The sequence below is a fragment of the Dromiciops gliroides genome, chromosome 3, assembly GCF_019393635.1.
Source record: "Dromiciops gliroides isolate mDroGli1 chromosome 3, mDroGli1.pri, whole genome shotgun sequence".
Classification (NCBI taxonomy): domain Eukaryota; kingdom Metazoa; phylum Chordata; class Mammalia; order Microbiotheria; family Microbiotheriidae; genus Dromiciops; species Dromiciops gliroides.
Genome location: NC_057863.1, coordinates 1,192,094 through 1,303,198, shown reverse-complemented (window position 1 = coordinate 1,303,198; position 111,105 = coordinate 1,192,094). Strand labels below are relative to the sequence as shown.

General features: G+C 55.1%; 6 protein-coding genes across 11 annotated transcripts; 2 read left to right on the top strand and 4 right to left on the bottom strand.

The window, feature by feature from the left end:
- Nucleotides 1–13,453: 13,453 nt before the first annotated feature.
- On the bottom strand, nt 13,454–41,150 carry TRPV1 (transient receptor potential cation channel subfamily V member 1). The gene is made up of 16 exons (XM_043995412.1): nt 41,093–41,150; nt 37,231–37,547; nt 36,556–36,722; nt 36,323–36,475; nt 36,072–36,212; nt 29,257–29,555; nt 28,731–28,910; nt 28,111–28,269; nt 27,737–27,832; nt 27,073–27,143; nt 26,219–26,384; nt 21,628–21,694; nt 21,145–21,461; nt 18,777–18,904; nt 14,797–14,912; nt 13,454–13,713 (listed from the first exon to the last, which is right to left on the bottom strand). Exons 2-16 carry the CDS (start codon nt 37,521–37,523, stop codon nt 13,544–13,546), a joined length of 2,523 nt encoding a protein of 840 aa, XP_043851347.1. The 5' UTR covers nt 37,524–37,547; nt 41,093–41,150; the 3' UTR covers nt 13,454–13,543.
- An 18,266-nt stretch (nt 41,151–59,416) lies between these two features.
- On the bottom strand, nt 59,417–67,074 carry SHPK (sedoheptulokinase). Its single transcript, XM_043994529.1, has 7 exons — nt 66,866–67,074; nt 63,830–63,971; nt 63,099–63,282; nt 62,747–62,899; nt 62,361–62,536; nt 61,669–61,869; nt 59,417–61,019 (listed from the first exon to the last, which is right to left on the bottom strand). The coding sequence occupies exons 1-7, from the start codon at nt 67,043–67,045 to the stop codon at nt 60,610–60,612; spliced, it is 1,446 nt and encodes a 481-aa protein (XP_043850464.1). The 5' UTR covers nt 67,046–67,074; the 3' UTR covers nt 59,417–60,609.
- Nucleotides 67,075–67,202: 128 nt separating this feature from the next.
- On the top strand, nt 67,203–76,175 carry CTNS (cystinosin, lysosomal cystine transporter). Of its 2 annotated transcripts, none has more exons than XM_043993050.1 (11): nt 67,203–67,315; nt 67,745–67,815; nt 68,667–68,745; nt 69,660–69,744; nt 69,849–69,952; nt 70,439–70,570; nt 71,469–71,568; nt 71,652–71,771; nt 72,018–72,188; nt 72,702–72,819; nt 74,805–76,175. In XM_043993050.1, the coding sequence occupies exons 2-11, from the start codon at nt 67,752–67,754 to the stop codon at nt 74,936–74,938; spliced, it is 1,107 nt and encodes a 368-aa protein (XP_043848985.1). In that variant the 5' UTR covers nt 67,203–67,315; nt 67,745–67,751; the 3' UTR covers nt 74,939–76,175. The 2 variants fall into 2 exon arrangements, with proteins under 2 accessions (XP_043848985.1, XP_043848986.1); XM_043993051.1 differs by lacking the exon at nt 67,203–67,315 and adding an exon at nt 67,322–67,468.
- A 367-nt stretch (nt 76,176–76,542) lies between these two features.
- On the bottom strand, nt 76,543–82,177 carry TAX1BP3 (Tax1 binding protein 3). Its single transcript, XM_043993052.1, has 4 exons — nt 82,087–82,177; nt 79,087–79,206; nt 78,866–78,943; nt 76,543–77,521 (listed from the first exon to the last, which is right to left on the bottom strand). Exons 1-4 carry the CDS (start codon nt 82,123–82,125, stop codon nt 77,384–77,386), a joined length of 375 nt encoding a protein of 124 aa, XP_043848987.1. The 5' UTR covers nt 82,126–82,177; the 3' UTR covers nt 76,543–77,383.
- EMC6 (ER membrane protein complex subunit 6) lies at nt 81,824–83,923 on the top strand. 4 transcript variants are annotated; one of them, XR_006355593.1, is made up of 2 exons: nt 81,824–82,464; nt 83,079–83,214. XR_006355593.1 is itself a non-coding variant. In XM_043993055.1 (2 exons), exon 2 carries the CDS (start codon nt 83,445–83,447, stop codon nt 83,775–83,777), a length of 333 nt encoding a protein of 110 aa, XP_043848990.1. In that variant the 5' UTR covers nt 82,292–82,464; nt 83,197–83,444; the 3' UTR covers nt 83,778–83,923. The 4 variants fall into 4 exon arrangements, 3 of the variants coding, with proteins under 3 accessions (XP_043848990.1, XP_043848988.1, XP_043848989.1); XM_043993055.1 differs by having other exon boundaries at nt 82,292–82,464; nt 83,197–83,923; XM_043993053.1 differs by lacking the exon at nt 83,079–83,214 and adding an exon at nt 83,429–83,923 and having other exon boundaries at nt 82,308–82,464.
- A 1,832-nt stretch (nt 83,924–85,755) lies between these two features.
- On the bottom strand, nt 85,756–99,134 carry P2RX5 (purinergic receptor P2X 5). 2 transcript variants are annotated; one of them, XM_043991017.1, is made up of 12 exons: nt 98,851–99,133; nt 95,307–95,457; nt 94,089–94,160; nt 91,702–91,777; nt 91,517–91,613; nt 91,055–91,135; nt 88,524–88,662; nt 88,033–88,169; nt 87,616–87,709; nt 87,416–87,481; nt 87,034–87,116; nt 85,756–86,833 (listed from the first exon to the last, which is right to left on the bottom strand). In XM_043991017.1, exons 1-12 carry the CDS (start codon nt 98,985–98,987, stop codon nt 86,725–86,727), a joined length of 1,242 nt encoding a protein of 413 aa, XP_043846952.1. In that variant the 5' UTR covers nt 98,988–99,133; the 3' UTR covers nt 85,756–86,724. The 2 variants fall into 2 exon arrangements, with proteins under 2 accessions (XP_043846952.1, XP_043846953.1); XM_043991018.1 differs by lacking the exon at nt 94,089–94,160 and having other exon boundaries at nt 98,851–99,134.
- Nucleotides 99,135–111,105: the final 11,971 nt, after the last annotated feature.

Sequence of the window (111,105 nt, the reverse complement as noted above, 5' to 3'; positions counted from 1 at the left end):
AGCCTCCCTGGGAGGGTCAGCTGTGGGTTCCTGTGCAGGCTGACCCGGCCATGCTCAGCTGTGTTACCCTCCCCCACACACACCCCTTACAGCTGTGAGGGCTGCTATGATAGGGACACTTCCCAGGGTTCTGAGCCAGCCTGCACAGCTGGGCCTGGAGGTGGCCACCAGACTCAGCCTCAGGCTGCTGCCATTGACCTCCTTCCCCAAGGGCCACAGCCTGGGCTCCCCCAGACCCCTCTAGACCATCCCTGTTCACCTGTTCCCCAGACTCAGGCTGGGGGGAGAAATCCTTGCTTGTGGGTCAAAGAGCAGGTGGAGGGCTCCCTTGCAGGCCGGGGCCTGAATTCGAGAACCCAACCCAGGAGGAAGCCTTGTTGGAGAGCAGGGTCGAGGACCTAAACCAGCAGAGGACAGATAGGTAAGCAGGCCTCCTTCCTCACCCACCTGTGAAGCAGTCAGCCTCAGTCTGCACACCTGAGACAGCTGGGGGCTCTCTCACTGTCTGCCCTTCAGGCTCTGGCCTTGGGTCCGAGGGAGCTCTGGGCCCCACAGAGCTGTCCTCCACCTGCTCAGCCCCTGCCCACTGGGCAGGCCCTCTTGATGGCACAGAAGTGGGGAGGGGGAAATGGGCTGCTCACAGTGGCTGGTGTGTGGCCCACAGGTTCCGGGACTGCTTCTTCAACTCCATCACTCTGGGAGATCTGGAGTCAGTGGGGGAGCAGCTGAAGGAGATTCACTGCCGGGGCCTGGGGCTCACGGACCCCTTGCTCCGAGGTGAGATCTGTTGGGGGGAGGGGGGGCTGGAGAAGAAGGGCAGGGGCCTGGGCCACCCATGGCCAGAGCTGAGCCCACCTGAGGCCTGAGTTCTCCCCCTTCCCGGGGTGGGGGCCACCCCTCCGCTGCCACGGATAGCAAAGGCTACTACAGACCTCAGGCTAGGCAGAACCTCCAGCCGAGGTCCTCCCCACAGAGGGACCCACGGGGAAGACGTGCCTGATGAAGGCACTGCTGAGGTCTCAGGACAAGAGTGAGCAGCAAGTCCTGGCTATGGTCATGGTCCTGCTTCAGTGGGCAGAGGAGCGCGGGGAGCTGGCCGCCCTGCTCAACGCCTGCTACACCGACAAGGTCTACGCGGGTGAGCCCGCGGGGGCCCCTCCTTGTCCAAGGGCTTCTTTGGCCTCACCTTCCCCATCTGTAAAATGGGAGAGCCCAGTGCATCGGCCTCAGAGAGATGCAATGAAATTATGCAGTCGAGGTCTGTGAGCCCTTGGACCATATACTCAATGTCTCTGGTTCCCATCTATAAAATGGGGAAATTGTGATAGGGCTTTGTGGGGGGGGGGACAGGATAGCAGTGGAGAGAAGTCCTTTCAGAGTATGCAGAAACTGCCAGGCTAGGGCCTCCTGCTGAGCCTGGGGAGGGGAGGCCTCCTGCTGAGTCTGGGGAGGGGGGGGCCTCCTGCTGAGTCTGGGGAGGGGGGCTCCTTCTGAGTGGGGGGGGCACCTCCTGTCAAGTCTGGGGGTGGAGAACAGAGAAGATAGAGCGGGCTTGGCCCTGGGCCCTGAGAGTGGATGCTCTGTTTCCTTCCCTTGGTCCTCAGGACAAACGGCCTTGCACATTGCCATAGAGAAGGGCCTGAAGGACACTGTCCGCCTGCTGGTAGAGAAGGGGGCCAACCTTCGGGCCAGGGCCACGGGCTTCTTCTTCCAGCTGAACCGCGCCGGAGAAAAGTGTTTCTATTTCGGTAAAAAAACATCCCATGAGACCTGGGAGAAGGAGCTGGGGTGGGGGGCGCACAGGGACTGCAGCGTTTGGGACGCTGCCTCAGTTTCCCCTCACAGGCATTTGGGACGAGGACGAGGGTGGGCACAGGTGGCCAAGACTCCCCAAGACACCTCCTCTTCGGGCCGTGTTTTCCCCATCCCTCCCCGGGAGGCCCCAGGGCTCCTGGGGGCAGGCTCCTCACAGGCTGCTGGCCCCCCTCCCAGGTGAGTACCCGCTGTCTCTGGCAGCCTGCACAAACCAGCCAGACCTGGTGATGCTCCTCCTGAGGCAGTCTGACTCCGGCCTGGCGGAGGCCCAGGACTCCCTGAAGAACACGGTACTGCACGCCCTGGTGGTGGGGGCCAGTGACCACCTGGCAGCAGCCAACATGTATGAGCTGGTGCTTCGGCTCAGCGAGGAGAGGAGGCTGAAGGACCGCCCCACCTCCGGGACCCCCCTGGAGGCACTGCGCAACCAGCAAGGCTTGACTCCGCTGCAGCTGGCGGCCAAGGAAGGCCAGCTTGAGGTACCAGCGCCTGCCAGGCCAGCGGAGGGATGGCATTTCCTGCCACCCCGCACTTGCCCCGGGGGAGGGTGGAGGGAGACACACTAGCCCTGGGCAGAGGAAGCATGGATGGGACTAGGGGGCGGGGGAGGCTGGGACTGAGGAGGGGGGAAGAAGAGGGGCCCATGGGCTAGTGGAGGCAGGGAATCCTGTGTGGGGCAGGGCTTGTTTCTTGGGTCCCGTCCACCTTTCTGTGGAACACAGCTCATGCATGGGTCTGGGGGTCCTGCCTCAGGCTGTGCCGACCTTCTTGACCAGAGGAGAGAGTACAGGTAGGGCCCAGAGCAGATGAAGAGAGGCAGAACCTCAGGCCTCTGTCCCTGCACTGTGGGCTCCATGCTCCACCCCGCCCCCCTCCGCCACCAACACATACACACACACACACACACACACACTCACCCTGTTTCTGGCCTGTGCTGGTACCCTGTAACCTGTGAGATAGTAATAATAGCACCTACTGTGTGCTGAGTGCTTTACAAAGATCTCCTTTGATCCTCCCAGCTACCCTGGGAGGGAGGTGCTATTATGATCTTCATTTTACAGATGGGGAAACTGAGGCAGGCAACAATCAATAGTGACTTGCCCAGAGTCCCACAGCCAGAAAGGGTCTGAGGCTGGACTTGAACTCAGGTCTTCCTGACTTCAGGCCCAGTGCTCTATCCACAGCAACACCCCTGGATGCCCAAGCCATCAAGAGACAGTAGGGTGCCCACTCTATTGTCTGCAGATTTCAAATCTCACCTTTAAGGATGCCTTTGGGCTTAGGCACCTCTCTAGAAGGCCCCTACAGAGAAGACATGAACACCTTAGACTACATGAGTTCATGCACAGGACCCCAGGGAGGAAGAAGGTCTGGGAGCTTGTGGGGAAGAGGGACAGGGTGGAGTTCTGGGCCTTGGCAATGACCTTCCCCTGCCTCTCTGCCCCCCTCTTCCCCCCATCTTCTGTCACCCTACCCCTTTCCTTCTCCCCTTGTGTCCTCTCTGCCCCTCTGCCCCCTCCTCTCTGTCTCTTTCCCCCTTCCTTCCCCCTCCCCTTCCCCTTGTGTCCTCTTTTTCCCTGCCCCCTCCCCTCTGTCCCCTGCCCCCCTGCCCTCTGTCTCTTCCTCCCTTCCTTCCCCCTCCCCTTCCCCATGTGTCCTCTTTGCCCCCTGTGCCCTCCCCTCTGGCTCCTGCTCCCCCTCTTCCTTCCCTTCTCCTCTTTGTGTCCTATTTGCCCCCTGCCCCCCTGCCCCTCCCCTCCGGCCTAGTTGTTCCAGCGCATCCTGAGCAGAGAGTTCCCCATGGGACACCCCTTGCGCCACCTCTCCAGAAGGTTCCTGGAGTGGACCTACGGACCCATAAGTTGTTCTCTGTATGACCTGAGTGGCGTGGACACCACAGAGGCACATTCTGCTCTCAAGATGGCTGTGTTGAACCCGGACATGGAGGTGAGGGCCCTGCGTTCTGTGGATGGGCCCAAGGGCAGGACGATGTGGGGAGGCAGAGGCAGGAGCCTCCAGGGAGGACACAGAAAGGCCCACAGAGTGGAGGTGGCATTCAAGGCCCTTCCCCCCCCACCCCCCAGAAAGCCTGTGAGCTGCTGAAGGTGGAGCCCCTGCAGAGTCTGCTAAACGCCAAGTGGACCTCCTTCGCGGCACCCATGTTTGCGCTCAGCACCCTCTGGTATCTCGTCTACATTGGGCTCTTTACAGTAATCACATCCCAAGGGCCATGGAGCAAGGGGAGTCAGGTGAGCCCCCTGCCCCTCCCCCCATCAAGGGGGAGGGGGGCTTTGTCCCAGCCTCAGAGGGCTGGACAGAGAGCCCTGAGCTTGGGGTCAGAATGGGGCCTGGTACTGCCTCCACACTCACCCTCAGAGCTGACCACACAGCCGAGGGACAGACGTGGGACCAGGGCTGGAAATCCTGGGGAGGTGAGGGAAGAGGCTCTTGAGGAGCGAGGTCCAGGCTGAGGCCAGAGGAGGCTCTGGGACCCCAGCCAGGTCTGCCCCACCCCCACCCCTCCTCCCCTCCCAGCATGCCAGCTCCCTGTCTGCCACCCCCAGGAGTCTACTGGCCAGAGCATAGTACCCTGGAGGACTACTGGGCAGGTGTACGTCTTCCTGTTGGCCACCGGGATGCTGGTGAAGACAGTAAGCCTGGCTGGGGTGGGGCCCCAACACCCTGGGCCCCAGGCCCCAGGCCCGCCTGGCTCCACTGTTTGGTCTGAGGCCAAATAAAGGCCCATCCCCGCCCCCACCCACCATGGTGCCTGACTCATGGCCTTCAGTGGAATTCAACCAGCTTTTGTGAAGTGTCTGCTCTATCCTGGAAAATGTGCTGGGCACCAAGAGTGGGCCCTGCCCTCAAAGGGTTTCCATTCTCTTGCCAGCCAGTGCAGAGGACTGTGAGAGGCAGACTTCTGGATGCAGGGGGGTGGGCTGTGCCAGGGGCAGCTGGCAGTGCTTGTGTCCAAAAGCACCCCCTGTGAAGCCAGGAATGGGGGCTGGGGGAGGGGACTGGCACATACTGGGACATCTGCTCCTCTGCAGGGACTGGACATCATCTGGATGTGGCCTTTCCAGCTTCTGCCATTCCTTCTGAAAAGCTACTTCCACGTCCTCTGGTAAGTGAGACAGTGCCAGGTCCTGGCATGGGCAGAGGAGGGGGAGGCAGCCTGCAGGGCAGGATTTTAGGGGGCCTAGAAGCCAGGCGCCAAGGATACATGGGCAAAGGGGCAGGCAGTGGATGGACACTGGCCTCTAACCCTATAATGACCCCACTTCTGCAACCCCTGCCAGATAGCGCTCTCCTTGAGGGCAGCCAGGCCTCACTGCTTCCTGGCTGCCTCCAAGCTGATATTAACCCTTTCATGGGCCCCCTGCCAAATACACTGGGCTGTTCTCTCATTGATTCCTGGGCACAGTGCGGGGGATGTCAAGCACTGTCCACAACCTGGTGCTGGGCAGAGGTCCAATGGAACTCATGATTTCACTGGGTCAGCAAGGGTCACTGCCTTCTGGCAACTGATGGTAGCCTAGGCTCATTGGCCTAGTCAGCTGGAGGCAGGGACTGAAAGCCAGCCCAGGACTGAGTGCCCACTGTGCACTCGCTCGGACCTTGTGAGCTCCTGAGCACTCTGTCTCTCTCTGTCTCTGTCTCTCTCAATCTCTCTCTTTGTCTCTGTCTCTGTGTCTGTCTCTGTCTGCCTCTGTCTGTCTCTCTGTTTCTGTCTCTGTCTCTCTCTCAGTCTCTGTCTCTCTGTGTCTGTGTCTGTGTCTGTCTCTCTGTCTCTTTGTGTGTGTCTCTCTCTGTCTCTGTCTCTTTGTCTCTGTCTCTTTCTCCCATCCTTCCTTGGAGCTAAGGAAGTTGCTGCTTGCTGAGATGACCCGGCTCCCTCCTCCTAGGGTTGGCTGTCATGCCTCCTGCCTACCTCCTTGGTCCTCATCAAATTCCCTCCGGTGCCCCTCACCCCCCTCCTGCTTCTTCCTTAAAGTCTTCTTCAAAGAGAAGCATCATGGGTCCTAGAGGCCCCTCTCTCTCCTCTGGCCCACTCAAGGTCAGGTGGAGCTGTTACTGGCACAGACACAAGCATGGGCCTCCGCTTGGCTTTCTCTTGGCACCTGTTTTCTGGGCTGAAGACTTAGCCAGGGGAGCCCCTCCATGAAGCTTACCCTGTGGGGAGGACCCAGACTTCAGCTGTGCTGGTCTGCCCAGCCACCTCTCTGAGAGCTAGCCCATCCATGCCATGCCATGGCCAAGGCAAAGCAAAGGGACCTTCAGTAAAGGAGGCAAGGGACAAGGAGGGGAGGAAGAGCAAGAGAAAGGGAAGAGAGAAAAAGGAGGGGAGGGAGGGGAGGGACAGGAGGGGAGGGAGAGGAGGGAGAGGAGGGAGAGGAGGGGAGGGGAGGGAGGGGAGGGACAGGAGGGGAGGGAGAGGAGGGAGAGGAGGGAGAGGAGGGGAGGGGAGGGAGGGGAGGGACAGGAGGGGAGGGAGAGCAGCTGCAGCCACAGAAGCAGCAGTTCCTCTCCTGGGGCAGGGCTGAGGGCCAAGCAGGCAGGGACTGGCCAGGCTCAGGGCCCAGCTGGGAAGGCAGAGGCAGACGGGCCTTGCCCTCAGTCTCTTCCAGGCCGGGCTGGTGCTCTGTTCGCTGGGGCTGTCCTGGGTCCAGGCAGAGAGCGGCTTGGTAGTGCAGGGCTTGGCCCTGGTGTTGGGTTGGTTCAACGTGCTCTACTATTCGAGGGGTTTCAAGCTCACCGGCATCTTCATAGTGGTCCTGCAGAAGGTGAGTGAGCTCCAGCCGGGTCCACATCGGGCTACTCCCAGCTCTGGGGCTCTGATGCCCCATCCTCTGGCCTGCCCTCCCCAAGGACACAGGGGCTGGAGACCAGGGCAGGGGCTGGGGACTGAGCCCCCTTGGCTGGTCAAGCCTGCCCCATGGGTGGAGAATGGGCAACAGGAAAGAGAAGACGAAGACTTTGGTGCTATTCCACTTCCTTGGCTGCCACCCACCCTCCAGGCCAACTGTGTCAGTGAGTCAATCAACAAGCATTTATTAGCCACCCCTCATGTTGATGGACAGTCTCTTGGCTTCCCTAGATGATTCTCCAAGACATGATTAGGTTCCTGATGGTGTATGTGGTTTTCCTCCTGGGTTTTGCATCTGGTAAGTAAGGGCCAGCCCTTCCCAGGGAGACATGGGTCTTCTTCCTCCTCCAGACCCACACATCCAAGAGGGTCTCCATTGTGTCCAAGTGTGGGATGGTAGTGAGATGGCTGATGGGGAGAGGGCCAGCCTGAGACCCAGCTGGTGACTGGGCCCCAGTGTCTGGGGGAATATGTCTGCGTATGTCAGTCGGTCAATAAACATTAAGTGCCGACTGTGTTCCAGGGACTATGCTAAGTGCTGGCGATTCAGAGAGGCAAAAGACAGTACCTGCCCTCCAGTAGTTTACAACCCAATGGGGAAAACAACGTGGAACTAAGTGTACACAAGCGAGCTCTATCCACAGGATAAGTAGGGAATAATTCACAGAGAGAAGCTGTAACCAGCCAGAGAGAGTGCTTAGAACCAAGAGGGAGAGGGGAGGGCCTTGTTCATGGCCCAGCCAGGGGGCCGATGTTTATCAGATCAGAGTACACGGTAGGTAGCCAGGCATAACTGGCATGGGAGGGCAGGAGGTAGCAGGCTATGAAAGGCTTTGTATTCGCTCCTGGAGCCGATAGGGAGTCCCTGAAATTGAGTGTGTCTGTGTGGGAGAGTGGCACGGTCAGATCTGTGGTTTAGTGTCTGAGTGGAGGACGCCCTGAAATGGGGAGAGACGAGGCAGGCAGACCCCCCCCCCCAGCAGCTACGGCAATGGTCCAGGAGCGAGGCAACAAGGGTCTTCGCTGGGGTTGGTGGCAGTATCCAAGGAGGAAAGGGAGGGTATTGGAGAGATGCCCCAGAGGTGAAATTGACAAAGATGTAGCAAAGCTGAAATTGACAAGAGATGGAGAGGTGATATTGATGAGAGATTCTGCAGAGGTGAACTTGACAGGCCTTGGCACCATTTTGGATATAAGGGGTCAGAGAGAGTGGGTCCAGTATGACTCCTAGGCTGTGAGCCTGGGGGACTGTGAGGGTGGGGGTGCCCTGGACAGTGAGAGGGGAGGTAGGAGAGCGGAGGGTTTGGGGGAAAGATGATGAGTTCTGTTTTGGATATATTGAGTTTAACATGTCTATAGGACATCCAGTTCAAGATGTCTGAATGGGCAGTTGGAGATGTGAAACTTGAGGTCTGCAGAGAGTTTGAGGCAGGACAGGGAGATCTGGAGTCATCCACAGAGAGCACATTGAATCCTTGGGAGCTGATGAGACCCCCAAGTTCAGTGGTGCTGTGGAGGAGGGGAGCAGAGGGCCCGGGACAGAGCCTGAGGGAGACCCCGGGTTAGAGGGGGTCGTCTCCAAGAGGAGGATCTGGCAGAGACAGAAGAGAACCAAGGAAGACAGGGGATGTCCCGAAGACCCCTCTGGGTCTGGAGGAGAGGGTGAGCCCCAGCATCCAGGGCTGCAGAGAGGTCGGCCTCAGGCCTGTTTGTGGTCAGTGTGTACCCCACACCCCGCATCCCCAGACTGACCCCTGGACCCTTGGTGTTCTCCCCGGTGTTCAGCCCTCTCAGCCCTGAGCAGCCAGTGCCTGGGGCCCGACCACTGTCCCTACGACAGCATGGAGAACGCGCTGGGCTCTCTCTTCAAGCTGACCCTTGGGCTCGGAGACCTGGCCGGCCCTGAGCACTCCAAGTTTCCTATCTTCTTCCTCATCCTCCTCATCTCCTACGTGATTTTCACCTCTGTGCTCCTCCTCAACATGCTGATTGCTCTCATGAGCGAGACCGTCAATATGGTGTCCTCCAGGAACGAGAAGATCTGGCAAGTGCAGGTAGAGACTCCCAGTGGCCTGGGAGCATCCAGTGCCTGGGAAACTGCCCCAGGGGGCTGCAGTCCCTGAAGTTCAGTAGGAGGAGGGGCACATGGGCACACCGGGTCCGAGGCCCGTGAGTGAGGGTGACTGTGGGAACCTGGAGGGATTTCACTGACTCGCCCAAGCCCCTTAGTTCTGTGGGCACATTTCTTTGGCAATCTACGCCCTCTGCATGGGTATGGAATTAGTCTCCCATGTTATAGATAAGGGAGCTGAGAGGTGAGTCCCCCAGTGTCACCAGAGAGAAAGCCAAGGGCTTGGCTGTCATGGACACGTACCTGAGTGCCCACTGTGTGCCTGGTGAACTGGGCACCGTGGCCTCAAAGAGCTTCTACTCTACAGGTGTGGGGGCAAGCACCTGGATGCATCAGGACAAAGGCCAGACCAGGTTATTTCTAAAACAAGGGCAGGGAAGTGACCTGAACAGGTAGCTGGGGATTCCCAAGGCAGAGGCCTGGAGGGAGATCTGCCCAGCCATGGAAATGACAGCAAGAGGTCAAGGTTGGCTGGAGGGAGGGCAAGCGAGCCCCTGGTCAGGTTGGCTCTAATTCAAGGCAAGCAGAGACTGCCTTGTAGCCTGGGGCCAAGAGCCAGTCCCTGCAGCTTTTGTTTGGCGAGGGGGTGATCTGGCCAGCCATTCTCAGGGCGCCTGCTGATTGTTGGGTGGGCACTTGGAGACCTGACACCTGGAGCCCTAAACCAGAAGGCTCAGGTCACAGGGAGGCAGAAGGTTGGTAGTGGGGATTGGCACAGCTGGGGTCCCTCAACCTCCTTCCTTGCCTCACCCAGCCCACATAGGCACAATCCTGGGGCCAGACTATTCAGGCTGGTACCACCCACACCTGGTACATCATGGGGGATGGAGGGGGTCTTGTGCCACCCACACCTGGTACATCATGGAGGGAAGGGGCCTGGTACCACCCACACCTGGTATTCCATGGGGGATGAAGGGGGCCTGGTACCACCCACCCCATATACATCATGGGGGGGGGCCTGGTACCACCCACCCCTGGTACATCATGGGGGGAGGGGGCCTGGTACCACCCACACCCATTCAGGCCTGTGTGGGAGGTGGGGGATCAGGGGGACCCAGGCTCTCCCATGAGGAGCTGGTTTTCCCACTGGCAGGCCAGAGAAGCATCCACCTGGACAGTACTCACAAAGACCCGAGCTGTCAAGGGGAGGACACTCATCACAGCTGCCCCTGTGGGCTCCTGGGCTCTCAGTCCCTTCTGGGCCCTGACCATGGGCTGTGTCCTCTGTCCGTTGACCCTAGAGAGCCATCACTATCTTGGACCTAGAGAGGTGTCTGCCAACAGCCTGGCGGTGGTGGCTTCAGAGAGGCAAGATTCACCCGAACCTGGTGGTGGGGCTGACCCCGAGCCAAGAAAGAGACCTGAGGACGTGCATACGGTAAGGACAGGAGGCTCCCTCTTCCTGGGCCAGATGTACCCACAAGGGGCTAAGTCCAGGCCCCACTCCCACCAGAGACAGGTGGCCCTGGAGGGGTCCTTTCTGATGGGAGAGGCCTCTTACCAATCAGTCAGTCAACAATCATCGCAGTGCTCAGTGTGTGCCAAGACAGAGGGGTGTGGTAGAGGGACTCCCCTGCATGACCAGGGGCAGCATCACCCCCTTAGCAGCCTGCTGGACTCAGACTGAGGGCAGGGGATCCAGGCCAGTAAAGGTGTGGGATGTTACTCAAGTCACTCCATTTAGGGACCTCAGTGTTCTCATCTGTAAAATGGTCATGATCCCTGCTCGCTCTCCAAGCCACTAATGAGGGACCAAGGAAGAAAAGGGAACCAGAGACCATGCTGTCCTGAGAGAGGGAGGGCAGCTATTCATACCCACCCCCTCTTCACCTGCCAACACAGGCCTCGCTTCTTCTCCTTAGGGTGAATGAAGGGAGGAGACAGGCAAGGGCTGCTGGGAGGAGCCAAGCCATGGGCATCAGTGAAGACCCCACTGTCTCCCCAGGTACTGAGAGCAGGGCAGGAGGAGAGAATGCTGGAGGCTACCTCACATGGGGGTTGTTCTGGCCTCGACTCCAGACCTGGGGGGGAGGCACCCCCCAGGAAAGATGGGGGCCCAGTACTTGAATGGAAAATGTGCCCTCTTGGCCCCGCTGTGGCCTTGCCACAGGGGTTTGGGGGGCCAGGCTGAAGGGCCACTCCCATTTGGTCCGAGGGGATGGCAGAGGTAATGTTCATAAATGGTTACAGTCCATCAGGATGACCCAGAGAAGGTGTGGGGACAAGCTCTGGGCAGGTTTAAACCAGGTGAGCCCTCAGGGACTGCTCTCTGGTTCTCAATGATCTGTGCCCTGGACAGGAATGGCCCTACCCCTGGTGTGGGGTTGGGGGTGGGAAATGGGGTCCTGGTACCACCCACCCCAGCACACTACCAGGGGTTCAGCTCAGGCAGCCAAGCACAGGTCACTGAGTGATGAGACACATCATGTCTAGCTTCCCATGCATGAACCCACACTTTGTGCTATTCCATAAATGCATGTTTGAAATCTTCCATCATGGGGAAATGAGGCTGGGCATGACCTAGGGCAGGTGCCCAGCAGCCCCACCAGTAGGTGTCCATGCAGGCATCCCCACCCCAGCTCTGCCCAGGGGCACAAAGGGGCCAGGCCGTGGGGCAGCTGGGCCTGGAGGCAGGTCCAAACCTGTCTCAGGTGCCAGGACCCCTGGCAAGTCCTTCAGTGAGAGCCCCTACCTCCCCTGCCAGGGCTACTGGGAAGATGCAGTGAGATAATGGGAGATGGCTCTGGGAATGGGGTCAGAGAACTGTGGCTGGGGGAGGGGAGGGCAGAGGGGCCTCGCAGGAGCGGATTCTGGTCGGAAGCATCCTAACACACCTGACCTTTGTTGGGATGCCCTGGCAAGCCAGCCTCTTTTTCCTTTTCTTTCTTTTTCTTTTTTTTTAGATTCCAAAGAGATGGAGACACAAAGGCAGTAGGGTGGCTAGAATACTGGTCCAGGAGCCAGGAAGACCTGAGTTCAAATCTGGCCTCAGACCTAGCTGTGTGACTCTGGCAAAGTCACTTCACCTCTGCCTCAGTTTCCCCATCTGTAAAATGGTGGTTGCGAGGTTCAAAGATAATAATTGAACAGCGCTTGGCACAGGGCCTGGTGCATAGTAGGTGCTACAGAAATATTAGTTATTATTGTTGTTGTTGTCATCATTATGGGGACCCAAAGAAAGTATTGCCTTGGTCTGCTGACCCCTTGGCCTCTCCTTAGTTCAGCCCCGGGCCCCTTACTCTCCAACCCTGGGAAGCTGCCCAGCATCTACCCTGCAGGCCAGCCCTGGGGAGGGCCAGGCTAGCCCATGGACCATCACTGCTCCCCTCACCCTGCATGGCCCCCAGGCTGTCCTAGTCTCATCTCCTCATGCCCCTGCCCAGGATGGGCCTCCCAGCAGGGCCCAGGGACTGGAGGCTTGGCTTGGCACAGTCAGAGCTGAGCACAGCAGCTTCTAGGACTCTCTCAGTGGCACAGACTTAATGGCCAAGCAGCCACTTGGCTCTGGGCCTCAGGGAGACTGGCGTCCATGGACCACCTGGGGTCTGGTGGCTAGATTTCAGGGTGGCTGAGAATTTGTATTTTAAAAAAATATAGCTAAGGGGCAGCTAGGTGGTGCAGTGGATAGAGCACCGGCCCTGGAGTCAGGAGGACCTGAGTTCAAATCTGGCCTCAGACACTTGACACTAGCTGTGTGACCCTGGGCAAGTCACTTAACCCCAATTGCCTCACTTAAAAAACAAAACAAAACAAAATATATAGTTTGATAGCAACATTCCAACAGCATTGGTTTCTTTTGTAACCTGTCTATTTATTCTATACGTTTAACATGATTTTGAGAAGGGGTCTATGACAGAAAAAAGGGTGAAAATTCCCTTTTGGGGCCAAGTTTCAGGGTCACAGGAACCTTGGGGACGAGGCCAGGATGCCTGGAGGGACAAAGACTGAAGACCTTTCCTTCTAGTCTATAACACACACCACACCACACACACACACACACACACACACACACACACAAATAGACACACACATATACCTCACATTCACACAGACACATATGCACAAATACACACGTGTACACACAAATAAACACACACACACATGCACAAGGACACACATGCGCGTGCACACACACACACACACACACACAACTAATTTCAAACAAAATTAGTTATCGGTAGTGAGAGGATCCTCTAACAACCACCAGCAGTTCAGCCAGCTAACAGCTGTGTGGGTGCTGCCAACACCACCTAGTTAACCTGCGAAATTGATCTCTTCCTGTTACCCTTTGACTTCCAAGGGACCATGAGGACCAGTTCCAGGCTTGGGGGGGTTGTGCACAGGCAGGTAAGTACAATGAAGGTAGACAGGTTTCAGGTGAGGGAGGAGAGGGGGGAGGCCAGACTGGGGTGCCCAAAAAACATACTTTTAAAAGCAGAGAAGCAGCAAAGCCAGAGGACAGCTCCCCTCACCCCCAGGGTGCACATCCAAGGAGATCTCACAGAGGGAAAGGACTTCATTGTACAGAGCAAGAAAAGGACACCTCCACGTGACCATGCCGTGTGGGAAGCAGAATTGGGGAGCCAATGGGCAGGACTAAGGGGTCCCTGATGCCCTGCTCTGCTTCCCTCACTGAGCCAGGGGCCTGAAGAATCCCTGGCTGTCCTGGGCTCAGCTAAGCAGACAGACATGGGACAGCAGGGGCTGAATGAGGCCTGCCTCCGGGTAGCTCAGAGCCCAAAGGCAGGGGGCTCCTTAAACACTTCAGCGTCTTCAGGCCTAAGAGACCCTGAGAAGGGCCTCAGCCGCACTTCTTCAGGGGGGTTGGAGCGCCGGTCTCTGGTGGTCCCATCTCTCAAAAGTGGACCCAGAGGAAAATTCTTCCAATGCTTCCCTGAAACTAAGGGAGACAAGGGAGGTCATTCAGGCTCAGGGCACCTGAGTCTGGGGCAGGAACTCTGCCTTGGATAGCCAGAAAGCCACCCACTCCTCTCTGTAATCACTGACCCTGCTTACCTGGCTGCTAGTGAGAGAACCCTCAGCTCCCTCTAACCTGCCCCCACCCCGGCCTCTCCACCCTTGCCTCACCGGCACACCTGGCACTCCTAGCTTGCCAACCCTCTCCTGGGGGCCTCCATTTCCCCTACCCTTTATGAACCCACCAACCCCAGTCAGGAAGGAACAAGTGTGGAATGGGAACAGAGGATCGCTGTGACTCTTGTCCTAGGAAACTCCTGGGAGAAGAAAAACCCTCCAGGATGGAGTGTGGCTGGCCTACCCCTGACTTGAGTCTGGCAGAGGTGCCTAGACAAGGCGCTGGAGTGCTGGGGCACTGCCCAGGGCACTGCCCAGGGTTTACAGTCCCCCTTCCCCCCGGGGGTATAGTCAGAGGAGATACTCCCCCAACAACCTCACCAGCCAGAGGCCATGGACACACGGGAAGCCCCCCTCCCACCAGCATCCTCTGAGGGGCGTCTGTAGGACCAAAGGCCTGACCACAGAGGAACTGCCAGCCCATTGACCGGCCCATCGACAGACGATGGCCCAGCCAAGTCTGGGCTGTGAAGGTGCTGCTGCAATCCTACTGGACTGAACGGGGATGAATGAGAAGAGCTTTCCCGAGGCAGGAGGGGAGGAGGGAGCCAGCTGACTGCCCAGGACTTGAGGCTCCAGCCCCACAAGGAGAGAAGAAAGGTCCCAGGAAGCTGTCAGACTTGAGCCCGAAAGCCTGGGCCCTGCCATTTTCCTTTTCCTTATGCATTATTGCATACCCACATCTCCCCAGGGGAGGCCATGACCTCGGGGAGCAGATAAGCAGGGTGTAGATCTCTGCCTCTGCCCCCCCCTTTCTGTTCCCAAGCCCAAGGGAAGGAATAGAGCTCGTTGCCAAGGAGGCACTTGGCCCACAGTCCAATGCCCCACAGGTCGTGGGGCCCCGAGAGCAGTCTGCACCACCCTCAGGCCTGCCCACTGGGCTACTCACCTCGGCTGGACCGTAAATTAAAACTCAAGGTGCGCTTGATCCCCTCACAGTTTCCAGGGTCCTCATTGATGATGCCCAGGTTGGTGTTCCAAGTGGTCCAATTGATCTCATCAACTCTGCGGAAAAACCATCAAAGTGAGAGCCCCCCCCCCTTCCTTGGGGAATCCCTGCCAGTCCCGGGCAGGTGCCCAGGAAGGAGCCCTGTGCCCAAGGGCCCCTCAGCTGGCTCCTGGAAGGCCTCTCCAGGCCTAGCATTAGCATCTAGGGTCTCTGGGCCCCTGCTATTCTAACATCCCGTAAATGTTTGTCTGTGAGTCTGCTCAGCTTCCCAGACTCAGGATTTGACAAAGAGGGAGCCCTGTCCTAAAAGTCATCAGGTGATGGGGCATGCTTGGCACAGTGCCTGGCAGACAGTAAATGCTCAGTAAATGCTAGTAGCTTGTTATCCATCGAAGTAGATCCTCTGATAAGCCACAAATGCAGCACCAAGTTTGTGACCTGATAGAGGTGGGAGCTTCTGGCAATGGTGGGACAGGAAGGGCCCCAAAACAGCTCTGGCCCCCACCAGTATCTGGTAGTGTCTCAGAGTCCCTCCTGTGGTTGGCTGATAGCTATGAAGGACCATGAAGACCCCAAAGACCCAAATCTTTACTTTGTGGTGAGCCAACCTGGGATCTCTGGACCCACCACAAAGCTAAAAGGGAGTCAGACGGATGGCTCACAGGTTCTTCCTGGGGAAGCCAATAAAGGGTGCGCTTTTATCCAAAGGGTCCAGAAGGAGCAGCATCTGTTAGGAAGGTGTATTCATGGGAGGAATCCCAAAGAGCAGGAGCAGGAAGCAATGTGGAGAGCATTCGGGTGAAGGTCAAAGGAAAGAGGGACAGACTACATAGGGATGGAGAGAGGAAAGTGATAAGGAGCTTGGGAAAAGAAAACAAGCCAGGCACAGAGGTAAGATGTAGGAGTGATGAAGAACTAGCTCCAAGTGTCCTGGCATCTGTTGGATCTGTTTGCATGTGTATGCATGTACATGTGCGTGCATGTGCACATGTGTGTGTATGTGTGTGTGTGCATCCATCTTTGTCTCTACCTCTCACAAAACAGCAGTTCAGAACTTCTTGACTTGCCTTGGTGATGGTTCTGTGAGAAAATAATGGGATTTGGCAGATACTCAAAGGCCCCACCTGGAGATTAATCTAAACTAATTGAATTAAGTGAGAGTGATTGGCCTACTTAAAGTTAATTGGATTGTAACCACACCTGGCCAGCCTTTAAGAAGGTATTGTTCTCAGAAGCTTGAAGCAATTGCCTCACTAAAAAATAAATAAATAAATAAAGAGGAAGAACCAGACCAGGTTGGAACTCTAGGCTAGATAGGCCTTTTCATAACTTTCTGAACTCCACGTGTTTTCATTTTTACTAATACCTAGTATGCTTTAATAAATGCTTAATGCCCAAAGACTTGTGCTAAAGCTTCTAATTTAAGGCGACCACACATTTAGATTTTTTTTGGTTTTTTTGGTTTTTTGCTTTTTTTGCAGGGCAATGGGGGTTAGGTGACTTGCCCAGGGTCACACAGCTAGTAAGTGTCAAGTGTCTGAGGCCAGATTTGAACTCAGGTACTCCTGAATCCAGGGCCGGTGCTTTATCCACTGTGCCACATTTAGATTTTAAACATCACAGTTCCATCCCTCCCCTTACTGGGGATCCAAAAAGGGGAAATTCCATTCTGGATCTGATCCTCCCAACAGGAAGAATCTGGTCACAGGAATGGAGAAGATGGGAACCCCCCAGGAGAGTGACTCTCCCTCCCCTTGATGAGAGAGGAGAGGACTTCTGACCCCAAGAACAGAGTCATCTCTTGTTGGGGGTGGATAAGACAGTGATAACCAAAGAATCGTAGTGGCTCTGCTTAGTTCTTCTTCTATTGAATGACCTTTGCACTGGAAAGGTCACCAGGAACTGAGAGGTGCCCAAGATGGATTCAGGGGCCTTGGACAGACCAGATGAATGTGTTCCAGCAGAGACATCAGTGACAATCCCCTGTGTGGCATGACATGTGACAGAATATGGAAGGCAGGAGTGTATGGATCCCATTCTTTTCTTTTTGGTGAGGCAATTGGGGTTAAGTGACTTGCCCAGGGTCACACAGCTAGTAAGTGTCAAGAGTCTGAGGCCAGATTTGAACTCAGGTCCTCCTGACTCCAAGGCCAGTGCTCTATCCTCTGTACCACCTAGCTGCCCCTATCCCATTCTTTTTTTTTTTTTTTTAGTGAGGCAATTGGGGTTAAGTGACTTGCCCAGGGTCACACAGCTAGTAAGTGTCAAGAGTCTGAGGCCAGATTTGAACTCAGGTCCTCCTGACTCCAAGGCCAGTGCTCTATCCTCTGTACCACCTAGCTGCCCCTAACCCATTCTTTTTTTTTTTTTTTTTTTTTTTTTTTTTTTTTTTAGTGAGGCAATTGGGGTTAAGTGACTTGCCCAGGGTCACACAGCTAGTAAGTGTTAAGTGTCTGAGGCCGGATTTGAACTCAGGTACTCCTGACTCCACGGCCGGTGCTCTATCCACTGCGCCACCTAGCTGCCCCCTATCCCATTCTTTTAAAAGGGGAGGGAGCAGAGTCTGCAAAGACCAGGCCAGTGAGCTTGACCTCATGCCTGGACAATCCCCCAAGGGATCACCGTGTCACAGACAAAGCACCTGGAATGGGGAGCAGTGATGGCAAGGAGCCAGCTGTGCTTCATTAGTAGCACATCCTGCCAGGCTAACCTGATTTCCTTTTTGGATAGGGTTACTACGCTGGTAGATTAGGGAAATGCCATCGATGATTTACCCAGATTTTAGCAGAATATTTTATAAAGTCTCTCTATTCTTGTGGAGAAGATGGAGACATGTGCGACAGACAATCGTGCGATGAGGTGGACTCAGAACTCCCAACAGTAGTTGTTTGGGAACTGGGAAGGAGGTTTCCAAGGAAGTGCCCCAGGGATACACACTTGGCCCTGGATGTTCAACATGTTTATTATTCACTTGGATAAAGGCATGGATGATAGGCTCACCACCTTGACCAATGCTTGGTAGAGATGCTGGCAGCCTAGAGTACTAGACTGGATCTAAGGAGACTCAGCCCAATTTAATGGGAATCAATTTAAAGTCTCATACTTGGTGCAAAGAATTAACAGTGTGTGGAAGACAGGGTTAGGGAACAGTTTGAAAAAGATCTGGGGGTCCACAACCTCAGTATGAGCCAGCCATGGGATGTGGCAGTCAAAAAAGGTTACTTTAACCTTGGGCTATGTTGAGAGGCAAAGCATCCAGGAATATGGAAGTAAGGTTGTTCAGTAGACTCACTCATGTCCAACTCTTCGTGACGACATTTGGAGCTTTCTTGGCAAAGATTCTGGAGCAGTTTGACCCTTCCTTCTCTAGCTCATTTTATAGATAAGGAAACTGAGGCAAACAGGGTAAAGTGACTTGCCCAGGATCATACATATTTGACTTCAAGTCTTGGGCTACCCAGCTACCCTTGATTTCAGAGTGTGATGGAGTAAAACAACTCAGAGGCCTCCAGTCCACATTTCAGAGGTGGACTCTCCAAGTATCCAGATGGGCTGGTAGCACAGGCCTCTGGTGTCCAGTCCCTGTTCCATTGGCCATTACCTTTCAGACCTCCCTCCCCATGTGTGACTGCAGGTCTCTCTCTCTCTCTCTGTCTCCTTCCCTTCTTTTGTCTGTTGGTTTCTCTCCCTCCCTCCTTCTGTCTCTGTCTGTCTCCCTCCTTCCCTCCCTCTCTCCCTCTCTCTTTTTCTCTTCCCCATATTCTCTCCTTTCTCTCCCTCTCCATTTCTCCCCCCTCCCTTCCTTCCTCTCTCTCTCTCTCTGTCTCTCTCTCCCTCCCTCTCCCTTTCTCTCTCTCTCCTTCCCCTTTTCCTTCCTCCCCCCCCCCCAATCTGGGTCCTGCCCTTCCCCCCAGGCTCACCGAAAGCACCACCGGTAGTCCTCCCTCCCATCAGGTGTGTAGCCCACTTGCACTAGCTTCCCTGACCGGAAGGCCTTCCTCATGCAGTTCAGAAAGCTCTTCTCAGTGTCCAGGATGGTGATGGCTCTCTGAAAGGAGATATGCAAACAAGGGAGAGGGCCCAAGGAGTTTAGCCTGAGGCTGGGTCTGGAGCAGCCTCCCCCTCCCCTCACCTCACTCCTGGCCTGACCTAGGCAGCAGGGCACAGGACCAGGGCATTCTAGCTCTTGCCACACTCAATGAGGGGCAGTCTTGGGCAGCCAGGGGCCAGGATGCAGGGAATGAACCTGGGTGTGGACAAGGTGGCTTTGAAGCAGTAAAAGAAACCAGAAAGGAGTCTGGGATCAGCATGCAGGAGTGAGGGGAGGTGGGATGATAGCAACCAAGCTTTATGCTTGGTGAGGAAAAGGACGGGCATGACCTCCCAAAGGCCACTTTCCATCTCCCGCCAGGGGCTTGGCCCAGCTGAGTAGGAGGTCCAGGCTGTGGGCATCACTGAACGTTTCTCTCAGGCTGATCAATGCCTAGGTCTAACTCTCCCATGTTCTCCCTGCCCCAGGGCCCCACCTCCCCAAGGGCACCTGCCCTGACTCCAGCAGCCGGCCCAAGTCTGGCCCTGGCACTCTCCAGGGCTCCCCAACACTTAGTGCTGGCCTCCATGTTCTCAGTCGGCCTTTCTGAGGGCTCCCCTGTGGGCAATGTGTTGCCCTGACCCCACAACACAGCCCTGCCCAACTCTGGCTGGACACATGTGGTGGGCCTTGGTTTCCATCTGCTGTACAGAACAAGTCTGAGCAAGTACAGGAGGGGACAGAGAGAGTGGGGACACCCCTTTGCTCTGGCCCCTCCTTCCAGTCTAAATCCCTGTAGACCCTGGGGTTCATCCGCCTTGACCTGTCCCAGGGTCAGTTCTGCCAACATGTACTGAGTGTGCCCACCCAACACACACATGCTCACACACACATTCATATGCTCATTCACACACACAATCACACTCATGATGCTTATGCATGCATACACATGCATATGCATACAAACCCATACTTTTACACACACTCACATACACAAACTCACTCATACACTCACATAGTGCTCACATATGCATGTACACACATTCCCAATGCCCACACATATACACTCACACATGCATATACACACTCACATGCTCACATATATACACACAGTGCTCACACATGCATGTACACACTCACATGCTCACACACATACACACAGTGCTCACACATGCATGTATACACTCACATGTTCACACATATACAGTCATACCGTGCTCACACATGCATGTACACACTCACATGCTCACACATATACAGTCATACAGTGCTCACACATGCATGTACACACTCACATGCTCACACATATACAGTCATACAGTGCTCACACATGCATGTACATACTCACATGCTCACACATATAGTCATACAGTGCTCACACATGCATGTACACACTCACACGCTCACACATATACACACAGTACTCACACATGCATGTACACACTCACACGCTCACACATATACACACAGTGCTCACACATGCATGTAAACACTTACATGCTCACACATATACACACAGTGCTCAAACATGCATGTACACACTCACATGATCACACATATACACACAGTGCTCAAACATGCATGTACACACTCACATGATCACACGTATACACACAGTACTCACACGTGCATGTATACACTCACACGGTCACACATATCCAGTCATACAGTGCTCACACATGCATGTACACACTCACATGATCACATATACACACAGTACTCACACAAGCATGTATACACTCAATGCTCACACATATCCAGTCATACAGTGCTCACACATGCATGTACACACTCACATGCTCACACATATACACACAGTGCTCACACATGCATGTACACACCCACATGTTCCCACATATACAGTCTTACAGTGTTCACACATGCATGTACACACTCACATGCTCACACATATACACACAGTACTCACACACGCATGTACGCACTCACATGCTCATACATATACACACAGTGCTCACACATGCATGTACGCACTCACATGCTCACACATATACACACAGTACTCACACATGCATGTACATACTCACATGCTCACACATATACACACAGTGCTCACACATGCATGTACACACTCACATGTTCCCACATATACAGTCTTACAGTGCTCACACATGCATGTACGCACTCACATGCTCACACATATACACACAGTGCTCACACGTGCATGCACGCACATTCTCACATGCTCCTCATACACACACACACACACACACACACACACTCACTCACACACAGAGGACCTGGAGCTTCCAGATGTTCTTGCTCTCCTGGGCGATCTTGTTGACAGTCTCTCCCATCAGGGCAATAAGCATGTTGAGCAGCAGGATGTAGGTCAGGATGACATAAGCAAGCAGGAGGATGATGAAAACAGCCTTGAAGTCATAGTTCTCGGTGAACTCCAGGTCGCCCATGCCAATGGTGAACTTGAAGAGCTCCAGGCACGTGGAGTACAAGCTGTTGTAGGAGTTGGCACACGGCTTGCAGTTGGGGGAGCGACGCCCCCCGTAACAGGAGGCATCTGTGTTGTTCTGTCCGTCCTCAATCAGCGTCACCACCGCTGAAGGGGCCCAGAAGGAGTCAGGGGGGCCTGTGGCTGAAGGCCCATCGCCGGCCACCCCCCAGTGCAGCCCACGCTGACCTAACGATCCTGTCCTGCCTCGCCCCCCCTCCTGGAGGGACCCCCATGCCCACCCCCAAGGACCCTCTGGAGATCACTCACTCACCTGTGGAAAATCCAAACAGGAAGACCATATAGACAAACATAAAGCGGCACAGGTCTCTCAAGATCATCTGCAAGGAGAGGGGAGTCTGGTCAGGATAGACCCCTGACCTGGGAGGCCACCTGGGCAGGCTCCAGGCCTGTCTCTGTCCTCTGTCCTCTTGCTCAGCCCGCCTCATTCCCTGGCCATGGTGCTGACGGCAGAAATGGCACAAGCCTTGACTTACTGACCACTTCCATTTGGAGAGACTGGCTAGGGTCAGGGGTCAGTCTGGGGCTCCCACCCCAGAGCTGGTCCCCCAGGCAGAGTCAAGAGCCCTTCCCCGGCTCCTGGGCAGAAGAACCAGTTGTATGCAGTTACTGTCTCCTCTGTAGATACAACTGTGCTGAGCTTCAAGCTTCCAATATTGTTGCAAGGCAATAGAAGGGCCCCCAGGTGCGGGTGGGTCCCCCTCTGCTGAGTAGAAAGTCTAAGGGAAACAAGAATGAGGAGCCCCTTCCCAACTGCTCTGAGCCCCCAGGGCAGGAAGGGGCTCTTGGCCTTAATCTCCATTGATTTGCCTCTAGCTAACCCCAGCCTTTTTGTGGGTGGGACCAAATTCAGGTTACTGGAAACTGGGGCAAAGAAGCAAGCAGACTGGGGCAGCTAGGGGGCGCAGTGGATAGAGCACCGGCCCTGGATTCAGGACCACCTGAGTTCAAATCTGGCCTCGGACACTTGACACTTACTAGCTGTGTGACCCTGAGCAAGTCACTTGACCCTCATTGCCCCGCCAAAATAACTAAATAGATGTACTTGTTTAAATAAGCAAGCAGACTGGTTCCAGGGGCTCTGCAGGGGCAGGCACCAACACGGGAAGTTGGGGCAAGCACAACTCTCCAGGATTTCCCCCGGCACCCCTGAGGAGGTGGGGCCCCTGGTAGGGAGATGCCCTTTGCCTTCATCTCCTCTCCCTCTGCTCACAGACATAGGTGGACTCTACTTTCTCTTTTCACTAGTCGCCCCTCTACGGTGGATTCTTTCCTGCCCAGCTCTGGACGTGGGTACTCCAGTCCTTCAAAATCTATTCTCAACTAGCTCCCGAGTGCAGTCTAAGCCCCTCAGGTTGTGACCTCAGCCCTGACCCAATTGGAAGAGACTTCCTGGCCTGCCTGACTGGAATGTCTTTGGCTGTTCAAGATGGTGCCCAAGCCACATTCACTGCTCATTCTGATTGCCTGACATGATCCAGAAGTGTTCTTGCCTTTTACAGAAGTATCATTGGACCTCTATCCTTAGTGATGCTGAGTGGGCTTTGTGGTATCGACTCTCTCACCCTTCTCCCCTAGAACTCTGACCCCTTTTCACCATCCACTCATCATCGTTGGTGGTGGTGGTGATGATGATGGCGCACGCTTGCACAGCACTTACTATGTCTCAGGCTCTGTGCCAACTGGTTACAAGTATGATCTCAATAACTCTGGGAAGTGGGTACTGTTATTATTCCCACTTTATCCCCACTTTATCCCCAGGAGAAGAAGCAGAGGCAGGCAAAGGGGATATGACTCACCTGGGGTCACGCAGCCAGGAAGTGTCTGAGGCTGGATTTGAACTCAGATCTTCCAGACTTCAGGCCCAGTGCTCTATGGGGCCCTCTCATGGCATCTCATCCACCACCCTTGTTGAGGCCCTTATTATCATTTCTTACCCTGGAGAGGATCTCCCTGCCTCTGGTCCTTGCCTCTCCAATTCACTTCAGCTCAGATCTGCCCCTTGTCTGATCTTGCTCTGCCAAGGCTCAACCCTAAATTACTCCCACCATCTTCGGTGTCTGCTCCTTCTCACATGTTGCTGGATGTACAAGAGAGGATCATGAAACTGGCCTGACTGGATCTGCTACAAGATCGTGTTATGTGATCTCACTTGGGCCCTCGCTACAGCATGGCACACACGCATCCATGCAAACACATACACACGTATGCACATATACATAGGCACGCAAACACACATACACAAATACATATCCACACAAACACATATCCACAGACACACAGACATAAGACACAAGGCATACACACATATGTATGCATGCAAACACATATACACATAGGTACATATACTTACAAATGCATAGACATACATGCACACATACAAATTCATACATCCACACATACAAACACATATACACGTACACATACACACACACCAAGCCCATACATCAGGAGTTCCCTCTTCCACCCTGTTCCTCATCTTCCATTACTCAGATACCTTCTGCCCCACTCCCTATTCTAACCTGTCTCACACGATGACCAAGGTCAACCAAGGCCAACCCTGTGGTTGCGCACATGAGCCCCTTCCATCCCACCTCCTCCAGCAGGTTGCCCCCTCTGTCAGCCTCACTTTTTCTTATCTTCAATCTCTCCTCTGCTGGCTCCTTCCCTGCTGCCCAGACTCGACCCTTCCATCCCTCCTCACTAACTATCGTCTGAGGTCTCTTCTGCCCTTTGTGGCTAAACTCCCCCAAAGGCGTCTACACCAGGCCCCTCCACTGTCCCTCCTCTCACTCTTCTGTTTTTTGGTTTTTTGGTTTTTTTAGTGAGGCAATGGGGGTTAAATGACTTGCCCAGGGTCACACAGCTAGTAAGTATTAAGTGTCTGAGGCCGGATTTGAACTCAGGTCCTCCTGACTCCAGGGTCAGTGCTCTATCCACTGCACCATCTATCTAGCTACCCCTCTCACTCTTTTCTTAACCCCTTACAATCCACCCAAACCTCTCTCCCCAAAGTGACCAGTGACCTCTTAATGGTGAAATCCAGTGGCCTTTGTCAGTCTTCATGCTCCCTGAACTCTGGGCAGCCTTGGACTCTGGGGGTCATGGTCTCCTCCTGGACAGTCTCTTCTGCCAGGGTTTTGGGACCAGTGCCCCCCCCATTCTCCTCCTCCCTCTCGCCTGCCCCTTATCTGTCTCCTTTGTTGGATCCTCCTCCAAATCACCCCCTCCACCCATGGGTGTCTCTCAGGGGTCTGTCCTGGGCTTTCCTTTCTTCTCCCTCTAGGCTATTTCTCTGGGTGATCTCATCAGCTCCCATGGATTGTTTCTATGGCAGTGGGCTCTCAGATTTCCCATCTTCAGCTTATTTCCAGACATCTCAAATGGGACATCCAGGAGACATCTCAGACTCAACATGTCCAAGCCTGAACTGATTGTCTTTGAAAAATCTTTTCTTTAGGGGCAGCTAGGTGGTGCAGTGGATAAAGCACCGGCCCTGGATTCAGGAGGACCTGAGTTCAAATCTGATCTCAGACACTTAACACTTACTAGCTGTGTGACCCTGGGCAAGTCACTTAACCCCCATTGCCCCACAAAAAAAAAAAAAAAAGAAAGGAAGGAAATAAAAACCCAACAACAGGCTTTCTGTCAAGGGTGGTGCCCTCCTTCCAGTCAGCCAGACTCAAAACCCTGAGTCGGCGTTCTCCTTGGCTCCTCATCCACCTCAATCTGTTGCCAACGCTGCCGTTTCTACTTCCCTAACCTCTATGCCCCCTTCTCGTGACTCAGATTGTTGCCACCTTGGTACAGGCCTCATCTCCTCACAGCTGCTGGAGAGTCAGCCGCCTCAAGTCTCACTCAGAGAGGTTCAATCGTGCTACGCCCCCACTCAGTCAACTCCAGGGGCTCCCCCTCCCTTTCATGAGCAAATACAAACCCTGGTTCGGCATTCAAAGCCCGTCATCAGCTGCCCATCCCGCCTTTCCAGGCATCTCACAACCCCCTTCCCATGCATTCCACTCCAGTGACACTGGACCTCTGGCTGTTCCTCCCACAAAACACTCCAGATGGGGGACTTTTGACTGATGGTCCCCAGGCCTGGAGTGCTTCCCTCATCTCAGCCTCCTGGCTTCTCTGTCTCCTAACCCCCCTCGGAACCAGAGCCTTCCCTCTGAGATGGCTCCTAAGTGCTCCCTGGTCTGCTCATGGTTGCCCCTCAAAGGCAGGGTCTGTGGTTTGTCTTTCTTTGTATTCCCAGAGTTTAGCACCTGCCCATGCATAGTCAGTGCTTGATAAATGCTCCTTGACTGACTCAAAGTCTGAAGACATAGATGTTATCATGGAATGGTGGTGAGCATTGCTCACACCTTTGGGATTCTCTCAGGGAACTCTGAGAAATTTCCTTTACTCTCTGATCAGATTATATCAGAGAAGGTCATAGCCTGTCATAGCAAGAACACCAACATGCCCATGTACCACTAAGGCTCCAAAGATGACTGCTTTCATCCTTGTGGCCAATTCTCCCAGAGACTTTTTAAAGACCAAGTTACTTCTGCTAAGCACAGGGAAGTGGCAGCCAGAGGTCACAGGCCCCTGGCAATGTGAGTTTTACAAGGCGGATTCGAAGGACAGAAGGACTTGTGGTCCCTCCCTTGCCTCCACACATGGATCAGGTCTGATGCCGATGCCTTTTTTGTCCATCTCTCTCTCCTTCCCTCAGACCCTCTGCAGGGAGAGCAGCAATCGCCAGGCAGCCAGCCACAAGTCGGAGGCTCTGGCTCTAGACCCCTGTGCCATCTGGACTAGGCAGGCCCAGAGCCCTTGGGTTCTTAAAGTAGACCAACCTTTTCAATCATGACTGAGTAGATCCCCATCTGCTGAAAGCCTCGGGTATAGTACAGCATGTTGGTCCAGCCCATTGCCAGAGAGAAAACCATGGAGGCCACATATTCCTTGCAATGGCTAAAGTACAGTGCCACGGAGATCAGGAGAAACATGGACTGGACAAAGCTAAGAGACAAGAGACACGGGACAGCTAAGACTTCAGAGAGGGCAGAACTCGGCCCTGCACTGCCAGCTGGGGCGTAGGCAGACACAGCTGAGTGACTTCTACTTTGGAAGTCCTGGCCAGAGCACCTAATTGGCCTGAATGGGGTGTGCAGGACACCCAGGGACAGCCTTGCCCTGGTTTTAGGATATCTACACCAAGATTTGGGAACCTGCTGGTCTTTCCCTCACTCTCATGGCTCCCAGAGTGAGCCCAGGAACCTCACATGGATCATTTGCCCATTGCTGCCTACGTACGCCTTCACAGCGGCTAGAGGTGATGAAGACAGAAAAGTGACATGAAAAACAAAACCAAAACACTGTACAGGCAGAAGAACCGAGTTCAAATCCAGGCTTGGCCACCAACCAGATATATGATTTTGGGAGAATCACTTCTTTGATCTGTGCCTCAGTTTCCACATTTGAAAAAGGCTCAACCATGACTGATAATAGCACCTGGGGAGTGTGAGGTCCCCCACCCACCCCCTCTGGGAGGAGGAATGCCTCAGGACAGAGGCTGTGATCTCAGGGGTCAGACCAAGAGGCCGCAAGAGGGCGGCCAGGGTCATCCGAACAGGCCCAGGACCCGCCCCATGCCTTGGGCTCCCTGCCAGCCACCCCCACCCCTGCCCCAGCCTGGGCCAGGACTCACAAGAGCACCTCACTGTAGCTGTCCACAAAGAGCGTCTTAAGGGAAGGCCTCCGGTGTAGGAAGTACTGGATCTGCAGAGCACAGAGACTGGCCCATCACCCTCTGTGTACCCGCCACCATTCCAGCTGCCTCGCCTCCGCACAGTGCCCGGGTCACCTGGTCAGCTGGGTGCTGGCCCTTACAGCCCCCATACTTGACCCTCAGGCCTGGACCGCTCTCCCTCCTCACCCCCACCTCCTGCCTTGCCAGGCACCCTCAAAGCTCAGCTTCAATGCCACCTTCTGCAGGACACCCTCCCCTCCTCCCTCCATGGCTAGTGCCTTCCCCTGGGCTTTCCTTCCATCCCCTGCAGGCTCCCCCAGTGGACTGGGAGCTTCTAGGGGGCAGAAAGGACCTTTTGCCTTGCTCAGTATCCCTGGTCCCTGCACAGTGCCTGGCACGTAGGCGCTATGAGTTGACTGACTGACTGACTGGGGTAAGCCACTGGCTGCTTTCCCAACACCCTGACTGGTGAGCACCCGCCCCACATCCAGGCCCCTCATCTCACAGCCACAAGGCCTGAGCTGCAGAAGGAGGAAAGCCAATGTCTGATGCCACCTGGGTGTCCCATCACTAGGCAGCTGCGGGCATAAGCCCTGGGCAGTGGGCAGGAGGTAATACTGACCCCTCGGAAAAAGAAATAGATTCCCCCGAGAACTGACAGCAGTTCTCCCGTGACTCGGAAATAGGCACCAGTGGTGTAGTCAAATTTAAAAGGAGGCTGTAAGACAAGAGATGGAGGAGGCATCATTGGGACAGGTTGGGGGGAGTATGGGGGTGGGGTAAGGCAGGACAGGACACCCTTCCTGAACAACCCCCAAGAGCCAGGATCGAAGGGCAGGACCCCCTGGGGAGCTGGCCTGGTCGATGAGGCCCTGGGGCCTCCCACCCTCACCCCCAGGTGTGTGTGTGGGTCAATAGGAACCCCTTCCTAGACAACCCCCAAGAGCCAGGACCCCTGGGGAGCCGGCCCGGCGAGGGGACTGGGCCCAGACATACCAAGCCACCCACAGGCCGGTAGTAGGCAGCACAGGTAAAGATGACCATGTACACGGAATAGACAAAGAAATTGAAGTAGAAGATGCGCTTCACAAATCGGTCCCACTTGTCCTGTAGGAGCCTGTTCAGGGGCTCCACTAGCAGCATGTCATGGCGGTTCTAAGAAGAGGGGCAGCATCACCCAGGCTGCCCCTCCCCCAGCTCTGCACCACCAGGTCCTGGCCAGAGAAGTAGGGACCAAAGAGAGCTGAGAGACCACTTGGGCCCACGGAGGTGCAGAGCGTGGAGGGGAACTGGGCAAGGTCACAGGGAGCAAAGTTGGCATTGCAGTGCAGGGCCTCCACGCGGGATACTAAGGTGTCCTAGATGAATCCTAGGTAAGCCAACCCGTGATCCTGGTGCCCAGCCCTGGCCCTGCTCCCCCAGCCCTGACCCTGCTCCCCCAGCTCCCGGGCCCTGCTCCCCCAGCTCCCGGGCCCTGCTCCCCCAGCCCCGGCCCTGCTCCCCCAGCCCCGGCCCTGCTCCCCCAGCTCCTGGGCCCTGCTCCCCCAGCCCTGGCCCTGCTCCCCCAGCCCCGGCCCTGCTCCCCCAGCTCCCGGGCCCTTGGGCCTTCCACGTACTGGGGTCTCACTGCTACTGTAAGCAATCACTTCCAGCACAGAGTTCTTCTCACAGGTGTCAATGCAGGACAGATCATAGAGGGATGAATGCACTGGCCCATAGGCCCACTCAGTAAACTTCCTGGAGAGGTGCCTGCACTCAGGCTCCTGGATTTCTCTACGGAGAATATAGGCCAGGACCTAGGGCAAAGAAGCAAGTGAGTCACCACTGCCATGCTGCCACTGGCCAGCTGGTAGATGCCGCCTGGGAAGATGCCTCTGTGCCCAGGTCTTGTCAGAGCCACAGGCTGACAGACTAACGCCTGAGGCTAGACCCCACCCCTGCCCTTGAGCCCTCAGACTAGACCCCACCCCTGCCCCTGAGCCCCCAGACTAGACCCCCCTTTGCCCCTGAGCCCCCAGGCGGACAAAGCTAATCCCGTAGGCTGGTCAGGTGATCAGTTCCCTGCCTTCCTTCCCACACCTGCATGGAGCCGCAGCAGCCTAGCTCCCTGGAGAAGTTGGATAAAGGCTGAGCACCACGTACCCCAATCTTCCCGCTCTTGGCGGCTAGTGCTAGCGGAGTGAGCCCCTTCTTGTTGGTGGTCTCCTCCAGCTTTAGGGTGGGACGACTCTTGGCTCCGAGAATCAGGATGTCGTTGTACATGCTGGTCACAAACTTGGTGTTCTCAGCGGTGTTGTCAGCCACCTCCACCAGGGCATGGAGGATCGTGTTACCCACGGAGTCCTTGGCCTCCATGTCGGCCGGCTGGTGGGGATTCTGCAGCAGGTACTGCACGATGCCCAGCTGGTTGGTACAGGCTGCCAGCGAGAGGGGCAGCTCGCCTGGGGGCCAAGCACATGGTAAGTCACATGTCTGACCAAGGCCTGAGGGGGGTCCCGAGGGGGGAGCCTGAGTGTGGGGGGGGAGCCCGGGGTGAGCCTGGGGCCTCTCTCCACCCCACTGCACTCCACCCCACTCCCTTGAAGGGCAACTCTAGGGGGTTCATGGGACTCAGCTCTAAGACGGAAAAGTCCGTGTGGGGTATGATGCCCGGCTGCCTCCCCCACTGCCAGGTAGCATTCCAGAGGCCAGGCTTTGGGTTAGCCACACTCCTCTCACTGAGGGAGCTCCGGGGCAGAAGGCAAAGCCTAGGGGAGCCAACCCACCTATCTACTAAACCAATGAGGGAAGACTGCATCAGGGGAGAGGTGCCCCCTGAACTGAGGACTTTTCAGGGCTCTGGGGGTGCTCCTGGCAGGTGAGCAAGAGCTGTGCTGGGCCCTGGAGATAGAGATGAACTGAAGTACTATCCTTACCCTCAGGGAGCTTACAATTGTGAAATGAGGACCTCGATTTGCTCGACCCCCCCTCCCTCCCGAATTATCCAAGTAACCAGAAAAACTGCGTAAGGATGGCTTCATTGGCTAACACACTGACAATCCTTAGCTCCAGGACCTAGAATAAACCCAGCTGGAAGTGCTGGGGAATCCGAAACCCTGCAACCAGTCAGACTTTTCTGACCACTGAACAAGCATCAAAGACTTATCTGAATGAAGGATTTGCATGGATGTCGCCTAAGGATATGGACCTTATCTCTTAACTTTGGAACAATCCTGCATACTCTGCATAACCGGCCCCAAGAATGTCTTCTGATTATGTATCAAAGGCACCCCTGGAATTCCTCACACACTCCCTGGGAAAGAGTCTTTTCTTTTTTCTTTCCTTTCCTTTCCCCTTTCCCCTTTCCCCTTTCCCCTTTCCCCTTTCCCCTTTCCCCTTTCCTTTCTTTCCCTTCTCCCCTCTCCCCTCTCCCCTCTCCCCTCTCCCCTCTCCCCTCTCCCCTCCCCTCCCCTCCCCTCCCCTCAAACTCAGAACTTTCTTGCTCTTATTTTGTATTCAGATCTGATGTTGTATTGATGTGTTTCTCTTACCATGGGCAGCTAGGTGGAATAATAGACAGAGCAGCAGAACTGGGGCCTCTGAAGTCCACTAGCAAGTTTGACATAACTGCACATCTATAACCCATATCTGATTGCTTACCTCCTCAGGGAGTGGGGAGAGCAGGGAGGGAAGGAGGGATACAATTTGGAACTCAGAACTATAAACAAAATGTTTATTATTTAAAAAAAAGAAGTCAGCCGGGATGGTGAGGGACCTTGAATACGAGTCTCAACTAAAGGAACTCAGCAAGTTTAGCTTGGAGTAAAGAAGATTAAAGGGGGGGGTAGGGGGTATGATAACGGTCTTCAAGTGTTTGAAATGCTATCTCATGGAAGACCCAGTGGACTTGTTCCATTTGGCCCCAGGATCAACAAGCAGAAGTTGCTAAGAGGTCAATTTAAGCCTAACGTTGATAACTACAAAATTTACTGAGAACTGATTCCCCCCCCCCATCCAGTCCCCCCTACCCAAGCAGGTGAATTGCCTGGAGTTGATCAGTCTTTGTCAGTTCCAGACTCTTGATTAGCTTATGGATCTCCCCCAAGAAAACTCCCCTCCCAATGATTCCCCACCTGGACTTTGTTATTATATAGAAGGGTCCACCTACATTAAGTAATAAATCAGGAGCAGTTCTACAGTGTCTTTTGTCAAAGGTTCATTTACATTAAGTAGTTGTATTGACTCTGGAGCAGTCTTTTGGTTCCCTTTTGTTCTGTTACCCCATAAAAACCCAGTCCTCAGTTCCCATCTTTGGGTATTCCTAGCTTCTGGCTTTGCTATACCATGAGCTATAGTTCCTCTGCCCCAATTAAAGACATTATTTTCTCCTATATTGATTGTTTCCTTAATTTACAGGTTAACAATGTCAAGAAAAACTTCCTAAATTAGAGTGGGTGCTTCTTTAAAAATTGGTGGTTTTCCCTCCTTTGAAGTCTGTCATCAGAGGCTAGACAGAACTACTTGTGCATCTTAGGTCTGCCACTGACGTGTTGTTCAGTAGTGTCTGACTGTGACCCCATGGTCCACTGCACACCACTACTGTCCATGGGGTTTTCTTGGCAAAGATACTGGAATGGTGTGCCTTTTCCTTCTCCAGTGGATTAAGGCAAACCACTTAAGTGACTTGCCCAGGGTCACACAGCTAGCAAGTGTCTGAGGCTGGACTTGAACTTGGGTCTTCCTGACTCCATGCCCAGCAGTCCATCCTTGAGCTACCTAGCTGCCTTGCCACCTATATCTTTGTTCAAATAGTTAAATTGTTGTCTTTTCCAATTGAGTTTTTAGGCTTCTTTCTGGCCTGAGGAGTAGGCCTTTCTAAGCCCGCCTTTCCTCCAAATTGCTGACCTGTCTTTGTTTAAACTGTATAAAAACCCTTGCAATCTATTGCATGGTGTCCTATTTGGCAATAGGCTGAATAGCTCCCATGATCATGCTATATTTTCTTCCCTACTTAATAAAACCTTTCTTTTAATTTTTCAAGCATTGTCTTTCTCTGGTTTCCTTCCCTTTTTAGGAACAAGGGGATTTAAATCTCAAGAACTGGCTGCTGCATTCTCTGGTTTTCCCCTTTGGAGAAGGAGAGCTCTAAATTCCACTATGAAAGCATTTGCCTCGGTTTACACAATCAAATGTGGGATGGAGATACCAATAACAGAAATTCAAGGAGGAAGGGGAAGGAAACAGGGATTTAAGTACGTGCTATGTAGCAGAGGAAGATGGGGTGTGAAGAAAGGCCTGGAGATCAGAGAAAGGAAGGCCAGAAGACAGAGGGCAGGTTGGGGTGACTGGAACATACTATGTATAATGAGGAGAAATGGGAAATAAGACAAGAAAGGCAGATTGAAGTGGGACCATGGAGGGCTGTGAATACCTGAATAAGACAGATCAGACAGACAGACAGACAGATAGAACATTTACTAAATACTTAGTATGTTCCAGGCATTTTACCAAGCACAAAGGATACAAATACAAACCAGCCAGCCAGTCCCTGCCTCATCAATAAAATGATTTGTTGCTGAATAAAAAGTAATGAGGTCAATCAAGGGATCAAATTAGATGCAGAACTTGCAACCCCCAACCCCCCAACTACTGCTGTAAGGAATCACCATTTGATAAAAACTACTGGGGAAACTTGACAGTATTCTGACAGAAACAAAGTCTAGACCAACTTCTCACACTACATACCAAGATAAACTCCAATTGGATGGATGATTTAGCTATAACAGGTAACATTGTAAGCAAATTAAAAGAGCAAGGAAGAGGGGGCAGCTAGGTGGTGTAGTGGATAGAGCACCAGCCCTGGAGTCAGGAATACCTGAGTTCAAATCTGGCCTCAGACACTTAACACTTACTAGCTGTGTGACCCTGGGCAAGTCACTTAACCCCAATTGCCTCACTAAAAAAAAAAAAAGAAAAAAAAAGACCAAATGCTGAGGTAAAGAACAAAAGCTCATTGGGGCTGCTAGATGGAGCAGTGGATAAAGCACTAGCCTTGGATTCAGGAGGACCTGAGTTCAAATCCAGCCTCAGATACTTGACACTAGCTGTGTGACCCTGGGCAAGTCACTTAACCCTCATTGCCCCACAAAAAAAAAAGTAAGGAAGAAACTAACATTCAGATCTACAGAACAGGAAGAGTTCATAAGTAAGCAGAGAGGAGATAATAGGACATAAAATAGACAATTTGGATCCTACAAAAGCAAAGCATTTACAAACAAATCTAATGAAATAATAAACCACTAGTCCAGAAGATTGATAAGAGACAGTGGACTTCAAATGTAGAATGACACAGACATCTTTGGACACTGCCCATGTGGGAATTTGTTTTGCAGGACTTTGCACATTTGTTGTTTTCTTCATTTTTGTAAATTCTTCATGGGGTGGGGGTAGTAGAAAGGGCAGATCACAGACACTTGTGAAAATCAATCAGTCACTATTTTTAAAAGACAAATAGGCACAAAAAAGATGGTTATTGTCCCAAAGGGATAGGGGGAGAAGAGACCACATATAAAGGGGGCCTGGACACTAAAGAGGGCCATGGTTTGGAGGCTGGCCAGCTGAGCAAGATAAAGCAGAAGATCACCAATCAGAGCCCAGGGTGGTTCCCAGGGCAAGGGGAGTGGCAGAGAACATGCTGCTGGGGAGGATGAGGTTGATGACCATAGGGGAGGTGGCATGATGTGGAGATAGTGGTGGGGAAGAAGAGGGGTTCTCTTCTTCAGCTGGCAATGGGGAGCTATTGAAGGCTATTGGGCAGTATAAGGACATGTTCAGAGCTGTCCATTAGTGAGAGGCCATGCATGGGCTCTAGTGTGAAAAATAGACTGGACAAGAAAAAAACTAGAGACAGAAAAACCATTTTCCAGGCTTGGTTGAAAATAGTTCTTGGGAGAGGCACCATGGCCCAGGGCCAGGGGGCACATGGGGACTGGCTAAATGGGGCAGAGGGCAGAGGGGAACAGGAAGGGAAAATAAAGAGCTAGAGATGGCCCCGAGGCTCAAACCCCGGGGACTGGAAAGATGGGGTGCAGTTAATCTACTGGTAGGACAGAAGTTAAGGGGAGAGACAGATTCTAGGGGGAGATGAAGAGTTGTAGAGAGAGAGAAGCAAGCCAAAGGCTGAGCTTCAGGAAAGCACCCACATTCAAGAGGCAGAAGGGGGATGAGAAGATGCCACAGGGGCCAGTGGCAGGCAGGATGGGAACAGTGAGAGCAGATAAGTTGGTGCCTGGACAGGGAGCCCTCAGCAAGGGCAGATGCCACAGGGGCCGGGGGATAAGGACTGGGAAGTGACCCCTGGATCTGGCTTCTTGGCATTTGGCCCAGGCCTCAGCATCTCTCCCTCCTGACTCACCGAGCTCAGAGATGTGTGGGAGGAGGAAGCTGGAGACACTGGAGGGGCCCAGGGTGGGCAGAAGACAGGAAATATAGGAGCAGGCTTGCTTAGGAAATGCCCTGAAAGCCAGACCAAAGATCCTCACGCCTCCCAACTCGATGTTTACACTAGGCAACCTGAGTGATCCCAGGAGTGCTCTCTCTCCTCATCCACAGCACCCTACTTCCCCATCTCAGCTCACATCCTTCCTCCTCCTGGAAGCCTTCCTGGTCCCTCTTAGTCCTAGCACCTTCCCTCCCTCTGAGAATGCCTCCAATTTATCTTGTCTCCATCTCACTTGGACAGAGCTGTTTACACATTGTCTTCCCGTCAGACTGGAAGCTCCTAAAGTACAGGGACTGTCCTTTGCCTTGCTCTGTCTCCCCAGGGCTTCCCACAGTGTTGGTACCTAGGAGGTGCTCAGTTAATGCTAGTTGACTGGAGACCATGGGAAGCCTTGGTCCAAAGTAGCTTTAGTCAATGATGGACATAGAAAGCAGACTATAAGCAGCTGAGGCGGGAGTGGGAGGGCAGGACATGGAGGCTCCTTTCTAGTGCTCAGAGTCTGGAGAGGAATCCGGTCAAAGAGGGCTGCCTGTGCTCTCCCTTTCCTGTCCCCAGCCTCATCCTCTTCCTGGCTTTCAATGAGAGCACAGTGTTTGGGCAGGGGCCTTGGGCAGCAGTGGTAGCACTGAAGAATAATGGGGAGACACCGGGTCCAGGCAGGACACCTGTGCCCCCCCCACACACACACATTCTAAGGGACGAAGAATGGAGAGTAAGCTCCCAGGAAGTCAAGAATGCCCAGTGGCCTCTCCACCTGCCTTCAAGTACTCAACAGGGTTGACCAACACCAGTCAGAGACAAGTACAATTAAGAGGGCTTTGAAATCCCAAGATGTTCCAAAAGCCCAAGGGAAGGGTTATGGGATTCTTAGGGACCTTGATCCTCCTCAGTGGCATAGCATCAGAAAACCAAGTGTCCTCAGAGGTCAAGGAACCTCTGTGTGGGGCTGCCCCGTGCTCCGGACCAAAGGAGCCAAGATCCTTGACCAATGAGTATCAGAGCAGGGTGGGTGACAAGGAAAGGTGCCGGTCACCTCTCAGGGAACGAGAGGGCCACTGGCCTCCTCTGGGCACTGAGAAGGTAAACGCGTGGTACCTGTTCATAGCCAATGTCTCCTCCCTGCTCGTTGGTTCAAGAACAACCTGCGCTCTTTGGATGGTAGCAAAGAATTGGGATGCCGGGGGGGGGGGGGGGGGGGGGGGGGGGGGGGATGGCTGGGCTTGGTGCGTGAGTGTCACGGGACAGCACAGAGCTGTGAAAAATGACTTCCACGAGGGACGTGGGCAAGCATGACTTGAAGTAAAGGCAAGTGAGGAGAGCCACGAAGGCTGCTCTAGAGCGGGAGGAGCCCCCAGGTGGAGAATGGCCAGACATCTCTGTCATCATGGAGAGGAGCTGGGGGATGGACCTGATGTGAAAACGAAAGGAATCCACAGAAAGGTTTGAAGAGTCTGTCCCCACCATGTATTCTGCCTACCAAAATAAAAGCCAGGTCTTCCTTTGGCTTTCTTAAAGAAGTCTCCGTGGGCCGCAGCGTGGACATCGGCGCCGTTTTCCACCAGGAGGGTCACCAGGGCCATGTTCCGTCTCTCGATGGCGATATGGAGAGCCGTCTGGCCTGGGCAAGGTCAGCAAGGAGGCCAGTCAGCATCTCTCCTGGGCCTGCCGGGGCTGGGCCAGGCCCACACCCTACCGGCCCTTCCTACCCCGGGCCCGTCCTCCACTCACCCTTGTAGTAGTTGTCTGTGTAGCTGGCATTCACAAAGTCCTTCAGGTCGCCTGTCTGCCTGGCAATGTCCAGCAGCAGGGGGATGGTCTCGTTCTTGCCGTTCCGTAGGTTCAGCATGGCCTTGAGCAGGCAAGTCTTCCCTGTTTCTGGGTCTAGGACACAAAGCAAGGGTCATTGCCCACATTTCCCCAGGGACCCCTCCCTTCCTGGGGCTGGAGATGGCGGGCGCGACCTTTGAATTCACTGTCCGTGAGTTTCTTCAGGCTCCTCTGGAGATAGGCCAACAGGTCACTGAGTGCCTCGCAGCTGCCCTGGGCCACAGCCTCAAAGATCTTCCTGCGGTCGTAGAGTTGGAGGGACTTCTCGCAGCTGGTGGGAATGGAATCCTGAGACAGTTGCCTGTGAGGGCCCGTCAGGGACGGGAGACAGAGAGACTGAGAGACTCAGGTGTTCCTGGAGGTGCTGGCCTCCTTCCTGCCTCTCCTCATGCCTCCATCCCAGCTCAGGCCTGCTTAGCTGGCCCAGCCAACCCAACAACCCAACTAAGACCTCACCTTGAGAAGAGAAAAGAGGCCCATCAACTGTCATGAATATCCAGCTCAAAGGAAAGCTGTCTGGTCTCCCTGCTGGCTAATTGTCTGCCCTGTGCCTTTGAGGGTGTGAGCCTGCCAGGAAGCAGGAGGCTGGACCTGATGAAGTCCTCTCTGACCTCCTGCACCTGCTCCGCCTTAGTTTAGGTGTGTGCGGGCCTCGGAATGGGAAACCTCGGGCTGCTGCAGCCCCTGAGCGCAAGGTTAGCTGAACATGGCACATCCAGTGTGCGGCTCTCCATGGGAAGAACAGATGCCCAGCCCCGAGGAGCTGTTGTTGGGTTGTTGGGAAACCTGGGGCTGGGAGTGAAACTTACTGGACCAGCTGATCATTCCATCTTGACTTGTCCGGCATGGGGCTGAACTTGATGATGGGGCACGGAGCCGGCTCCCCTTCCTGATAGCAAGAGTCCATCGCAGAAGATTCCTCTGAATTACCCCTGCCCAAGAGGCGGCTCCGGCTCCGAGCTGTGCAGAAGACGTGGCTCTTGGCTGGCAGGGGCTTAGGGCCCGGGGCATTGTCAGGGGTGCCCAGACAGGTCTCTGATTGGGGGGCTTCTTCCAGGGGCTCATTAGGAATTTCTGCCTCATCTGTGCCCAACTTCTTCATCTTTGCCAGGGTTCACAAGCTAGACTGCAGGGAAACCAAGAAGACACTCAGTTTCTGTCCCCTCCCCCTCCCCCCATGGTCATCACCACCATCATCATGGCTAGCATTCATCTCACTGTATAAGTGAGGAAACTAAGGCTGAGAGGTGACTTGAGGTGCAGGAGGTCCGGTTCCAACCACAGCCTTGAACTCCACCCTCCCAGTTCTTTGTCATTCCCACCCTTAGGTACATTGTGAAGAGCTGGCCTACAAAATGCTCTCCCCGACTGACCGGACCTGGGCCAGCCCCAGCCAGGGATCCCAGCCAGGGATGGTCACAAGGAATCAATGGCCAGCTCCTGGTCGGATTCTGCGCGACTCCCCCCCCCCCAACTCTTATGATCCTTTGCCACCTCCATTGACTCATCTTGTAGAAGGGGAAAAAACCAGGGATAGTGACACCTCTTGTTCCCCAGCTTCCCCCAGAGCCAGAAGAGGAAAGGGGCCACCAGCCCGTGAGTCTGCGCCTTCCACTCCCTCTAGAGCCAGGCTCCTAAGTACACTCTCCCTCCCATTGTCCCACTGTCCAATCAGAGGCAGAGCATTGGACAAATGCTGATTGATTAGTAGCAACATGCTGAAATCACCGGGAAGAATCTTGACTCATTTCACTGCCTCTTGTGCATCTCCATCCATCAACAAGCACTTATTAAGGACTCCATTGTGCCTTCCACTGTGCTAGGCACTGGGGGGACAAGGACTGAATCTGTGCTGTCAAGGAACTGACACTCTATCAGAGGAAACGATGGATACACAGACAAGTCTAAACGGGAAGCCTTGATTCTGTACATCCAGTAAGTCGGCTCTGCTTATATGAAGTGACTTCAGACTAAGTGCGAATGGTCCTAGGAAGGGGAGTGACACTGAACATGAAGTATGTTTGGATTGGCTGAGGAAACACGGTCACTCGGATGGGTGGGGCACTATAAAATCAAACTCATCCAGGAGGAGGCTTGTTCCAGAGACTGGATCAAATGCCACGTTCTAATGCCCCCCTCGCACCACCACCATTGGCCAGAGGAGAGCTTGGACAACTTCGCAAGGTCTGTAGAATGTTGGGCTTCCCAAACTCCCACTAGATCCTAGCAGCATCCTCAGATCAGAACCAAAGACAGACCAGATGTGGTCACATCCTCCCGGAGGTGCCCAGCGAGGAAGCTACATCATACCTAAGGCATACCCCCCCCAAAGGGAGAAAAGGACTTCTAGCAACCAAGAGCTTTGATCTATCCCTCTGTCACATGTGCCCTTCAGCTTGAGCCCACTTTTCCCTCTGTACCTCCTATGCCCTCTGAGAAAGCATGTCAAAGATTTGAGGAAGGAGGGCATGTTTTGGACCAACCGCCCTTATCATACCACCTAAGTAAATACTTCTCTCTAAAAATAGATTATGTGTGGCTTGCTACATGAAAATCAGCTAATAATCTTTGTGAGGAAACATCGATGGGGGCTCATGAGCTGAAGCAGCACTAGAAAAGAAAAGACACCCCTCTTATGGAGACAGATGGTAGAGCTGTTTTTTAGTCAACCAGGAAAACAAATCAGTGTGTGTGTGTATACCTGTAAGTGTGTGAATATGAGTGTGAGTGTGCTGTGATTGTGAGTGTGAGTTGTGAGTGTGTGAATGTGTGAATATGTAAGTTCTCATGTGTTGAGGGGAAAAGGGGAGAGGAGACAAACAAGAGGGGCACTTTTCCCTCTAGTAGCAGAATGAATATGACTGGCTGAAAGTGACTACAAGTTGGCAAAGTGGGAGAAAGGCTTCTGCTCCCTTTGGGCTTGGAATTCTAAGATCTAGGGTTGAACCCTGGTTCTGTCATTTACTGCCTGGGTGACCTTGGGCAGGTCACCATCTCACCATGCTGCTCTGGAGCTAGTGTCCCATGAACTATAATCCCATGGAGCTTTTCTTTATATTCATTCATTCCATAAGCATTCATTAATCACCTACTGTATAAAAGTCGCTATGCTAGATGTGGGGATACAAAGAAATGGAACCATCTCTGCGCTCAAGAAATTTATGTTCTACTGAGAAGAAGCCCCTCATATAATTTGTAAAAAACAAAGTAAATGACAACTATTTGAATGGGGGTGGGGTGGCATGGAGAGGGAAGGGGTGGGGCATTAATCATTAGGGGGATCAGGAAAAGCCTCCTGGAGGAGGTAACATAAGCCTTGAGGGCAGAGAAAAGTGTTCAGGAACTCAGTTTCAAACCTGGGGGGCAGCCAATACAAAGGTATGGCGGTAGGAAATGAATGTCCTATATGGAGAACCCAGCAGAGAGGGGGAGCTCTTCTGTTCAAACTAGGCTCAAGCTGTGGCTTCGACAGAGAACTAGGGATGCCAGGCAAAGGGGCAGTGGTGCCAGGTGGCCAGAGCCCGGGGCTGGGAAGAAGGAAGCCAGCAATGCCCTTTGAAGTCTTCCTGTAACTTGCCCTTTGGCCTCAGACTGAGTGCTCTGGCTCTCAAAGAAAGCATCCCCAGTTTCAGAGTTGTAAGGGGCCGGCCTTTGTGCCGCCCCCCCACCCCCACCCCAGGGCTGCAAGATCCCAAGGAGAGCCAGCTTTGGAGGCTGGGAGCAGGTGTGGTAGAGTGGGGGGTGGGGCAGGCAGGTTCACAGCACCTTGGGGGGTGGGTTTTTCCATCCACTGTCTCCCCTGAGGCAAAAAACCTTTATCCAAACGCCCTGGCTACCCTCCACTGGATGCTCTCCAGACTGAAATGTGGCCTTGGAACTGAGCAGGCATTAATGGTGTGGTCAGAGCCAGCTGAGCCCCACCTCCCTGTGCAGACATGACCACACGCCCTGTTCATCTCTTGACAGGATGTTTACACAAGTTGCTCCAACAGCAAACACTCCTCACCTGCTGGCCAATGGCCTAGCAATGACCGTGGCTTTTCCAATGCTGGCCAGGCCAGGTCCACCCCTGGGATCCTCTGTGAGGCCAGGGCTACAGTGTCAGGGCCTTTAAGGGGCAGCCAGCACATAACAGCAGGGGCCTGAAAATAGGAGGATACAGAGACAGCCTGTGTCCCCTTCCTCGCTCCAGACAATCTGAGGACCCTGGCAGATTTGCCCTGAAGCAGAACCCAGGAAGACCTGGTGGATTTGAGGGAACCACAAAGGAGGCCCCAGGAAGGGGTGCAAAGTCCTAAGTCTCAGCTTCGAGAGAGCCTTGTCAGCCCAGCTAATCCTGACTCCTGCCCAGGAGAGGAGTTCAGGGTTTAAATGGATGAGTTGTACCTTAGAAATATTTTGATTAACAAAAATTAAAGGATTCAGACCTTTGAATTAAAGAGACATTTTTGGTATTTGGAAAAGCGAATGATGTAAAATGTATTGCTTTACAAGATAATGAGTTCCCCATCTCCGAAGGTATGCAACCAGAGACTTGCCAGAGTTTCCATAGAGAATATTGTGAACAGCCCAGTCTCTGAGGTCCCCAAGTCTGACTGACCCTTTACCGGGAGCTTTTGGTAGTAAGTAAAGAGGCAGGGAGGAGACAGGGGCAGCACACACCAAAATTACCTTTGGCTTTTGTCTCAATCCAGGGACAAACATCCCTCAGGCATAATCCCGTGAATTGTGCCATGATGCAGCGTCCTGGGGCCGTTTGGGGTCCAGAGGCTCTGAGTTCCTCTTACTCCACCCACCACCCCCCACACACACACACACATGCTGCGGTGACTTGCCAGCAGGGCCCCAGGCCAGACTCTGAGCACCACTGGTGAGTCCTCACTGGAGTTTTCCCAATCAATGAAAACCTGGGCAGACCAAACCCAGACCAAACCTAGAGCTGGGAGGGGTCTTAGAGGTCATTTGATCCAAGGCCCCCATTTTACAGAGGGAGAAACTGACCCGCCCAATGTCCCACAGGTAAGTAAGGCCGAGTCAGGTTGGGTCCCGGGTCCCAAGCTGCACACTCCTGAGCGCCGGCCAGTCGCCCTCCACCACCAGCTTCACCCCTGCCCAGCAGCCCTGACTTTCCTTCCCAAACACGTTTTTCTTCTGACACTGCTGGGCAAAGCAGGCATCAGTAAGGGGGGGCTGGCAGGGCCAGGGCACAGTCCTGCAGCCCACTCCACAGGAGACCCCGTAGGCATGGCCCATCCAGGAGATGCTGGCCAGCAGTCACCCTCCAGACAAGGTCTTGGGGCCCAGAGCTTCTCTCCCTTGGCTAATGGACCTGGGCACCCCTTGACCACCCCTGGTGCAGCCCAGCCTTCCTCCCCTCAGAAAATGGCAGATGAGAAGTAGGGGTGGGGGAGCCCAGAGTCAGAGCCGGAGCCACTGCTGGGAGGGAGCTGTCCAGCATCACTGCCTTGCGGGACCTTGGCACTGGGGGGGATTTCAGACACCGCCTGGTCCAAACACCTTCATCTTTCAAAGTGGAGGGAGGCTGCCTGGGGTCACAAAACGTGCACCCACATTCTCTAGGGCCTGTTCCCTACCTGCCGGCTGCCCCTGGCCTGCCCACAAGCATCATTGCTACATGAGGGGTCGCTACATGAAGGGGGCATCCCCCTCCCCTTCCTTCCCTCCCCCCTCCCCTTCCTCCCCTCCCTCCTCCCTTTCTTCCTCTTCCTTTCCTCCCTCCTCCCCTTCTTTCTCTTCCTCCCCTCCCTCCTCCTCTTCTCTCTTCCTTCCCTCCCTCCTCCCCTTCCTCCCCTCTCTCCTCCTCTTCTTCCTCTTCCTCCCCTCCCTCCTCCCCTTCTCTCTTCCTCCCCTCTCTCCTCCCCTTCTTCCTCTTCCTCCCTCCCTCCTCCTCTTTTCCTCTTTCCCCTTCCTTCCCCCTCCCCTTCCTCCCCCTCCTCCTCCAACAAGGAGGGGGTCATCTGGCTTGTTGGAGACAGCAGTGAGGTGCTGTGGGCCCTGCCTAAGCCAACCTTCATGGACAAGGGAAGGGCAGGAACTGGTTCCCAGATGTGTAGCCCCTGCAGCTGCCCTGGCCACCCCGGACCCTAGGTCATAGGTTTTCTTCAGGGGACCACAGCGTTTCTGGTTCAAGACATGCCCGAAGGGCCCTGGATGCCTGTGGGCAGCCCCAGGAGCCCCAGCCCCCAGCCCAGAGGCCTGTGGGAGGGGATGAAGTTGCTGTCTCAGGGTGTCCACTTGGGTGGGGCATGAGAGCATGAAGGCAGCTGAGGAGAAAGAGGGGCCAGCCCAAGACCAGGAGGGCCGAGCAGGGGCCACCGCCCTCCAAGTCCTGCCCTTGCTCCATCTCCTTTGGGCCGATTCCCTTGGTCTTTGTCTAAAGCTCAGGCACCACTAGGAGCCCTGGCTTCTCCTCCCACCCCTTCAGGATCAGCCAACACCTCTCCCTCCGATGAGAAGATCCCCGAGGGCTTCCCCGAGGGCCCAGACTCCTGGCCCTAGATCCTTGTGGGTTGCAAGACCCTCTTGCCAGACGACCCATCAGGGCCCTACTCACCTCCGTGGCCACCTGCAGGAGTGTAGGCGCTTGCTACGAACTCCTCGGCCCCTCCCTGCCCAGCTTCCCGGCCGGCAGAGCTGGGGCTGTAGCCAGTGGAGCAGGGGCTTAAGTAGCGTCCTAAGGAGGGAGGCAGCGGGGTGAGGGACGGCCCAGCAGCTGCGGCTCTGGCCTGGAGGCGGCGGCGGCTGCTGCTGCGGCTGCGGCTGCGGGCTCAGTCCCAGGAGGCCCTCAAAGCTCTTTCCCATCATTTCTCCCCTTTTCAGTAGCTTCATTTAGCTGGGGCCCCTCCCTGAAAGCTTTCAGGCCCACAAAGCATTTAGGTCCATCACACACATCTGAGGCCCTGGGCCTGAACTTGGTAGAGGAAGCAGTTGTCAAGCGACCAGCCAAACAGCACCAATTCTTAGGCGCCATCTCCTAGAAGCCGGGCCCGGGCTAAGTGCTGAGGACATGAGGAAAGGCACAAGGCAGTCCTGCCCTCAAGTGGCTGCCAGTCTACAGGGAGATGACACAGCAAAGGAGCATGGCCGTGTGAATGGCTGAGGTCGCCAGCCTGGGTCTGCCTGCCTGCCTTCAGCAAGGGAGCATGGCCCAGTCCCGGGGAGGCAGAAGCCTGACGGCTGCTGGACCCTCGTCTGATCGCTCAGAAGGCACCGGGAGTACCCTGGGGTGACGTCAGGAAGCTGGAAGAAAGGTTAGACGAGCAGTGGCCTCGCAGCCGTTGGATGAAAGCAGGATAAAGCAAGGCATCGGAGCAGTAGATGGGGCTCCGGCTGCCCAGGAAGAAGATGCTCTTCCCCCAAAGCCCTCAGCGAGTTGGAGACGAGCACTCCGGGCTCCCCCATCAGCAGCCCGAGGCTACATTTTCAGTCTGTCAGGGGCATCATCACTCCCTGTGTGGTCCCGGCGAGATAGTGGGCACGGCGAGAGAAGCCATTATCATTTATTACTCAAACAGAAGGAAGCTATTCTGACATATTAATAAAAACCGGGGCGAGAACCGTGGCCAAACTTACACCACTTATGGCAGATGCTCCCACCCTCCCCCAACCCAGCTTAGCTATAGAGGAGATCAGAGGAGAAGCAGGGAGTGCGGGGAACATCACTGACCCAGGGCCAGGAGACCTTGCTGCTTCCTACCCCTAGGCAGGTCTGGTCTCGGTACCACCAATAACTCAGGGTCTAACCCTGTGGAGGGAACAAACACCAGCCCAAACCAGCCCTGTCCCTACCCTCAAGGAGAGCTGCCTCTCTAATGAAGGAAGAGAACCCACCCAAGGTGTTTTCTTTCATCTTTTTTTCCTAACGACTGACTGATTGAATGGACTAACGAACGAGTGAGTGAATGAATGAATGAATGAATGACCAGCATCACAATCTAAAAAGTCAGAAGCAGAGCCAGGATGGGGAGGCAGGGTGGCCATCCTGGGCCCATGCCCAAAATGGAGACGCCAGGAAGGCCTTGTCACTGGGGAGAGCAAGGGAGATCCTGATGGTTTGGGGCCGCAGCACTCTCAGATGTCCAGGCCTCTCCAATTTCCTCAGGGACACTGGACAAGAGAGACCAGAGTTTACCACAGATGTTCCTAGCAGCATGTGAAACGGGCGCACACACACGTGGTGTTGGAGCGCACTCTGTGTCTCTGGACCAGGGGAGGGAGGGGGCCAGCTCACACCAGGTCAGGAGGGTGGAGGCTCCATTTTCAGTCTTAGCATTTATCAGCAGCTGCCACAAAAGAGGGTGCGATTCTTCGCTGGGAAAGGGATAGAGATCGGGCAATGCCACAGGGGCCAGTCCCTAGGCAGGGGAGGCCGGGAAGAGTCAGGGACACATCCGGGACCTCAGCTATGCTCCTTCCCGCCCTCTTTCTCCTCTTGGTATGAAGAGTGCAGCCTCTGCGACTGAGACCTCGCTCAGCTTACTGGTCTTCACAGGCGCCCAAGTTACAAACCCAACCCACAAGCCATTCCAAAAGCCCCTATTAGGTGGCAGGCAGGAAACCGAGCACAAGCACATCTGCTAACCACCCCCCCCCCCCGGCCGGCTTGGCCTTCCTTTGATTTAATGGTGCCTCCCTCCCTCCGGACCTCAGCATCTGTCCTCAAAATACCCACCTGCCTTCCCTCCCTCTCAGTCCATAACCTCACCTCCTGTTAGCCTGAGAAAGTCTGGGTCATTGGCAACATGTGTTCTCATCTCCCTACTCCACCCCCCCACCCCAAAGCTTTCTGCATCTTCCTCCCATTCACTCCTTCAAGGGGCCCTTCTCACAGCGCCTTTCATTCCCCTCCCCCAGAAGTTCTCTCTCCCTCCCTGTCTCTCTTTCCCCACTCCTTCTCTCTCTGTGTCTCTGTCTCTGTCTCTTTCGGTCTCCCTATCTCCCTCTCTGTCTCTCTGTATATCTGTCTGTCTGTCCTTCCCTCTCTCTGTCTCTCTCAGTCTCCCTCTCTGTCTCTGTGTCTTTCCCTCTGTCTCTCCCTCTATCTGTCTCTGTCTGTCTCTCTAGCTCTTCTTCTGTCTGTCTCTCTATCTCTCTGTCTCTGTGTGTGTGTCTGTCTCTCCCACTCTCGGTCTCTCTGTGTGTCTCTGTCTCTGCCTCTGGAGGAATGGGCAAAGGCCTCAGACAGAAGGAGTGGGGCCCTGCAGCTTGGTCCTAAAGGATGCTCAGAAAAGAGCAGCTCCCTGCCGGCAATAGGCACGAGACCAAGTCTGAGCTCCCTAGCCTTGGCATTCAAGGTTCCTCATCCCCTATCACTCAGATACCATCAGATCTCCTCCTTTCCTATCTCCCAGGATGAAGTGGCCTTGCTCCTGACCAAGGCCAACCCTGTGGCTGCGCACGTGAGCCCCTTCCATCCCGCCTCCTCCAGCAGGTCACCTCCTCTGTCATCCTCACTTTTTCTTGTCTTCAGTCTCTCCTCTGCTGGCTCCTTCCCTGCTGCCCACAGACCCGACCCTTCCTTCCGTCCTCACTAACTATCGTCCCAGGTCTCTTCTGCCCTTTGTGGCTAAACTCCCCCCAAAGGCGTCTACACCAGGCCCCTCCACTGTCCCTTCTCTCACTCTCTTCTTAATCCCTTACAATCTGGCCTCTGACCTTATTCCACCCAAAACACTTTCTCCAAAGTCACCAGTGACCTCCTAATGGTGAAATCCAATGGCCTTTGTCAGTCCTCATGCTCCCTGAGCTCTGGGCAGCCTTGGACACTGTTAGTCAATCTCTTCTCTCTGGGTTTTCAGGACTGCCCCACCCCAGTTCTCCTCCTCCCTCTCACCTTGGACTCTGGGGGTCACTGTCTCATCCTGGACAGTCTCTTCTTCAGGGGTTTTGGGACCAGTCCCCTCATTCTCCTTCTCCCTCTCTGCCTGCCCCTCCTCTATCTCCTCTGCTGGATCCTCCTCCAGATCACCCCCTCCACCCATGGGTGTCCCTCAGGGGTCTGTCCTGGGCCCTCTTCTCCTCTCCCTCTAGGCTACATCTCTGGGTGATCTCATTTCATCTGTTCCCATGGATTTAATTACCATCTATCTCTATGGTGATGATTCTCAAATCTACCTTTCCTATCGAAGTCTTTCTGCTGACTCCAATCCCACATCTCCAACTACCTCTTAGACATCTTGAACCAGACGTCCAGTAGACATCTTAAACAAAGTATGTTCAAAACTGAATTCATTCTCTTTCTCCCTAAACCCTTCCCTTCTCCTACCTTCCCTATTACTGGGGGTCCAGGGCACCCCACTCTCACAGTTCCCCAGATTCACAGCCCAGGAGTAACCCTGAATTCCTCACTGTCTCTTACTCTCCAGATCCAATATGGTGCCAAGGGCCCATCAGTTTCACCTCTGCAGCATCTCTCCCCTGGCCCTTTCCCCACCCTTATCACCTTACACCTGGACCGCTGCAGGAACCTGCCCCAAGCCTCTCCTCACTCCTGTCCATCATCCACTCAGCCCCTAAAGTGCTTTTCCTGAAGCTCAGGCCTGACCATGTCACTCCTCTTCTCAAAGTCCGGTGGTTCCCTGAGGCCTCCAGGATCACCTTCAAACTGCTCTGTTTGGCATTCAAGGCCCCTCTTCACCTTTGCCCTCCTCCCTTTCTGAGCTTCTTATGATTTACTTCCCTCTATGGACTCTTTGACCCAGTGTCCCTAGTAGACTCCTGGCTGTTCCACAAAGCAGACTCTCCAGCTCTCCACTCTGCTCATTTCCCTCTGGTGTCCCCCAGGCCTGAAATGCTCTCTCTCCTCTGCTCCCACTGCTGATCTCCCTGGTTTCCTTTAAGTCCCAACTAAAATCCCCCCTTCTCCAGGAAGCCCTCCCAACCCTTCTCAATTTTAGAGCCTTCTCTCTTTTCATTATTTCCTTTTTATGCTATAAAAGGCTTGTTCATATAGAGTTGTTAGCAGGCTATTCAACAGAGTAGATTGTAAATTCCTTGAGGGCAGGGACTGCCATTTGCCTCTTTTTAATCCCCAGTGCTTGCTGCAGTATCTGGCTCATAGTATGTAAATGTTTCTTTACAGAATAACTGATTCAAGGCCTTCTTGATATGATTAGCTCCTACTTCCTCCAACTACACCCCTACATGAACCATCCATGCCATTACCGGGCCATTACAAGGCCTTGGGCCTTCCTATAGCTGTGCTGTGGCTCATGCTTTTTCAAGTGATAAACATTTTTATTTATGGTTTTGGGTTCCGATTTTTATCCTTCCTTCCCTCCCTCCCCTCCCCCCTCCCTGAGGTGGTAAGCAATCAGATATTGGTTATACATGCATGACTATGTAAAACATGACCTTATTAGTTATTTTGTACAAGAAAACTTGATTAAAAGAAAAAAATGAAAGAAAGTGACAAAGAGCCTGCTTCAGTCTGTGTTCCACCAATATCAGCTCTTTCTCTGGAGGTGGATAGTATGCTTCACGAATAGTCCTTTGGGATTGTCTTGGATCATTGTATTGTTGAGAATAGTTCAGTCAGTCCCAGTTCTTCATCAAACAATATGGCTATCTCTGTGCACAACATTCTCTTGGTTCTGCTTGATTCACTCTACATCAGTTCATACAAGTCTTTCCAGGCCTTTCTGAAGTCATCCTGCTTGTCATTTCTTAGAGCACAATAATATTCCATTACCATCATATACCTACCACAGCTTGTTTAGCCATTCCACAATTGATAGACATTCCTTTGATTTCCAATTCTTAGCCACCACAAAAAGAGATGCTATAAATATTTTTGTACAAATAGGTCTTTTTCTCCTTTTGGGGGATGTCTTTGGGATATAAACCTAGCAGTGGTATTGCTGGATCAAAGGGTATACACAGTTCTATAGCCCTTTGGGCATAGTTCTAAATTGCTCTCCAGAATGGTTGGATCTTTTCACAATCCCATCAACAGTGGATTAGTGTTCCAGCTTTCTCACATTCCCTCCAACATCCGCTATTTTCCATTTTTGTTATATTTACCACTCTGATAGGTGTGAGGTGATACCTCAGAGTTGTTTTAATTTACATTTCTCTGATCAATAATCATCTAGAGCATTTTTCAAGAGGCTCTCTTTAAAGATGTGGGGAAATTGGAACACTAATACATTGTTGGTGGAGTTGTGAACTGATCTGATTCAAACATTCTGGAAAGCAACTTGGAACTATGCCCAAAGGGCTATGAAACTGCGCATACTCTTTGACCCAGTAATACCACTACTAGGTCTGTATCCCAAGGAGATCACAAAAAAGGGGAAAGGACCTATATGTATAAAAATATTTATAGCAGCTCTTTTTGTGGTGGCAAAGAATTGGAAATTGAGGGAGTTCCTACCAAATGGAAAATGGTTCCTACTCTCCCCCTGCAGTCACGATCTGTGTGTTTCAGTCTTTTGTGACCTTGGCAGGGAACACTGAGCCGCCAACCCACTTTTAGCAGTATCGAGCTTGAGAGATGTTTGTTGTCATTCAGTCGTGTCTGACTCTTAGAGGGGTGACCCTGTGGACCACACTGTCTATGGGGATTTCTTGGCAAAGATACTGGAGTGGTTTGCCATTTCCTAGTCCAGTGGATTAAGGCAAATGGAGATGCCCAGGGTCACACAGCTGGTGAGTGTGTAGGCCAGATTTGAACTCAGGTCTTCCTTTCTCCAGGTCCAGAGTTCTATCCACTGAGTCATCCAGCTGGCTGAGTAATGTTGAATATGGTCATAATAACAACCACCTCAGTCAATGTTGAGCATTGATAATCTTACTTCAAGGTTGGAAAAACACTTCAAACTTTGTTTTCCTTGTTTTTAATCCTCACAACAACCCTTCAAAGGAGGTGCAGTTATTACACCCACTTTTCAGATGATGAAACTGAGACCCAAATAGGAGAAGGGATTTGCCCAAGGTCATGTTAGTGGTAAAATAGCAGAGCTAGGACATGAGCCCAGGGTACCTGACCCCAAAGCCAGGTCCAGAAAGGGCAAATGCCTCATTTTCAAAGAAGGAAGGAAAACAGAATCCGTGGTCTTGGCTTTGCCAAGCTGTCCCTTTGCTATTGAAGGCCAGACATCCTGGCGCTGCAGAGCCAATGTACCTATGAAGTGAAATTAAGGGAGGAAGATACAGGCAGTCAAGCAGCCCAACTCTACTGGGGTCAGGGAGAGAGACAGAGAAAGGGAGGGAGGGGGGGAGAGAGAAAGAAAGAGAGGGAGAGAGGGGAAGAGACAGAGAGAAGAAGAGGGAGAGAGGGAAGGGCGGGGAGAGACAGAGACATAGAGAGAGAGAGGAGAAAGAGAGACATACAGTCAGGCAGAGAGAGGGAGGGAGGGAAAGACAGACGGAGGGGGGAGAGGCAAAGAAAGAGGGAGGGAGAGGGAGAGAGGGGAGAGACAGAGATGAGAGAAGAGACAAACAGACAGGCAGATATAGGGAAGGAGGGGAGAGAAAGAGACAGAGAGAGGGAAGGAGGGAGAGAGACAGACAGGCAGAGTGGGGAAGAGAGAGAAAGTCAGAGAGTGAGAAGAGAGAGACAAAGAGACAGAGAGAGAGGAAGGGAGGGAGGAAAACAGAGACAGAGAGACTGACAGGCAGAGAGAGAGGGAGGGAGAAAAGGAGGCAGGGGAGGATATAGAGAGTCAAAGAGAGGGGAGAGACAGAGAGAGAGGAAAGGAGAGAGGGAGGGAGGGAGGAAAACAGAGACAGACAAATGGGCGGAAATGGGGGTGAGGGAGGGGCTGGGGTGCTGAGCGTCAGAGGATGCATGAGCTTCAGCCAGCCTGCACCCTGGCATTTATAGAGGGACAGGCACTGACATGCCAGGGCTTTCAAAGTCTGTAAAGTGATCTCAGTGGATCCTCCCCATAGCCCTGGGAGCCTGCAGCTGCCCCTTTCACAGATAAGCAAACTGAGGCTTTGAGAGGCTCTGCTGCTGGTCAAGCCTCAGCCACAGGGTTTGCACTGCTATATCACAGAAGGTTCTCTGCCCCAGGTGGAGGCCAGCTAATACAATGGCCACAATGGGTTTCTGGTCTGAGCTATAAACTGCTGCAGTGCCCCAGCCAGCCAACTTAGAAGCAGCAGTCAGGATGAACACTGGCAAGGAATGTCACTATCCCCACATCTAAGAAAACAATCAGCCAAAAAGCATTTAGTAAGCACCTGCTGCATGCTGCACAGCTCTTGTTTTAGAGACACAGACCCAAAAGGAGTCAGATGGTTTGCACATAAATCATACAGAATACAGGTTCGAGACAGGGTGTGGGATGTGACACAAAGAGAGTGGGAAGGGGAGTAAAGGACAATAAAGCTGGGAAGCAGCTTGGGGCTGGGTCCCTCAAAGCCAAACAGAGGAGCCTATATATATATATATATATTTTTTTTTAATTTTTTTGCAGGGCAATGAGGGCAAGTGACTTGCCCAGGGTCACACAGCTAGTAAGTGTCAAGTGTCTGAGGTCAGATTTGAACTCAGGTCCTCCTGAATCCAGCGCTTTATCCACTATACCACCCAGCGGCTCCCCTGGGAGGGGAGTCTTGATGCTCAGTATCTCCCCCGAGCTTCAATCCTGCCTTGAACTGGATGTGCCAGAGACAGCTTAAACTCCCCTGTTTACCCCCACTCCCCCTTCCGAACTCATCTCTTTTTGGCAAAGGCCCACTGTCCTCTGAAACTTCAGTGCCCCCCCCCAACTCCTCCCTCTCCCTCAGTGCCCAGATCCAATCTGTTGTGTCTACCTCCAGAACATCTCAGGTATCCAACCCCTTCTCTTGGCTCATATAGCTACCACCTTCACCACCCCCCCCCCCACCAGCCAATGGTGTCCCTGCCTTGGGTCCATTTTCTCAGGCTGATTTTGCTTAAGCACAGATCTGACCAGGTCGACCCCCCCCCCCCCCAGTGGCCACCAGCACAACCCTCTTGATTCTAGGCTCTAGAACAAACTTGGGTTTAGCTTTGCCAGGGCTGGGCCCTGGGTGCTAAGCCTCTGCACCCTTGTTGTCTGTTAACCGCCTCCCACACAGACCACCGGCAGCGTGCTTGCCTTTGTCCTGGGCACTTCCTGTATGCTTGTGATGCCCTTCCTCTCCCTCCCGTCAGGGAGCCCCTCGTCCGCTGCCTGGTCCTGTGAAGCCCTGCCCATGACCTTGTACACAACAGCTTGGCACATGCCCAAATTAATCACTTTGTTCACTCTGGTCTCTATCCTGACACGTCCTCACTTCCCCGCCCTCCCCCCCCCCCCCCCCCGCCGAGTATAAGCTTCTAGTGGGTAGGAATGATTCCATTCTTTGTCCTTGGACCCCGGCACTGAGCCCAGTGTCTGGCACATGGAGAGGGGGGTGTCATAGGCAATTGGTGACTGGCCAATTGATCCTGGAGACAAGAGAGAGACACTGGGATTTATTATGGGGGGAGGTGTGCAACATGTTCTAACCTACCCTGAGGAACACCCTTTGGTGCTGCTTGGAGGATGGAGACTTGAGGCAAGGAGGGAGCTTGACCCCGAAACCTGCTGAGAGCTGATGAGGCGTGGCAATGTGAGCAGTGAGGAGGGGGTAGATGAGGCGAGCCGTGACCAGCTGGGAAAGACCACACGATGCGTGTCCTTCTGAGAGGCCCAGCAGGTCAGAAGTCAGAGGCCCTCTGAGCTCCCCAACAAGGGCACAGCCCTGCACCAGCAGGCTTTGGGACAGAGGGGACATCCCATCTCAGGGCCTCCGACAGGCAGTCACTGGCCCTCCTGCTCTTATGTGCAGTCCCCAGGCCCTTATCTGCTCCACTAGTGAGCTCAGACCGCACAAGTGCAAGATGCTTTTGCCCCAAGGCCTCCCTCTAGGACTTCGGGGCTCCTGAGCCTCAGGGCTCAGAAACAGCTTTTCTCTGCATGCCCCTCCTGCCGTGGCTGGGCCGGGCACGGGCAGTGGTGAGAAGGTTCTGAGCCTGGCGGGGCGAGGTCAGAGCTGTGGTGGGGGCTGGGAAAACGGGATCATAGATGCATCCATTGATCTGCAAAGACCTCTTAGCTGGAAGAAGCTATTTGGGAAGCTCCAAGGAGCTTCATGCAAGTCTCTCGCCCTTGGCCCAATCAACCTGAAACCAGAATATTCTTCATAATGCTTAGAGTGGAGGAGAATGTCTGCCTGTGGGACTCATTAAGAGGCAATCGGCCACGATAGCAGCTAATTCTCCTCCACTGCACAAGCGTCCATAAACAGCATTACATCAGGAAGATTCGTTTGCTCTCTCACTCCCTCAGCAGGCCCCGCTAGGGAGAAGGGCTCTTCAAGGAAGCAACTCCAGAGCATCTAAGAGGTTCTGCTCTTCGGGAGAGAAGGACATGGGCGGGCAGGCCCTTCCCCAAGGGGAGAAGGGACTTTTTGCCTTTTTTTAAAAAATAAAAGTATTTTATTATTTTCCAGTTATGTGTAAGGATAGTTTTCAACATTTGTTTTCATAGGATTTTTAGTTCCAATTTTTTCTTCCACCCTCCCTTCCCTCCCTCCTCCAGGATGGAAAGCAATCTGATATAGGATATATATGTGCAATCACATTAAACATATTTCTGCATCTTGTGAAAGAAGAATCAAAGCACAAGGGAGAAACCTCAAAAAAGAAGGAAAAAAACAGCCCAAAAGTAGAAACAGTATGCTTCAATCTGCATTCATAGTCCACAATTCTTTTTTTTTTTTTTTGGATGTTGAGAACATTTTCTATCATGAATTCTTTGAAATTGTTTTGGATCATTGCACTGCTGAGAAGAGCCAAGTCTATCACAGTTGATCATCACACAGTGTTGCTGTTACTGTGTACAATGTTCTCCTGGTTCTGCTCCTTTCAGTCAGCATCAGTTCATGCAAGTCCTTCCAGGTTTCTCAAAAATTCTCCTGCTCATCATTTCTTTCAGCACAATAGTATTCCATTACATTCATATACCACAACTTGTTTAGTCATTCCCCAATTGATGGACATTCCCTTGATTTCCAATTCTTTGCCACCACAAAGAGAGCTGCTATAAATACTTTTGTACCTGTGGGTCCTTTTCCCTCTTCTATGATCTCTTTGGGATACAGACCTAACATTGGTACCACTGTGTCAAAGGGTATGAACAGTCCCATAGCCCTTTGGGCATAGTTCCAAATTGCCCTCCAGAATGGTTGGGTAAGTTCACAGCTCCACCAACAATGCATTAGTGTTCCAATTTTTCCACAGCTTCTTCAACATTTATTATTTTTCTTTTTTGTCATATTAGTCAATCTGATAGGTGTCAGGTGGTACCTCAGAGTTGTTTTCATTTGCATTTCTCTGATTAGTAGTGATTTAGAGCATTTTTTCATATGACAATAAGTAGCTTTGACTTCTTCATCTAAAAACTGTCTGTTCATATCCTTTGACCAATTCTCAATTGAGGAATGACTTGCATTCTTATAAATTTGATTTAGTTCCTGATATATTTTAGGAATGAGGCCTTTATCAGAAACACTGGCTGTAAAAATTATTTCCCAGCTTTTTGCTTCCCTTCTAATTTTGGCTGCATTGCTTCTGTTTGTACAACCCCCCCCCTTTTTTTTTAGTGAGGCAATTGGGGTTAAGTGACTTGCCCAGGGTCACACAACTAGTAAGTGTTAAGTGTCTGAGGCCGGATTTGAACTCAGGTCTTCCTGACTCCAGGGCCGGTGCTGCCCCCTACAACCCCCTTTTTAATTTAATGTAATCACAGTATAAAAAACATTGTGTAATGGGGCAGCTAGGTGGTGCAGTGGATAGAGCACCAGCGCTGAAGTCAGGAGTTCCTGAGTTCAAATCTGGCCTCAGACACTTAACACTTGCTAGCTGTGTGACCCTGGGCAAATCACTTAACCCCAATTGCCTCAATAAAAACAAAAAACAAAAAACAAAAAACAAACCATTGTGTGTTGATCAACTGTGATAGACTTGATTCTTCTCAGCAGTACAACAGTACAAGATAATTCCAAAGGACTCGTGATAGAAAAGACTCCCAAAATCCAGAAAAAGAAAAAAAAAAAGAACTGTGGCATATGGATGCAGATTGAACCATACTATTTCTTTTATTTTTGGTGCTGTTGTTTTTCTTTTTTGAGGTTTTTCCCTTTTGCTCTGATTCTTCTCTTATAATATGACTAATGCAGAAATATGTTCAATGTGATTGTACATATATAACCTATATCAGATTACCTGCTGTCTAGGGGAGAGGGGAGGGAGGGGAGGGAGGGAGAGAAATTTGAAACTAGAAATCTTATAAAAACAAATGTTGAAAACTATCTCTCCATGTAACCGGAAAATAATAAAAAGACTTTTATAATTAAAAACCATTTAATGTCATTAAAGTCATCCATCTTGCATTTCATAATATTCTCTATCTTTTGTTTGGACATAAATTGTTTTCCTCCCCATAGATCTGAGAGGTGAACGGGAGAAGGGTTTTTAACCAGGCTTCCAGGTCTGTCTAGCAGTGCCACCAGCAGTCAGAAACAGGAGGGAGGCCGCCCTCTGACGGGCTTCTCAGCCTCTGAGATGGCAGGGGCTAAAAGCCCATCACGGCCCCTGCGAGCCTCCTGCTTGGCACAGGGCCTTTCCACCCCAAGTCTGGGCAGGACCTCAGTTTGCACACTGTGACCACACCATCACCCAGCCTGTTTTCCAACTGGCTTCCCAGCATGGCAGGATTCCTGGAGCTGGGCTTCTGATGCCTGGACTCCCCCTCACTTCCCAGAAGATGTCCAAGGAATCCTTCAGGGGCAGCTGCCCACAGCTGGGGATTAAGTGCAGACTCCCTGCCTCCCTCTCCAGTCCTGGCCTTCAAGAGTGCATTGTCTTAAGTTACCTCTGGCTACAAAGGGCCTTCCTTGCAAGCTGTCCCATGCAGCCTCCCCAGCCCCTCCTGGGCCAGTGAAGGCAGGAATCCCCACCTACAGCATTCCTAGCAAGCCAGGCTGCTGCTCCCTGCCCTCCTCCCCCAAGTGATTAAATCTGGCTTTTTCATGGTTCATGCTAGGCCAGGCCTTCCTCCCTCCAGCCTCGATGCTCCTTTCTGCTGCCTGCCCTGATCATTTCTCCCAATTCACTCCCCAACCCTGCCTAATTCTCACAGACGTCCAGACAATGAACCTGTGCTGTCCTTTGGAGTCTTCTTGTCATTTTCTTCCCCACCCTAAAGTTCTGCCCTGAAAATATAACAAAAATGGAAAATATTGGATGTCGGAGGGGAATGTGGGAAAGTGGGGACACTAATCCATTGTTGGTGGAGTTGTGAACAGATCCAACCATTCTGGAGAGCAATTTGGAACTCTGCCCAAAGGCTATACAACTGTGCATACCCTTTGATCCAGCAATACCACTGCCAGGTTTATATCCCAAAGACATCCCCAAAAGAGAAAAAGACCTATTTGTACACAAATATTTCTAGCTGCTCTTTTTGTGGTGGCTCAGAATTGGAAATCAAAGGAATGCTCATCCACTGGGGAATGACTAAATGGTGAGAATATTATTGTGCTCTAAGAAGTGACAAGCAGGATGATGAAGTCCTGGAAAGACTTGTATGAACTGATATATAGTGAAGTGAGAACCAAGAGAACATTGTGCACAGTGACAATATTATTCAGTGAAGAACTGGGAAGGACTTAACTATTCTCTGCAATACAACGATCCAAGACAATCCCAAAGGACTAACGAGGAAGCCGACTACCCACCTCCAGAGAAAACTGATATGGATGGAGCATAGACTGCAGCAGGCTCTTTTTCCCTTTCTTTCATTTTTTCCTTTATTCAAGTTTTCTTCTACAAAATGACTAATATGGGAATGTTTTACATAATTGCAAACCCCAATTCTGCCCTGCCTTTCTGAGTCCAGTCCCCTCATGCGCCCTTTTCACTACCATGTTGTGGAGTCACTTCAGTCCTGTGTGACTCTCCATGACCCGACTGGGGGTTTTCTTTGGCAGGGCACTGGAGCAGTTGGCCATTTCCTTCTCCAGCTCGTTTTACAGATGAGGAAACTGAAGCAAACGGGTTTAAGTGACTTGTCCAGGGTCACATAGCTTGCAAGTGTCTGAGGCCAGAGCTGACCTCAGGAAGACGCTTTTCCTCATGTCCAAGCCCAGTGTCCGATTCACTGCACTATCTCCACCTCTGATAACCCTGGAATTCTACCTCCCTGCCCTCTGGGGGTGGGGGGTGGGGTCCACCTTCTCCCATGAGAAAGAACTCCTTCATGTCTTAGATAATTTGGGTAACTGTCCCATCCTTGAGGAAAGTGACTGGACTTTTCCAGTCCTCAGGGAGTGGCAGAAGTCAGTACTAGTCTTCATGTTTCTCACCAGCTGTGCCTCCATGCAAATGAATTAGCCTCTCCAGGCCTTAGCTTCCCCATATATAAGATGGGGAAGATGTTCTCTTCCATGTTTTTGGCCAGAGTGAGTGGATACACACAAAGCCCTCTAAACGCACCAGCTGTCATGACTTCTAAACCCAAGGTGGATTTCCATCCCTGACCACTCCTCTGAGCCCCAGTCCCCCATCATCTGATGGGCATTTCAACTCGCTCTGCCAACCAGCAAGCATTTTTCAGAAGCTTCCTATATGCCAGACTGCTGATATAGAGAGAAGCCAAAGACTGTCCCTGCCCTCAAGGGGCAACAGCAGACAGTTTTGCCTCTAAGACCAATAACAAGTGAGCCATTTTGTCTGGATGCTGGTGCTTGAAAGGGAATAATGAGTAACTAGTCTGGGAAAACAGGCTGCGAGTGGGTTGTAAAGGGCTTAAATGTCAAAGAGAAGTCTCCACTTGATCCTAGAGGCAACAGGGAGATACTGGATGTCCTTGAGCAGGGGAGGGGGTGTTATGGGGGAGGGGGCACTGGTCCCTGAAGGGCCTGGTTTTTGTTTTCAGTGGTAAGATGAATCGCTCTTTATTCCAAACAAGCAGTTATTTGATTATTATGAATAGGTCACATTTTCCGTATTTTGAACATACACAAGCATATCTGAAATCTCAAGGCAGGAGTTCAGGGATTAGGGTTATAGCCTGTATTGTTGGAGTCACTGAGCAGTGGGAGTTTTTAAAGGGCTCCTAATTCCACACACTTTTCCCCCAGCAAACAAGGCTGTGAAGAAAGCCAACACAAACACAACAAAAGGTCACGCTGTTTGCACGTCGGCGCCTGGTTTCCATCCAAGCAGAGAGGGGAGAGCCTATTATTAGAGTCCAGGTGAGAGGTGACAAGGGTCTGGTCTAAGGTGGTGGCGTGTCAGAAGGGAACAGTGTTGAGAAAACTAACAAGACTTGGCACTGCAGAGAGGAGGGAGAGGGAAAACTGTGAACCCTGGTGAGCAGAAGAGTGGTGGTGCCCTCAGCACAAACTTGAAAGGGTTGGGGAGAAATGGTGGGCTTTATTTTGGGCATGATTTATTTTATTCTTTTAAGTAATAAACATTTTTATTTACAGTTTTGAGTTCCAAATTCTATCCCTCCCTGCTCCCTGAGGTGGTAAGCAATCAGATATAGGTTGTCCATGTGCAGTTATGTAAAACATTCCTATATTAGTCATTTTGTATAAGAAAACTTGAATGAATAAAAAATGAAAAAAATGAAAATAGCCTGCTGTAGTCTGTGTTCCATCGATATCAGTTCTTTTTGTGGAGGTGGATAGTCAGCTTCCTCATTAGTCCTTTGGGATTGTCTTGGATCATTGCATTGCCGAGAAGAGCTAAGTCATTTCCAGTTCTTCATCCAACAATATGGCTGTCTCTGTGCACAATGTTCTCCTGGTTCTGCTCACTTCACTACACATCAGTTCATACAAGTCTTTCCAAGTCTTTCTGAAATCCTCCTGCTGGTCACTTCTTGTAGCACAATCATATTCCATCACCATCATATGCCACAGCTTGTTTAGTCATTCCCCCAATGGATGAGCATTCCTTTGATTTCCAGTTCTTAGCCACCACAAAAAGAGCTGCTAGAAATATTTGTGTACCGGGGCAGCTAAGAGGCACAGTAGATAGAACACTAGCCTTGGATTCAGGAGGACCTGAGTTAAAATCCAGCCTCAGATACTTAACAATTACTAGCTATGTGGCCCTAGGCAAGTCACTTAACCCCAATTGCCTCACCAAAAAAAAAAAAAAAAAAGAAAGAAGAAATATTTGTGTACAAATAGGCCTTTTTCTCTTTTGGGGGATGTCTTTGGGATACAGACCTAGCAGTGGTATTACTGGGTCAAAGGGTATGCACAGTCCCATAGCCCTTTGGGCATAGTTCCAAATTGCTCTCCAGAATGGTTGGATCTGTTCACAATTCCACCAACAGTGGATTAGCATTGGACATGATTATTAAGAGGTTTTTATGTGCTGGCTACTGTGCAGTCAAAGACTGTCCCTGCCGTCAAGGGGCACAAAGATGTATCCCTATTAGAAGACACCAAATACATCTAAGGTGAACAAAACAAAGAAAAGCTTCCTATGTGTTATCAAAGGCAAGATTGAGGAGGCCCAAAGACAGGAGATGGAATCTTCTCTAAGCCTGATAGCAAGTGAGCCATTTTGTCTGGATGCTGGTGCTTGAAAGGGAATAATGAGTAACTAGCCTGGAAAAACAGGCTGCAAGTGGGTTGTAAAGGACTTAAATGACAGAGAGAAGTCTCCACTTGATCCTAGAGGCATCAGGGAGACACTGGAGGTCACTGAGCAGGGGAGGAGGTGTAATGGCGGAGGGGGCACTGGCTCCTGAAGAACCTGGTGGAGATGGCCAGCAGGCTGCTGGTGATGCAGGACCATCTCCCCATGTCCTAAGACCAGGAGGGATTACATCTGAGAGCGGGAGATGAAGGCCCCCTCCCAGAAAACTCCCAAAGTGATCAAAAGACAAGGCACACTGGGCCTTCCCAATACCCACAGATCCTTGAAATGAAAAGCCACACACATACACTTCATGACTGTCTAGAGCCTTGCCCATTTAATCAATACAAAACATTAGGAAAATCATTCCACGGGAATCAAATTCATTTTATAAAAACTAGTTCATAAAACAATCAATAAGCATTTGCTATATACCAGGCCCTGCATTGAGGATGGACAAGTAACAGGATGATCACATTCACACAAAATCTCGTGAGTCTGACATTGCAAGCATTGGTCCCACCCATTAAAGTCAATTAGCAGCAAGTCAGAGAGGACCTTGGGAGGGTGGCCCGCCAGCTCCACCTCTGGAAGGGTGAGCAAGTTCTCCCCAAACTGAGCCCACAGCTGCCTCCCATCCACTCCGTCACAAGGCAAGGCCAGCCCAACTCCTTCTCCATGTGCTAGTCCTCCAAGCATTTGCAGACAGTGATCACATCCCCCCTCTTCCTCAGGTCAAACAGCCCCACTGGCATCAGCGGCTCCTCATGGGCTGACTCCCAGCCTCAGGGCACTCTGGCCACCTCAAGCTGACTGGTGTGTCTTGTGGCACTGGGTGTCTGACACTGAACACCAACCTCAGGCAGGATTTGAGTAGCGTTTTAGGAAGCCTTTCCAGTGGTTCCCCTATTAATTAAAAATGTCTGCGGATCCAAATCTTTACGGTTGATTTTATCACCAAATCACTGTGCAAAATGAGAGTGAGAGGTGCCATCCCACCAAAGGGCTAAGGGTCATCCCTGGACTCTACAGACCCCAATAAATGGGGCCTGGGGCTCAACGATGACTGGTGACTTCCCCCACCTTTCAAATCTAATAACACAAAGAACCCAGGAACAACTGTCCTGCCGTGGCCAGCCACCCTCCCAGCACCCACTGGCTCAAACCCAGCTGTATTTCTGGAAAGTCATTCAGTATATATGGGCCCCCTGCTGATGGGAGAGACGGGTCAACTCTCTTCCAGACTTTTCCACGGTGGCCGTTGAAGCCTGAGGTCATGAAAGAAGCCAGGTCCTAATTCTTGGTGCCAACACACTTTTCCCTTAGCTTCTCAGGATGGCATTCACCTCCTTTTAGCCTGATTAAAAGGGCACTCCTGAGGCAGAAGGATCAGACAACAGGGCAGTAACAGGTCCCCTCCTCTGGATGGACGGACAGAGCATGAAATCAAGTGAAACAATCAGGATGGCATCAGGAATGATTGGAAAAGCAAGGCCTCCAGCACCTTTCAGTTGTCCTCTCTGGTGACGGCCTGCAACATCGCCAAGGCGGCACCAGCCGCAGCATCCACATCCTGGCCATAGGAGACAGGGAGGGGGAAGGCCTTCTCCACTTCCTGCCTCAGCACCTCGTTCCTGGCCAGAGCGCTGCCACTGCCAATCACCCGTTCTATCCCCCATTCTTTCAGCTGCTGAGATGGGAGCATGGCGTGGATGTTCTGCACAATACCGCGGCACAAAGCTCTGGTCACATGGCCGAGAGACAGGGCACAGGGAGAGATGCTGCGCACAGACGCCAGTTCTTGTGGAAGGTGTCTCTCCCCCAGCAGCGTTGGGCTGATGGTGAGCTGGGTGTCTGTCTGGGCCAGGGCTGCTCGGATCATCTGGGAGTAGATCAGGCCCTCCACGACTTCCAGTCCTACCAAACAGGAAACCTTTCGGTCAGCCCGCTGCAGGGAGAGCACAGACTTCCTGGCCAGGAGGGAGCCGTTTGCAGTCCCTTCCCCGACAGCGGTCAGGGGGTCTGACCCATCCCCACACTCCAGGATGCAGGCCCGAGGTGAGGGGCTGCCATGTCCATGTACAAAGCCCAGGGGAGGGAGGTCCATGTGGCTCCCTCAGGACTAAGGACTGAGGGAATGAGGCTGTCTCTTTTCTGAACGTGGCCCTGACTGCTGAACGACTGTCTATCTTCCAAGGCCCAGCAGTGCTCGGGGCAGCACCGGCCACAGAGTGCGCCAGGAGATCCGCCCCAGCCTCAGTTTCCCTGGATTTTCTGTCTCATGCTGCCCTAGACTTGCCAGCACCTGCCGTGGGACTCCCTAACTTTGCCCATCGATAAAGAGATCTTACCTGGAAGCCAGACTCTGGGCCTTTGCACCAGCTACAGCCTCTGCCTACAAGGCCTTCTCTCCACCACCGAGTCTCAGCCTTGCCCAGCCCTTCCAAGCATCCTCCCCAGTCTGCCCTGTCTGGGCAGGGGCTCCCCAAGTGTAGGGACTGTCTTTTTCCTTCTTGAGCTCCATCGCAGGCACCCAATCAACACTCGTCCTCCCGGGGCAACTTACCTAGATCGGCCATCCACCGAGCCAGCATGCTGACAAAGGTGGCCAGCACATTGCCACCATTGAGGGACGCGGCCACTCCCAGGTAGGTCCGGCTGAAGTAGGGAAAGTAAGCCACAGGGGCCAAAGGATCCGGGTACTCTGCAGGCTTGAATCCCGGAGGCATGGACGCTGCCAGCTGGACGGAGGTGCTGATGTTGAGAACTGAGCCCCCAGAGAAGCAGAAATTAGGCCTGGTCCGTGGTCCTGAGCGGCAGAGGCAGGACCAAGTGGGGCAGGGGCACTGGCAGGGACGGAGGTGGGGGCACTGGTGAGGGCAGGTTTCTCCAGGCTTCCTGGGCACCTTCCAAAGCTCTGGAGGAGGCTGGGAGAAGTCCCGCCTGTAAGCGGCAGCTCGCACATGAGGTCAGGCAGGAATCTAACATTCTCACAGCCACGTGAGTTAGGACCAAATAAGTCAAAGAGAGCCCCCTTCCAAACGCCCACGTGCAGGCTGGGCCAGGAGGGCATGCAGAGCTAAAGTCCCCACCTCCACTCGCCAGAGTAGGCCCGGTGCCCGTGGGACCTTGGCGACTCTTCCTTGGAACTGCCAGGTTCTGAACGCATGAAGACAGTCCAGCCTGGCTGATGGACAAGTGCTGCGGGGTGGTCATTGGCCAGCAGTGCCAAGGTCCCGAGCCACCACCCACACTCACCTGCATCTGTACTTTGCGACATACAGGAGTAGACAGAACACTGGAGGTCCCCCAGGGCCACGCCAACTTTGGTCCCCTGGGGGATGCCAAACCATGTGTGGCACGTCCTCCCTGCTACAGTGCCGGCCTCAGCCACGTCCGGGAGCAGGTGGGTCGGAAAGCCCGATTCCTCCAAACTGTAAAGCAAGATGGCACCACCATCTCTAAGGCACAACGGGCTGAGGGAAGGGGAGACCCCTGGCCTGCACCAACCCCGGGGGGAGTCTCTGGCCAGACAACGGCAGGGAGAGGGAGCTGGGGGCAAGGGGAGTGGGAGGTGAAGGGAAGGCATCTCCCAGACCAGTGGGCCACCCCCCCCACCCCCCACCCCCGCCCCCAAGGCTCACAGGTGGGAATTCCAGCTTCGGCTCTCGGTGTTGAAGTAACCCCAGCTGGCAGCGTTGTGGTCGGACATGATGGGTCTCTGCAGGCCACACAGCATGGCCACCACGTAGTCCTGGATGGTGCCCGCCGCACCATATGGCTGCAGGAACTCTGGGCTGGTGGCAAAACCAAAAGCTCTGTGGCTGGCCAGCCGGGGGCTATCAGTGGCCTTCTCCCAGGGGAGGAGCCTGGGACACCAGGGTGAGGCCGTGGGCAATGGCGGCCAGGCTCATCTCCCTCCTCCATGGGGTGGGTACGGTGCTTGGGCACAAGGAATGAAGAGGGGTGCTCCCCTCCTGGGCCCAGAGGTCCTACCTGTTGTGCAGAAGCCAGTAGATGGTAGCAGAGCCGAATCCCGTGGCCACACTCAGATGGGACTTGGGCCGCGGGAGGGATGCCAGGAAGCTTCCGGTGCAGCGGCCATCTTGCCAGGTGATGAGGTGGCTGACCTGCAGCGGCTCAAAGATGCCATGGGGGCCTTTCTCCGTCCAGGTGCAAGCTGGAATGAGCCACGTCCCTGGACATGTGAGGCCTGGGAGTGCTCCCACCGAAGCTCATCCCAGCCCCGATCCCTTCTGTCTCCTTGGTCTGGCTGGTCCTCAGGGGGTAGCCCACTGGTCTGGGAGATGCCTTCCCTTCACCTCCCAGGGCAGGACCCCACCCCCCTTGTAGTTTTGCTGTTAGAGATACTGGCTAAGCACAAGGCGGCTGGGGGCAGGGGGTGGAGAGAGCACTGGGCCTGGCTGTGGGTGGGAAGAACGCTTCATTGCCAGTACAGTGCACACAGCAGGCATTAATCAATGCTTGTCGCTTGAGACTACAAAGGGTGAGGGAGGGCGAAAGCTGCCCCTGAGAAGGAAACAGACAGAAAGAGGTGACATGAATTACAGCTACCAGGGTCCAAGCTGGGACTGGAGGCCTGAGGGAGGCCCCAGGGGGCTCCAGACTGGCTCCTTTGCGGGGGCTATCACAGAAAGGCCTGCGGCTCCCCAAGAGTCCTCAGCGTGGGCACAAGGGCCCTTCCCCCAGGGGGACAAATCAATTACCTTGCTGGCTTTTCCAAAACATGACCCCATGCATCTGCCCTGACACGCCGATGAGGCGGACCCTCTGCAGCTGCCGAGCGGGGAGAGCCCCGAGACATTCGCTTAGAGCCTGCAGGATTCTGTGCACGTCCTGTTCCCGGGCCTGGGGACACCGTGACCGAGCCAGAAGTCACCCTAAGGCCTGGCACAAGGGGCTCAGGGTGGTGGGCCTCAGACCCAAGAAAGAGCAGCAGTGCCTGGGGTCCCTGGACAAACTCTAAGATGTCTATACACAAGAAGACACATGGGTACATGTGAGCACTGACACATGTATGGGCACACACAGACACAGGGACATCCATGGGCATGGCCACATGTACATACGTAAACATGCTACACTGTGCACATGTGGGCACTGACAGATGTACAGACACACTCAAATACAGGCACATACATGAACATGACCACAAGTACATACATTTCTCTGGTCCTCAGGCAGCTCCTGCCCCAGATGTGTATGCACACGTATGTGTGTGAAAGGTAGGGACTTGGTAGAAAACGAGGAAGAAGGAGCCACCCTTACAGAAAAGGGGTCTCTCTGCTCCTCCCTCTGCCTGTTTCGTGGGGCCCCATCTAAAAGGCATCGGAAGTGTGAGACCCCCTGGAAGCCTTGCAACGTCGATGAGGGTTTTCAAAGCACCTACTACATTCCGGGCCCTACACCAAAGGCCGGAGCAAAGGCAGAAACAAAGGGTGTTCAGCATGCCCCCCAGATGGGTGGTAGAGCAGCTGAAGGGAGGTCAGGAGAAGCTTCCTGGAGAAGCACCTACTAAGCGCTGTTCACTGGCTCGGGGGAGAGGCCAGACTGGGGGTCAGTAGGCCACAGGAGCTGATGAGGGTGGCAGGGGAAGGTACACAGTGTGGGGAGCAGAGGAGCCGGCCCATCTCCAAGAGGCCATCCTTAGCTTTTGAGTCTGAACTGGCTGGTTGTGGACAAAGGGGATGAGGAGAGCCTGGACCACTGTGCCAGAGACCTCCCCTCCAGCCAGCCCAGGAGACTCCTGCACGAGAAGGGTTGAGATGCGATGTGGAGGCCAGCTCTCGGCTGCACTCCTCGCAGGAAAATGGTAGGCGGCCCACCTGGCCCAGCCTTCCTGGGGGGAGCCGGGCACCCTTTCTCCATGTCCAGCCTCCATTTACACGGCTCATTTTCTTGTCTACACTTGTGGGATCTTTCCCGGCTCTTCTGCAGACACTGGGCCGAGTGCTTGCCAGCGATGAGCTCCGTGGACAGTTTGGCCACCGCATCTCCTACTTCTTTCAGGGCCTGGTGGCTCCTCTGGGCTGGGGCACTCCAATTCCTCATGGTCTGGTTTCCCTAAAGGCCTCCCCGCCCCATCCCTCCATTGCCACCTCGGGGCCTTCCAGGACTCTGCCTCCAACCTAGCCTGGCACCAAGCAAGCACCAATGCTCGCCCACCTCCAAAGAGGGTAAAAGGACGGAGTGTGGGACTCCTTTGTTGGCCAGGTCACCCTCTCTGAGCCTCCATCTCCTCATGCATAATAGCCCCTTTCCCTAAGTCCAGGGATGGGGTATCTGACTCTTCTGTGATGGCCAGTCCTCACTTGGAGTCAAGAAACACGCAGTCTTCTACACAGACAAAGAAGGGAGGCTGGCAGGGGGTGCCCCACGGGCCGTCCTTTGCCCACGTCCACGCCAGGTTGTGCAGGTGGGCACTGCCCACAAGCTTCCCTCACTAGGACGGGATGGAAGGATATCTGATGTCCAGCCCATCCCAAGGGCATCCATCAGTGACATGTCTTGTGCACACAGGCACACACGCATGCACGCCCCTGTGCTTTCAAGTACCTAACAGATGAATGCCACTTTCTAAGTCAGAAGCCCCAGCCAAGCCCCCAGAGTGCACCAGGGCCTATGAAGACCCCCTACCCAGGGAGCCCCTGTGGGATATGATGTCAAAACCTCCTCCTATCTCTTGGGAGGTGCAGGTGCTGCCGGCCTGGCCGGCCATGCCCAGCTAGGGCAGGGTCATCTGCTTCACTGCACCCCCAGGACCCTCAACAGTGCCACGAGTGGGACACACGAGGCCCTTGCCACGCAGTGGTTGTTCACTGAGCCTCGCTAAGATCACAGAGGGCCCGGGCCATCAGACGGGGAGCCCTTCGCAGGCATCGATGTGTATTCGGCACAGTGCTGGGCACCCTGTGGTCACGTCCCTCCCGAGGAGGGGTAACCCCCTGCCCAGGTTTCCAGTGTAGCTCTGTGCGTATCGTGCTCTGAATTTCTAGTCAAGGAGCCCCAGGGGCCCCTGTGCCTGTGACTCACTCCCTTGCAAAGGTGCAAGCCCTCAGAGAAGGGTCAGGCGTGTCCCTGGGAGAGGATGGGCCTGGGTCCCGGGCAGAGCAGCAGCAACAGGGGCTGCAGCAGTGACAAACTGCAGAAGAAGGCCAGCTGAGGCCCCCCACTCTTCCCCAACCTAAGAGGTCTCTGGGGGAGGGCCAGGTGGCTCAGGGACAGGAAGCCCTGCCTCCCACCTCCAGACTTTTGCCTGGCCTGTCCCTGATGCCCACTACAGTCCCCTAGGGGCCTTTCCCAGAGGAACCCGGCAGGGGGCCTCTGGAAACAGGGCCTTCTGGTCAGCTCCAGCCCAAGGCACCCCATCAGGCTCAGACTTGGCGCTGAGGGCACTGGGGTGGGAGGAGGTGAGAGAGGAGGCCCAAGAGCCCATACTCTCAGGCCCTGCCCTGGAGCAGAGGGGGGAGGGGAGGGGAGGGGGAGGGGGGAAAGAAGGGGAGAGGGAGGGGAGGGGGAGGGGGGGGGAAAGAAGGGGAGAGGAAGAGGAATGGAGAAGGGAGGAGAGGGGGGAAGGAGGGGGAGGGGAGAGGAGGAAGGAGAGAGGGGGAGGGGAGAGGGGAGGGAGAGAGCAGGGGGAGGGGAGAAGGGGAGTGGGAGAGGAGGGGGAGAAGAGGGGGGAGGAGCGGGGGAAGGAAGGGGGAGGGGCGGGGAGGGAAGAAGGGGGAGGGGCGGTCGCTCACCTGCGGCCCCGCCTTCCCGCTCGGGGACACGTCTGCCCGAGTGGCCTGGCTGGCGCTGGCCGTGGGCACCAGGAGCCCGCGGTGGGGCCCGGCCTCCAGCAGCACCGCCTTCACGGACGAGGTGCCCAGGTCAAGGCCCAGCACGAAGTTGCCTTGGGCGTCGCCGCCCGCCGCCGCCATGGTACCGACAGAGAAACCCGCGCAGGCGCAGGCGCAGACAGGCAGGCGCAGGGCGCAGGCGCAGGCGCATGCCACCGCCCCCCCCAGGGGATATGTGGGGCGGGGCGAGGCGAGGGCGGGGCTGCTCTCCGCCCATTGGCCGGCTGGCCGCGGGGCGGGGCCGTGATGTCACACCCGGGCAGCCCCAAGTAGCCACGGGGCGGCCAAGCTGGACTTTCCTTCCCGTGGTCACGGGTCCTTCCTTTCTCTCCTCGGCTTCCTTGCTGCTGGGTGAGTAAATGCGGCCCGGACCCGCTGGGAGTGCCCGGAGCTCCGGCCTGGCCGGGCTGCTAAGGCGGAGGGAGAGAGGGAGAGGGAGAGGGCGAGGCGATGGAGCGCCCAGCGTCAGGCCCGGCGTCCAGCCCGGTTGGGGAACCTGACCCTGTAAGTGGCGGAGGGTCCCCACTTCTCTTTGTGGGCCGGATGTTTGCTGCTCACCCGGCCCAGAGCCGGGCCCCTTGGGCTCCAGAACCTTGGTAGTCCCTACGACCCAGGAGCCAGCCCATGTAGAGGAGGGGGCGGGGAGCCTTGGACCACCCAATAAGGGAAGGGGTTCTGGGGAAGGAACCCGGTACAGAGTTCTCTGGGCTTGGGGGTGGGGGAGGAGATGTTGAGGACCACCCCCCACTTTCTGCCCCTGACTCGCTAATTTCCTCCTAGACCCAACATGCCCCGGTGGTCCTGGTCCTGGTGGTGCCTCCTGTTGGCATCTGAGCTCTGGGCAGTGTGTGGTGAGTGGCTGTGGGCATGGAGCCTGGGGGCCTCAGCTTCCTTGTCTCACGGTCAGTGTGTCTCAGGGATGAGCCCAGCTTGGCACAAGGGGCCCAGGCCAGCCCTGGTGGCCAGGTCAGCCTGTAGCCTGGCCCTGAGGCTGGGAGCCCTCCAGGAGGTGCTGCCTCTGGTGGCCTCTCTCTTATGCAGACTCAGGCTCCTCGTACCCTGTTATCTGAGGTTGAGCCTTCTCCCCCTCCCCCTTCTTGGGTGAGAAAGTTGATTCACTGGCACGTTGGTGCATTTTGAGAATGAACCTGGAAGGGGGGCATTGGGTAATCCCCAGACAACCAGCATCGCCCTCAGCAGCCCAGGGTGGGTGAGGAGCCTCGGCCCCACTAAGGGACCCTTGGGTGCAGGCCCCGCCTTCTTTAGCATGAGGTTTCTTGGGGGCTGCTGACAGAGAGCGGTCTGCAGAGAGCTCCCAGGGAGCACTGGGGGGTTCCCTGAGGTGTTGGGGGAAGCAGGGGTTGCATGCTGGGCTCGGGGTGAGTCACGTGGGGCCTGGGGCTCTTGTTGGCTCACCGCCCCCTGACCTGGATGCCAGGGGGCGCAGCCAGTCTCACAGAGGAGCCTTCCTTCTCCCGGATTTCTGCTGAGCGCTCCCAAGGCCCCAAGTGGACCCTGGCCGGCCCCCAGCCCAGGGCCCATTCCCTTGGCCCCCGGCTGTCCCAGCCAGCCCTTTGGGGGCTGGATGTTCTGGGAGGGAGCTGGCGCCACAGGGGACCAGGCAGACGCCAGGGCGGGGAGGGGGGAGGGGGGCGGCTGCCCTGGCTCCCACTTGTGATGACTGCTTATCTGTTTCCATCAGGCCACACCATGAGCCTCACTGCCCCTCGGGTTGTGAAACTTGAGAACCAGAGCTCCAACAACGTCACCGTCACGCTGGGGTGAGTGTGGCAGCCCCCCAGTCCTCTTCCTCCTCCTTCTGGACCAGTAGAGTGGGTGTGTCTGGGGGGGGATGAGTGGGTGTTCCCACTGTGAATATTGTGGCAGTGTGTGTCTTGGGGGCGTGTCAGCAGGTGTGAGGATAGGCTTGGGCCCCCCCCCCCCAATCCAGTGTTGTCAGGGAGAGTGGCCACCCTTCCTGCCAACATCGGGTGGCCAAGGGGGCAGTGGAGGCCCCCACTGAGACCTTTCAGGAAGCCCCCAGATGTGCTCCCTGTCCTGCCCCGTCCTGGGTCAGTTCCACCTAGGCAGGAGCTTCCTTGAGGCTAAAACAGATGACTGAACTTGGGGGAAGGGGGGTTCTGCTTGTCCCCAGGCTTGGGGGGGGAGGGGCTGGGGAGTTTCTCCACCCCGCCCCCATACCATGGTGATCATTGGCTTTTTCTTCCCCATAAGCACCACACCCTGCCCCTTGGCCAGGTCTTGCTGGACCCTATGCCCATCTCAAGAGCCCCCCACCCAGGGTTCCTTCCTCACACCTCTGAATCCTGGGGGGGTGGGGCTCTTTGCCTGACCTGACTGAAGGCTTTAGGGTTTGATCCTCCCCACTTCCCTCCTCCCTCCTTCCCCTCCCATTCTCCCCTCCCATTCTCCCCTCCCTCCCTCCCCCTCCTTCCTTCTCTTCCTCTCTTTCCCTCCCCCCTTTCTCCTTCCTCCTGTTTTCCACTCCCTCTTCCCTCCCTCTCTCCCTTCCCCCTCCTCCCCTTCCCGCTGATGCACTTCCCAAAGCCCCCCACAGGCACCTGCCCAGCCAGGTGGTAGCAGGGCTAAATGAGCCTCTGCCTCTGAAGTTGCCTGTGGGAGACGAAAGACCGTGTGTCCTCCTGGAGGTGACATCTGTTGTCATCCTTCCCAGGGCTCCACTAGACATACCCTCAGTGGTCACAATTGACGTCTTCTATGTGTCAAAAAACCAAACTGTCCTGGAGTTCCCTGATGAAGTAAGTGTCTCCGGGGCCTTGGGAAGGAGGACTCCTGCTGGGAATCGGGGGCTCCCTCTGGTGGCCCCACGGGTGGAGGCCACATGGGCAAAGCTCTCTGACAGGTTGTGGTACCAGCGGGGCAGAAGACATCTTTTTTCTCCGTGACGGGGAGAGACGTGGGCCAAGTAACCCTCCTCCTGAGCCTCAGCAGCTCCAACCAGACCAGGTAAGCGGCAGCTGCCAGCCTGGCAGGTGTGGGGCAGGCGGGCACAAGCCTGGCGGGTGTGGGGCCAGCAGGTGTGGAGCAGGCGGGCGCAAGCCTGGCGGGTGTGGGGCAGGCGGGTACAAGCCTGGCGGGTATGGGGCAGGTGGGCGCAAGCCTGGCGGGTGTGGGGTCAGCAGGTGTGGGGCAGGCGGGCGCAAGCCTGGCGGGTGTGGGGCCAGCAGGTGTGGGGCAGGCGAGTGCAAGCCTGGAGGGTGTGGGGCCAGTAGGTGTGGGGCAGGCGGGCGCAAGCCTGGCGGGTGTGGGGCCAGCAGGTGTGGGGCAGGCGGGCGCAAGCCTGGAGGGTGTGGGGCCAGTAGGTGTGGGGCAGGCGGGCGCAAGCCTGGTGGGTGTGGGGCCAGCAGGTGTGGGGCAGGCGGGCACGAGCCTTGTGGGTGTGGGGGCAGGCGGGTGGGCCGCCCTCACCGCCGCGCCCTGATTCCTTCACAGGACCTTCATCCACTTCTTGGTGTTCCGCAGCCGTGCTCTGGAGTGGATAAACCAGGGCATTGGCTGGATCTACTTTGTGGCCTGGTCCGTCTCTTTCTACCCGCAGGTGATTGAGAACTGGAAGCGCAAAAGGTAAGGACCCAGGAGGGGGCAGCTGGACCCTTCCCCAAGGATGCCGCACCGAGCCACCTGCCATCCCATCTGGCTCTGGCTCCCGGAGGAGGCTCCCTGGTGACCAGCGCAGGACTGGGGGAGCAGCGTGAACCGGGCCCCTGCCCAGGGAACCAGCTCTGCTTAGCCCTTCCTCGGGTGGGATCCCGCTGCCCCTGTCTCTGGGCCTCAGGCTTCTCGGTCCCTATTCAAGGCGTCCTTGGCCCCACCAGAGCCACCTTCTGCCGCAGTTTGCACCCTAACAACCTGGCTGTGGCAGCCGGGTGACATGCGTGGCTCACGCCTCGAATGCTGCTGCTCGGGGTGGGGGGTCCCAGACACCAGCCCCGGGTAGGCAGCATGGCAGAAATTGCCAGACCTCTCCTTTTCAGGGAGGCCAGAGGAGTCAGCTTTTGGGAGAACCCTTTAACGTGGGCTCCTCAGGCTTAGAACCCATCTCTAGGGCCGCCTCAGGCATGGGTACCACATATGTATGTAGTCTTCCAGAGACCAGATCTATGCAGTCGCCAAGTGAAGGGAGTGGCGCCCCGCACCCCCCCCCCCAGCGCACACATACGTGGTGCCCATGCCTGAGGGGGCCCTAGAGAAGGCATCTGTCCATCCCCATCCCAGGCCCTGAGCCTTGGGGGGGGGGTCCCTAGAAAAGGCCCCCAGCCTCCCCGTCTTCCTCCCCAACAGGGCAGTCCATGTGGAGAGCCCTAGGGAAGGTGGCCTTCCTTGTGGGGCATTCACAGGAAGCAAGCTGGTGGGGGAAGCGCTATCTGGGGGCTTGGGTGGGGGCTGGGGCATACCTCGTAGCAGAGACAGTGGTGGCACCCAGGCTTCTGATGCGAGGCCCTCCTCCCCTCATCTCTCCCAGTGTGGTCGGGCTGAGCTTTGATTTCATCGCCCTGAACCTGACCGGCTTCATCGCCTATGCCGTGTTTAACGTCGGCCTCTTTTGGGTGCCCTTGATCAAGGTAAGGTGTGGCCCCCACCCCCGCAGGCAGCACTCTGTCGGGGCCGCCCTCTGGCTCATGGCCCCTCTGCTTTGGCCCGTCAGGAGCAGTTTCTGCACGAGCATCCCACTGGTGTGAACCCCGTGGACAGCAACGACGTCTTCTTCAGCCTCCATGCCGTGGTCCTCACCCTGGTGGTCGTGGTGCAGTGTTTTCTGTATGAGGTAGGTCGGAGGGTGGCCTGAAACAGGCCTCTCGCTGAGCCCCTGCCCACTGGGCCCTGCCTTCTTTGCATTTTCCTCAGCAATGGAGGGAGACCCTGTCCCTGTCACTGCTGCTGGGGAGGGTGGAGGACCTGGGCTGGGAGGGGGACTCCCCCTGGGCCTGGGCCTGGGCCTGGGCCTGGGCCTGGGTTCGAGGCGCAGGCAGTGTTGGTGCCGCTCGGCTCAGCCCTGCCCCCATCCCTTCAGAGAGGCGGCCAGAAGGTGTCCCGGGCCGCTGTGGGCTTCTTGGTGCTGGCCTGGCTCTTTGCCCTCATCGTCATGGCGGTAGCCCTCGGCGGGGCCATCTCCTGGCTGCAGTTCCTCTTCTGCTTCTCCTACATCAAGCTCGCCGTCACCCTAATCAAGTACTTTCCCCAGGTAGACACCGACCCCCCGAGTGGCACCACTGTGCTGGGGCGGGGTGAGGTGGGGTGGGGGTGGGGATGAAAGAGGGAGTGACAGGAGCCTCTGAAAGGAGGAGGCCCTGAGAGGAAAGAAGTGACAGGTGCAGGGTCTTCAAGACCACAGCAGCAGAAGTTAAGGGAAGTCAGAAAAAGTGTGTATAGGAGTGTGTGTGTGTGTGTGTGTGTGTGTGTGTGTGTGTGTGTGTGTGTGTGTGTGTGTGTGTATGTGTATGAGAGAGAGATAGTGAGGACGTGAAACCCATGGGAGTGTGTATGAGACTGAGTGTGTGAGATCGAGTGAGCGTGACTGGGTGTGAGACAATATGTGTGAGCGTGTTGGTGGGGAGGGGGGCTTTGGACATGTCCATCTGTGTGCCAGCTGCCAGGAGAGCAGGGCACTGCCCCCGTCCCTGCCCGGGGGGAGCATGGGGACAGGGGCCACCTGCGAGCAGCTGCCTCACTGTGCATCTGTCCGTCCCCATCCCAGGCGTGCCTGAACTTCCGCCGGAAGAGCACAGAGGGTTGGAGCATTGGCAACGTGCTCTTGGATTTCACAGGAGGTGTTTTCAGCCTTCTCCAGATGTTCTTCCAGTCGTACAACAACGGTAAGTGGGACGAAGCGCCCAGCCACAACTAGTCCTTGAAGTCCACGGAGGAGGAGGGAGGGAGTCAGAGGCCTCAGAGCAGCAGGACACTTTGGCAGCAGATGGTGAAATGGTGTTTTCCTTGTTAAAGTCCTCGCCCAGCCCTGCCCCGCATCAAGAAGTCAAGCACCTTGTGAGGTCAGGCACAACCTATGTCCATATTAGCTACGTGGGGAGAACAAGCCAGAAAAGGCCTCAGATAAGAGCGAGAAAACAGCTGGGAGCCTCACTCCGGGAATGTCTGGGGACAAAGGGGGCTGGCCATTTGAAGGGAAAAGGGAGGGCTTCTCAGGGCTGCGGGCGCCTCAAATGCCAACTAGCAGCTTCCCGAGGAGGGGAGGCTCAGAGCCGAGGCTGGCGGAGAGAAAGGGGTGCACGAGAGGAGCCCCCAGCGTGTGTCTGACTGCAGATACAAACACTCCCGGAGGAGGCCGGAGCTGGCCCGAAGTACCCACACCCCCTGTGCAGATGAGCTGAGGGGACACCCCGGGCGGGGCCTTGCGACTTTCTGGCTCACTGGCCCTTGTCCCCCGAGAACAGCCTGGTGGGTGGCCATCATGGGGGCTCTGAAGGCCCTGTGGCAAGAGCAATAATGAGGACCGCTGACGTCTATTAGGCACCTACTGTGTGTGTCAGGCCTTGGCCTGAACACTTTACGAGGGTGACCTCATTGAAGCCTCACAACCACCCCTAGGAGGAGGGTCCTGGAGACAGACAGAGCTTCAGACAGCCTTGCCCAGGGTCACCCAGCTAGGAAGGGTCTTCCTGCCTCCAGACCAAGCACTCTGGGCACAGTGGCGTCCCTGGCAGCCTCTAACAGACCCACAGAAGCTGTGCAAACATCTCTGTCAAAATGCACAGAAGAAAGAATGGCAGAATACTGGGGTCTGAACTGTCCTTGCCCCTTCCTGTTTTGGGCACCTGTACCAGGCTCTTCCTTGAGAAACCCCCCCAAGGCTTTGTCCCCTCCTCTGCATCACAGGGTGGACTCCCTGCAGGCACCGGCCATGGCAGAGCAGATGGGAGTGCTCGGCCCTCATCTCTCTCAGCCAGGAGAGCCATGGGGTGAAGGGGGCCTGGGCAGGGCATGAGAGGGGCACCAGGAGCAGCCCCTCCCCACACCGTGATGCCCATGGTAGGCCATGGCACTGACCCCTTTCTCACAGGCATCACATGCTTGGCACTTCCTGGGGAAGCCATTGGCTCCCTTCAAGGTCAAAGAACCCTGACAGAAAGAAGGGAGTCTTCCCAGGGGGCCCTTGGGAGGGTTTCCCAGGCTAGCTGGGGCTTAGGAACAGAGCAGGGCGTCCAGAGACATAGGCACAAGGTGTGCCTCAAGGATGCTCATGTGCATTTTTTCTATGGGGGCCTTCCCTTCCCCACTGCCTTAATTTTTTTTTTTTTTTGGTGGGGGCAAATGAAGTTTAAGTGACTTGCCCAGGGTCACACAGCTAATGTCAAGTGTCTTGAGGCTGGATTTGAACCTGGGTCTTCCTGAATCCAGGGCCAGTGTTTTATCCACTGCTGCCCCGCTCCCCTTTTTTTCCTTCCCCACTCCCAACATCCTCCTGGGCCTGGTCTTATCTCAGTTAGTCTCCTGATGCTGTGGATCATCATGTGGCAGGGCTGGCGTTCCACAGAAGGCCCAGCATTGGAATCTCCCTCCATCATGCCCGCCGGCCCTGAGCCCTAACGCAAGGCACAGCTCATGTTCTTTCTCCTCCATTGCCCCCCTCCCCACCTGGCCTCCCCAGAACCCAGGCCTGGTGAACTCCTGCCCTGCCAAGCGCCCCGTAGGGCCCCTTTGGGGACTGTGGCTCCCTGGCTGCCAGCTGTACTGTGAGCCTGGCCAGTGCCCTGGCCCCGGGGCTTCCTTCCAGCTTCTGGCCCTTGGGAGGGATGGGAGGCTCTTCCCCACTCACGTGTCTTCCTTTGCATGTTCACAGATGAGTGGAATCTGATCTTTGGAGACCCTACCAAGTTTGGCCTTGGCCTGTTCTCCATCGTCTTTGACATCATTTTCATCATCCAGCATTACTGCTTGTATAGACCAAAGGCAGGGTATGCGCAGCTCACCTAACACACACACCCTTGGACCGCCCCACCAATCCTGGAGGCCGAGAAGCCGCGGCCAGTCCCGCTGGGCTCTGGTGCCCGGTCTGGGCTCTGGTGTCCGGACGGCGCAGCCTCGTCGGCGGGGCTCAAAGCCTGGAGGGACGGCGGTCCTGCCTCTGGCCGCTGAAAATCCTGCTGCTCGCTTGCTGCTGGCTCACTTGCTGCTCGCTGCTGGCTTGCTGGCTCCCAGGCTGCCCCTGGCCTCCCTCTGTGATCATAAGCCAATGATCTGCTGAGATTAAAAGCCGAGCGTGCCTGCCCAGGGATGATGGCATTGGTGTCTTTTAGTTGGATGGCTCCCTCCTCCCGCTGACCCCCACCTCTTGGGGCTAGCCGCCACACCTGTGTCTCCAGGACAGAGGCTGCTTGATCCCCGGCGCCCCATCTTCCCCCATGCTCAGACATGTCTTTCTTTTTGTTTTCAAGGCCCCAGCTGCCCTTCACGGGTTCTGAGTCACATCCATAGTAGCTTCGTGCCAGGAGGGAGGAGGGAGCAGGGAGCACTCATCCCGGTGCCTGCTGGCTGTCTGTCCAAGCATCCTGCCCTGGGGGCTTCTGCTAGAAAGGCCTTGGCCCCTCCCTGGCCTCCACAGTGCTGTTGTTTCCTAGGGCCCTCAGGCCCAGGCGCCAGCCTGCCTGCCTGCCTGCCAGCCTGCCTGCCTGCCTGCCAGCCTGCCTGCGGCCCCCCACCTGCCTGCAACCCCTGCTTGCCCAGGGTGGTTCCAGGCAACTCCTTCTTAAGCCTGACCCAACAGCTGGGTGGGGTTGGGATCTCATCACTCTTTCCTCAGCTGTCTCCCCATGAGAAATTCTGGCCCTGCCTTTGGAGAACACATGCCCCTCTCCTTACATGACAATTAGTGCTCCCCTCCATAACCACAACCCCAAAAGCAGGCTTTTGGGGGGGCTCGGACTATACCCCCAGCCTAGCGGGCTGGGTAAGAAGGGCCCACTGCAGTGCCCATGCCCACACCATCCTTCCTGGTCCTGCCAGGGGTGGGGGCTGTGTCCCCAGCTCTCTGCTGCCCCCTTCCTGTGCCTCCCCCCCCAATCAGCTTCTGCCTTCTGCTCCAGGAAGTTCTGCAATGATGGTGGTGGTTTGTGGACATGATTTTCTATTTTTTCCCATGTATTTTATTTGTAAAGGATCAATGTAAGAAACCTAGAATTTTAGATTAAAACTAACATTTAATTTTCCACACTCTTGGCTGATGATCTCATGTCTTGCCACTATGATGAGCCCACCTCCTTGAGCAGGTGAGGAAGGGCCCCCAATCCCCGAGTCCCCCAGCCCCCAGCTTTCTTTGGCTGCTTCTTTGTTAAAAAAGAAATGGTTGGGCCCTCTCAAATGATCTGTGGCCACCTGCCTTGGAATGACTGATTGCCAGTTTGAAAGCCTTTGATATGCCCCACACATCAAGAGGAGCCCAGGCCTTGGGAAGTAGCTTCTGACCATCTCTCTCCCAGACCCATCCACCAGCCAGGGCAGCCGTGTAAATGAAGGTGATTGACCCCAAACCCTGATGGGAGGGAGGTTAAAAACTTCACCTGTGAGTAAGGAAAACTAGATGAATTCCAGCTTCATTTATTAGAAGCCAACGATGCGGATAGTAACAAAAATAAGGCCTGGGGGCGTGTTAAAGATGGTTGATTCCTACCAAGTTAGCACTCTCCAAGTTAGATATAAATTGCTACATATAAAATCTGAAGGCAAAGTACAAAAAGGACCTGTCAGCCCAGGAGCGGGGTGGATGCCCAAGTAGCCCCAGCGGCAGCTTCATGGGCCAGGGAGGAGAGGGGACAGGGATGGGGGTGCTGCCTGCAGACTTCTGAAATCTCTTATATGGGTCAAAGGCTGGTGGGATGGCAGCATGTGCTGCCTTCCCTCTCCACAGTTTGGAGGAAAATCCTGCTGTGCCTTTGGCGTGGGAACCTGTGGCAACAGGGTGTCAGGGAGATACAGCCCCAGAGTCCTGGGGTGGCCCACCCCAGAGCAGCTGCATCTTAAATCCTGGGCTTTGCTCCGAAAACAATCCTAGAGATGAGCACTGGCAGGAGGGGAGCCAGCCCCAGCCCCCATCCCACATTTACACTGAGGACACTGGAGAGGAGCCACAGCAGGGAGCACCTGTGGCTGTCTCAGCTGCCCAAGGGGAAAAGGGACAGGACCCTGGGATGAAGACTAGCCTCCAGCCCCTGCCCTATTGACCACCCACGTCTCCCCCCCAGTCACCCCGACTCTTCTTTGGCCAAGATGTGCACACTAACTGCATGCATGGTGGGACTGCAGCAGCACCAGTCGCCCCCCCCCCTCCCCCCGTGGCTCTGGGTCTTGGAGCGCCAGCTTCCATCCCCTGCACGTGGCTCTCCAGTGGGGAAATGAAGGCACGCATCCCCCCTTCCCCGTGCCCTATGCCAGCATGGATCGCTGCACAGCCTTCTGCAGTCCCTGCCGCGTCACCAGCAGGCGCACCACCTCCTCGTTCCTCTTGGTGAGTCTCTTCCTGGCTTGGTCATGGGTCACCATGGTCATATCCCAGCCATTCACCTGCAAACACAAATTTTGTCCAGCCTTTCTTGAGGCCTTGAGCTCAGTGGGGGCCCAGGTGTCCAGGAGCCTCTCTGGGATGGGCCTGGGCAGCCTGGATGCACATCCTCCCCATGGTGGCCAGGACATGCCCTGCTCAATTTGACCCCTTTCCCTCCTGGGCCCTAAAGAGCCTTCAAGAAGCCCCGCCGCAGCCAGGGCCCTAGAGGACCCCCTCCCAGTACAGGCTGAAAGCAGGCAGGGGACCTTGGGCCTAGTGCAGCCCCCTCCCCCCCACTGCCAGGGGAAGCATCCAGATCTGGCCAGAGCCCCTTCTGGAGGGGGTATGGGGGGGAGCTACTGGGAAACAGGCGGCCAGATGCCTGAGCCAAGGAGAGGATGAGTAACATTTCAGCCTTTCCTGGAGGCTGAGAGCAGGGCATGAGATACACGCCAGGTCACTGAGCCCTGTCCTATCCCCAGGTGGCACCTCCATCCGCCTCCCCCAGGGCCAGTCTGGAGACACAACTTTTGGTTCAGTTCGATTCCATCTCTCTTCCCTGGAGGCCCAGTCTACAGAAATCCCACAGCACTGTGGGTCTCCAGGACGGCCACACACCTTTAGAGGAAAGAGGGTGTGGCCCTGTCTCTTACCCAGGAGGCAGCAAGGAGCCCCAGAGGCTGAGGGGGACAGGAGGGATGGATGGACGACTATCCCATCTGGTAGGTAAGTGGAGCTAGAGACGATAGCCACCATGCTCGGGGAAAGGGGTCAAGGAGGCCCCCTTGGCTGGGAGCCTGAGGCCAAGAGGGGCCCACGTGGGCCAGCTGCCTGTGCTCGGGAGATCTGGCGAAGGGAGAAGGGGCTGGCCCACCCCGCCACTGACTGGGTAGGAGAAGCAGGCTGCTCGAGGGGACGCAGACCAGCAACAGGCAAGTGCGGGAGCTGGACTCCCTCTGGGAGAGGCAGAGGAGGGCCCGAGGCGCAGCCTGTACTTCCTGTGGGGAGCATAAAGGGAGTGACTTCCCTCCCTTGGGATGGATCTGTGCCCATCCGCTCCCTGCCTTCCAACCCTGTGCAACAGGAGCCAAGCACAGGGCCTGGCAGGCTCTCCACAGATGGTTGCGAGGTGTGCCGCTGGGCCTGGGGTCAGGATGACCCAAGTTCAAATCTAGCTTCAGACACTGACTAGCTGTGTGTCCCTGGGTAGGTGGTTTTGCTGCTGCCTACCTCAGTTTCCTCATCTGTAAAATGAAGACAGCAGCGCTGCCCTCCAAGGCCCATGGTCAGGGCTCTGGGGATGAGCTGGGCTCCCAGATTCTGCTCCTGTTTCCCCCCCACCCCACGGCCAGCCATCTCCTCACCTGCATTATCTTGTCTCCAATCTGGAGGCCAGCCACCTCTGCAGGGCCCCCTTCTGACACTCTGGTGACATAAATGCCCTGTGAGGGGAACAGCATCATTTCAGGACCGGCCGGAGGCAGGCCTTGCCCCACTGGTCCCGTGGAAGCTTGCCGAGTAAATGATGTTTGGGGCCACGTGGGGGGGTCCCAGGCCATCCCACGCGGCCAGCAGCCACCCTCACCTTGTCCGTTTTATCTTCAGAGAAGGGGTTCTGGGCTGGGTCCTGGTCGATGCCCCCTCCGATGCTGAATCCAAGAATCAGATTTTCACCTTGGCGCAATTTATGAATTTCAACTCTTTGCTAAGTCAGAAAAAAGGGAAAATCCAAATTATACCCAAAGTCACCTTCGCAGGGCGGGGTGTGGGCCCGGGGCTGTCCAGGTCACCCAGCTAGAACTCCAAAGCTTTTGGCTGAGTCTCCAAGCCCAAGGCTCCCTTCTCTGGCCCAGTGTGAGTGTCCACAGGGGTTAAGGGTTGGGCTTCTGAAGCTTGGCCCACACGTGACATAAGGAACAGGCCAAACAGACTGATCTGAGCCAGGGGTGATGAGTTCTGCCCCTGTCGCCCTGGGCAGGACCTCCCCACCTGCTCTGGGCTCTGCCCTCTCTCTCTAACCCGCTTTGTATATCGGACTTTCCCGGGCATCTTTTTCTTGTCTGACGGATGCCCTTTTCCTGCTTCCCTGGCCATTCCCCTCCCCCAAAAGCTCTCCCTTTGAACATGGAACTCTAAAAAGTACCAGTCACCAGGCATCGACTCGCTCTCCACTCGTGGGAATGGACGAGAGGCAGGAAGGCCCCATTTCTGAAACTCCTTCCCCCCAGCCCGTCCCCTGTCCCCTGGTTCTGGAGTTGTTGAGCCCTTTTAGGGTCTGGAGGGAGGCATATTATTAGGAAGGAGGGAGGGAGGGAAGGATGGAAGAGGGGTGGGAGCAAGGACAGAAGGGAGAGAGAGGAGGCAAAGGAGAGGAAAGGAACAGAGGGAGGACAAAGGGAAGGAGGAAGGTGCTATTATGAGCCCTTTTTACAGATGAAGAAACTGAGGCAGGGGGCACATGGCTTGCCCCGTGTTATTGGCTCTCCAGGCCCCATCTCCTCAGGCCATCTCGAAGGTCTCTCCCTCCCTCCCAGCCAGGCTCCCAGCAGCCCCTTGGGCATCCATCTCTGTGGGAGAGAAACCATCTCTCTGCCTTTTTCTGGGAGAGGAAGGTCATGGGCTGGGCAAACATGAGTCTGGGCGCCCGATGGAGACAGGAGAGGCCTAGAACACAAAGACGTTCCAGCCAGGCGCGCTGCCTCATCCAGTGGAGAGGCCCCGGAGTCACTCCCTGCCTGTGTAACTGACCCTGGGACCTGCAGTGACCCAGGTGCCCTGACTTGGTGGCTCCCTTAGAGAGCCTCGCTAGGCTTTGGGGCCCTCTGTACACAGCCTCCTGCTACCAGAGACCAGAAGCCCAATCCCCTCCCCACATGGCTCCCTGGGCCAGGGCCCGAGTGACAATAGCTTGCCAAGCTGAGTCAGGTCAGTGTGCCCCGCGTGGCCAGGTGCCCAGGCCCTGAAAGGCCTCTACTGACTTTCAAGAGGCCTCTGCTGACCAGCCCCTGGGGCCCCCAGAGCCCTGCCTTGGGGCAGCACCCAGAAGCCCTCGGGGCCTTGAGTGAAGGAGGCAGTCCTGTTGCATAGGCAGGGAAATAGCCCTTGAAGGGGCAGCTGGAGACACAGGGAACAGAGGGACGACCGGAAGGAGGGACTGGAGCCACACCCCCCTCCCAACTCAGCCTTCTGGACACTTTCCAGGCCCTTCCCTGGACAAAGTCCAGGCTCCACTAGGTACCTGACAGATGCCAATATGGGTGTGCAGCCCTGGAGGGCAGGGGCCCTGTTTGCTTGGTAGGCCAGCCTTCAGCACAGTGCCTGCATTCTGAAGGTGACTAATAAATGTTTGCTCTCCCTCATCTCTGTCCTGAGCCCCAGGAAACTGGACAGGGACAAGTGGCCCCTTCTAGGCGGTGAGAGCTTCACCACTGGCTGTGGGAAGGAAGCAGTGTGCCCTCTCCAACATCTGCCCCCCAACTGGGCCAGGGAGCGGCACGGGAGCAGGCCACAGCGGTCCTCCAAGGGAGAAGAGCAGGAAGTGGTGATTCAGAGACTGGGCTTTCTCCAGTGCTGGAGATCAGTTGCCATTCCAGATTTCTGACTCAGCCCACCCCCCCCCCATGCCCTTTGTACCAGCCTCCCAAAGAGCAGCCCAGCTCTGGGAGGGGGTGGCCCGATCCCTTCCACAGTAAGGCCCTGAGAGGCAGAGGCCCGGCCCGGCCCCGGGCAGTGCCAGGCTTGGTCTCCAGAGGTCCTGGCCTTGCTGAGACAGGGATGGGAAAGCCGGCTGGCCCATCAATCTCTGAACTGGACAGATAAGGAAGTGGGAGGGCCTGGGCCCAGGACAGACTGGGTGTGGGTCTGCAAGGTCACCCTGTCGGGGATGGGCAGCATCCAAAGCACTACCCCCTTCATCTCCAGAGGCAGCTCTGTGCCCCAGGGCCGGACGGGCCCCCGGATAAGGAAGCTTCCAGGAGGCCCCGCGTCCAGCCGGGCTGCTCGGTCCAGGCTCGCCATCTCAGACCAAAAAGCTCTCTGGGCCCGTGCGTGCCAGGGCTCCCCACAAAGCCGGAGGGAACCAGCCCTCGGGGCGCCCCAGGCCAGAAGTGGGGTGGGGAAGGCGCGCCCCTCTGTGTTGGGGCTGGGGGCCCAGCCAGCGGCGCTGTCCAAACTTGGGGCGCACGTCCAGCGGCTCATTCCCTAGCAGCCCCTCTGCTGGGGGTCGCTGCCCAGCTCAACCCCTCCCGCCTGCAGGCGAGGTGGGGAGGGGGGATCATCAGCCGGGCGGCGGATCCCTGCACCCCCAACTCGGTCTCGGGGATTCCCTTTCTGGAGCAAGCGCCCTCCACTCCGCAGACGACCAGGTGGGCTGGGGGGGGCAGCCCCCCCAGCTTTCGGGGGCCTCGCGGGGGAGGGGCTCACCCTCTGGCGCCCCCCCTTGGGTGTCTGCCTCGGGCACGCGCCTGCCCCGCCCCTCCCTCTCCCCGCTCTCTGGGGCGCGCCATCACACACAGTCTCGTCTTCCGTCTCCGCCTCTTTGCCCCGCGCCCCACTTCTCGGGGGACCCCCGGACCCCCGCACTCACCACCACAGCGGTGACCGGCTGCCCGGGCACGTAGGACATCTTGGCTGCGGCTCGGGCCCCGCCCGGCCCCACCCTCAGAACAAAAGGACTCGGCGGCCCCGCCCCTCATGAATTATGCATGAGCTCTCTAGCCAGTCACCGAGGGGGCCGCCCTTCTCGGGCCCCGCCTCTCGGCGAGCATTCCGGAGCATGCGCAGAGTGTCCGGGCCGGCCCGAGGGCGGGCTCAGCAGGGGACGCTCAGGAGCCTGCGCATGCACCCGGCCCGACTCCTCTCCCGGCAGCCTCTGGGCTAAGATGGCGCCCTCGGAGTCCTCGTCCTCTCCGCCCGCCTAAGGGAACTACGACGTCACTGCCGCTGCCGCCGCCGTCCGGACCAGGTAACACTCGTGGGATCCGGTGTGGGCGCCCCCAAGCTCCTGGGGTTGGGAGCCCCCTCTCGTTCCTACGTCCCAGGGTCAGCGGGGGTGGTGGGACTGGGGGGGAGGTGAGGACGTGGGTCCCTTGACCCGGACGGTCAGGGGTCAGGGGTCAGGGGTCAGGGCCTCCGCCTCTCTCCCGAGCCCGGCCCCCTCTGAGGCTGAGGCCCGCCCTGCTCATCTCCCCACCCCCCAGCTCAAAGACCCCCCCGCCCTCGGCCCCTTCTTTGGGCGGGGGTCCTCGCGCTGCGCCCCAGGCTTGGGCCTTCTCCCTAAGCCCCCCCTCCCCATGCTCCCACACCCATGCGTGCACTGACACTGACACGGATGCACCTGAAGAGGCTGGGCGGGCCGGAGGAGGGGATCCCCCCTTCTGGGAGGGGGCAGAGCCGGGGGCGCACCCCCCACACCCAGTAGCCGGGGCCCAGGGATGGGGGGCACGGGAAGGAGAGAGGGGAGATGCTTGGGAGGAGGGGGCGGCCCCTCCGTCCAGCCCCCCCTGCGCCCTCTCTCCCCGCCACGCCAGTGTCTGGCACACAGCAGGCGCCTGATGGATACCCCTTCCTCCTCCTCAGGCCTCACCCGCCCCCCGCCCCAGGCCCATCCGGTGGGGCCCCAGCAGCCCAGGAGCTGTCTGCAGACGGCAGGGCTTTGTCGTCCGTTCACGTCGCCCCCTTCCCTCCTGTCCCCCAGTATTGTGCAGGGGGCCCGAAGGGAGCCGCCCTCAGCACCTCATCTCGAAAGTGAGGAGGGGAGGGGGGCTCGGTGGCGCTGTCCAGCAGCTCTGCTGGCCCGGTCCGGGGCTGAAGGTCAAGCCTGTGGCTCAGCCAGAGCCTCGCCGTCTGTCTCCCCCTAAAGAGAAGCCCACCCCGGCTGACCAGAGGAGGAGCCGTAAGAACTTGGCTTTCTTCTGCCCCGCTCTTAGTGCCACCACGACAGCCATGGCCGCCACAGCCGCCAAGCGCGACGGGCCCCCCTTCATTAGCGAGGCAGCGGTCCGCGGGAACGCCGCCGTCCTGGACTACTGCAGGACGTCCGTGTCGGCCCTCTCCGGAGCCACGGCGGGGATCCTGGGCCTGACCGGCTTCTACGGTTTTGTGTTCTACTTCCTGGCGTCCACCCTCCTCTCTCTGCTCCTAGCCCTCAAGGCTGGAAGGCGATGGGACAAGTATTTCAAATCCAGGCGACCGCTCTTCACCGGGGGCCTTGTTGGGGGGCTCTTCACCTACATTCTGTTCTGGACCTTCCTGTATGGTATGGTGCATGTCTACTAGGGGGAGGGGAAGGACTCCTGCTGGGGTTAATGAGATGTAGACTGCTAGTGTTCCAATGGAAGTGACTGCTTGTGCTGTTAATGTTATTAGTAACTTATGATCCATCTCTGGTGATGGTCTGCAGATTAAATCCAATGTGAAACATGTCTCGCTTTATTTTCTTCTTGGTGCAAACTGTATGAGGGATTCTCTTCTGTCCGTGGCACAACTAACCCATGGGTAATAATGCCTCCTTCAAGCCTTGGGTGGGGGGGGCCTTCATTAGGGCATCTTTCTTTTTTTGTTTTTCAGGGTGATGAGGGTTAAGTGACTTTCCCAGAGTCACACAGCTAGTGTCAAGTGCCTGAGACTAGATTTGAACTCAGGGCTGGTGCTTTATCTACTACGCCACCTAGCTGCCCCAACTTCTAAATCTCCCCCGCCCAGGACAATGGGGGTTAAGTGACTTGCCCAGGGTCACACAGCTAGTAAGTATCAACTGTCTGAGGCCAGATTTGAACTCAGGTCCTCCTGACTCCAGGGCTGGTGCTCTATCCACTGCACCACCTAGCTGCTCCCATTAGGGCATCTTTGCAGAGCACAGCACCCATCCTCCCTCCCACAGCCTCTTACCCACCAGCTCCTCAGTCAGACTAGAAACCTAAGCTAATTCCCCCAAATCATTTCTTCCTAGAAATCTGGAGGGTAATGCCTCAGGCCTCTCTCCCTCCCTTCCATCTTTGGATGCCCCTCCCATTGAGGGCTAGCTAAGCCTCCCAGCAGATCACCTCCCACATGGAGGACTTCAGTAGTGAGACCAGGGCCGTGCAAAGACAGAACCAAACACGTTCTGCTTCCCCTGGAATAAATAGGAAGGAGAATGAAGAGAGACTGCGTGTGAAGGCAGTTGTCTGTGCACTCAGTGCCACTTGTGGCTGGAAGCACATGTGTAACTAGCGAGTGTCCAGGGGAGATTGCAGGGGCCTCCGGCCCCAAGCCTGGTGCGCTAGCTTCACAGCTGCTGACAACCTGTGGTGGGGATGGGAAAGGAAGAGAGTATTCCTCATCGTCATGGGCAGCTCAGCTCCCCAGAGGGATGGAAACAGCTAGAGCAGAGAGCACGGAAACCTCATTTGGTCCTGCCACACGGGGGCCCAAGACCTCCAAAGCTCTGCTCAGGCGTGGCCTTTGTCCGTGGCGGTGGGAAGAAGGAGCTTCTGAATCCTTGTCTGATTGATGGCCCGGCCCAAGGATAAGGGAGCACCCTTGTTGTTATTTGGCCTGTTTTCTCCAAGAGTCCGTCACCCCAGGGTGAGGTCATGACTTGCACTGAATTGGATTGAAGTGAGGCGGGGCTGTGCAGGGTCACCAGCCTCACTCTCTCCTCCAGAGCCATCTGGGTCCAGGGGCAAGATATATATCAGGACAACTAGAGATGGCCCCGGATGTTTGAGGCAATTGGGGTTAATTGACTTGCCCAGGGTCACACAGCTAGGAAGTGTCTGAGGTGAGATTTGAACTCAGGTCCTCCTGACTTTGAGGCCAGTGCTTTATCTACTACACTCTCAGGGGGTACCTTTAGGGGAGACCTGAATGTTAGGAGCCAAGTGGAGAAAGCCTGCAGATAGGGTCCTTCCCACCCACACTGGCCATAGGGGATCTTGGAGGAATAGATGACACTTTTTTTTTTTTTGGTGAGGCAGTTGGGGTTAAGTGACTTGCCCAGGGTCACACAGCTAGTAAGTGTCAAGTGTCTGAGGCTGAATTTGAACTCAGGTCCTCCTGACTCCAGGGCCAATGCTCTATCCACTGTGCCACCTAGCTGCCCCATAGATGAGACTTTTAATGGTACCCCAGAGATCTCTGAGTCTGTGACCTTGAGGTCACCTTGTCCTTTGACAAGGCCCAAGGCGGTTCGAGGGATGGGGCCTGCTCTGGAAGGGAGACCAGGTTCACATCTTTGTTCCCACTTGGGCAAAAGCCAGTTTCTTGTGGGTGACAAGGCATTTATTAAAGCTCTATTGTGCAGAAACGTTGGTGCTGCCCAAGGGAAGAAGCTGCACACATGCCCCTCTTAGAAGTGCGCCCCCCCCCCCCTCCTCACCCACAGGTGCCTCTCACTTGTATTTGGCTCCTTGACACAAGGGCTGCCCATCACTGGGGGCCTCCAAGCAAGACTGGCTGACTGAAGAGTGGACCCCGCCCCCACTGCCTGGCCTGCAATGCTGCTGGGCCCCCAGCTTTGCCCCTGGGGGGGGCGGGGGCAAGCCCCGGGGGGCTGTGGCAGGATGGGAGTGCCACCTCACTGGTCCTGGAAGTCTGGGTAATGTTTGCAGAGCATTTCAGCCATCCTCACCACACACCTAAGTTGAATTCTAAGTTTGTGGTCCAGGGGATGAGCAGAGAGAAGGCTCTACCTTCCAGAAGTTGCCTGTCTCCAGCAGCACCCCCCCCACACCAAGAGATTGGGGCTCGCTTGACTGCCAGAGACACCCCCAAAGAGCCAGGCAGTGCTGTAGCCCCCTCCCCAACTCTGACACGCAGGGGCCCAAGGCAGGCAGGCTGGCACTGCCCCAGGTAAGAGCCTGGGTCCTCTGACTGTGTTCCCTCCTCAAAGGGGGCTCCCAGGGGCCCAGGGTACTGCTCCCCCGCATGCTCCCTTAGCCCGACTTGGAACATGAAGAGGAAGGTTCCATGCTGGCCTCATGTCAGCCCCTCGGTGTGGTCCATGTGGTGAGCTTGTCCCTTCCCCACCTTCTCTACTATGTCCAGAGTGGCTGACCCCTTCAGGAGCCATGGGCCCCGAATACCCAGAGGCCAGGGGTGGCCTGCAACTGTCAGACACACAAGGAGGTTCTGGGGAGCCGGGGATGGCACATGGGTGTGCCCCATCCTGGTGATGCTGGCCCACCCTGGGGGCCTGCGAGCCGCTTTCCCATGCTCCTCTGCAGCAGGGCTGTCGCTCTGACTACGTCTCCACCGTCTGGAGTTGCTCCGGTGGCTCCGGTCCACCTGGACAGCCCGAGTCCTGTTTCCCATTTACCAGGCGCCTGGACAGGAATTTCTGTGAGGTTAGCCTGTGGGCAAAATGAGGCAGAGGGAGAAGAGCTGTAACCATACAGGACCCTTAGGCCGGGAGGTGTCTCCCCACAGCAGGGGTCCCAGGGAGCCAAGGAGGGCCTCATCCCTGGGCTGTGGTGAGGGGCGCCCCTGCCTCTAGCTTTGCAGACAGCAGTGGCACTGCCAGCTGGGCGGCATAGAGCGGATGACAGCTCACCTCACTTCTTCGTATTTCTTATCTCTGTAGAAGTGGCTCTTTTTGATCAGGTAGATGAGCACTAAGTCACAGAAGAAAGCTCCCTGAAAAAAGCCAGCGACATCAGCAAGGGGGCCTTTCCTCATCCCCATAGCCTCCTGGTGGTCAGCGCTTTGGGGGCCGGGCAGCCCTGGGACCTGGGGGCTCTCCCCTATCTCGATGGAACCCAGACCTCACAGAAACTGCAGCCTGGGCCCAGCCCCAAGAGCCAGGAGTCTAGGGCCACCTGCAGCCATGGGGGGTAAGAAAGAAGCTCTCTCAAGGTCTCAGTTCCTGGGACCTGCCCCTCAAGCAGCCCCCTAGCCTGCAGTGGGGGGGGGGCAGTCTGTGATGGGCTACTTACAGCACCCATAAGAGCCACTCCTGTTCCCACATTGATGACCGCGGGGATGATGCTGAACCTCCCAGCCTGAAAAAAAGAGTCCAAAGAAGGGGGGGGAGCGGCAGGGCCCAGCGGCCACGTGCCTGCCCCATGCTCCCCTCCCCTCCCAAGAGGGGCCTGACCTGTGGTGACAGTGGTGCAGCCCACACATGTACACACACCTTGCCATTCACCAGCACATCAAAGCGGATCCCATAGACCTTCATCAGTGTGCGGAACTCAACCCCGTTGGCATCTTGGTAATATTTGGCAAACCTGGTCAGAGGAGGAGGCACTGATGCTGGGCTCCAGCTGCCAGCCATGGATCTCCAATCACCGTCACCCCAGGAAGAAATTCAGGGTTATGGAGCCCCCCAGCCCCGGCACCAAGACAGCCTGCCAGGCTTCGGGACCCCACTGCTAGAGGCTGGGCTGGGGGCAACCTCTTCTGCAGGGCTCCCTGACTTGCCCCAGTACAAACCCCCTTCCTCACTTTCCCGCTTCCTAGGGGCCCCTCCCTGTTCCACAAAAGGGGCTTCCCAGTTCCACCTTGCCTCAGGGGTACTGCCTGCCTCATGGCCCAGTACAACCCCATCTACCTAAAGTTGTATCCAGAGGAGACCGACTTCTCAGCAAATTTGTTGTCCAGACGGCTGAAGGAATACTGAGGATTGCAGGCCGAGGGAGCTCTGTCCAGATCACAGTCCCATTCTATCTGGATCCCTATCACCCCACCCTTGAAAGAGAGAGGCCACCAGACACTCCCAAGCCTGGAGGCTAGGGAGAGGAGGAAGCGGGTGCTGTCCTGGAGGGAACACACAGCCCAGATGGAGATGGCCCTGGGACGCCTGCTTAGGGAGACAGCTGACAACACAGGCCCAGAGAAGTGGGACCCAGATGTGCAGGGAACATCTCCATCGGCGGCAGGGCCCTGGGAGCAGGATCAGCCAACTAGGGCTATGTGGCGCAGGATGGTCCGGTCCAAGGAGGACAGGGACCTTGGGATAGGGCAGTGCTGGGTCCAGATGCTTCCCTAGGCTGAGGGAGGGTGCAGGGACCCGAGGGAGGCACAGCAGCTTAGGGGGATTACCTCAGAGGCCATCTCCTGGAAGTCATTCCCAGTATAGTGGACCAGAGTGCCCAGCCGGAAGATAGGACAATAGAGGGTCTCGGGACTATAGTGGCAGGACTTCAGAAAGCTTCTGTCTTTGGTCTGTAGCACATTGGACCTGAGGAGAGAAGGTCGGGGCCTAAGTAGACCTCGGAAAGTAGGCGTGATGGACCAGATTGGAGAGGAGGAAGTGGCTTGGTACAATCTGGGGCCTAAATAGACCTCGGAAAGTGGGCGTGATGGACCAGATTGGAGAGGAGGAAGTGGCCTGGTACAATCACAGACTCTCAGCATCAGCAGGGGCCTGTGAAGCCCTGGGGTTCAGCCCAGGGTGGGCTGAGGAAGATGGGGCTGGTGTCTTGAGACACGTGGTGGGGGAGGTGCCTGGGGTCTGAGGACACTGAGCTCACACTCCACAAGCAGCGTGACAGGGCAGTGCCTGGAGCTCACAGGACCCTGGCCTCCTCTGTGCTTTGGGGGTGCTCTCAGGCCGTCCCCCACCTTTGTGACACTCCCCACTCCCGTGACTGACCTCCTTGGCTTCCTCGGAGTCCCAAGTAAAATGGTGCCTTCCCCAACCCTTCCTAATCCCAGAGCCTTCCTTCGGCCCATTATTGCCCATTGATCCCGCTCATAGCTGGTCTGGCTGTGTTGGTTTGCTTGTTGTCAGCCCCATTAGGTGGGGGCTGCCTTTCCCCTCTTTGTGTCCCCAGCACAGCACGTTTGGAGGTCCAGCAGAGAGGCTGAGGCAGGACAGGGAGGGGGAGCTGGTCACTGAGATAGAGGGAGAAGAGGAGACACACGTGGTCAGTGGCCACGGCCTGGGATAAAGATCCAGAGGAGACTGGGCAAGAGAAATGATTCAGCCTAGTGGCATTTGAGACACCCACCCTGAAGTGGACGATACCCCCGCACCCCCATTGGCTGCCCCCGTTACCTCTAGGAACAAACATAAACCCTGTTTAGAGCGCCTCATGCCCTGGCCTCAGTCTACCTTTCAGGTCTTCTTCCACCCCTCTGCTCTCTGTGTCCCCTGTGAGCCAGCCCTGCTTCTCACCACCCAGGATGCCCAATTTCCCATTGCCCTGCCTTTGCATTGTCTGGCCCCAAGCCTGCCCCACCCTCACTCCTCACCTCACCGCCACCTGCTAGGTCCCTTGGCAACACCACCTGGGACAGGTCTGTCCTAGGCCTCCAAGCAGCGGATGCCTCGCCCTTCTGTCAGGTTAGAGTGTGTGTGCACATGTGTATGTGTTGTGTGCACTCATGTGCGTGCATGGGTGTACACGGGTGTGTCCATGTATGTGTGTCCACATATGTGCATGTGTATGCATGCACGCATATGTGTGTGCACTCACTGTATGTGTGTATCCACGTGTGCGTGAATGTGTGTGGGCGTGCATGCGTGCACGTGAGCCATCTACCTAGTGATTTGCATATGATCTTCCCTTGGAAGGTAGTGCAGGGCCTGCTTCACTTGGGCCTCTGTCTTCTTGTTCCTGTCCCAGTGCCAGCCCTGCCAAGAGGCCAGTTCCCAGAAATGTGCTCTGTCGAGACTCCTCAGGAACAGCAGGAAGGCTTGCTTCAGGAGTGGGCTGGCTGTACTTAGGCACCTCTGAAGGGCCTCCCAGTTCTGAGTTCCCATGCTCCCACCCTCCTGCCAGCTCCTAAGCCCAGACCCAGGATAGTGCCCCAGCCTCTCCAGGGCAGGGTATAAGGGTACCCGGCAACAAGGGGTTACTACCGGTCACTGTGTGGACTTTCTCCAGGACCAGAGGGGGCTTCCTAGGGCTCTGAGAGCCACGGTCTCTAGGGTGATGACAGCCTGGGGGAAGGGTTCCCTTCCCTGCCCTGTGCCTCATAGGGCACATGGGATTGCCAGGGGTAGTGGCCTCTGCCCCTCAGCCTACCCCTAGGCACAGCAGACTGCCATTGTCCCAAACAGCACCCTCTCCCCTTCCCAAGCCCAGCCCAGGGGGAGGCTCAGTCTTCACATATGTCAAATGAGGGAATGGTCCTTTCTAGTCCAGACATCCCATGGCCCTGTGGTCTCAGCAATGCCTCCAAGGTGGCAGCTAAGGCACTGCCAGGCTTGGTCAGGGGGTGACCCAAGACAGTTATACAGACAAAGGCACATACACTGTGAACTGATCATGTCCACTGACACACCCCCACACTGGGCACCCTGGCACACTCAATGGTGCCACACTCCCTGAGTACCCTGGCACACTCACTGGTGCCATACTTCCTGAGTACCTTGGCATACTCACTGGTGCCACACTCATTGGGCACCCTAGCACACTCACTGGTGCCACACTCATTGCGCACCCTAGCACACTCACTGGTGCTACTGACACATATGGTTAGGCATCTTTGCTCTTTGTGTTGTGTTTTTCACACCACATCCCTACAAGGTGGGCAGAGGGGAGCCTCCCACCCCCAGCCACACATACCCTTCATTTGTGAACTAGCAACCAGGGCTTCCTTGAGCACCACCCTACCCTACTTACTTGGAAAAGTTGAACTTGGGGAAGCGGATGGTATTCTTTATGTAGACGGTGAAGTCTTCAGCCTGTCCCAGAAGGGGCTCCCTGGAAGTCCCAAAGGTCAGGTTAGCCCCGAGCAGCTCGTCCCCCCTCCCCAGCTCCCCAAAGGAGTCTTGAGAATCCGTGCTCTGAGCTGAGCTCCCCAGCTGTGCTGTGGCTGCCCTGGGATAGCTGACAGAACGAAGGATGTGTGTGGAAGGCAGTGCAGGGTGGCCAGGCTGGTGTCTGGGCTTCACCCTTCTCTCTAAGCTGCCCTCCCCCTCCTCCCCCCCCTCCTCCCCAGCCTCCTAGAGCAGGCAGGGAGAGCGACTAGTTCTAGCCCAGAGGTCTCTGCCTGGACCTGGAGCTGGCAGTTTAGCCTCAGGTGGTGCCCCCAGAGGGCAGGGCCTCCTCCTGATCCCTTCTCCTAAGGCCAGACAGGCTTACTTGGGCTTGGCCAGCTTCTCCACTGGGCACCAGGCAAACACCTCACATGTGCCACTGTTATTGCTGCCCCCCATGAGACAGTTGCCAGTCTTCACTCCTGGAAGGGTAAGAGTCACATGAGGGAGGGGCAGTGCCCCAAGCCCCTCCCAGGGGCTGTCTCCTCCCCCAGGCCTCCCATGGCTCACCATTCCCAGTGATGATGGCTTCTCCTTTGGGACAGTCACTGTCCTGGAAGCACACAGCACCTGGAATATTGGGGTTCTGCTGGGAGAGGGGAGACCAGACACGGCGCAGTCAGGAGGACTTGAATTCAAATCTAGCCTCAGACAGTGTGACCCTGGACAAGTCACTCAACCTCAGTCTGCCCCAAGGGGATAAAGTGCTCAACACGGCTCCTGGGGTACTGTGGTGGGCACTCCATAAACCCTTATTCCCCCCCACCAAAGTACTCTAGGGGAACATAGAGCTGAACACTCCCCAGAAGGGCCTCTGATTTCTACTTCAGCATCTGGGCCCCAAGACCTTTCTTCCCTGGGTTCCCCTGTGGTGCCCAGCAGTGTCCAGCAGAGGGCAGCGACAATCCAGGAACTGGCCCATCTTGACCCCCACCCCCAAGGAAGCAGCTAAGGGCCACAGTTGGTCCTGGAATCAGGAAGACCCCAGATGCTTATAGCTGTGTGACCTTGGGTGAGTCACTTCACCTCTGTCTGCCTGAGGTTTCTTAGCTGTAAGCTGGGGATAACAGCATCTCTCTCCCTGGGCGATTGTGAGAATCAAATGGGTTAATAATCATAAAGTCCAGTGCCTGGGCAGCTCAGTGGTGCAGTGGATAAAGTGCAGGGCCTGGAGTCAAGAGGACCTGAGTTCAAATCTGACCTCAGTCACATCAGCTGAATGACCCTGGGCAAGTCACTTCACCCTGTTTGCCTCAGTTTCCTCATCTGTCAAATGTGCCGAAGAAGGAGATGGCCGAGCCCTCCAGTATCTCTGCCAAGAAAACCCCAAATGGGCTCATGCAGAGTCAGACATGACTGACAAATGACTGAGCAACAACAAAAAGGTCCCTGGTCCAGTGCCTCAGTAGGCATTGTGGGAGGCCCTGGAGACCTGGCCCCCGGACCTCCCATTTCCTTCCCTCTGCTCCCCAGCACCAGATTCAGCTCCCTAATACAGCTCAGGAATCCTCAATGGCTCCTCACTGTCCAAAGACAACCTCCAAGCTCCCGAGCATCTCAAACTGCCTCCCATCCACGTGCCCAGTATTGTCTCTCAGTGTTGTCTCCTCCAGACAAGCTGCGCTTGCAGCTCTTCCTCAAACGTAGCTCACACCTGCTGCCTCCTGATCCCTGCTTACTGAGTGCCCTTTCTGCCACCTCTCCCATGCCAGCATCACCTGTCCGATTCCTTCAAGGCCCATCTCAGGTGTCACTGCCTCCAGGGACCCCCTTCCCACCGGCTCCAGTGCCAATAGCGTGAACTCCCCCGGAAGGTCCGGAGCCTGGGGACCGCCCCGGCACCATCCTTTCAAGGGGCTTCTGACTGCTCTGCCACCTTCATCTTCTCATCAGTCTGGCCACAGCTGGCATCTGGGCCCTGCTGCCCCTCAGCTCCTGGGGGGTGTCAGCCTCCCCCCACCCCGAGGCCTCTCTTCCTCCTCCCCTCATCACTTGATCTGAGAATTCAGTGCCCACTTTTAGAGCCTTGAACTCATCAGCTCACAAGGCCTCTCTCTCAGCCTGCCTGGAGAAACAGGCAAAACACTACATGAGAGGCCTAGAAGTGGCAGCATGGATGAGCGGCTTGGGTGCCCCGCTGAGAGAAGGTTGGCTTTTGTTCTGCCTGGGGCTCCCAGAAGAGCTTCCTGGTCCAAGGTGAGGTTAAAGAAAATCCCTTTGATGGATGCTCCTTGGGGAGGGGGGGGGAATAGATGGGGGGGCAGAGATGGGAGGACCCCATTTATCCTTCCAGCTCCTCCAGGAACCTAGAGGGGACCAGGTGCTCAACAATGAGTGGGATAGAATATGGACTAGTTTACAAAGAAAAATGCTACCTGCTCCTCCTCCTGCAATCCTCTCCATAGGTGCCCTGCTGGTTACCAAAGGGACTAGGTGAGAGGGGGCAGGCACGATGCATGGCACAGGCAAAGTGGCTTGACTAGGCTTGGCTCAGTGTTGGAGACGGTGGGAAGGGAAGGGATGGTGGGAAGAGGTGATAGGAAGGGGGGATGGGAGGGGATGATGAGAAGTGATACTGGGAAGGGATGATGGGAAAGAATGATGAGAAGGGATGATGAGCAGGGGAGGATGGGATAAGGTGATGAGAAGGGAGGGTGGAAGGGATGATGGGAAGAGGTGCTGGAAAGGGATGCTGGGAAGGCATATTAGGAAGGGGAGATGGGAAGGGAGGATGGGGAGGGGGATGGGAAGGGAGGATGAGCAGGGGGATGGGAAGGGATGCCCACAGGACTGACAGCTGAGAAGGCTCCCCTGGAGGAGGGTGACATTATTTTTCAGTGTATACCCCTCTCTCCCCCAGCTCCCATCAGTCCCTTTTGTGTCCCATGGCCTCTGACCTCAGCACAGGTGGTCTGTCGCTGATTCGGGGTCACAATCATGTTGGTGACAATGAAGAAAACATTTTCTCCCTGAAAAGACAAGGACAGGACCACATGACCCAGCACCCTGGCTGAGGCCCACATGGATCCCATAGTCACAGAGGACACAGGCAGGGAGGTCACGTTTCTCCCTGTGGGCTGGCCTGTTGGAGCCTGGGGCTCCACGCCTAGGCTGTAGCTAGAGAAGGTACAGAAGCTGTGTTCTGCCTTCATCTCCTGAGCTTTGGTCCCCCCCAAATCTCTCCTGTCTCCATGTTCCTGGCTGGGAGCCCTGTGACCTCTCCATCTGGAGGCTGATCTTGGAGTGTTCCTGCCCCACCCCCAACATAGGTGCTGCTGCCTGAATCTAGGCAGGGGCAGTGGGGGAGGAGGAGAGAGAGGGGAAGGAAGTAGTTGTTACTGGCCCAGGCTACCTCCCAGCTGGCTGCCTCCCCTCCCCAGCCGAGCCTTAGCTCTTGCTAAGGACTCAGGACTCTTCAGATTCTGGGCTGAAGCTACTGAGACAGAACAGGGGGTAGCATTTGGAGCAGGGTACTCCATGAGGCCAGGCAATCACCTCTGCTGCCAATGCCAAAGTCCCTTGGGAGTCAGCAGGGGCCCAAGGTCTGGGTGGGGGCACCTCCAGTTCAGCCCAGACCTGAACAAGAGTCCACTTAAAATGTCCCTGATATTTCTTTTTTTTTTTTTTTTTTTTTTTAGTGAGGCAATTGGGGTTAAGTGACTTGCCCAGGGTCACACAGCTAGTAAGTGTCAAGTGTCTGAGGCCACATTTGAACTCAGGTCCTCCTGAATCCAGGGCTGGTGCTTTATCCACTGCGCCATCTAGCTGCCCCTGGGAGATGTCTCACTGAGGCAAAAACTGCCTCTGTATTTACCTCCTAGTCCTCCCTCCCTTCTGGGACCATGCAGAATAGGGCTGGTCACTCTTCCTCAGGACGGACTCCTGTCCATGTCCCCTGTGAGTCACAGGATCCTGGATCTAGTGGGCAGGCCCCCATCTGCTGGATGGACACCCTGAAGCCAATAGAGGCTCAGGGAACTGCCCATGGGCACGAAGGGAGCCAGCATTTGACCCCAGGCCCTCAGACTCCATTGTCACACCCCACATGACTCCTCTGGTTGCCTGGACTGACTGATGTGCCGGATAGCTGGGTGAGAGGCAACCTTGGCTCGCACCTGGGAGGGGATGACATAGTCAGCCACGTCCCAAAGCCGCTCCTTCAGCTCTGAAGTGTTAGTGAAGGCCACACCTTTGACCTTGGTGATGACCGAGCTCTGGATGGAGGTGTCCACCGTCTGGTAGCCCTTCTTCACCAGGAACACCCACCTGCAACAGGCAGAGGTGAAGGCCAGGAGGAGGGCCCGGGCTTTGACAACATCTTAGCAACAACAATGGTCACAATGAATAACTGACTGTGCACCAAGCCCTTAGGATACATTGTTTCATTTGAAGTTCAAGGGAACTAACTACAAGGCCTGGCCTGGAGACAGAAGCAGCTGCAGTTTCCCAGGGCCCTGCTCCAGTCCCCTGGGCCAAGGTGGATGAATGAGGCAATGGATCCCAGGCCTGGCTGGGATCCTCCCTGGAGCACACCACATACACCCAGTGCAGGGACCCTCCTCCTCTACAAGCACCCTGCTGCCCACCCGCCTCCCTCGGGGATGGCTTTGGACTGTGCCCAGAAAGCACATCCTTGCTGGAGGGGCTGTTGCTGGAAGAGGGGGGAGCATAACGAGCAGACTTCCTGCCACCACCCCCTGCCCCCCACCGGCCCCCAGTCCTAAGAAGAGAAAGGACAAAGCTGGATTTCTAGGGTAGTCAGGCTCACCCTTTCCAACTGTGCCCCTAACCCCTTATCCCCATCCACATACTGACCCTCCCCGCCCCGCCCCGTGCCCCTGGCCCATAACAGTCACCCTGACCCTGGTCACAGACTGACTCCCTGGCCCAACTACGCAGCTGTGTCCAAAGGAATCTTTCTCCAGGTGACCTGAGTAAGAGCCTGGCTACATACAACCCCCCTCCCCGCTGCCGCTAGAGCCAGAAGCCAGAAGATGCCTCATTCTGCCCTGGTATATGTTGGCACTCCAAGTACCCTCCCTGAAAGCCACAATAGCGGCTGCCAGCCAGGGCACTGGCCACATGGGGGCGCACAAGGTCTGCTCTTAATAAGTGCCAGGAAATGGGCCACAGAAATGCTGTGGCCGCGTTACCACTGTGCCCCAGCACATAGCCTGTGGCGGGGAGACTCCCCAGGACTACCTGGTTCTCCAGGTCCAGGACCAAGCACCACCCACTGGCCCTGGGTCCTCGGTCATTGTGGTTTGGACCAGATGCCCGATCCCCTGGGACCTTGGGACCAAACCTCGCTGGGACTCAGTCATCTCATTGATAAAATAAAAGGGATCCATCCAGATCCTATGAAACCAGGCTGGCCACCTGGCCTCACCAGCAAACCCCCAGGACTCCAGAGGACTGAACGGGCCAGGAGGGGCCGTCTCACCCAAAGCTCATTAGAGACAAACGCCACCCAGCCAGGGGGCATGGAGCCCCAGTCTGGCCTTCCATCACGGGGCTCTGGGGTTGGCAGGAAGTGCCTCCCATCCTCCAGCAGACAGTCCCTTTTGCACCTGGTGGCCTGTCACACATGAAAGAAGCCAACTGTGCTGTCCTGCCTGCCCGGGCTCATCATCTTCATGCTGAACACCCCCAAAGTTGCTCTGAATCAGGCCTCACCATTCTGACTTTCCATGGTGTCTCTTCTGCATCTCACCCCTGTCCCTCCTGAAATGTATCAGCCAGAGCTGAGCTGAGCCCACAGCACAAGGCAGAGGGACCCCATGGGCTCCATAACCCTGGAGCCTGGCTTCTCAATGCAGCCTGAACCTAATCAGAATGTGCTGTTTCTTCATTATTCTGTCATACTCTGGAGTCACATTGGGCTTGGGGGCAGAGTGATTGTAGGCAGAGAGGTGGCACCACAGTGCACAGAACAATGTGCTAGGAGTCAGGAAGACCTGAGTTCAAATCCAGCCTCAGACACCTACTTGGCTGTGTGTCCCTGGGCAAGTCACTTCACCTATGCCTGCCTCAGCTCCCTCATCTGTAAAATGGGGGCATTAATAGCACCGCCCTTGCAGAGTTGTGAGAACCCAATGAGGTTATATTTCTAAAGTGTTCTGTTGGTCATGAGTCCGCTAACTGCGCCCCCTCCACCCCCCCCCACACTCTCATTGAGCCTCTTTGTGTGTCTTCTTCTCTTCTCCCCTCCCCTCTCTTCCCTTCTCCTCACTGAAGCCTTCAGGCAGAGACTAGATGGCCACAAGTGTGGGAACATACCAGTGGGTGATTCCTGATCCATTAAGATCTGAACTACTACTTCCGGTTCTGGGACTCTTCCACCGGATAGGGGCTGAGGACAGCCATCATGTCTCCTTGCTGCTGCCCTCCCTGCTCCCCGTCCCATTCTCCCCAGACCAAGCAAGGCTCAGCCCCTTCCAGCATCTCTCTCAAAGAAGGGAGGGTGGTGTGGTTCAATGGGCAGTGTGCTGGATCTGGAGCCTGAAAGTGAGGGTCTCTGTACCCACCAGGTTCTGCAAGTGTTTGCCACCATCCCCACTGTCACCTGTGCCTGCTGTGTGTGCTACTGTCACCTACAACTGGTGTGTGTGTTGCCAGTTGTTTTAGCCAAAGACGAGCCTTGATACACATCCTCAAGGAATCATCTTGATTTAGACTTGACTCTGCCCCTCTGTCATTCCAGCCATCCAGCATTCCCTAAACCTGACTCCAACAACAGCTGCCCCTCCTTTGCCACCCCAGCTTAATTATAAGAGGTGTGTTCAGCAATTCATAGGTCTGCAGTTAACTGCTAGGAATGGCCTGGCTCCAGGAAGTAATGAAGGGATGTTTAAGTAGGTGTTGAACCCTTGGAGAATTGAAAGAAGGAAGGAGGGAGAGAGGGAATGGGGGAGGAAGGAAGGGAGGAAGGAAAAGAGGGAGTGGAGGAAGGGGAAAGAGGGGAGCCGGTTGGACCCCAAGGCCAACTCCAGGACCCTTGGGCCCAGCTGCCTCCCCGGGCTCAGAGCAGGGGGGCAGTAAGGGAGCTCAGCCAACAGGCTGTCCTTGTCAGTCAGCCTGGCCTGGAACCTAGTTGGCACTGGCTATAAATAATCCTGAGATGGCTCAGCCATCTTCTGGGCCCAGGGCACCTGGAGGACAATGGAGGAAGGGTTGGGAAGCTGCCAGTCAAGGAGCTGCCTGTCCACCCAACCCCAGGCTTCCCCTACTGGTGGGGAGGAGTGGGGCCGGAACCTCCTCTGTCTCTCTGGGCCAGGAGCTCTGGTCCCACTACGTGCCCAACAACCAGTAAAGGAGAGGGGTCTTGGGAGGCTGGGGGGTGAGCATGGGATGAGGGGACCAGGCAGACCCTCAAATGTCCCTGGGGCTCCGGGTCCTCTAGTCCAAGCTCTTGGGTTTACAGATGGGGAAACGGAGGCACAGACAGAGACCTGGATGAGGTTACATAGGGAGGTAGAGCCAGGCTAGGACCAGAACCCCACCCCCCCACCCCCATCCGCAGACATACGTACACACAGGTGCGTGTACACACACACACACACACACACACACACACACACACACACACACTGCCCTCAGCTCACTGACCCAGCTCCTAGCTCCTTCCGGACTGCCTGGCAGCCGCCCGGCCTCACTCACCCCAGCAGGTAAGCCAGGATGGCCAGCTGCATCAGCCGGTAGAGAAGTCCCACCTTCTTGTTCTTAGCGATCACATACTTTTCGGTCTTGTAGTCAAACAGGCTGAGGCACAGGCTCCTGCAGTTCACCTGGCCCATCCTAGCCCGGCTCACTCAGCCGCAGGGCAGCTCGGTGCCCTCACTCCAGAGGCCCAGCAGCTGGCGAGGGGCGGGGCTCAGCCTTGGTCCCTCCTCCCCGCCCCTGCCCGCACTGCGGGCCGAGGTCCGGCCTCCAAGGTGCTTGGCAGGGGGCCTTTCCTGGCCTCAGCTCCTTGGGCTGTGTGGTTTCCCATGCTGGGCTGACTTCTGACGAGGGAGTGCATGAGCGGGGCCAGGGCCCCGGCATCCTTAGAGTGCTTGGGCGGGCGGTGGGGGGGAGGGGGGGGATGGGGCAGAGTCCTCCCACACACACCATGAGCTTTGTCCTCTTATGCCCATCCATCATTTGTTCCTCCTGTGCCTGGAGGCCAGTGCGGGGGAGGGGATGGAGAGGGGCACCAGAGAGCAGAGAATGGGGGCACCTGAGGGGAGGAGGAAGAGGAGGAGGGGAAGAAGGGGAGAGGAGGGAGAAGACAGAAGGAAGGGAAATAGAGGAAGAGGGAGAAAAGGGAGGAGGGGGAGGGGAGGTGGAAAAAGGAGGGGGATGGGGGAAAGATGAGGGAGGGGGAAGAAGGGGAAGAGAAGAGATGGGGAAATAGAGGAGGAGGGGAAGGGGGAAAGGAGGGAGAGGAGCAGTGAGGAGCAGGGGATGGTGGCACCTTGGGGGGGGAAAGGGGGAAGGGAGGAGGAAGGAAAAGAGAGGAGATGGGGGAAGGGAAGGAGAGCAGGAGGAGAGGGGAGGGAGGGGAGGGAGCAGAGGACCGTGGCTCTTGAGGTGAGGCTACAAGGCAGCTGAAGCTTCAAAGAGACCCAGTTAAAGTTGGGGGGGGACTCTCACTGAGAGCTCTGGGCACAACCTCAGTGGTCCACTCGGACCATGGTGACTCTGGAATCGAGAGTGAGGCTGAGTGGAGATACAACTCCATGAGGACATGGCTCCTCTCGGAGAATGAAGGAGCTGGGGCGGCTCTAGAGCAGCCGATGAGTGGCTGGGCACAAGTCGACAAAGTTCCGGGGGGGGGGGGCGGGGCTCTGCCCAGTGGGGAGCTCCTTGGGGGCAGAGACCACATTTATGGCTGTCTGGCACAGGTGTGGCATGGAGCAGCTGCTTAGTAAACATTTAGCACTTGTTGAGTGGTTGATTCCTCTTCTTGTGGGTCAGACACCGTGCTGGGCACTAGAGACTCTGAGTCAAGCTGCGGCTGCCTTCCAAAAAGCTTATGTCTCAGAGATAAGTGTATCCTCCAGGAGCCCTGCGGGGAGCCTGTGGGTGATCACATGGGGACCTAGAGAGAGTCCAGGGGAGCTTGGCCCCTAAGGCGCTGGACCAGTCAACAAATGGGGCTTGTTGTGCACCGAGAGATGGGGAGGGAGAGGACTCCAGGCCTGGGTCAGCAGAGAGATGGAGACTCCCAGGAATGAGCTCTCAGGGTGGCCCTAATGTCTTGGGCTCCCTTCTCAGTCACTTCTCTGGAAAAGAAGAGAGAAGGTGGTGGTTGGCCCAGGAACAGGACAGGCTTTCTGCAAAGAGCAGAAGCGGAGCCGTCATTGGAGCCCCTGCTATTGCTCCCACCCTCCCTCCTCCCAGGAGATCCCAGAGGGGAAGAGTTCTGAGGCCCCCAGTGAGGAGAAAAAGGAAGGAAGGAAGGAGGAGGAGGAGGAGGAGGAGGAGGAGGAGGAAGGCAAGGAGAGAAGAAGCCGTCTCTCCCTTCAACCTCCCCAATTCCTCCTGAAAGTTTTTCCTCTTCTTCAGACTGCTCCCCTCCATTCCCGTCCATGTGTGAGAAAGTATGTGTGGATGAGTGAGTGTGTGAGGAAGTGTGAGTGTGTGAAAGAGTGTGAGAAGGTAGAGAGGGCTCCTCTATTCTTCTCACCCCTGGGGGAGGGGGGCCCGGATGGGAAGTGGGGAAGGAACAAGCCCGTCTTCTGTACTAAGCATTTGACAAGTAGGACCTCGTTTGGTGCTCACAAAACCCTGCAAGGTGGGCACTATTGTTATCTCCCTGCTCTTACAAATGAGGAAATTGAGGCAGTGTCTTCCAGGACCACCCAGCTGGTGAGTACCGGGGCCAGATTTGCTGACTCCAGCCACTGCTCTCCATTTAGCTGGGGTGGGGTGAATGGAGAGGAGGGCTCCATCCACAGAGCCACCCCACTGCAGGGTATATTCAATGTCATTCCAAAGAGTAAGTGTATGGATATGGGATCCTGTGGGGATCCCATTGATCCCCATGGAAGAGGTCTTACAGACAGATGGGCCCACGTTTGGGGGAGGGGTGGCCAGCCACAAGAACAAGAGGCCGGCAGGACCTCAGTCCCCAACTCCCCCTTTGAACACATGATGACACCGGATCACAGCATCTGCCAGGAGACCGTTGTCACAGTCCTGGGTCCCCTTCCATCTCTGACACCTCCATGGGACTCAGGTCCTCATTTAGAAAATGCCAGCTGGGGCAGCTAGGTGGCGCAATGGATAGAGCACCGGCCCTGGATTCAGGAGGACCTGAGTTCAAATCCAGCCTCAGACACTTGACACTTACTAGCTGTGTGACCCTGGGCAAGTCACTTAACTCCAATTGCCTCACCAAATAAATAAATAGAAAATGCCAGCTGCCTTCCTACTCTCAGTCAGTCCTGTGACCTCCCATCTGATCCTCCCACGAAGCCATTCCTCCCCAGAGGCCTCAGCCAGCGAGTAGTCATGGGGGAGGGGCAGTAGAAGTGCTCTCCCAGGCCAAACCCTTTGGCTTCCAGAGGCATCAGACCCTTCCCATTGCCCCCGGCTTTCTCCCTCATGGGTTCTGAGCATTGGCTCCAGGCCCCCCTTCCCCTGGACTTCTTGGGCCCCGTGTTGGTTGGCCTCCTGCCAGAAGCCCACGTCCTTGTGGCCCCTCTTAGGTTTGGCATCTGACCCAGGCCACAGCTGGGCAGTGAGATGGAGCTGGATAGCGCTTAAGGCAGTGTCAAGCCCCACCCCCATACACACACCTCCAGCCACATGCACTCTCCAGGTACAGGCAGAACAAATCCAACCCCCCTTGCATGTGCCAGCCCCTCAAAGACGGAGAGCCCTGGGTCATGCCCACATGGCCTTCTCTTCCCCAGACTCAGCAGACTCAGGCCTCCCACGAGGTGACTCCAGGATGTTGCCCAGTCTGGTGCCCGCCTCTGGACTCTCTTCAGCTCGTTGGCATCTCTCTTAGCCTGTGATGCCCAGATGGGACTGAGCGGGGCGGGCACAGCAGCCCCTCCCCCCCAGCCCTGAGCCTGCTCTCTGACTCTGTGTCACACTTCATCCCAAGACTGGATGAGCTGCCTAGGGAGCCATGCCCCATGGCTTGGCTTGATAGACTGACAGCCTTCCCTGTCCGCACTGTCTGGTCCTTGCAGAGCTGAGTTTGGGAAGACAAGAGCTGAGAACATTTCATCCTGGTTTGTTGCCCCACCCCACCCCCCACCCCCCAGCAAGACCTTCTTGAAGCTGAACTCTCTTGTTGTCTGATGGGGCAGTTAGCCATCCGCCGCGGCCCCCCCCCCCGCCCCACCCCAGCTCGGTGGCATCCCGCCCCCTGGCCCTGATAAGAGTCTGACTTGGCAGAGGGTCAGGACACACTCATGGAGACCCCTTTTCGGGACACATGGAGCCATCGAGGACAACTGGGACCTCTGACTTTTGGCTAATTCTGAATCCCCCTCGTCACCCCCCGGAGTTGCCCCTGGAAAATGGATTGTTCTCCCTCTGGGCTTTGCTAAAGTCTAGGGTAGGGATCTTGACAGGGTTGCCCTCATCTGCCAGCGGAGTCCCCCTGGCCACAAATAGGCGTGAGCCTGGCTGGACCTGTTCTGGCTCTAGTAAGCACAGCTTTCTTTTTCAGTTGGTTATTAACCATGGCTTTAATAGCGCGGTCTACAATCCTGCCCAGAAGTCACGCCTTGCTCCCTGACTCACAGTTTGCAAACTCTGTTTCCTTCCCTCTTCTGGTCCTGTGGTGCTTATGCTACCACCCCTGGTTCTTTCAGCACAAGAGGCTGGGGCTGGGGCTCATTCTGAACAGCAATGTTCTCTTCACATGAACTGGCGGACACCAGGTAGCAGCTTCCTATCAGCCAACCATGGCCAGAAACCATCTCCTTGACAGACCAAGGAATGGGCAGCTCTGCCTTCTCCTTGGCCACTTCAGCACCCCATCCACCTGAAATCGTGATCCCTTCCCTGGTTTGAGCTGCCTCTTTCCTCTAATTTAGCTTCTCTCTCTTTCTCTCTCTCTGTCTCTCTCTCTCTCTCACACACACACACACACACACACACACACACACTCTTGTTCTCACACACATTCAGTCACTGACATTCATAACACACAACACATTCTGTCACACACATTCACACACACAACTCACACATATTCTCACACAATCATTCACTCACACTAACTCATTCACATACTCATTCACTCACACACTCTCATACTCTCTCACACATTTACTTATTCACACTTTCTCAGGTACACCCATTCACACTCACTCACACACAAAATTTCAAGCTCATTTTGTTTGTCCTTAGCCTTCCTTACCAGCCTCGTGTCGTTTTTTGCACAATGGGGATACTCTTATTACAGAATGATGACAAGCACTGGGATCCAGCCTGTTCCTCACCCTCGATTCTATCTTCTAAAATCAAAGTTGATTATAGGTCCCTGCACATTCACATTGTTTTCTACAGATCATTCCCCTTCTTCCTTCTCACTGGGATTATTTCTTTGTGCCTTCAGAACTCCATCTTTGCCTCTGGCATCCAAAATCTATAGAGAATTAACAAAAGTGAATAAGTCCCATTCCATGTGGAATTCTTTTATGAGCTGCCCATAATCTTTTTCTTTCCTTCCTTCCTTCCTTCCTTCCTTCCTTCCTTCCTTCCTTCCTTCCTTCCTTCCTTCCTTCCTTCCTTCCTTCCTTTCTTTTTGCAGGGCAATGAGGGTTAAGTGACTTGCCCAGGGTCACACAGCTATGTGATAAAATAATGGGGTTTAGCAGATACTCAAAGGCCCACCTGGAAATTAATCTAAACTGATTGAATCAAGTGAGAGTGATTGACTGCTGATTAGCCTACTTCAAAGTTAACTAGATTGTAATCACACCTGGCTAGCCCTTAAGAAGGTATTGTTCTCAGAAGCTAGACTTTGAACTTAACTTGAGAACACCTTCAACCAATCAGCTTGAAGCAGTGTGTAAGGACCGCCTCTGTTCCAGACCTATAAAAAGCTTCCACAATCAGTTTGCTAGTGTGTTCGTGGTTGAAGCAGGCTCCCGGTGGCAGAGGACTTGAGGAGGAACCAGACCAGGCTGGAACTCTAGACTAGGTAGGCTTTCTTTTTCTTAACTTTCTGAACTCCATGTGCATACCTGTATGCTTTTAATAAATGTTTAATGCCCCCAAACTGGTACTGAAGCTTTTTAATTTAAGGTGATCACACAATTTAGATTTTAAACATCACAGCTAGTAAGTGTCAAGTGTCTGAGGTCGAATTTGAACTCAGGTCCTGCTGACTCCAGGGCCGGTGCTTTCTCCACTGTGCCCCCTAGCTGCCCTGAGCTGCCCATATTCTTTGACCCAACCCTCTGATAACTGGCCATGTTGCAGAGGAGGTCAGCAGCAGACAGAAAGGGCCCTTGTCTACAAAGTATTCACAGCAGCATTTCTAGTGGTGATCCAAAGCTGGGAACAAAGGAGGCCTCCATTGAACGAGGAATGGTTGGACAGAGGCTCCCAAAGAAGGAATCGTGAAGAGTCAGGGGAGAGAGCTGTGTCCCAGCCTTGCCTTCGACCTTGGGCTTCTCCCTGAGCCTCAGTTTTCTCCTCTGTAAAACGAGAGGGCTGAGACCCTGTGAAATTGTCCAGGGTGAATACCACTGAATCCCATTGCCTCTGTACCAGCCCCCAGGCTCCTGGGCGGCATTGCCTTCACATCAGCTTTCCCAGTGCTCTCCAGGGCTAGCGCCTTCCCCTCACAGATAACACACACTCATACACAGACAACACACTCACACTCTCTCACAGATACACACAGAGCACACTCACACCATGCTCACATACAACACACACTCTCTCACAGATACACACACTCATACATCTACACTCACACTCACATATTCTCTCTCATAGACACACACAGCACACTCACACTATGCTCACATACAACACATACTCTCTCACAGATACACACATAGCACACTCACACCATGCTCACATATAAAACACACTCATGCATCTACACTCACACCCACAAGAACTTTGGCCCAAGGGTTGCTACTTCTCCTACATGTAAACTGTCTGAAATTGGACCTCCCCAAATGTAGGGAGCGCAGCAGACTACTCTCCTGCCTCACAATGGAAGGATCACCTCCCCACAGGGTTCCCCTGATATCTATCCTAGAAGCCTCTTCTACCCTGTTGGGAATCACATCCAGAACAGAATGTCCCCCCACGGGTTCTTCCACCTTTTGTTGGTTTTTGTTGGTTTTTTTTTTTTAAGTGACTTGCCCAGGGTCACACAGCTGTTAAGTGTCAAATGTCTGAGGCTGGATTTGAACTCAGGTCCTCCTGAATTCAGGGCCGATACTTTATCCACTGCACCATCTAGCTGCCCCTGTTCCTCCACCTTTTGAAGGAGAGAACCTCACTGAGGCTAGCCAGACGGTGACAAGGGCCCTCCTCTCGGCATAGGGAGCCAGCAGACCACAAATTCTAGTGCCCAGAACCCCTGGCCTCATTTTCCCTCCTTCCACATAGGACCACACTATGCAGGACAAAAAAGTGGATGTTTCCGGGTCTATTCATGGAGAAATGAAGAAGAATCCCTCTGTCTCAGCTCTCTGTCAGTCAGCATTGAAAGAAAAACAGGGACATCAGAGAGAGGTGGGATGGGGTCGCAATGAGCTCCATCTTGGACATGTTGAGTTTGAGATGCCTATGGAATATCCCTTTTGAAATGTCCAGGGGGCAGCTAGGTGGCCCAGTGGATAGAGCACCGGCCCTGGATTCAGGTGCACTTGAGTTCAAATCCAGCCTCAGATACTCGACACTTACTGGCTGTGTGACCCTGGGCAAGTCACTTAATCCTCATTGCCCTGCAAAAAGAAAAAAGAAAAAAAAAGAAAAGTCCACTAGACCATTCCCTTGGTGATATGGACTGGAGTTCAAGAGAGAGATGGGGGCTAGAATCTGCCATTCACCTTGCCTAGAGGGAATGGTAAGATCACCAGTGAGAGAGAAGAGAAGGCCCAGGCCAGAGCCTGTGAGGCGCCTTCAGGGGGCAAGGGAGACTTGGAAGAAGACGCGGAGAAGCAGCAGTCAGACAGAGAGCCAGGATAGAGGATTGTCTCCAAACCCTAGAGAGGAGAGAGTGACAATGTCAGAGGCTGCAGAGAGGCTGAGGACCGAGACCAGGCTTCCAGAGAAAGAGACGTCAAGATCACTGGGAAGTTGTGATGGGGAAGAGGCCAGGTTACAAGGGGTGGGAATGGGCTGACTGGGGAGGAAGTGGAGGGAATAAATGGAGGGGAGCGGACTGGGGGTGTCCAAGGAGCTCAGATTTCCCCACACTTTAGGTTGCTGCTGCTGTCCGGGACAGTGTATAGATGACATTGTACATGAGACAAGCTGGCTTGCTTGTCTGTAACTACTGCTCTCTTCAGTGACCCTCTTCACCTCCCTCACGCCTCCCACCAATGAAGCAAAGACAAACAAAACTCTCGTGACAGGTCAGCAGAATGAGCTCCCGCATTGGCTGTGTCCACAACCAGTCTCTCTGTGGGGAGCCAGCCTTGTGGCTGGCCACTGCCCTGCTCTGAGTCCTTAAATCTTATCTGCTTTGTTGTCCAAATCCCTCTCCAGGGCCTGCTTACTTCCCTCTGCATCAGTTGATACCGGTCTCCCTGGGTTTCTCATCATTTCTTATGGCACAATGAATTCCAGTATAGTCATACAATATAATAGGCAAGATCACTCTCCAATTTACAGGTACCTCTTTGGTATCCTTTTTAAAACGACAAAGAGCTGCTATGAACATTTTTGTATGTATGGGTCCTTTCCCCCTTTCTTTGATATCTTTGGGCTAAAGACTCATGGTATTTCTGGATCGAAGGGCAGGCACAGTTTGGTCCCTTTCTGGGCATGGCTCCCCAGAAGGGCTGGACCAGTTCTCTCTCCCACCAACAGTGCATTATTAGTCTTGTCTCACAGCTTCTCTCCCTGTAACATCTGCTGTTTCCTCTTTTCTCCCCCTGGTCAGTCAGTTGTTTTCATTTGCATTTCTCTAATTACAAGTGGTTTGGAGTATTTTCCCATATGGTTGTTGATTCCCTGGAAGAGACCAGTTCAGTTTCCTGCCCTGGGTGCCTATGTAACATCCATCTTCTCAACTGATTCAGCAACGTGTGGCCCTGCTCCCCTCTGGTTCTGCCTGACAGGATAGTTCCCTCTGTTGATCTGCAGATTGAGTGCATTCAGGCATTCAGAGACTTTTACCACAATGTCCCCAAAGCATTTCTTTCTTCCTTCCTTCCTTCCTTTTTTCTTTTTTTTTTTTTTTGTGAGGCAATGGGGGTTAAGTGACTTGGCCAGGGTCACACAGCTAGTAAGTGTTAAGTGTCTGAGGCCTGATTCAAACTCAGGTTCTCCTGAATCAAGGGCTGGTGCTCTATCCCCTGCGCCATCTAGCTGCCCCCTCAAAAGCATTTCTTGACAAATGAGTCTTCAACATAAATTCAATAACAAATAACTAGTAAGGGCAAAACATGGATCGTAGTTTGTTGGGAGGGGAAGATGTAGAGGAAATCTGGCATGGTCTCTGCCCTGCTTGCTCTTGGAGAACAAAATGGATTTGTAGGTGATAGTAAAAAAGGATGAAGATTTCCATTGAAAGTAGGCTGGGGGGGGTGGGGCAGCTAGGTGGCACAGTGGATAAAACACTAGCCTTGGATTCAGGAAGACCTGAGTTCAAATCCAGCCTGGGACACTTGACACTTGATAGCTGTGTGACCCTGGACAAGTCACTTGACCCTCATTGCCCTGCAAAACAAAACAAAACAAAACAAAAACAAACAAACAAAAATGAAAGTAGGCTGTGGGGTAAGGAGAGAGTGCAATGACACAGACAAGGAATTCATTCTCAGATTTTCCATAAGTCCGACCATTTTGGGGGAAGGTTTACCCAAAGGACTTTGACCACCCCCTAGGCATGCTTTGTCAAGAGATGTTCCTATAACAAGGAGGCCAGTTTTTCTGGAGTACAGTCAACATGGAGGGAAATGAAACAGAAGACTGAAAAAGGAGACTTCAAGGCCAAATGCAGCATTCGAATCTGATCCCGGAAGTGAGAGGCAGCCCCACACCCCATACACATACACACACACACACACCCCAAACTCCAGTGGCTCCCTGTAGCCTCCAAAAAGATGAAACCCCAGCTGCTCTGCTTGGCCTTCAAAGCCCTTCCTCCCCCTCCCCCCACCCTCCCCCCCAATACCTCCCCAGGCCTCTTACCAAGTCCTCTCTCCACCACACACTTCTCCATGCCGTTAGCCGTCCTCCTGGCTGTTCCATGAAGAAGAGCCTCCCTCTCTCAGCTCTGGCCATTCTCTCCCGCCATCCCCCAGGCCTCCCTCCTCTGCTCCAAATACTGACCTTTCTGCCTTCCTTTAAATCCTGGGTAGGAGCACCTAGGTAGCACAGTGGATAGAGGACCTGAGTTCAAATCTCACTTCAGAAACTTAGTAGCTGTGTGATCCTGAGCAAGTCACTTAAATCTGTTTGCCTGAATTTCCTCATCTGTAAAATGGGGGTATAATAGTACCTACCACCCAGGGTTAGGTGAGGACCAAAAGAGATCATAGCACTACAGTGCTTTGCAAACCTTACAATGCTGGACAGACGCCCACTATTGTTACTGCTGGCTATGTTGACTAGGCAGCTGTCAGTGGGAGACTGAGTCCAGAAAGGTTAGGGCTGGGTCTAGCTCTGGCAGTCATCTAGATGACAGTGATCACCGAAACTATGGGCGAGAAAGGTGACCACGCAGGCAGGACGAGGCCTGCTAAGGGAGCAGGCCAGGTGGGGTTAGGCGGAGAAGTGTGGCTGCCACCAGGGGGCAGTAGGGAGCTGCTGGGACAGAAGCCACTGTCAGACCCCTGGGAGGAGGAAGCGGAAGCTCTGGCAGCAGTCCCAGCTTGTGAGCTGTTGAGGGGCTGAACACAGGTGGGACCACCAAGAGCTGAGGTCCCAAACTGTGCCAGACTATGGAGGAGGGAGGAGGAGGGGAAGACCCAAGCTTTCATGAAGTGCCCGCTATATGCCAGGCACTGTGCTGGGCGCTTTATCCACAGCTCTCCTCAGAGGCAGGGGCTACAGGAATTCCGATTTTACAGTTGAGGAAACTGAGCTAGATGTAAAGGAACTTTCCCAGGGTCCCTCGGCTAGTAGGTATGTAAGGCTGGATTTGAACTCAGGTCTTCCTGAGCTCTGGAGGGAGGGAGGGAGGGATGCTCCAGACTGTCCTTCAGCTGCAGATTCACAAGGACAGAGGAGCGAGCAGGCGGGCTGGAAGAGAGGACAGGAAATGCTCCCCCAAAGCACTGGGGGTAGAGCTGTTTCTTTCTCTCTCAGCTTCTCTGAACCCTGCCAAGAGGCTCAGACAACTCGATACCATAAGCAGAAGGGGAGGAGATATTATGGATGTGACCCAAGCAGGAAGCATCATCCCACCGTCACCCAACAGACTAGTTGCCCCTTTCTAAATTGCCAGCACATGTCATAACTGAGTCGAGGACAGAGTTGGACCGGGAAGGACCTGGGCTCTTAGACTTGGTCAATGGGACCAAACCGAGCAAGGGGAGTGCTAACTGGACCAGTACCAGAGAGACTCCGGTCTCTGTGAATCTATGACACAGGGAGGAATGTGATGACAGACAGGGGAAAGAAGAAGGTCTCTTTGGGCAGCGGTCACTCAGCCTCTCAGGAGCTTTTATGGTGTCCCCCCAAAGAGGACCTAAGAGCAGGGACCCTGAACACAGCTTTAGGGGAACTGAGTGGAACTCTTAACTTGGAATAAGCTTGGGGTGTCTGAAAACCAAGAGTGGGCCTGACTCCTCTGCCTGGGCCCCAGTGCCAGGCAGGCTGCATTATCCTTTGGATAAAACACTGGCCTCACACCAGAAGGCTTGGGTCCTCCCTGCAGGGAGGCAGTGCCCACATGCCTGGCATGATTGGCTGCATGTGAAAGGGCCCACTAACCAATGGAGGGTGGCCAGGGGCACTTCCTATTTATTTTTAAATCTGCTTCAAGGAGGAATCCCACCCCCCAGCTTCGTGCTGCATTTCAGGTCTGCACTTTCAGGGCTGTGGAGGTTGGAAAACCTGCTTTGATTTTTAATTTAAGGCCTTAGATGGTCCCTTGATAAGAATCCATCCTGGGAAGCCAGACAGTGCAGTGGGTAGAGGACTGAGTTCAAATCTCACCTCAGATACCACACACCAGCTGTGTGACCCTAGGCAAATCACTTCACTTCTGTTTGCCTCAGTGTTCTCATCTCTAAAATGGATATAATAATAGTACCTACCAACTGCAAGAGGCAGAGCCAAGATGGCAGAGAGAAGCCAGTAAGCTGCGAGAGCTCTCCGAAATTTCTTCTTAAAAACAATATTAAATCAAACCTCTAAACATATTCTGAAACTACAGAACCTACAAAAAGAAAGAGGATCACAGTCTTCCAAATGGAGATAATTTAAAAGACTTCAGGAAAGGTCAGTATTATTCCGGCAGGGGAGGAGCCCAGCGCACCTCAGCACAGCGTGGAGGGAGTTGGGGCAAGTCAGCAGGATCTTGGCTCAGCGGGCTAGTGGTGCAGTGGGCCAGTGGTGAGATCCACCAGCACCAGCTGAGAGGGCAGGCTGCCAGTTAGGGGGCCACCCACAGGATGGGCGCGACCAGGCCTGACCATCCCAGCATGCCAGAAGCAAGCCCAGGGTGGTGAGAAATTCGCAAGCCATAGAGGACTCAGACCAGAAAGCCAGCAACACAGCCCCTATCTCCCAGCACAAGAAGCTTGAAACAGTGACCCTGGT

What these genes read in the sequence shown, in the direction of transcription:
- TRPV1 (XM_043995412.1), bottom strand. Translation starts at nt 37,523, where the DNA reads ATGAAGAAGTTGGGCACAGATGAGGCAGAAATTCCTAATGAGCCCCTG. An exon ending in ACAGTAGCAGTGAGACCCCA is followed by an intron (nt 28,270 to 28,730) that starts GTACGTGGAAGG and finishes CCCTCTTCTTAG; the next exon opens with AACCGCCATGACATGCTGCT. An exon ending in TAATTTACGGTCCAGCCGAG is followed by an intron (nt 13,714 to 14,796) that starts GTGAGTAGCCCA and finishes TGTCTCCCTTAG; the next exon opens with TTTCAGGGAAGCATTGGAAG.
- SHPK (XM_043994529.1), bottom strand. Translation starts at nt 67,045, where the DNA reads ATGGCGGCGGCGGGCGGCGACGCCCAAGGCAACTTCGTGCTGGGCCTT. An exon ending in GCGGGAAGGCGGGGCCGCAG is followed by an intron (nt 63,972 to 66,865) that starts GTGAGCGACCGC and finishes CGGTGTCCCCAG; the next exon opens with GCCCGGGAACAGGACGTGCA. An exon ending in GTCGCAAAGTACAGATGCAG is followed by an intron (nt 61,870 to 62,360) that starts GTGAGTGTGGGT and finishes CTGGGGGCTCAG; the next exon opens with TTCTCAACATCAGCACCTCC.
- CTNS (XM_043993050.1), top strand. Translation starts at nt 67,752, where the DNA reads ATGCCCCGGTGGTCCTGGTCCTGGTGGTGCCTCCTGTTGGCATCTGAG. An exon ending in TCCTGGAGTTCCCTGATGAA is followed by an intron (nt 69,745 to 69,848) that starts GTAAGTGTCTCC and finishes GCTCTCTGACAG; the next exon opens with GTTGTGGTACCAGCGGGGCA. An exon ending in GAGAACTGGAAGCGCAAAAG is followed by an intron (nt 70,571 to 71,468) that starts GTAAGGACCCAG and finishes CATCTCTCCCAG; the next exon opens with TGTGGTCGGGCTGAGCTTTG.
- TAX1BP3 (XM_043993052.1), bottom strand. Translation starts at nt 82,125, where the DNA reads ATGTCCTACGTGCCCGGGCAGCCGGTCACCGCTGTGGTG. An exon ending in CTGAAGATAAAACGGACAAG is followed by an intron (nt 78,944 to 79,086) that starts GTGAGGGTGGCT and finishes TTCCCCTCACAG; the next exon opens with GGCATTTATGTCACCAGAGT. An exon ending in TTGGAGACAAGATAATGCAG is followed by an intron (nt 77,522 to 78,865) that starts GTGAGGAGATGG and finishes TTGTGTTTGCAG; the next exon opens with GTGAATGGCTGGGATATGAC.
- EMC6 (XM_043993055.1), top strand. Translation starts at nt 83,445, where the DNA reads ATGGCCGCCACAGCCGCCAAGCGCGACGGGCCCCCCTTCATTAGCGAG.
- P2RX5 (XM_043991017.1), bottom strand. Translation starts at nt 98,987, where the DNA reads ATGGGCCAGGTGAACTGCAGGAGCCTGTGCCTCAGCCTGTTTGACTAC. An exon ending in ACTATGTCATCCCCTCCCAG is followed by an intron (nt 94,161 to 95,306) that starts GTGCGAGCCAAG and finishes TTGTCTTTTCAG; the next exon opens with GGAGAAAATGTTTTCTTCAT. An exon ending in GAGTGGCTCTTATGGGTGCT is followed by an intron (nt 87,117 to 87,415) that starts GTAAGTAGCCCA and finishes GGCTTTTTTCAG; the next exon opens with GGAGCTTTCTTCTGTGACTT.